This window comes from Xyrauchen texanus, chromosome 12 (genome assembly GCF_025860055.1).
Source record: "Xyrauchen texanus isolate HMW12.3.18 chromosome 12, RBS_HiC_50CHRs, whole genome shotgun sequence".
Classification (NCBI taxonomy): Eukaryota; Metazoa; Chordata; class Actinopteri; order Cypriniformes; family Catostomidae; genus Xyrauchen; species Xyrauchen texanus.
This window is the reverse complement of record NC_068287.1, coordinates 26469055-26573303: the sequence shown is the minus strand read 5'-3', so window position 1 is coordinate 26573303 and position 104249 is coordinate 26469055. Positions and strand designations below refer to the sequence as shown.

General features: G+C 37.9%; 5 protein-coding genes, 1 long non-coding RNA gene and 1 pseudogene across 11 annotated transcripts; 3 read left to right on the top strand and 4 right to left on the bottom strand.

Annotated features, from left to right (window-relative positions):
- Positions 1-15455: 15455 nt before the first annotated feature.
- Positions 15456-24959, bottom strand: LOC127652928 (sesquipedalian-1-like). Of its 3 annotated transcripts, none has more exons than XM_052139385.1 (4): positions 24793-24959; positions 21658-21774; positions 17018-17321; positions 15456-16881 (listed from the first exon to the last, which is right to left on the bottom strand). In XM_052139385.1, the coding sequence occupies exons 2-4, from the start codon at positions 21736-21738 to the stop codon at positions 16406-16408; spliced, it is 861 nt and encodes a 286-aa protein (XP_051995345.1). In that variant the 5' UTR covers positions 21739-21774; positions 24793-24959; the 3' UTR covers positions 15456-16405. The 3 variants fall into 3 exon arrangements, with proteins under 3 accessions (XP_051995345.1, XP_051995344.1, XP_051995346.1); XM_052139384.1 differs by lacking the exon at positions 24793-24959 and adding an exon at positions 22151-22273; XM_052139386.1 differs by lacking the exon at positions 24793-24959 and adding an exon at positions 22151-22273 and having other exon boundaries at positions 17018-17255.
- Positions 24256-33386, top strand: LOC127652918 (CD2 antigen cytoplasmic tail-binding protein 2-like). Its single transcript, XM_052139375.1, is given in 8 exon segments — positions 24256-24276; positions 29798-29873; positions 30194-30326; positions 30609-30766; positions 30892-31066; positions 31069-31443; positions 32796-32881; positions 33109-33386. Coding segments are annotated over 7 exon segments (1113 nt in total). The 5' UTR covers positions 24256-24276; position 29798; the 3' UTR covers positions 33220-33386.
- Positions 33387-34793: 1407 nt separating this feature from the next.
- Positions 34794-48624, top strand: LOC127652873 (uncharacterized). 2 transcript variants are annotated; one of them, XM_052139292.1, is made up of 8 exons: positions 34794-34893; positions 38816-38970; positions 39557-39597; positions 39735-42518; positions 43764-43890; positions 43996-44105; positions 44214-44282; positions 48298-48624. In XM_052139292.1, the coding sequence occupies exons 3-8, from the start codon at positions 39581-39583 to the stop codon at positions 48617-48619; spliced, it is 3429 nt and encodes a 1142-aa protein (XP_051995252.1). In that variant the 5' UTR covers positions 34794-34893; positions 38816-38970; positions 39557-39580; the 3' UTR covers positions 48620-48624. The 2 variants fall into 2 exon arrangements, with proteins under 2 accessions (XP_051995252.1, XP_051995253.1); XM_052139293.1 differs by lacking the exon at positions 38816-38970.
- Positions 48625-50183: 1559 nt separating this feature from the next.
- Positions 50184-52996, bottom strand: LOC127652965 (uncharacterized). Its single transcript, XR_007971763.1, has 3 exons — positions 52648-52996; positions 51687-51913; positions 50184-50315 (listed from the first exon to the last, which is right to left on the bottom strand). It is a non-coding gene; the product is annotated as an uncharacterized LOC127652965 (long non-coding RNA).
- A 4272-nt stretch (positions 52997-57268) lies between these two features.
- On the top strand, positions 57269-64038 carry LOC127652914 (RUS family member 1-like). The gene is made up of 15 exons (XM_052139367.1): positions 57269-57331; positions 57540-57680; positions 57763-57840; positions 59502-59616; positions 59710-59755; positions 59834-59866; positions 59960-60065; positions 60216-60317; positions 60487-60557; positions 60652-60836; positions 60946-61003; positions 61121-61185; positions 63304-63444; positions 63558-63623; positions 63775-64038. Exons 2-15 carry the CDS (start codon positions 57540-57542, stop codon positions 63858-63860), a joined length of 1293 nt encoding a protein of 430 aa, XP_051995327.1. The 5' UTR covers positions 57269-57331; the 3' UTR covers positions 63861-64038.
- An 11401-nt stretch (positions 64039-75439) lies between these two features.
- On the bottom strand, positions 75440-93911 carry LOC127652884 (histone acetyltransferase KAT7-like). 3 transcript variants are annotated; one of them, XM_052139311.1, is made up of 15 exons: positions 93700-93911; positions 89995-90136; positions 86030-86209; positions 84216-84449; positions 84043-84125; positions 83827-83913; positions 83541-83639; positions 82205-82315; positions 81274-81465; positions 79349-79438; positions 79025-79165; positions 78807-78900; positions 78403-78549; positions 78174-78280; positions 75440-77493 (listed from the first exon to the last, which is right to left on the bottom strand). In XM_052139311.1, exons 1-15 carry the CDS (start codon positions 93712-93714, stop codon positions 77395-77397), a joined length of 1821 nt encoding a protein of 606 aa, XP_051995271.1. In that variant the 5' UTR covers positions 93715-93911; the 3' UTR covers positions 75440-77394. The 3 variants fall into 3 exon arrangements, with proteins under 3 accessions (XP_051995271.1, XP_051995272.1, XP_051995273.1); XM_052139312.1 differs by having other exon boundaries at positions 82226-82315; XM_052139313.1 differs by lacking the exon at positions 86030-86209 and having other exon boundaries at positions 75442-77493.
- A 1468-nt stretch (positions 93912-95379) lies between these two features.
- LOC127652331 (glucose-6-phosphatase catalytic subunit 1-like) lies at positions 95380-98163 on the bottom strand (annotated as a pseudogene).
- Positions 98164-104249: the final 6086 nt, after the last annotated feature.

Sequence of the window (104249 nt, the reverse complement as noted above, 5' to 3'; positions counted from 1 at the left end):
TTTTGGCGTAACCAATAGAATCATTTCCTTGTCCTCTCGGACTTTGCTGATGACATGAATCAGGCACACCGGGGGAAACACATATCTGCATTTCGCCATTACTTCTGCTCCCAATAGGGCTTGGGACTTCGAGTACCAGAGGGGACAATGGGTGTTCCCCAATGAGGATCGATTTCTGCTTTGCCAAATATTTCCCAAATCCTCAATACAGTTTGAGGATGAAGTCTCCATCCGCCCGGTATCACTCCTTACCGTGACAAGTGGTCCGCACCGTAATTCAGACGGCCTGGGACATATGTCGCTTTCAGGGAGAGGAGATAACACTCACTCCATTGGAGGAGGTGACATGTCAGTCTCAACAGTGGTGGTGAATAAATTGCACCTTGGTGGTTTATATATGCCACAACTCTTATGTTGTCTGAGAACCAGGACATAACAGTTCACTATTTCTGACTGAAAAGCCTTTAAGGGTAGTAATACAGCCGATAGCTCTAGGTGGTTGATATGCCACAGTTTCTTTGCACCTGTACATTTTAAATACATTTTGATCTGAAGACGTATGCTTAAATGTTTGAAATTAGTTTTGTATACAAAAATATAATTGTGCCAGCATATTAATTTATTTAATTACAAAAATACAATTTGATTTAAATAAATGAACTGGACCAAATAATAAAGTAAAACAGCCAATAAGTGCCCAGCATAGATGGAAACTCCTTCAATACTGTTTAAAATGCATCCCAGGGTGATACCTTAAGAAGTTGGTTGAGAAAATGCCAAGTGTACATTTCTGCAAATTATAGGCAAAGGTTGGCTACTTTGAAGATGCTAAAATATAACACAGTTTTAATTTATTTTGGATTTTTTGGTCACCACATCATTTCGATAGTTCCATTTCTGTTTTTCTATAGTTTCTAGTTTCCTAGTTCCATAGTAGACTTTTTTATTATTCTAAAATATGAAAAAAATATGTATAATATAGAATGAGTAAGTGACCTCAAACCTTTGAATGGGAGTGTAGTGATGCGCCCATGGCGCCTAGCATGCCGTGGCACATGGTGCTTGAGCCAGCACTGAAGAGGTCTCATGTGTAAGAGACGGTGGATGCCGCCGCCATAAATCCCAATGCTTTTTGAAACAGCTTCAGTGGAAGTGTTGTCCCCAGTTTGAACTGAGACAGACACTGTAGAATGGCCTGAACGAGCCTGCTCATGGAGTCGAGGTGGACTCCCAAAAAGGAGATTTGTTGGCTGGGGAGAGCCCACGCTGGAGGGAGGGGGAGCAGCATCATCCTCTGACCACTCATGCAGCGCGAGACATGACATCGTCATTATCATCCCCAGCATCAGAACCAGGCTGTGCGCTCTTTCAAAGGGCCATTTTGAAGCTCATCTCGCACATAGCGTATCGGAAAACATGCGCTTTGTGGAGATTGAGGGGCTCGCGGGGCGTGTGGCGGTGCGATGACCACCTCAAATTCATCCTGCTTGACCTCGCAGCCCCGCCGTGCCACCTCGTGTGAATCCTTGGGTATCACAGAAGAGGCAGGTGGGAGGGCGCATAATGCTGAATCATCCCTCAGATCGAGAGCGATTCAGGGGCGAAGCATCTTGATACTCTGGCAGTGAGGACAGTCTGTCTGGCCCAGACAGTAAACGCAGTTCTCATGCTGATCTGACAGTGGAATGTGCTTCTCGCACAAGGAACACTTACAGAACGATATCTTTAAAAAGACGTGAACACGTAAGTGACTCTTTTAGATATATAAATATATCTATATTTATATCACACAATATACAATACACAATATACAATTGCTTTGTAAGGATACACAAAACCTGCCGAAACGCTGCGGGGAATCAAGAAGCTGAGGCCCTTTCACCAGCGTAGTGTCAATCGGCGAGGTGGTGTGATGTTCGCAGGAGAACTGCATGGGAACCGAAAGTCTTCCCGTAAAGATTCTGCCCACTGACTCATGTATATAAACAGTGATGGTAGAGCGCTTCTAAACAAGAGATTATTGCTGTCTTGAAGGAAGAAATTCTGAGAAAATGTTGAAATGGTTTGTGCACTTGTTTTTATAGTGGAGAGGTTCTGCCAATATTAGAATATTACTGTTATTGTAGAGAGGTTTCAACTAGGTCATAAGGCACTCCCCATATGATTAATAAACGCAATGTCAAGTGTACTGAGTCGTAAGGGTACACCATGATGATGACATCAACACATTTTTTGATCATGAACGGGTAATTTTGAGTAGAAAATGTACTTAAGACCACACGAAAGTTACCAAAGTTACAGCAAAATGAACAATAAAAGATTGCAAATAAACTTGCAAACAATGAATCCATGTAAGCTCATTAATTATTCAAGCCTAGTGCATGCTGGGAACACCAGCTTCGAAAAGTAAAATGTACTTATTTTATTTACCAGTGAAATTTGCTCAGATTAGCCAAAGTTTTCTACTTTAGGATTAATACATGACACATTGTAAAAATAACAAACTAAATTAAATATTGTTTACTTATAAGCTAGAGCAAATGATTACATGTTTGAATGTAGAATTTACTTAATATTTTCAAGTTCATGCTTAAACTTACTTATTCAATGTAGAAAGTACTTAATCTTTTCTGCTATATTTACTTCACCACAAAATAATATCTTCAGCATGTTTTACAGTATGAAGTACAGTATGTACAGTACTGTTGTTGAAGCGCAGTACCCTCTGGAGGCTTCTCTTCATCTCACGAGCTGCTCCTTTGTAATGCAGACAAACTAACTGTTTTAAATTTTTATTTTCACATTTACTGATATGACAATAACAGCAATAATGATTCAAGTAACAAAAATGCAAAAAACCAAGAGCATGTTGATTTTAAATATTGTGTTTAATGTTTCAAATAGTTAAGCATAAATTATACAATAGTCAAGATAACAAAGGCAAACGACATCTACATCCCTAAAGAACTGAGGTGGAGTGAAAGAGGAAGATGAATCAGGGTGTACATTTCAGTTTGAACAGAAAGAAATATGTACTATGAAACAGTAACGTACTTGTAATTTGTTCCTCTGCACAACATCGCATTAGTCTGGTTTTTGAACCAGGCCAAACTTTACTACTGTAATCTTAATTGGAAACACATGTGGGTGTGGGGCATGTGTTTGTATTGAGAGGATAAAATCAGTTCAAATTAACAATGTAAAACATTATCTTCTGGACCAAGTTAACTTTTATATACCCAATCTACAACCTCAATTACGAAAAAGTTGGGACAGTGTGAAAAATGCTAATAAAAACAAAAAGGAGTGATTTGAAAATGATATTCACACTTTGCTATATTGAAAGGACTACAATTACACATTATATAATGCTTTTTCTTGTGAATTTCATTGTTTATTTTTTTTTTTTAAATGTGCAGTAATTTCAAATCAGATAATTGCAATACATTCTAAAAAAAGTGCAGATGGGCAGTTTATGACTAATAACAATATGACGAGTTGAAATAACAAGGCAATGAAAAACAGGAGATGTTAAACAGGTGTGGCAATCGTGTCAAAGTATAGAAGCAGCCTCCAAAAACAGCCTAGTTCTTCAAGAGCAAGGTTCATTTGAGACTTGTCAATTTGCCAACAGATGCTTCAGCAAATAATCTATCAGACAAAGTGGAAGGATTTGGGGCATTTCACCCTCTACATTGCACAATACAGGTGAAACTCGAAAAATTAGAATATCGTGCAAAAGTTCATTAATTTCAGTAATTCAACTTAAAAGGTGAAACTAATATATTATATAGACTCATTACAAGCAAAGTAAGATATTTCAAGCCTTTATTTGATATAATTTTGATGATTATGGCTTACAGCTTATGAAAACCCCAAATTCAGAATCTCAGAAAAATAGAGTATTACATGAAATCAATAAAAAAAGGATTTTAAATACAGAAATGTCGGCCCTCTGAAAAGTATAATCATGCATATGTACTCAGTACTTGGTTTGGGCCCCTTTTGCATTAATTACTGCCTCAATGCGGCGTGGCATGGATGCTATCAGCCTGTGGCACTGCTGAGGTGTTATGGAAGACCAAGATGCTTCAATAGCGGCCTTCAGCTCTTCTGCATTGTTTGGTCTCATGTCTCTCATCTTTCTCTTGGCAATGCCCCATAGATTCTCTATGGGGTTCAGGTCAGGCGAGTTTGCTGGCCAATCAAGCACAGTAATACCACGGCCATTGAACCAGGTTTTGGTACTTTTGGCAGTGTGGGCAGGTGCCAAGTCCTGCTGGAAAATTAAGTCAGCATCTCCATAAAGCTTGTCTGCTGAAGGAAGCATGAAGTGCTCTAAAATGTCCCGGTAGATGGCTGCGTTGACTCTGGACTTCATAAAGCACAGTGGACCAACACCAGCCGATGACATGGCTCCCCAAACCAACACAGACTGTGGAAACTTCACACTGGACTTCAAGCATCTTGGATTGTGTGCCTCTCCATTCTTCCTCCAGACTCTGGGACCTTGGTTTCCAAATGAGATGCAAAATTTGCTCTCATCAGAAAAGAGGACTTTGGACCACTGAGCAACAGACCAGTTCTTTTTTCTTTAGCCCAGGTAAGACGTTTGACATTTGAAGCCCATGTCCAGGACCCGTCTGTGTGTGGTGGCTCTTGATGCAGTAACTCCAGCCTCAGTCCACTCCTTGTGAAGCTCCCCCACACATTTGAATGGCCTTTTCCTGACAATCCTCTCCAGGCTACAGTCATCCCTGCTGCTTGTGCACCTTTTTCTTCCACACTTTTCCCTTCCACTTAACTTTCTATTAGAACATCCAACTTCTTTTGCAATTACCTTTTGAGGCTTTCCCTCCTTGTGGAGGGTGTCAATGATGGTTTTCTGCACAACTGTCAGGTCAGCAGTCTTCCCCATGATTGTGAATTCAACTGAACCAGACTGAGAGACCATTTAAAGGCTCAGGAACCCTTTGCAGGTGTTTAGCTGATTAGAGTGTGACACTTTGAGCCTACAATACTGAACCTTTTCACAATATTCTAATTTTCTGAGATTCTGAATTTGGGGTTTTCATAAGCTGTAAGCCATAATCATCAAAATTATATCAAATAAAGGCTTGAAATATCTTACTTTGCTTGTAATGAGTCTATATAATATATTAGTTTCACCTTTTAAGTTGAATTACTGAAATTAATGAACTTTTGCACGATATTCTAATTTTTCGAGTTTCACCTGTATATATATATATATATATATATATATATAAAAGATATAAGGAATTTCCACTTTTTAAACTTAACAAACTTGTGTCTTCAGTGCCTAAATGCTTAATATGAGTTTTTTCTCCCCAATTTGGAATGCCAAATTCCCAATGCACTCTAAATCCTTGTGGTGGTGTAGTGACTCGCCTCAATCCGGGTGGCGGAGGACGAATCGCAGTTGCCTCCGCGTCTGAGATGTCAATCTGCGCATTGTATCATGTGGCTTGTTGAGCGCATTACCGCAGAGATCTAGCGCGTGTGGAGGCTCACACTATTCTCCGGCATCCATACACAACTCACCATGTGCCCCACTGAGAGCAAGAATCACAATATGGCAACCACGAGGACGTTACCCCATGTGACTCTACCCTCTCTAGTAACCGGGCCAATTTGGGTGCTTGGGAGACCTGGCTGGAGTCACACAGCAAGCACTGGATACGAGCTTGTGAGTACAAGGGTGGAAGTCAGCGTCTTTACTCACTGAGCTCCCCAGGACCCCCCTTAATAAGTGTTATTAGAAGAAATGTTGATGTTTCACAGTGGTAAACACTCGACTTTCCCAACTTTTTTGGGGTGTGTTGCAATCATCTGATTTGAAATTACTGTATATGACAAAACAAAATAATTAAATTCACAAGGTAAAACATAATATAATGTTTAGTTGCTTTTCAATATAGCAAAGGCTGAATATAATTTACAAATCACTCCTTTTTGTTTTTATTACCATTTTTCATACGGTCCCAACTTTTCCGGTATTGGGGTTGTTCGTATAAGAAATGACAAGAAATCACACAGTTAATCGATTAAGAATTGTAACAAGAACAGCCAGCTTTTATTTAGATGAATAGTCTTCAACTCTAACTCTGAGGAATTAACTCACTCACAAAAAGATAAATATAAGTAATGCAATAAATAAGTGAATGAATAAATAACTAAATAAATAAAATGAATAAATAGTAGAGAATTAAATTTAGAAATTCAATAAATATTCAATTTAAATATTAATATTTAATTATCAATGGTTTAAAAATAAGATATATACAAATATATACACAATAATTCAGTTGTCACATTTATTTTGTTCCAAGGTTTAAATCAGTTTCTTTTCAATTTTGTGGCCTCCTTTTTTTTTTAGGTTTTAACCATTTTTTTTTTGTTCTCTTCCAGTTCCTTTAACTACCCGGATAGATTTGATAGTTTCGGTTTGATTTACATCTTTGTGTATGTTCCTGTATCTGCTTATCGGTGATCCACGCTATGTACTGTAGATCAGTGTTTCCCAAAATGTTTCTGTTAGGAATTCCTTGTCTTGTTTCACTGTTGCCCTTTGTCTGCCACCTTTGCATTCCTTAGTTTTCACTTTTGTCTTTTGGTTAGCCTTCGTGTTCACTTGTCATTGTTTAGAACTACACTTCCCAGAATCCACCTGCCATCTTAACTGCCATTTTGTTCATTGTTTTCACCTGTATCTCATTCAGTCATCACTCACTGTGTATTTAAGCCCTGCTTTTTGTTCACCCCTTGTCGTTCGTTGAATGTTGTTGTTAGCCTGGTATGTGTTCCCTGCCCGTGTTTTCTAGTTTTATTTCCCCATTGAGGGTTTTTCCTTTGTTCCTGTGTTTTGCCTGTTTGTTTACTTAATAAAGTTGAACTGCGATTGGATCCGCATCTCCTCGTCTGCTTCGCTGCCTCCATTCGTAACAATTTCTGCCACACCACACTTTTTATGACAAAAAATTTTGAAGGAACGCCACAATCCCACATAGGCTATCCATCGTCAATATTTTTCCTTTTCAAGAACTCGTCCAAGTTTTCGGTCCATCTTAGTGTTAGGGGTATAACAGTTATGACCCGGACCAGACATGGAGAAAGAAAACCAGGAGTCGAGAAATTCAATTAAAGAATCAAAATTTACTGAAGAATAGTTTGCAGTGAAATTGGTAGAGCCAGCGGCAAAGTCTCACGAGGAGATCGAAAGCTAACTCGTACCTTACACAAAATCTTACATCAATTATACCATTTGCAAGGACGTACATTCCATTATTTTACTCCTGATTGGCTAAAAGAACATAAAGTCACAACATATAGATAGTTAAATGGCCTATCAACATTAATCAGCGCACTTGTCGTCCGCGCCCGAGATTTACGTCCGAAGTGACCTCGCAGATGGTCGCGGGGCGTCTTCGAGTCGGCCTGGTGTGCACCCCTGGTTCAAAACCTAGGTAGAAGGTCAAACGCACACACAAAACACTGACGAACGACAGTTCTTCTCTGGGCACAAGAGAGCCAGAGCACACATTATCAGGCCATTTGAACCAAAACAGAGAGATAAAATATTCACTCCTAGGGCAGAGGAGAGGGTTGAAATAACATACATTTCTTCCCTAAAGAAATAAGAGAAAATCACACTTCTACTATTCAGGTGTTATTACATAGGACTTTAAACCATATAATTAGTCATGGAAAGGTAACAATCAAACACAGAATACATCTGGAACACGTTTAACGCATCCCCCCGACCCCCTCCCCTGAGAGGCTGGAGAGCGTCACAAATAAGCTTATCCCCCAAAAGACCTTCAGCCGACGTGCAGGACAGAGAGACTCTGGAATGTTCCTAAAAGAGACTCACTAACATTCAACACACATATGATTCAAAGTATATTTCAATTATGCATAAGAAAATAGAATTGATTATGTGATCATGCATATAGTTAATTCATCACTTTATTAAAGAAGTTAAGCAACAGAATACAGATAGATATTAATATAGAAGGATATATACATATATATATATATATATATATATATATATATATATATATTTATATGTATTGATATATCTGAAGAGCCAAGGGATTTTGACCCTCACCCTTCATTAGTCACATACAGTGCTTACGTTAGACTTTCCCTATCTGTCACTCACTCGACGTTGTGTCGATGAAGTGACACTAGGGGTCACTCTTGGGAGCCCGAGACACCTCTGATCTTTGATAAAAGGCCAATGGGAATTGGCGAGTGGTATTTGCATGCCACTCCCCCGGACATACAGGTATAAAGGAGCTGGCGTGCAAACTGCTCATTCAGATTTTTTCTTTGGAGCTGAGTGATCGATGTTCAATGAGTTGAATCCCCACGGCTTCCCATTCATCTCTGCTGGATCTCTGACAGTGCATTTCAGCAGTTTTCTCCCCTCTCTGCATTGGTGCACGGCAGAACAAAGCTAAAAGAGTATATTCTGAAAGATAATTTTTTTCCTAAAATAGCAGCACACACGGAAACGTCTTTCTAAAGACACGTCTTTTTACCCTTTTTAACCCCAGCGGCTCCCCGCCTTGGTCCTTCTTCCTACGGGTATGAGGCCAGCGCAGCTAGAACTGGGGTAATTTGGGAACCTCCCATTCCCTGGCACGGTCGTTTGCCCCAGTTAGGCATCCGGATGAGTGCGCTGGCTGGTCTAAGGGCGAGTTCGACCTCTTGTTAGGGGCCCGCGAAGGTGATCAACATCGGAGAGTGGGCTTGTCCATTCGGACACGGAACCCACGGCTGGGCTGCCCCCCTCGGGTATGGTCGCTCAGTCTCAGGCTGACGCTGAAATCACGGACATGCTTTCCCGGGTGGCCACAAGCGTCGGGCTAGAGTGGAACCCTCTGCTCTCCCCTGAAACCTTACGGCTCCATGATTGGTTCCTGGGCCCGCGGCGCCGCTCACAGCCACACCTCGCCCCAGTTCCTTTCTTCCCGGAGGTGTACGAGGAGCTGACAAGGTCGTGGGAGGCACTTTTTACTGCCCGGTATTGATCTTTCTACTCTTCCACCCTCACTACCCTCGATGCCCCCAGTCGATAAGGCGCTTGCGGTGAATCTATGCCTGCAGAGCGCCACCACCTGGCGCGGGCGCCCGAAGCTCCCGTCCAAGGCCTGTAGGTTTACAGGCCCACCTGGCATACAGTGCCACTGGACAAGCTGCCTCCACCCTGCACACCATGGCTGTCCTGCAGGTCCACCAAGCCAAGGTGCTCAAAGAGCTGCACGCTGCAAGTTCCGCGCTCCAGCGGGTAGATCAAGAGGGTAGGTGACCTGCAAGCGTTCTCTGTCAGCGAAACGTGCCTGGAGTTCGGTCCAGGCTACTCTCACGTGATCCTGAGACCCCAAACGGGCTATGTGCCCAAGCCTTGACGTGCGCTTTACGCATCTATTTGGATCGCAAGCTTAGAGCCTATGAGCAGCTCTTTATCTGCTTTGGAGGACAGTGGAAAGGAAGCACCATCTCCAAGCAGAGGATTGCCCACAGGATCATTGACGCCATAGCTATGGCATACCACACCTAGCACGTGCCGCCCCCGTAGGGCTATGAGCCCATTATACCAGGAGTGTGGCAGCCTCCTGGGCCCTGACCAGTGGCGCCTCTCTAACAGACATTTGCAGAGCAACGGGCTGTGCAACACCCAACACCTTTGTGAGGTTCTACAATCTCCGGATTGAGCCGATTTCATCCCGTGTCTTAGTAGGAATGAACAGGTAAGTCCGGAACAGTTGGCCGGGTCCACTGAGCTGAAGACATGCGCGGTTGACTCCCAGTAGTGTTCACAAGATATGTTCCCTGGATGACTTCCTCCTAACCCTGTGGCAGACGAGTTTGCGGAGAAACATGCTGCCGGCTCAGTACACGTGCTAACTAAGCCCTGTCAGGGGTAGGTGCTCCGTATTTGCCGGTTCCCTGTAGGTAACCCCATGTGACGTATATCTTCCGCTAAATCGTTTCCCTGTTGGTAAACTGCATCTTCCTTGGGCAGAGGGCCCTCTGTTTTTTATTTTCCCCAGTCACAGCGGAGGCCACTAAAATATGAACAACACAATAGTACAAAAAACAAATACGATTAAAATATGAACAAAACAGAACTCAATCGACAACTCAAACCTTCCTCCTGGTCCACATCAACTTAAACTGGGTGCTCGCCTGTGCGTAATCAAACGCATCAAGGGAGACTGATGCTGAGGCAATTGTCAATAGATTTTGCATCTTTGCCTCGGACAGACGACTTCTTGTGGCAGTTTTAATTTGGTTCTGGAGGCTGAACCCAGCGTCAAGCACCGCATTGCCCTCCACATGACAAGATTTGCAGAAAGCCTCACAAAGGGTGATTTTATGACTTTGCCACATAAAAAAGTGGGAGGTGTGCACAATAAACATTGAAAACATGCATTTGGAAGAGAGAAAATAAGCTTGCAGTTGCTTTGATAACAGAAAGTAATAATAAAAGGACTTGTTTATGTTTAGGTCTAAGCATTTTCTTGGTGAATTTAAATTAGTTCAATAACTGGGGTCTCTGATATTCATAAACGATAAGGTAATATTTAATTAAAAGAAATTATGAGACATTCAAGGTCTCTTCACAAATTTGGACAGTTTATAAATATTTCTTGTTGCTAAGTACTCTCAAAAACATTACTGGTGAAGTAAAAACATAACAACCGGAGTCTTCACAACTAACTGCAGATTAACAAAACACACATTAATAATCAGTTCAGGTTCATCTTTTCATCAAAATAATCTTTGAATCCTCTCGTGATTCTCGTATTGATCTATTCTTTTAAGCTCTTTTGCTGGTTGATTATATTCCAAACCGGTCAGTCATCAATTGTAAAAATATTTAAATTAGGCATTCTAGGTGCATGCACACCATCGCACATGCGAAAGCTATTACAAATAGATCAAAGAAAACGATGCATGCTGAGTAATTCAATATTGCAATTCATATTTATATTAATGACATTATTCATATGGGATTTAACAGGGGTTACATTCTCCCCTCCTGAATCTACATGCGTCTCTGCATGTTAAAATGTACCAGTATGAGTTAACTAATCTCTAAATCTCAAATTAAAGGAGTGATGGCTGTGTCATGTCCACTAAAAATAGACTGCATCACTAGAACTAAAGTGTTTCCTAGGGTTTGGTAAGTCAGTCTGTTTGGAGCTTTTCTTTGCCTTGATGATTTTCTGATCTCCCTTTCTTCTCTAGCAGATCCTGGCTGATTAGTCACAGTTTCATCTGCATGACATTCCACATATTCAACTCCCATGTCTTCAAATTCCTCTGCACTACTTTGGATACCTTGGTTTCTTTTTAGGTTCTCCATATCTATAGCTTCAGTTTGAAGTTCAGATGTGAAAGGTAAGTATGAATTGACAGTAGTTCCAGGTAAGTGTTGTATCTCTTCTAGGGCATGTTCTCTTTAGATGTAGATGGCTGCACATTGTATTAACTGCTCATTCAGGTAAGCGTGCTCTCTCTTCTCCATTAAATAGGATTCCTGCAGGCAAAGAAGGTGAGTATGGATCGACTGGTAAGTTTGATGCCTCTCCACCTTTGTGCAGATCCTCTTTAGATGGATAGAGTAAGTATGGTGTCTCTTTTCTATTTAGTACGCTATCACCAGTACTCTCATGAGGTTGGAATATTTTTGCAGCAGGATTTAGCTAGGAAGAATACAAAATGTAATTTCCTGCAGCTGATGGGGCAACAGTGTGTGAAAAACGTCCTTACTAGGCCGTCGTTCTGCACAGTAGTATTCCTCCTCTTCTTCTTCAGATTTATCCACTTCCTATTCCTCTATCTGTTCAAGAACTTCCACACTTGTCAGTTGACTTGGAGTTTCAACATTTTGTCTGTCTAAGCTTGTCTCCTTCTCAACAGTGGGTGACAAGAATCCACAGGGAAGGAAAAGATCTCTGTGCAATGTCCTTTCAGGACCTTCTGAGCTCTATAGAGCAGCTGCATAATCAGGAAAATCACCAGTTGATTCAACTCCATCGCCAAACTTATGCTTTCCTTTTACTCCAACACACTTTACAAGGACTATGTCACCTGCTTCAAGACATGACTCATGCACTTTGCTGTCATAGTGGAGCTTGTTTCTCTGAGCAGTCTTCTGAGTCTGTTGTATAGTGACTTTTTGCTCTCTTGCATGCAGTCTCTCAGTTTCTTTACATACTCTGTATGTGTTACTTCTTGAAATCTTTACAATGGAGTCCAAAAGCTATGTGGATGGGGAGATTAGGTTGACTGCCAAACATGATGAGGTGTAAATCCAGTCATATCATTCTTTGTGCAGTTACAATTGCAATCAAAATTATTCAAACCCCATTGCAAATCAGGTTTATTGTGAAAATGGTCAGTCTTTCAGCTGTTTGAAATGAACAAATGAAACAAAAGCAATTTAAATAGCTCAACACAACGAATGTTTCAGGTGGTTTCCCCAAATTCAAAATGCAAAAACTGAAAATGCAATTTATAATGACTTCTCCAGACTCAAAATAATTCAACCCCTTCATGGCAAGCATCTTCAGTGCTTAGTAGAGCACCCTTTTGCTGTTCTAACCTGCAGCAAATGAAATGCATAGCCAGAAACCAGCTTCTGGCAGCGTTCCTGAGGAATCTTAGCCCATTCCTCAAGAGCAATTGCCTCCAGTTCAGTAGTATTCTTGGGTTTGCGTGCTGCAACCGCCTTCTTCAAATCTTACCAGAGAATTTATATGGGGTTCAAGTCAGGTGACTGTGATGGCCACTGTAGAATCATCCAGGACCTCTTCTGCAACCAAGCCTTGGTGGAATTTGAGGTATGCTTGGGAATATTGGAGCCGACTTTTGGGTCAGTAGTGGTGTATGTCTTGGAGTTCTGGCATGGAAACCTTCTGCGTTTAGTACGTGCCTTACTGTGCTCACTGAAACCTCAGTGCCTGTTGTCACTAAATCTTGCTGCAGGTCTTTTACAGTCACTCGAGGGTTTTCCACAACCTGCATTCTCAGAAATCTGTTTGCAGCAGTTGATAGCTTCTTTTTTTCTGCCCTGTCCAGGTAGTGTAACCACTGTTCCCTTAACTTTGAACTTGCAAACTATGATTCCAATGGTGTCTCTAGGAGTCTTCACTATGTTTTTGTATCCTGTTCCTTGTTTGTGAAGGGCAATGATCTCTTCTCTTAACTTTTTTGACCATTCTTTTGACTTATTATATTTCTATCCATATTTCTAACATGCACTCAAACATGACACTCAACAAACCCCTAGCAAGTTCAGATATTTCATGTGTTCCAGCTGAGACAACACCTCTTTTGCCTATTTGTGCTATTGTGAGAAATTCTATTCAGGGGGTTGGATAATTTTGAGACTGGAGAATTCATTATACGTTGCAATTTCAGTTGAATTTGGGGAAACTACTTAAAGCATTCAATGTGTTGAGCCATTTCAAATGCTTTGTTTGATTTGTTCATTGCAAACAGCTGAAAGTCTGTATATTTTGACAATAAACCTGATTTACAATGGGGGTTGAATAATTTTGATTGCAACTGTATATGCATGTACTAATGTTTGCACGAAATCCTTCCATCTGCTCTTGTCCTATTCTTCTAAGCGTCTCAAGGAGTACTCTGTTCATCCTTTCTACAGGATTCCCTCTAGGGTGCAAGGGAGTTGTCCTTGTTTTCTTGATCCCAAGAAGTTGATACAGTTCTTTAATGAGAACTGACTCGAATCTCATGCTTGGTCACTATGCAAACAGTCTGGGTACCCATAGTGGATGAAGATATTTTTTACATTGTCTTGTTTCTCTGATCAGATGTTTGAACAGCAACAGCATATTTTGTGAAATGATCCTTCATGACCAGGATGTCTTTAGTTCCTCCTTGATCAGGTTCCAATGAGAGGTAGTCCATACAGACCAATTCCATTCGGTGGCTTGTCCTGATATTGATTAGTGATTCACTTTTCTCAGAATTTTCTTTGCACCTGATGTATCTCTCATAGGTGCAGATTTTTTCCTCAACATCCATAGCCATCCGTGGCCAGTAAAAACGTTCACGGATGAGATCTATAGTCCTGTCTACCCCCATATGTCACATGGAGATGTGGAGATTCTCGAGAGCTATCTTTTGGTAGCTTGATGGGAGGACTAATTGGAATGAAGGCTATCCTTGTGTCAGCCGTTGTACATACAGGACATCCTCATTGAGCTCAAGCTGATTTCTAATCCTGAGCATCAACTGAACATCCCAGTCTTCTTGTTGTCTTGCTCTATAACGAAGGCTCTTTCCAGAGGTTATAATACTGATAACCAGATTGTTGGAGGGGGCATTTCTCTGTTCGGAAATCCAATCCTGTTGTGACATGCATGGGAAGGTACTAGATTCATCATGGGTAAGTATACATTTTTCTTGCAAACAGTTTGATCTGTTTCCTGAGGGAAAGAAGAATCGAAGCAAGCAAGGAACTGTAAAGAACTTTTTCATCCTCAGCTTGAGACATGTTATCAGGCTCAACACTGTCATGGAGATGTATTTAGAGACCATCAGCATCTTGATTATGTTTTCCTGCTGTGGACTGGATGTTGAAGTCAAAGTTTGACAGGGCAGCAAGCCATCGAATTCTAGCTTATGGGTGGGATATCTTTTCTCTGACACAGATAGACCTCTGCTGGCATATGCAACGACTCTAACTTGATCATTCTGTCTCTGATAGAGTGCTGCACCTAAACCATAAATAATAGAATCTGTGTGCAAGGTGTATGGGAGCTTGGGGTCAGCAAACCCAAGAATGGGAGCTGTGGTAAGCTTCTTTATGTCAAATACTTCATCACACTTGGAGGTCCATTTCTCCTTAAATGGTGTTGTGTAATTCACAGATTGTTGAGAGTTAGGTGTTTTCTTTGACCTATTTTCAGATCATTAAGGGCTCTTGGAATAATCCTTAATAAACCTTCTGTAATACCCAGTAAACCCAAGGAAAGACTTGAGTTCCTGGATATTGTTGGGCTTTGGCCATGTGGTTAAAGCAGTGATTTTCTCCAGATCAGTCTCTGAGACTACAGTTCCCAAATAATGGACTGACTTCCTGAAGAAATAGCACTTCTCTGGGGAAAGTTTAGTCCAAATATTTTCAGCCTCTTCATCACACATGAGATGAACTTCAAGTTCTTCCAAAGTGTCTGAAAAGACAATAAGATCACCTAGGAAGACTAGAACTTCCTTCAGATTCATGTTCCCCATACACTTCTCCATGACATGTTGAAAGGTGCATCTCAGGAGGCACTCTTTTTGTAGCTTAATAAATGCATACAAACTAACTGTATTTAAGTTTTATTTTTACATTTACTGACAATAACAGCAATAAACATTCAAGTAACAAAAATGCCTGAAAGCAAGAATATGTTGATTTTAAATATTGTGTTTAATATTTCAAATAGTTAAGCATAAATTATTCTGTAGAGTCAAGAGAACAAAGGCAAACGACATCTACATCCCTAAAGAATTGAGGTGAAGTGAAAGAGGAAGATGAGGCAGGGTGTGTATTTTGGTTTGTTTGTGAAACCTCCTGAACATAAAATAAATAATAAAAAAACAATCTGTAAGGCAGAACTATGAAACTATGAAATAATTTTTTTTATGCATGTTCCTCCGCACAGCATCACATTAGTCTGGTGTTTGAACCGAGCCACACTTTACTTCTAATACTTCATTTACATCCTTACTATCAGATAAAACATAAATATTTCTAATTTAATACAAAATGACCAAACCGATTAAAATTGCATACAATTGTATACATTTAGGCTACATCCTTGTATATATTAGAGGATGATAATTAATAATAAAATAATACATTTTCAACTAAGTAATAAATTATTATTTTGCCTTTACAAATCCACAACCAACATGTCATCTTAAAAGAAGACTAATTCTTCTTTTTCACTAGTAATAATCCTGTTTGGTGATCCTTTTCGGTTCAAGAAACTGGGTTATTGCAAATATAACTGCATTTGGATAGAATGCAAACTATTGCAGATGCACTTGGAGGTAAACTACTGGTGATTTTGGTTTTGTTTAATGGCAATTCATGCAACTGGGAACTGTGCTGAGATGTACAGAAACCTGACTGCCAAGAGGAAATGAGAAACCCTTTACCAGAAAGGACACTAGGATCAGTAGTCAGTGGTGCTCCACATACTTTCAGAACCTTAAAAAGACAGTAGAATTCTAATAGTATTTCATTATCTGCATCCATGACTAGTGATGCCAGATAGGATATTAACAATGCAAAAACATGATTTTTTTTAATGCGGATATGTGATAACACTAGTGTGGACTCTAATTAGCCAAGATCAATGAGGTCTTCCACAATGTATCCCTCCTCCTCACGCTTCTTTAGCCAATCGGCTCTTAGCTGCTTAATCTCATTTCCATAGTACTCATGCAGTTTACTGAATTCTTCTAATGGATCAAAGCTCACAACTGGCCACTCCCCATAAGATGGTGCAGCACTATTTAAGGGTGTGACATGGGCATTTCTCTTTGGCCAGACCTTTGGAGATCGTTTATTGGTAGTTTTGAATGGAACAGGAGGGGCATGAAGACTACAGCTGATGGGTCTTTTTGGCATAGATGAAGGTGGTACTGAACTGGTACTGTAGCTCCTCCCATCTCTGGGTAATATGGAAGCCCCATGCATGAAATAAGAATGTCCCGTGCTCCAGGAAGCCATTGTATTATTTGGTACTTTCTCACCCAATGTAGAAGTCACTGCAGAGGACTGTGTGGAATAACAAAGGCCTTTCTCTTTTTTAGCTTCTGTTTTATTCAGAGCATGAAAAAAACAAAAACAATCAGAGTTAAAATACCATTCAAAGAATAAAAGCACTGGCACACTGAAAGCTATTCAAGTAAATACAGACAAAAACACATATAAAAGCACATTTCCACTCACCTTCATAGAGTCTCTCCATGTCCCTGACTATCATTGAAAGGTAGATGTGACCGGAGCAGAGCAGAGCACTGATCCAGCTCTCCTGGCTTAGCTGGTTTTCAGCAGCCAGCCTATAAGTTCGAAGGCCTGGTCCAGTGAACACCAAAGAGAAACAGAACTGACCATCCATCTCACACGCCTGCACCATACAGCCCTCCAAAACAATCACCCCTAACAGATTGCGATCACCTGGACGCTCCTGATAAAACAACAGATTCCCCTTTAACACAAACCAACGGCGCAGGTAGGTTGTGTTCCTCTCTTTCTGTGGAATGAAATGAGACAATAGTTTGGCAGGGGGCAAACATTGTAAGAAAGACTAATTTTAAGAGACAACATAAAAAAATGAATACAGGGCAGAGAAACCCTGGAGATAAGATATAGCATGTAGCTTTTTGTAATAAACCTAGATTAGTGTCACTAATAAAAAATAGGCCAATGTGACACTTTTAATTAGTGTGTATCAAATGATAAATGCAATAGCCCTTTTTCTACAGTGATACCATTCACAGAGAGCTCACCCATTGCTTTGAAATAGGGTAAATCTGGACTCCATAAGACCACAAGTCCTTTTTCCATTGCTCTACAGTCCAAGCTTTATGCTCCCTAACAATTTGAGGTCAGCAGTTTAGTCCCAATACTGTGAGTTCTTGTCACATTGTGCATGTGAAAATGCTCTTAATTTCACTATTAAACATAGCTGTGAGTTCTACTGTCGTTTTTTTACGATGTGACTTAAAGTGTTTTAGTGCTCTCCAATCACAATCATTCAAGATTTTTTCCAGACCACATTTCTTCTGCGAAGCTGGCAGTTCACCACTCCAGGTTTTAATAATGTGTTGGACATTAACCCAATTCCAGTGATTTCAGAAATCTCCTTAGTTGTTTTCTTTGCTTGATGCAGTAACATCTTTTACACGGCCATGGGATACTTCTTCTGACATGGTTGTTTAAGAAATAAGAAGCTACACACTACATTAATTGGGGTTAAAGAATTTTTGCCATCTGAAACAAATTAATAACTGCAATAATGATCCAATCATATGCTCTTAAGTATCTGCTTATTTAAATCCAAACGGCAACTTTTTTTTTGGCCAGGCAATCTTTATAATTATTGTTATTTGAACAAATCTGAGATTATTTACAACAACCATTCATGAAATTGTACTTATTACAATTATTATGTTGATACTGGTTACCTGCTTTTCTTAATACCTAGATAGTATGGCTGCACGATTATGATGAAAATCATAATTGACGATTATTTTGCTTGATATTGTAATTGTGATTCAAATACATTTAGTTGGGCAACTGCATGCCATATCTTTATGTAGACTACACATCTAAAACCAGCTGAGAATTGTTCCTGAATTGTTCCTTTTTTGGTTTGTTCCTTTTTTTTTTTGGTTTACATTTTTTAATAAGTTATACACAGAACGTGTGCAACACAACAATACTAGAATAGAGGGTTGTTGTTTTTTATGCTAAATGACTAATTTAAACAGATTTTCAGATTGTCTTTTGCATTCATGCACACAACAGACCAAAAAAGTTTGTAAATACAAAATCTTGACACTATGAAAATAGGTCTAAATTGAATGACATAATCCTCATAATGACATAATAATTTTAACTTTTCACAATTAGTTAACTGTTTCAATTAAATGTGCAGCCTTAATGCCTAGTATACATTTTCAAAACTCTTCACTATCAGCACAACATCAGTGTATGTGGAATGAACTGTGAAACATCTTGTCAATGCTTTGATACAAAATTAATTCAATGACCTTATCTTTCAAAATTCAAATTGTAGTTTCAAAACTGTAAAATAAACTAAATTAGACAGCATTATACTTTCTACAATAATTTCATATTGAAAAATTCTCAAGGTATAAAAAAAGTCAATAAGTAAAACCTGATTAAACCAGATTTCTCTTTCAGCTGATAACCTACTCAGCTGTTTTGCTTTATTAATGTTGACCATCAATACTGTAAAAGGGGCCAACTTTGTAATGATTGTGCTATGCAAACATGGCTTACAGAGTGGGTAGACTGGCAAGACAAGGAAGAGAATCAGGGATGCGTATGCATAGTGCAAGACAATTATGAGGAAGACCGAAAGTTAGAGTAATTATTTTACTTCCCAAGGTGTAGCATCTGAGAGATTACATTTGATGTGATGTACAGTAGATGAGAACTTGCAGACAAATTCAGAGGACAGTATTGATTCAAACTAGAATTACGCTTTTTAATTGAGTAGTATTTAGCTTTTTTCGTGTGTTGACATTATTGGCCAACTCTATTCAGGAAAACCAAATACAGCCACATTGAAGCATCACATTAGTGTTTTGTTCATATAACTTGCACTGCAGTGCATCCTGCATGTCCTGTGCATGTTTGTAAAAGTTTGTAAAAATCCAAGATGCTTGGCAAAAAAATAAAAAATTATTATACAGGTCATTGTGTTTTGAAGGTCTGTGTTTGCTGGGTGAGAATGTTTGCTATGTTATGGTAGAATGTGCTGGTTTTGAGATACTGCATATATAAAGTGTTTTGATGGTGTTAGTGAATTTGGGTAGAAATTAATTGATGTGTCAAGATGCATGTTGCAAAAGACAACTGTGTGAAATGTTTGCAAAAACAGTCCTCAAGAAAAGCATGTGACTAATTGTTAAAAACTGTAAATCATATAGACCGACTTGCCAGCATTGGTTTGCATGAACTGGTGCAAATACCTTGATCAGGATTCCCGCTAACACACGACATACCAATTAGGTAATTTATTTGTCCTGGCAATTTCATGACTTACTAACAGAGGAAATGTAACTGCAACATCATGGGCCCTTAATTTCATTACCATTAAATTACTAATTCACACCATTGTCTTTACGTCCTCATATTGTTCCATAATGTATTTGTAATATTTGGTTAATTCTGTGACTTAACGCCAACGTAACTGCAACATTATAGGTCCGTAATATAATTACTAATTCTTCCAATTCCACTTCCAAAAACAAACAAAAAACAGCCTGTCCAGTTGCAACTCAGGAAAATTGCATTTCTTTTCATTCATTTTCACAATATAAATTAATAATAATTGAAACCACATTAAATTTGCAATGTGTTATGATGACCAGAATTTGATATATAAATGGTATAAAATGTCTCCAGTCACAACATAGAAAAAGAAAATCTCTCTGAATGTGTTGATTTTCGCAAAGTTAAAACATATTTAACATGATACTCATAAACACTGATCTTATAATAAAGTGATGGATGGTAAATACAAAATTCATACTGTAACATAGCGCATGCTAAATCAGAAATATGCATGCGCGTTGTGCGGAAAAGGACTGTCAGGACACTTTATTTCCCAACACAATATAAAACTGTATTAAGTTATGAACATAACACTAGATTATTTCTATATTTACCTAAAGCCCGACATATAAACAGATATACTGTGGTTTTCTGAGGTAAAACACTGGTTACTTCACAACAAATAAACAACTTTTAATAAAAAAATATTGTGTGTAAAGGTTCCTTTACATTTGGAAACATGCTAAATACATAAAAGCTGTTTTTACCATTATATATACACAACCGGACCAAACCTAAACTGGAGAAAACAGCAGCTGCACCTCCGGGTCAAAGTTCAACAACCACATCAGGTTGGTTAAGTAACATTATTACCTTCTTGAAGTTCTGTTAATATTTTTTGCATCTGTGATTATTTGGCAGCTTTAATCACCTGAAATGTCCGCTAACATTATGACAAATGATGATAATGGAAATGTCCAGGATAAGCTTTTATGTATGTAAATATGTTTGATGCTATCTATCTATCTATCCGTCTGTCTGTCTGTTGATCTATCATCAGTCTGTCATCTATCTATCTATTGGTCTGTCTGCCTATCTATCTATCGTAAGTGATACATTTTTATATTTTTGCTATAATTTTAGATAAGAATTTATTAAAAAACATGTAGATCTTCTGAAGATTATATTATAATGAAGTCATTTACCATTGTAATATATCCTTAAAATGGTTTTAAATTAAATTAACAAATGTAATTCAAGGCATTAGGTGTTAAGCTGGTCTAAGTACAAAAGTCATTTAGGCTTGTAATTTCGTGGCAATAGGTCTAAATTAATTTTATTGTTGCATTTTTCCTCTTTTCTCTGTCAAAATAAGTTCATTAACTTTGAGTACGCATTCGTTATTCACATGCTCGGCTCAACTGTTTAATTAGCCTTTAAATTAATGTTGGGCAAATGAGGACATACATTAGTTTACACTACTGCATGTCCGTCCATAGATTAATCATTAAAAGCAAAAATTACCAATTGGTAAACAATCAATTATTGATCCTCGATGTTGCCACAACGTCGTCATGACGGACTGGCACTGTTCCAAATTTTCGTTGTGGCAACGAATCGAGAAATTTCACTTTTCCGGTTTTCACAACGTTACAGTAGGCCTACAGTTACGTGCAGGCCACGTAATTTGGTTAGATGTGCTAGATATACATTTTCTTTTCAAAATTCTTATTACATCTAATTAACATTAAATAATAATTGGATAAACTGAAACGTCTTACCTTTTTGTAAAGGTAGCCCTCCTTATCTACAGGCGAGGTGCAGGACAGGTAATGGGTTAGAATTTTCTTATGGATCTTCATTACAACGCCACCTGGCTTCCAGCAGTGTCCTACGATCTAGAAATGAAAAGTAATTTAATTACAGTCTGGATCAATCTAATTTGTTATCATCATCATTCTGTTTCTACATTTCGGTTAAGTGAAAAGTGAAAAATAAAAAACATTGGAAATACGCAGAAAAGGGGTCATTCGCAAATTACAGTAACAAATATAATCAAAGTAGGCTACGCGTTCAAACCCGAATAATTGTTTATCCGGTTAACGCAGGATCTGTCAGTTAATCAGAGAGCCGTAAACACACATTGCAAAATAAAAAACGTAAAGTATCGTTTTTACGCATATGTCAAATCATACATAAGTGGATGGTGGCAAAGTATTATTACAGAATGGTGACAGGAAGATTCATGTTTTTCAGGTAAAGAAATCAACCTACTTTTTCAATATCTTACTGTCCGTTGATATATCGAGGCTACATCGCAACGATCTTAGAGGCAAAACATCACTTCAGGTCAAACACCGCCAACTGATGCTGGAATAAAGAAGAGGATGATATAATACGTTTCGTATTACCAGCGCCCGCAGGTATCTTGCAAGTGTTGAACTATAAAAAAAAACGCGACCCACTTCCTGGTAACAAAAGCCGGTGACCTATTCTCTGTAGACTAAATGATGAAACAGCAGCAGCGAAAAAAATACTGAACTTAATGGAAGAAAATAAATGTCAAATATATTTTCTTGTGGAAAAAACAAACAAACAACAACATAATTGCATTCCAACCAAAATTTTTGGTTCACAGAAAATTAGTATTTGTTTCTTGAAAAAAAAAAAAAAAAACTACAAAAAAAACTAAAAAAAAATAAATAAAAACCATTACATCAACTTTCTGTGTTTCCCAAAATATTGCTGATCTATGTTTTTAATACAGGCTCTCATAAAATATTTAGTCCAACTGGAATATTAAAATCATGCTTTTTAATAAAGGCGGGTTTTGCACTCTTAAAGGTGCACTCAGTAATTTTAACTCCTAAAGACATTAATTGCATTCTTCTTGTTGTTCTTTTGGCTGGTCCCATAGGGATCACCACAGCGGACCATCTGTGATCTGCATATTTGACTTGGCACAGGTTTTACGCATTTTGCCCATCCTGATATTCTATAAAGTACTGAAAACTTTTCTCCCAAATTCCAAATAATATATTGTCATGTAGAGCATTAATTTGCAGAAAATGACAACTGGTCAAAATAACTGAATTCATATTCATTTTTAAACAACAATACTAATGTTGAAGAGTTCAGAAACCAATATTTGGTGGAAAAACCCTAATTTGCAATCACAGTTTTCTTGCATCTTAGCATGATCTCTACCAGTCTTTCATATTGCTGTTGGCTTTATGCAACTCCTGGTGCAAAAATTCAAGCAGCTCGGCTTTGTTTGATGCTTGTGGCCATCCATCTTCCTCTTGATCACATTCCAGCAGAGGTTTTCAATGGGGTTCAGGTCTGGAGATTGGGCTGGCATGACAAGGTTTCGGCACAACGAATAGAATAATTTCCTTGTCCTCTCGGACTTTGGGGGAAATGCATATTTGTATTTTGCTGGCCATTTGTTGTCTGCTCCCAGCGGGGCTTGGGACTTCGAGTACCAAAGAGAGGACAGTGGGTATTCCCCACTGAGGCAAACAGATTGATTTCTGCTTTGGCAAATATTTACCAAATACTCCTGGTATCATCCCTTGGCATGACAATAGGTCCGCGCCATAACTCAGGCGGCTTGGGACATATGTCGCTCTCAGGGAGAGGAGATGATGCTTGCTCCATGGAGGTGACGCTTCAGTCTCAACTGTGGCGCTGAATGAATTCCGCCTTGGCAGTTTATATATGCCACATCTGTCATGTTGTCTGAGCGAACCAAGACATTAAGAAGTTAATAAACACAATGTCAAGTGATGTAAGGGAACTTTACAGCTCAAATTATACACAAGTTTTAACAAAAGATTACTGTCAGTGATTCTATAAAATTATAAGCTTCACATTTCTTCCTTTAAACCCTCCAAACATTGGCCACATTCACTTCCATTGTAAGAGCCTTACTGTAACCAAAATTTTTGCTTTTTTATTATTATTATAATTTAAGAAAATATGAAATTATTTTTGTTGTTGTTGTTGTTGTTGTAATCAACATCATGCAACAAATGCTGTCAGTTGATCTTAATTTGTGTTAAACACAGAATATTCCACCATCCAAAGACTGAAGTGTTCCCTCAAAGCAGAAAAGCCAAATGTTAACTGTAATATAAGGCGCTAATTTGAAAAAACAAAAACATATAATTGGGTCAATGGAAGACGTAAATTAGGAACTTGTGGTTGTGTAACATTCAAGCAAGCAGTTTAAGTGATGGATGTGAGGTCAGAAATAATTGGGGGAATTTGGTCTTATAACGCACTGCGATTCTATTGATGGCCTCTAGGGGACGCTAAAGTCTCTTATACAATCTAACGAATGACGTTGTTCCGGTTTTAGTTTACTTGAATGGCGCAGCGGGCACAACAACTACGAGGTAACACATTTTTACCAATTGTGCAACATCTTGTCGACATTGTACCCACTGACCAGTTCATTAAATGTGTTTTCATTTCCAGCTAAAATGTGTTTTGTTTGGTCATTATTAAAATATTAACTAGCTTACTGACACGCTCTGCACGGACGATTAGCTCGCGCAATCGCAATGCATAGCGCTGCAGGGCACCTGCTTGACCATATGATTGTTTTTAAGCGTCATGTTTTGGTTTGGAATAGTGTGCCAAACCAGTGAGTGCAATATATTTTATGCTGGGCTTTCTAGGTTTTAAGAGCTTAGCCTATGGTTCTACTATGAAGACACGCAGTTATCGTATGAATTACAGAAATAAATCGATAGGTTTGTCCTTCTACTTCGATTAGATTTAAAGGGGGCATTGCAATCATATTTATATTTTTCCAAACACTGTTAAGTACCTCAGGGTATTTGCTGCGAGACTCTCAACTTTCCTATGAAGTTTCTGTTGTTGCTTTAATATCTTAAAGGTGCACTCACTAGGGTTGGGCGATCTTCTCCATAGTCCGATCGTCCTGTCGTCAGCCTGTGAGATTTACCTGGGGGTATTATCGCTGGTTGGACGCTAGGTAGTACTATGGGATCATTTTCGTTAAGCTGCGTTCACACTGCCAGCTACTTTGTCGCTGCATGTCGTCAGTGTCTGGTGGTTAGGTCGCTAGTGGTGTGTATGGAGAGTCTAAGCAGCACTGTTTCTTTACAATTAATATTATTATTAAAATATTAGGATCACTTGAGCTCTACCACCTTCTCTCATATTGGCCGTCGCTCCTGAAAGTCGCTTTTTATTTGTATAAAGTTAAGCATTTCTCAACTTTGTCGAGTCGCTGGACATGCCCACATCCGGTCGCCGTCGCTCGTGTTGCCGGAAGTCGCCAACTCTCATTGAAAATGAATGAGATGAGGTAGATTTGTTTGTCTGCCAGACTTCGCCTAAGGCACACAGCTCTAAATGATTTCCTATATAGAATGAACAAACATGAGTCTGGGAATTGTGGATTATGCGGATCAGCAGAAACTGTCGAGCATGTACTAATATATACTGTTATGAAAATTAAAGAGTATTTCTGTTGGAAGAGAAATGGGGATAGGAAATCTTACTCTTAAAACACTGGTGCTTAATGACTTGAATCGTTATGAAATATATAGTGCATTAATGAGATACTTAAGATAGGTAGAACTGTTTAATAGGATATAGAAGTTTATATATATAATTTTTAAACTTTTATTTATTTATCTTTCCCCATTCCATGGTCCACACTTCAGCCCAGTAGGTGGCGCGAATGCACCTATCGTTTGCCAGATGCCAAAAGAAGAAGAGTTATTGCTGCGTGTGCTGGCAGTGTGAACACAGCTTTAGGGTTAAACTTACACAATAAAGCAAGACACCTTGATTTCAAACTTTGAACTTTATTTTGTATTAATTTTAACTAAGTGTTCAAATGAAACTGGAAAAAATTAAGTGCAATTATGTGTGCAGAAATTTTTGAAAGATGGTTTTACAACAGTTGTGAAGGGCAACATCTCTTTGGGGTATTATCTCTGGTTGGACGCGAGGTAGTACTATGGGGTCATTTTCGTTAAGCTGCGTTCACACTGCCAGCTACTTTTTTTCGCTGCATGTCGTCCGTCAGTGTCTGGTGGTTAGGTCGCTAGTGGTGTGTATGGAGAACCTACTTCATCTGTGCATTCTCTGCCGGTTGTGTATTTAGTTGACGGGGAAAATACATTGTTCCTGTTTTGTTCCCTCCTTCATAAAAATATATATATATATAATGTATATATATATTAGGGCTGTCAATTGATAAAAAAATGTAAGCAAATTATTTACATGGTGTCCCGGTTAATTAATCACGAATATCACATATACAAATATTTGCTGAGAAAGCCCTCATATAACAATAATTCAATATATAAAGATTATACATATTTATATCAATATATAATTATACATAGTTATCTCTAAATATATATAAATATATATATATATATATATATATATATATATATATATATATATATATAATAAAAATATTCAGATAATTAAAATGCATTACATTCTTGTGGCAGAAGAGTTCATCATTAATAAGTCAATACAAAAAGCAGCTTTAGAATACAATGTATTGTTTACTACCATATTATTGATCATAAGTAAATCATTGGCATACAGTTCACAGCAATCCATTTCACAAGTGAATTTGTCAATCAGTTGGAGATTTATTATGAGGGCTTGTTTTAGAGCCCGTCAATTTCAACAAGCATCAGACATGCTTGTGTAGCGTATCAGGTGCGTTGCATCATAAACATAAAATGTTTAGTTCACTGTTTCAAGTTAAATATAGTTTAATACTCAATCTTTAAACACATCTTGAGATCCCTTAGTTCGCATTTGCGCTCCTTCAAGTGTTTTGAACACAATAACGTAACTCATGTCTGTGCTGAGTTGTTTTCTTCACTGTATAAACTGTGCGTAGCTCATACAGCTGAAATTTCACTTACTGCCCTCTGGAGTAAACAGGTGGTATTACAAGCTTGCATTTCTCAGGAATCTTCCTTATTATGGTGCGATTAATTGCGTACATTTTTTTAACGCACCAAATTAATGCGTTAAATCGACAGCCCATATATATATATATATATATATATATATATATATATATATATATATAATTATGATATATAATTGATATTGAGATTATATATATTTTGGAATCGGTGAATATTATTGTTTTAGTGATTTTGCACTGAAAATTTTATCAATTTATTTAAAAAATGAAATTTACACTCCAAATGAAACTAAAAGCAATTAAAATAACAAAATGATGAGTAACCACCTTTCCATTTACCGTCATGCAAGTATTCATCTAAACATGCAGGCGGAAAATGACTTATAAAAATAAAGACATATGATATTCACTGAAATATAAATCATGGTTCGAGGTAATCACAGATGTATACGTTGCAGAGTTGTAGTCACAATGAACTGCTTTGTGGGGAAAAAAGCAAACTGAACTCAAAGCACCTCCTGAGCTAAGATGTCTGAGGTCATTTGCAGCACTCATAGATGATACTGTTCTTGCAAAAACAAGAGGGTCCTCTCATGGGACCTGCCATGTTGGGATCACATGACCAGCCAAATACTACTTGCATATGGTGCGTTTCAAACAATTCAGAACTCAGATTTTCCCACTTCCTACTTGGAAAAAAAGACTGGAACATCGGACATCCGACTTGTGAAGCCTGGGTGGTTCGATCAACCCTGATCTCAGCAAGAACTGCCATTTCATATAATTTCCAAGATGGTGGTGACAAATGAGAATAATGTACAGTTGAAGTCAGATGTTTACATACACTTAGGCCAAATATATTTAAACTCAGTTTTTCACAACTCCTGACATTTAATCGTAGAAAACATTCCCTGTCTAAGGTCGGTTAGGATCTTTATTTTAAGAATTTGAAATGTCACAATAATATTAGGAAGAATTATTTATTTCAGCTTTTATTTATTTCATCACATTCTTAGTGGGTCAGAAGTTTACACACACTTTGATAGTGTTTGGTAGAATTGCCTTTAAATTGATTAACTTGGGTCATACATTTTGTTTAACCTTCCACAAGCTTCTCACAATAGGTTGTTGGAATTTTGGCCCATTCCTCCAGACAGAACTGGTGTAACTGAGTTTTTTAGGCCTCCTTGCTCGCACACTCTTTTTAAATTCTGCCCACACATTTTCTATAGGATTGAGGTCAGGGCTTTGTGATGGCCACTCCAATACCTTAACTTTGTTGTCGTTAAGCTTTTGGAGGTTTTCTTGGGGTCATTTTCCATTTGCGACCAAACTTAAATTTCCTGGCTTATGTCTTGAGATGTTGCTTCAATATATCCTCATAATTTTCCTTCCTCATGATGTCATCTTATCTATTTTGTGAAGTGCACCAGTACCTCCTGCAGCAAAGCACCCCCACAACATGATGCTGCCATCCCTATGCTTCACAGTTGGGATGGTGTTCTTCAGCTTGAAAGCCTCACACTTTTCCTCCAAACATAACGATGGTCATTTTGGCCAAACAGTTACATTTTTGTTTCATCAGACCAGAGGACATTTCTACAAAAAGTAAGATCTTTGTCCCCATGTGCACGTGCAAACTGTAGTCTGGCTTTTTTATGGTGGTTTTGGAGAAGTGGGTTCTAAGTAGCTAAGTAGACTTTCAGGTTATGTTGATTTAGGACTCGTTTTAATGTGGATGAAGATACTTGTCTACCTATCTATATCTTACCCATCTTCACAAGGTCCTTTGCTGTTGTTCTGGGATTGATTTGCACTTTTCACACAAAACTACGTTCATCTCTAGTAGACAGAATACGTCTCCTTCTTGAGCGATATAATGGCTGCGTGGTCCCAAGGGGTTTATGCTTGTGTACTATTATTTATACAGATGAATGTGGAACCTTCAGGCATTTGGAAATTGCTCCCAAGAATGAATCAGACTTGTGGAGGTCAACAATTTTTTTCTAAGGTTTTGGCTGATTTCTGTAGATATTCCCATGATGTCAAAGAGGCACTGAGTTTGAAGGTAGGTCTTAAAATACATCCACAGGTACACCTCCAATTGATGCCAATTAGCCCATCAGAAGCTTATTGGCTAATTGCCTAAAGACTTAACATAATTTTCAAGAATTTTCCTAGCTGCTTAAAGGCACAGTGCATGTACAATTCTGACCCATTGGAATTGTGAAATAGTCAAATAAAAGTGATACAATCTGTCTGTAAACAGTTGTTGGAAAAAGTACTTTCATCATGCACAAAGTAGATGTCCTAAATTACAAAACTATAGTTTGCAAATATGAAATCTGTGGAGTGGTTAAAAAGTGAGTTTTAATGACTTCAACCTAAGTCTATGTAAACTTCTGACTTCAACTGTAGATCTACATTTTCTGAAACAAAGACAAACTTTGAAGTGTTTCACTGCACAGAATGTATGGGCATGCAATATACGATAAATATACAAGAGGATATGAAGTAGAACTGTTTGTGTATCAATCAATGTCTACGTTTTCACCTATTTTGCTCAATAAATAGATACTAGATGGCCAACTAACTAGCATTTGGAAGACTGTGCATGTCATTATATTTGACATGGGTACATGTGACCATGACTAAAACTCCCACCTCCGACTTTGTCTGGAATGTGGCAGAAATCTCATTAAATGTCCTATTATTGGACACTGTCACTGATGGATTAAATGAATCATGAATGACTGAATAGTGAATGATGCTGCTGCATCCATGCTCTTAGGTGTCAGTGTAAGTCCAAGTGCACCTTTAAAACACTCCATGATACATTGCACAGGTTACATCGTGCCAATTTGTTATGGAGAGTTTTTTTTTTTTTAATTAAAAGTAATGTCAAATTAGCCACTTATCAAAATAAAATGTTATCAACAGATTAACATGTGTAGTCAAATTCTTCATATCTCTAATAGCATGTTGAAAAGAAAAGTGTCATTTGAGGATGGAGATGGGAAGATTACTTTGGAAGAGGATGTTCCAAAAAGAAAGGTAAGCGCCATATATTTTCTTATACTTTCAATATGTGCTATTTTTTATATTACACAGATAATCTGCCTTGAGAGGAAGCTTTAAAACGGCGCTGTATTTCTAGTTTGATTGAGCTTATTTAAAAATGTATCTTCTGGCATAACATATATTCACATATATTTGTGAATACATTTACATCAAACCTTCCTAGACAATTCACTAATTATTGATTAACATTTATAAGAAATAAAATGTACTGTGTTTGATTATTGATGGAAAAGATTAAACATATTAATTATATTGTAATGCTCTGTTCCATTTTATCCACTGTCTTTTCATAGATGGTTGATGGTGTGATTGGGCCAGGATCCAGATTTAAGGAGAAACACTCTTTAGACAGTGATGAGGAGGATGAAGAAAAGGATGTAGAAAAAAGCAGCAAATACGACATTCTTGCCAGTGATGATGTGGAAGGTCTGGGAATATTTGGTCTCATGCACATTATGAAATAAACTCTTAGCACATTGCAGAATGCTTCTCTTTCACATTTTTTTCCTTTCTTTAAACCTTTGTGTATATTTCCTCTTAAAATGTCAATAAGGCTCTGACATTTGTAAACCTATAAATGAATAATTTTTATGTACCATAAAATGAACATGATAATGAAGAGAAATGAAGCACAAGGTTACTTGTATTTTATTTTTGATCAGTATTACTTCAAAATTACTCATCTTACAGTTTTTATGTGTTTTTTAGGTCAGAAAATGGCAACAATTGACTATGATGAGGGGGTACCCATCACCCCCTTTAACCTTGTTGAAGAAATGCAAGAGGGACACTTTGATTCGGAAGGAAACTACTTTGTCAACAAAGATAAGGATATCAGGGACAACTGGCTGGACAATATTGACTGGGTAAATTTTATTGCACAAATTAAGATAACTTAGAATAAGTTGAAATTTAAATATTAAAGTAATGTACAGAAATGCTTTTCTTTATCAAATGATGTTGCTTAATCACCTTGTTACTCTTCTTATAGGTGAGGATAAAAGAACAGCCAGTGAAAAAGAAGAAAGGCCTTGCAGCTAAACGAAGGAGAAGAGCTGGTGATGAAGACGAAGCAGAGGAGGAGATGCAGCGTGAGAAGCAGCAGAAAGAAATTGACGAAGATGAAGAAGAGGTGGAGAAAGAACCAGCAGAAGACCCTCTGGCCACATTCAACTCATAGAAGCCATCATTGAACTAATGTTGCCTGGAGAAACAGTGGCTGCTGCTCTTCGAAGACACGGAGGTCTTGGAGGACGAAAGAAAAAAGGAAGATCAAGAGAAGAAGAGACTCCAAACAGAGATGCTGATAAACTAGACAAACTGACAGCATTGGCAGACAGACTGGTGGGGATTGGAGAGTTTGAAATTTATCAGCAGACCTATGAAAAACTGGCCTACAAACTGAAAGGAATGAAACAAGGAAAGGCTGCCAAAACAAAAGATAGCAGGGAGGAAGATGATGATGAACTAGACATGTTTGGTGATAAATTTGATGAGAAGCATATTGTAGAAAAAGATAAAGAGAATAAGAACAGCGATAGAGGTGAGAATGAATGTCTTTTTGTGGTTGTGGTGTTGTTTTTAGGTACATTTACAGGTGCTTCTCAAAAAATTTGAATATCGTGGAAAAGTTAAAGTGAAATATTTCAAGCCTTTTTTTTGTTTTAATCTTGATGAATACGATTTACAGCTCATGGAAATAAAAAAATCCAGTATCTCAAATTATTAGTATAAAGAATTTATAATATAGAAATGTCGATCTTCTAAAAAGCATGTTAATTTATGCACTCAATACTTGGTCGGGGCTCCTTTTGCACAAATTACTGCATCAATGCAGCGTGATATGGAGGCAATCAGCCTGTGGCACTGCTGAGGTGTTATGGAAGCCCAGGTTGCTTTGATAGCAGCCTTCAGCTCGTCTGTATTGTTGGGTCAGGTGTCTCTCATTTTCCTCTTGAAAATACCCCAATGATTCTCTATGGGGTTCAGGTCAAGCGAGTTGGCTGGCCAATCAAGCACAGTAATACCATGGTCAGCAAATCAGTTACTAGTAGATTTGGCACTGTGGGCAGGTACCAATCCTGCTGGAAAAGGAATCGGCGTCTCCATTATGCTTGTCAGAAGGTGGAAGCATGAAGTGCTCTAAAATCTCCTGGTAGATGGCTGCATTGACTCTCGACTTGAGAAAACACAGTGGACCAACACCAGCAGATGAGATGGCACCCCAAATCATCAATGACTGTGGAAACTTCACACTGGACTTCAAGCAACTTGAATTATGTGCTTCTCCACTCTTCCTCCAGACTCCGGGACCATGATTTCCAAATTAAATGCAACATATACTTTAATCTGAAAAGAAGACTTTGGACCAATGAGAAATAATTATTTGCAGTAATTCGTGCAAAAGGAGGCCAGTTCCTTTTGCACAAGTATTGAGTTTTCAGAAGGTCGATATTTCTGTATTATAAATTCCTTATTCTAATATTTTGAGATACTGGATTTTTGATTTCCATGAGCTGTAAGCCGTAATCATCAAGATTAAAACAAAAAAGGCTTGAAAAATGTAATTTGATGTGTAATGAATCTAGAATATATGAATGTTCCACTTTTTGAATTAAATAAAAAAATTAACTTTTCCATGATATTCAGATTTTTTTAGATGCACCTGTATCTTAACATTGCAGTGCTGTTATTCTTGTGACTTTGTGCCAGTGTGATGAAGCCACCCAAACAGGTGATGATATAATGAGAAAGTCCAGTTACACACAAATGACTCTGAGACATCCAAGAAAATTTGCGTATTCTGATATGATGTGAATTATTATCTTGACTTCATAAATCAATGCATACTAATCCCTCTTTAATTGCATCCATGTTTTCTTTGTTTTCTCTTAGTGACTGATGAGGTCATGTGGGAGTACAAATGGGACAGTGAGGAAAACTCTGAGCTCTATGGGCCCTTCAGCAGCCAACAGATGCAGGTATGACAATTATAGGTGTTCTGTTTCCAAGAAAATAACAAGCATAGATTTTTTTCTCATATTCTGACATATTACTGACATTTGTTTTGTGTGTTATGTATAGTTAATATCATTGTGTTTCTAGGAATATCAAAGGCAAAATGTTTTAACTTTAGATTTTTAAGTAACAAAAACATTGAATTTTTTTTTAAGTAGTGCCTAATATATTTCTGTATCTTTAATTCCAGGACTGGGTGGATGAGGGCTACTTCAAGGATAGTGTATACTGTAGAAGGGTTGATCAAGAAGGTGCCCCATTCTACAACTCGAAGCGAATAGACTTTGAACTTTACGCATGAACAATCTTTCAATCATGTTACCATCAAAATCAGTTCTGTTTGATTTCTTCAGTCCTTCTGTGAGGACTTTTCTAATCAATTGTTTACTATATTTGTTTTATTTACATACGCTAATATGTGCACCTCTGTTTGATACCTGATGTGTTTTAGAATAAAGATTTTTTCTAGCTGGGCCCAACTTCATTTTATGATTACTACCTCATAGATATTTAAATTAACATATATTAACATGCTTATTTGATATACACAAGCCCATACTTTACAACACATGGTATAGAATGGAAGGATTCTTGTAGTGGCATTTAAAAAATAGTGATGTCTGGTTCATGAACGAATCTTTCTTGTGAACCGGTTCTTTTTAGTGAATGAGTTGAACTAGTTCACCAAATCGGACTGAACCGTTTTAAACAGATCGCATCTCGAATCAACACTGATCCAAGTTACTCTATCTTAACCTGTTAACAGTACACTGATCCAAGGACAGCAGTCCTCGAGTCAGTAGTACACTGATCCGAGGACAGCAGTTCTCGAGTCTGCAGTACACTGATCCAAGGACAGCAGTTCTCGAGTCAACAGTACACTGACCCGAGGACAGCAGTTCTCGAGTCAACAGTACACTGACCCGAGGACAGCAGTTCTGGAGTCAAAAGTACACTGACCCGAGGACAGCAGTTCTCGAGTCAACAGTACACTGACCCGAGGACAGCAGTTCTGGAGTCAACAGTACACTGACCCAAGGACAGCAGTTCTGGAGTCAACAGTACATTGATCCGAGGACAGCAGTTCTCGAGTCAACAGTACACTGATCCGAGGACAGTAGTTCTCGAGTCAACAGTACACTGATCCGAGGACAGTAGTTCTCTAGTCAACAGTACAGAGTCGTTCACAGCGATTTTACTATTGAGTATTGTGCATGCAGATTATATCTGAAGTAGTGATGAGCTGGATCATGGTTTCTGTAAAAAAAGGGTAAGTTGATTAAGACCAGTTTAATCACTTTATGCTTTAAACGTGTAGAACATCCGAGTTTGTATCATTTGTGTCAGTATTGGGTGCACAACTTTAATGGAGGATGTTTTGTAAGATCTCTGATGAGAATAAAAACAATTATTATTCTAAATGTATTTAAAAAAATTATAATCAGCAATATGCCCTTACATGTGGCTTTATAGAATATGTTTGTGCGTGTATTCTACGACGCCGGCGTATTAGAGTTATATATAGTGACGTCATTACGTGATGATGTACTTGGTGAATCGTTTTTTTTTAACCAGTTCATTGAAGCGAACCCTCCCGAAGAACTGGTTCGAGGAAAAGAATCGGACTTCCCATCACTTATAAAAAAAAATAAACTAAGTTCACATGGGGACAAAGACGACTGTTTATGACATCGCTATTGGTTCGATTTCCCTCCTGAAACAAAATTGGTAAGTTCGTTGGCGCTTGCACATTTCTAATTGGCTGAATTTTAGAGCATACCAGAGTAGCGGGCCACAGTGATTGGCTCTTTCACAGACCGGGAGCACAGTCGCACCGAATGATTTGTCAGAATCGTTAGAGCGCAACGTCCGGCATGGAAACGTCACACCAACACCGACTTACGGTGTTTTAAAAACAACGCCTAAAAGGGATGTTTTCTCAGCTACGCCACACGTTTCCCTACAAATGTTTTAGGTATGTGTGCAGTTTATTTACATCGGTTACACCCATGCTTGTTTGAAGGACGAGGTAGTACAAGCACTCTTATTGTAATGTATTTTACGGTATTATGCGTAGATAGCAGCATAGCTAGCTGCATTTACTTCGACGACGTACACAAAACCACACCAGTGTCTGGAAACGTACATCTCTAGTAAAGCGTCTGCTCAGAAAGATGATTAATATTTGTACCCAAAGAAAAAATTGCACAGTCTATTGCGCATTGTCTGAGAAATCACAATGCTGTTGTTGGATCTCTTCTCACGGTAGAGATGGATGTCGAGGTGGTTAGCCGAATAGCTAACATCAACTACACACGTTTGACAATGAAAAAAGAAAATTAATATCTTTAAATACAGAAATATGTCTGATTCTGAAGTACTGAGTTTGGTCTTAAACAGAATGTTAAGAGTAAAATCGGTTTTCAACGCATCGAAGAGTTTAATAATCGCAACCATATCAAGTGGAGATTGCTGGTTAGTCGAGCGGAAAATGTAAATTGATATAAATATAATTGACTAAAAAGTTAACTTGAGCAGTATTAAATGCTGCGGCCTGATGACAGAACTGCCTTTATTTACACATTAATATGGGATTTTGTTCTCACTGTAAAGAGCATCATATTGTTATAATTTGTAGAGGCGTTCTTCTAATTGAATCTTTCATTTCTACCTATAATTATTGAACCTGAATGTAGCTCTTCTATCATACTGTATATTTTAATATGATGGTGACTGTATACATAATAACAGCAGGTGACAGACACGATTCACCACAGGTGTTTTCACAAGCTTTTCACCCCTTATAGCACGTACAATACTCCTATTCAGTGTTTCGTGTTAGTGAAAGATTGAGGAGAATATAATATTTTTTTGGTTTAATTTTATAATAAAAATGAAAATAAAGGTCTCATCACCCAGCGATGAAGAAAAGGGTAATAAAATTGCCTTTTTGTGCCCTGTGTAGCTTTTTGGGTATCCATCTACATTTAAAGGAATTGTTCTCCCAAAAATTTTAATTCTCATAATTTACTCACCCTCATGCATCCCAGATATGTATGAATTAATTTTTTCTTAACACAAATGAAGATTTTTAGAAGAATATCTCAGCTCTGTAGATCCATACAATGCAAGTGAATGGTGATAAGGCCTTTGAAGCTCCAAAAAGAATATAAAGGCAGTATTAAAGTATTCCATATTGCTTCAGTTGTTTAATCAATGTCTTCTGATGTGACCCAGTTGGATTTGGGTGAGAACAGACCAAAATATAACAACTTCTTTCACTGCATGATCATGATTTCAAACTCGATTACACTTCCTAGTGCTCGAGGCATGCACAGAGCGCTAGATGGCACTGTAGGAAATGTAATCGAGCTTGAAATCATGATCACCAAGGAGACTGCTGTCAAGATGTATGGTGAAAAGGGAGTTATATTTTGGTCTTTTCTCACCCAAAACCAACTGGATCGCTTCAAAGACATTGATTAAACCACTGAAGTCATATGAATTACATTTATACTTTATCTCCTTTTGTTCGAGTTCTGGTCATTATTTACTTGCAATATGTGGACCTACAAATCTGAGATATTCTAAAAATCTTTCTGTTCAGCAGAATGAAGTTAGTTATACACATCTGGAATAGTATGAGGATGAGTAAATGATGATAGTCCAAATATGAAAATTCTAACTAACCTTTTAAATATAATGATTCTCAGGATTTTGTAGTGCATTTATACCTGTAGTAGGTTTATTCATACAAGGTGAATAAGCTATGAATCACCTGTGTGGGAGTGATAGTAATTAATACATGTATTAATATATATTCTTAAAAAGAGTTTTCCATTTTATTTTATTCCTGTTTTTATTTTGTAAGTGCTAGTGACCGTTTGCATATTTTGCCTATACAGGTGAAACTCGAAAAATTAGAATATCGTGCAAAAGTTCATTAATTTCAGTAATTCAACTTAAAGGTGAAACTAATATTATATAGACTCATTACAAGCAAAGTAAGATATTTCAAGCCTTTATTTGATATAATTTTGATGATTATGGCTTACAGCTTATGAAAACCCCAAATTCAGAATCTCAGAAAATTAGAATATTGTGAAAAGGTTCAGTATTGTAGGCTCAAAGTGTCACATTCTAATCAGCTAATTAATCCAAAACACCTGCAAAGGGTTCCTGAGCCTTTAAATGGTCTCTCAGTCTGGTTTAGTTGAATTCACAATCATGGGGAAGACTGCTGACCTGACCGTTGTGCAGAAAACCATCATTGACACCCTCCACAAGGAGGGAAAGCCTCAAAAGGTGGAAGAAAAAGGTGCACAAGCAGCAGGGATGACCGTAGGATTGTCAGGAAAAGGCCATTCAAATGTGTGGGGGAGCTTCACAAGAAGTGGACTGAGGCTGGAGTTACTGCATCAAGAGCCACCACACACAGACGGGTCCTGGACATGGGCTTCAAATGTCGTATTCCTCTTGTCAAGCCGCTTCTGAACAACAAACAACGTCAGAAGCGTCTTACCTGGGCTAAAGAAAAAAAGAACTGGTCTGTTGCTCAGTGGTCCAAAGTCCTCTTTTCTGATGAGAGCAAATTTTGCATCTCATTTGGAAACCAAGGTCCCAGAGTATGGAGGAAGAATGGAGAGGCACACAATCCAAGATGCTTGAAGTCCAGTGTGAAGTTTCCACGTCATCGGCTGGTGTTGGTCCACTGTGCTTTATGAAGTCCAGAGTCAATGCAGCCGTCTACCGGGACATTTTAGAGCACTTCATGCTTCCTTCAGCAGACAAGCTTTATGGAGATGCTGACTTCATTTTCCATCAGGACTTGGCACCTGCCCACACTGCCAAAAGTACCAAAACCTGGTTCAATGACCATGGTATTACTGTGCTTGATTGGCCAGCAAAGAGTTTGAGTGGTGGCTCAGTGGTTGAGGCTCAGGGTTACTGACCAGAAGGTCAGGGGTTCAAGCCCCGGCACCAGCAAGATGCCACTGTTGGGCCCTTGAGCAAGGCACTTACTCCAGGTTGCTCCGGGGGGATTCTCCCTGTAATAAGTGCACTGTGAGTCGCTTTGGATAAAAGCGTCTGCCAAATGCATAAATGTAAATATGAATATTATCCAAAACAATCGGTGGAGTGGTGGTGGCGTAGTGGGCTAAAGCACATAACAGTTAATCAGAAGGTCGCTGGTTCGATCCCCACAGCCACCACCATTGTGTCCTTGAGCAAGGCACTTCACTCCTGGTTGCTCCGGGGGATTGTCCCTGTAATAAGTGCACTGTAAGTCGATAAAAGCGTCTGCCAAATGCATAAATGTTAATGTTAAATGTTAACTCGCCTGAGTTAATGGCAAGATGAGAGACATGAGACCAAACAATGCAGAAGAGCTGAAGGCCGCTATTGAAGCATCTTGGTCTTCCATAACACCTCAGCAGTGCCACAGGCTGATAGCATCCATGCCACGCCGCATTGAGGCAGTAATTAATGCAAAAGGGGCCTAAACCAAGTACTGAGTACATATGCATGATTATACTTTTCAGAGGGCCGACATTTCTGTATTTAAAATCCTTTTTTTTTTTTTATTGATTTCATGTAATATTCTAATTTTCTGAGATTCTGAATTTGAGGTTTTCATAAGCTGTAAGCCATAATCATAAAAATTATATCAAATAAAGGCTTGAAATATCTTACTTTGCTTGTAATGAGTCTATATAATATATTAGTTTCACCTTTTAAGTTGAATTACTGAAATTAATGAACTTTTGCACGATATTCTAATTTTTCGAGTTTCACCTGTATGTATCGAATGTGGTATTGTGGATAAAAGCTTGGCAAATTATCATGATGTAAGCTTAGAAAGTGGAATGGTTAACCGGTATACTGCCATTCCACAGTTGCAATGTTTTTTAAATGAGGTTGGCAAACAGAAAAAGTGGACTCCATCCTATGACCAGAAAAGAGAATAAGAATGAGGATCAACAGTGAGGCCCAGTCATTATAATCTCAACACATGAAATCATCCATATGCAAGCGAGAAGAAAACATCATGGTAATGTCTCACTGACATTTCTCTGAATTTTGTTAATTTTTGCACTGTATAAAAAATAACCGAATTAGAAGTCACAACCCCAAGTTATAGAGCTGTAAAGTAGCTCATACATATGGTTAAGTGCTTGCATACTAATTAATGGGGTGATTCTCCTGAAACCTGTGAAGAAAATCAGTACAGTAAAGCATATAATTATATTTGGCACAAAGAAAATGATGCCTACATTTAGAACATTAAGATATTGTGTTGTGTGCGACCATTATTTTCAGAAAACTTTACACATTTAACTCTCCAATTCTTATTACTGTAACATATCCAGACGGTTTACTTCTATTTTTGTTGTTTTAAATGAAGATTCTCATTATCAGAAACTGTAATTTTTTTATTGTATTGTAGTAAAAAGATCCTGTGGTAATTTTCTATGTACATAAATATGATTACTGTACCCTCTTATTAATCACATTCCTGTCCATCTACTGTTACAGTTAATTAAATTGTTTAAACACTTACAGATGTTACTGATTATTGTGTTGCATGCTTCATTATTACATTTCTTTGTCTTAAACCACTTTTTTTTTTTTTGCAGAAAATCTTTGGAGTTTAAGCTGAGATGGAGCAATATTCAGAGTAAGACATGTTAAGATATGCTAACTATGGAAGGATCTGTAACCCTCAACTAGCATAAATGGTTTTAAATATGTTGTGTATTATTTTTATTTTTTTTACTAAATGTTTTCTTTACCCCCCTTTCTTTATGATTGTAGAGATGAAGTTGAGAAAGGCTTCAAAATGTTATCCTGTGCAACACCACAGTTAGGAAATGGCAGCCACACAAATGAGCATAACAATGACCAGAAATCAATGGAGTGGGAATCCCCAGAGAGACTTCCAGTAATTAAAAGATGGGAGATTGGTCCACTTCTACAGTCATTCAAATCCAAGATGGCTAGCTTTACGGAGATTGTCATGAGCCCTGTTCGCCTTTTTAAGTCCAGTGACTCACTGTCCTCAGCTGGATTGTCTGATCCGCATCAACAGTTAATCAAGTCAAATGTGGAAAGTTCAACCAGGACTGAGGAGGGGGTGACTACCAGTGATAAATATAAAAATGGGTTGTTTTCAAAAAGGCCTTCAACAGAAGGAGTGCAGTGTAACATTGCTCCTAAACGCCATAGAGTTGCACAGAGACTGAATTTTGGTACAGTTTCAAGTAACACCCACAAACCAGTATTGGATAATATTAAAATGCACAGCAATTTTAAGGTTGCACAAAATGAGGAAGAAAATCAGATAGATCGTCCTTCAAGGCAGTCACAAGCCGTCCTTCAGGAAGGAATACATGATTCCTGTCCTTGTAAAGTAAGAAGTCGTTTTCTCAGGACTAGACCTATTCCGTCCTATGACAAAACTTTGAATTCTGCAAGTGCCAAATGTGTGTCTTGTCAAGCCAATGTGCAAAATGATGAAGCTGTTGCTCAGCAGCGACTAATTGGTGAGAGACAGACCCATAGCAGTAAACATGAAGATGGTATCACAGCCTGTGAACTTGGTATTGACTCCTATATTTCAGAGGCATCAAGCCTTTTGAAACTAGAAACAAACTCCGTAATTGCAGAAAACACAAAAACAACTTCTTCAAACAATGATTCTGAAGCCGCTTCTAGTATTTCCTCTGATTTTCACATGATAGGTGGAGACACAAGAAGAGGTTGTGTGTTTGGCAATGAGAAATCTTATTCACAGATGGCCATTAGGAAAAGCCCTAGAAAGTCAGTGAAGCCTCTGTCACAGACTTTTGAGTTCACCTCGACAGAATTGGACACATTTGTGACGGGACAAAATACTCATAACATGAAGGAATCACAGTCTGAAAATGTTATGGAATGGACGCATCACTCGGCTGAAGTATCAGACTGTCCAAAGAGCACTTCTGTTGTGAAAGTGAGGGCAAAGAGGTGTCGAGAGGCAAAGAAAGACTTGCTGGTAAGGGGGAAATGTAATTTGCAAAAAGCTGAAGAGGGAGGCCTGAGGCCTACAAAGAATAAAAACAAGGTCAAAGACAATGACATGTCTTTGGAAAAGAATCAGGAGGATGTAACAATTGTTCAGATCAGGAAAAAGAGGAAAGGGATTTCTACAGTGCAACAGCTCCAAGTCTCAAAAATGATCCTTGACGATGTTGATATGAGAAATTCTGTTGTCTCTGACACCTCACACTCTTGTAACTCCACAGAGATTAAACAAATTAGACTGGAAAAGGCAGTAAGAATTCGGTCGAGAAAAAATGTAAAATGTGGAATGTTACTGACCTCTGCTAATGAAGGTGATGCCACTGATGCTACATCCTTCCAAAATGACACAAGAAATGTCTTGATTGACAAGATCTTAGACTGCAATAATTCGAATGCCATGGGAAAATGTAATTATGAAAATTCCAGACTATCAGAGCTTCCAGGATTGCAACACCCCATGCAGGCACAAGAGACTTTTGAGAAGATTGTTGAATCTCAGAAGACAAGACAGCATTTTCTTAAAAGTGCAGGAAATGCAGCTTTACAAAAGAGGAATCTTCATCCACCCAAGCAAAATTTTAAGGACTGCTGTACAACTTCAGTAGTTCATCCAGCAGGACCCAGTAAACCTGCAAAAAGAACAGTACTTCAGAGCGATGAAACTCAAAGGACTATTATTGCAACTGAGGAGCAGGAGTCATTTCTGTCTACAGGGGTGCTTTCAGGACTTGAAGTAAGAGAAGAAAAAAATGGATTTGTGTCACCACCAGTGCAGCCTAATTCGACAGCTCCATTAGAGTCAGAAAGAAAGCCAAGAAGACCCACAAAGATTATGAACCGAGAATGTAGCAAATATGTTTTCGCTGGAAAAAGGAAAGGTGCTATTGGAAGCAAAGTTGAGGCAGAGACCCAAGAACAGACAATGGATGCCATTCCAGTAGTGTTGTCATCAGGTAGAGGCTCCAAACGCCTCCTGCGCAGCTACTCCTGCCCTGAAATCCCTTCTCTATTATTGAGTGACTCTCATTTACCCCTTTCCCACATGCATGACAACAGTACTACCTCACCACCTAAAAAGAGCTCACCTGTTCCACTTCCCACCCATTTAAACTCTCCGTCCAAGCGTACTCGCCGGCATACTGTCTGTAGTGTAGAGACGGAACGAGAAATTGCCCCTCTGTGTCTTCGTAAGGAGGTGTACCCTGCTAGTAGGGGTGGCCACTACAGTGGTCCTTCCTTCCCATACTCTCCCTCAACCTCACTCACAGCCATTGCCTCTTGTTTTTTGTCTAGTCCTCTAGCGTTCTTGTCCAAAAGCTCAAGTCAAGGGCGTAGCCATGCTAGTGACACCAGCACTGGCAGCTTTCATGCCATTGCCTCCCCTTTTGCGTCCAGTTTCGCCACATCCTCATCATCGTCCTCCTTCAGTTCCCCCTTTACATCCACCCTCACAGCCTGTCGTGCTTTATCTGGCCCCTCCACTGTTGTCACTCCCAGTCCTGAGATTCCTCCTGCCTGTGTGTCATCACTCTGCAGGTAATTTTTCAGAGTCCATCCACCTTCACAAAGGGTCGCATTCACTAACAGGGTGTACGTATGTATTTGTAAAACCTGTGTGCAAACATTTTGTCACAAAGAAATCATGATTTATCAATAAGTCCATACTTAATTTACACAATTTATTCCAAATGTAGGATACAAATTTGAACCAACTGTTCAACTAAACATGTGCAAAAATCACAGACTCTTGGTGGCTTAAGAAATATGGAATAGCAGAAATGTTTTAAGACTGTGGAAACCAGCAATCTACCTTCCTGCAGAATTCAGCTTCAACCCTGCTCCATCACACCTGCCTGTAATTTTCAAGTAATCCTGAAGTCCTTGATTAGCTGGTTCAGGTGTGTTTGATTAGGTTTGGATCTAAACTTTGCAGTAAGATGGCTCCAAGAGCACTTTTGGCTTCCCCTCTTTTAAGATTAAGGATGCAAACAACTCATCTTTCAGCTTAAGTAATTTTCTGATGATAATTTGTCCAAATTGTTTGTCCAAATTTCCCTTATTAAAATCACTTGAAAGGATTACTTTAAGCTTAAACATTTAAAAGCTATAACTACAACAAAAAGCTTTCAATTCAACAAACAAATCAATTGAAAATATACATCTGAAACATTTGCTATGACTTACCATTTTCACCCCTCATGAGTTTGTATCCCTGTAAGATATATATTATTATTCTTAGAAATTGAAAAAGTGACAATAAATGACTATACTTGTTTTAAAGTAGCAAAAAGTATATGCTGTAACTTCATTCGATAGCTAGGTTATGTATACATTTTCAGCCAATCGTGTGAAGTCTAGGCCTATATGAAAGATGTTTTCATATAAGATGTTTTTTTGAGAATAGCACACTTGTCTTTACATTAAAGATCTTGATACGTCTATACGGATTAAGGATACGTTTGTAGAGACTAGCAAATTACTTCACAGCAGTGCACTTCTATGAAGACAATTTGGGCAAGTTTTATGCATAATACTTATTTCCGTGAAAACCTATTCTGCACACACAAGTATGCAACTTGTATGCCGTTATTAGTGAATGAGACCCGATATCTAATCCACAGGATGATACATGTACAATATTATCCTAGCACATATTGTACAATGTAGCATTTATATTTTCTCAGATTAAATATTTCCTGCTTCACTAAACCCTTCATAAAATTATACAGATCAAATTCATTAGAAATACTAATTTCCTCCCTAAAATGTATTTTCACAAAGGTCTTTGGAGGGAGACCATGTGATGCTTCAAATGAGGTGTGAGGAATCAATGGATCAAAACTATAGCCTTCAAATCTCATCTACATCCATCTCTGAGGAAAAAGCATTATCAGACTCTGAAATCAAGGTGCAAGACGTTTCAGCTTTCAATAAATCTTTCTTTTACCATGGTTTTGAAGTCTTCAACGTAGAATTTTTCTTTATACTTATTACATCTTCACTATCCAAACAGACAGAAATTAAGGAGGGTCATCAAGGAAAAGTCTCCTCTATTCGTATCTGTAAGAAAATTCCAAAGCCTCAGAATAATCTCACCCCAATGGGCCTTCCTAAGATCATCAGGTGTGTATATTTAGAGCAGGTTGCCTTTCTGTCATTTCTCCTTCCTTAGCTAATGTTTGTTTGCATTTATTCCATCACACCATTGATACACGTTTGGTATTTTTACAGAATAAAGAAGAAGGATTTTAGCTTGGAGGAAATCTACACCAATAAAAACTTCAGCAAACCTCCTGATGGGTGAGGATTTTTCCACATGTTTGTTTTATCTTGTGTTTTACTAAATTACTAATTTATCATATCTTAAGTTCTCAAACTCTTCAGGCCAGTTACCATACCAAGTACCTGAAATATGTTTCAACATTGAGTAAATTGAAATCACTGAGTGAAAGCTTAAGAGCTGTGAGCAACATATAGGGTGCTTCTCAATTGGAAGGCTGCAGCCTAGTTATAGTGCATTTAGAAAGTATTCAAACCCATTAAATTTTTTACATTTTGGTATGTTGCAGTCTTATGCTAAAATGCCTTAAAAAAACAAAACAAATCTTCACCTTCAATCACACGCCATACCCCATAATGACAAAGCAAAAAATTGATTTTTGATAACTTTGCACATTTTTTATATATATAATATATAAATATTATATATATAAAATGAAATATCACACTGACATACGTATTCAGACCCTTAACACTGTACTTAGTTGATGCACCTTTGGCAGCGATTACAGCCTCAGGTGTTTTTAGGTATGACGCGAGAAGCTTTGCACACCTGGATTTGGGGATTTCCTGCAGATCCTCTCATGCTCTGTCAGGATGGTTGCCACTAAAGGACATTCACAGAGTTCTACCTAAGCCACTCTTGCATTGTCTTGGCTGTGTGCTTGGGATCCTGTTGGAAGGTGAACCTTTGACCCGGTCTGAGGTCCTGAGGATTCTGGACCAGGTTTACATTAAGGATATCTCTGTATTTTGATGTGTTCAGCTTTCCTTCCACCATGACCAGTCTGCCAGTCCCTGCTGCTGAAAAACACCCCCCCACAGCATGATGATACCACCACCATGCTTCATCATTGGGATGGTATTGTGCAGGCGATGTGCCTATTTACTTCAGACATGATGTTTGGAATTGAGGCCAAACAGTTCAATCTTCGTTTCATCAGACCAGAGAATTGTTTCTCACAGTCTGAGAGTCATTTATGTGGTCTTGCACTGAGAGGCTTCCGTCTAGCCACTCTGCCATAAAGCCGAGATTGGTGGAGTTTTGCAGTTATGGTTGTCCTTCTGCAAGTTTCTCCCATCTCCACACTCTGGAGATCATCCAGAGTGACCATCAGGTTCTTGGTCACCTCTTGCAAAGGCCCATCTCTAACTATGGAGGCCACTGTGCTCTTGGGAAGCCAAATGTTTTTTGTAGCCTTCCCCAGATCTGTGCCTCGACACAATCCTGTCTCTGAGTTCTGCATGCAATTTTGACCTCATGGCTTGGTTTTTGCTCTGATATGCATTTTCAGCTGTGAATCCTTATATAGACAGGTGTGTGCCTTTCCAAATCATGTCCAATCAATTGAATTTGCCATTGGTGGACTCCAATCACACGAGCTAATTTTTAAGTGTCATAGCAAAGGGTCTAAATACTTATATTTCAGTTTTTCTTTTTAATAAATTTGCAAAGTTATCAAAAATCTGTTATTTGCTTTGTCATTATGGGGTATGGAGTGTAGATTGATGTGAGAAAAAAATTATTTAAAGCATTTTGGCATAAAGCTGCAACATGACAAAATGTGAAAAAAAAAAAAGGACTGGTGTCCTTCCTAGACAGTCCTTCTGAGGCTGTTGGCTAGGCTCCCCCTCAGCATTCAGTGCTAGAATGAGACTGTTTAGTAAGTGTGAATTTGCAAGGGATTGTGGGTGATTGAAAGCCATGAAGCCATTTTCACAATATGGCAAACGAAAGCTGTAACAATGGCTGCCTTATTTGTAAGGATCCTTGGAATGCAGCCTTTGTTACATCTTTAGTTTGCCATATTTTGAAAATGGCTTAATTTCGGCTGTGCTTGATGACGTGGCAGCCGAGATATACAGCCTAGCTAGACTGCAGCCTTCCGATTGGAAGCACCCATATAGTGGGATCTAAGAAGATATTTTGACCCCGTTTCAACCAGATGTCAATATGTGTTTAAGGTGGTCAGAACTAAATTCAGCTATAAACGAGGTCCAAAATGTTTTGTTATCAGATCACAAAAACGTCATATGGAAGTAGTCAAAAATGCATGTGCACACCACATTTTGGTGTACACCCAGATATGTCCAAGATAGGGAGTTTTTGAATCATAATTCACAACAGCACATCGCAATTTAATGTGTTAGTTGATGCGTTTCCTATGGGCGCTAAGTGCAGCCCTACAATAGATAAACTGATAAATGCACAACAAATAAATATGAGGTATTTATAATTTATATTAGGAGGTATAATTAGAAATGCTCCAACATTTAGTTCACGTTACCCAACAGATTTTTTCTTTTGCAACATTTTATTAAAGCAATCCATTTACTGTCTGACAACCCACCATAAATAATTGACAATAGACATAACTACTCTCCACAATACCTTACAAATAAACCTGTGGACTATGCGTAAATTTGCTTTCAACAGGCGATTTAAAGTCCAAAAATTATTAAAATTGAAATCTATTGGTGAATATAGTGAATTTGTACACAAGTGATGGTGTAAATAACAAATGGAACTTCACAAAGTTTACAATGCTTATAGTAACTGACAAGCACAGTTCAATTTGATGTTTTGACGTATTTCCTACTGAAATGCAATTAAAATTTTGTATTGCTGCACTATTCATGTTATTGTCTCCTTGAATCGCTTATGATGTATCCTTCCTCATTTTGTAAGTCAATTTGGATAAAAGGAAGGCTGGAGCCATTGTTGAAGTCCAATGTTGATGAATGAGAAATGGGCGAGTAAAAGATAATATATCCATGTTTTGAATCGCAATACACCAAGCATAAAGAACACTTACTGGTGTTGTACATCCCTAGAAACCTCTGGCTGTACAAAAATATATATATATAAACTCCAGAAATGTTCTTGCCGTCTAGCTCCCACGTTGGTGCATCCCATTCAGAAGTGATCATCCCTATGCCCTATTCCCTTCAAATTCAATAATCCTCCACTAGGAGCGCTTCAGATGGCTAAAAAGGTGATGGAGAACTCTCTTTTTTTAACGATTCTAAAAACAACCCTGCAGCATTGATTGTGCTCCTTTCGAAGTGTCATGCATGATCAGCACCAGTTAAAACAACCAGATGCACTAAACCGTTGTAGGGGGAGGGTGTGTTCTCGTTAGGAAAGCATTTGATTGGACAAGATTTCGGAATCTCTATGTGGCGTCATGGAGTCTTTTTAGCCAGAAGAGAGAGAGACTGCAATTTCAAATGCTGATATCTTGTGAAAACAAATTTTGTCAATGTTTTGAAGTACAGTAGTACATAAATTACCTTAAAGGTAATGGATATGGACTAAAAGCAGCAAATGTATTTTAAACATTCTAAAAAGTCTCTTAATTCATTGCTTTTAAAAGCACCACAGCTAAAAACATTAAACTTTTAATATAACTTCTGTCTGCGTGTTTTACATCCTTCATCTTCAGAAAGCAGCCAAGTTTAAACTTTGCTAGTTATATACGGCTTTATTGAGGAAATGACTGGAACATTTTACAAAGCACATACATATACATGCACAAGTACTTCATGGAACTTCTTCAGTATGCCTGATTTTGACATGCAGGGACACCGATTAGAGGCACACACATCTGAAACATTAACTCCTCTTTAGGAAATCTGGCGTCTGTACACAGAGACTTTTAGGCAGACAGAACATTACATTTTTGTCGATCACACCAATGTTTTGTGCTTTTTTGTGGCCAAAAATAATGGTGCACACTAATCAAGTAATTAGTGCTGAAAACCTTTAAAGTTTGCAGAGGAAAAATTGGTTACAACCTCAACCATTCGCATCCTGTACTGCCAAAGTAAAAACACAGGCTGTACATAACAGATATTTGTGGAGCCAGTCTATACAACAGTTTAAAAACTACAGACTTCAATAATTTGCATTCAAAACTCTAGTTGGTAGATGTGTAGAAAATGAAGCAACATGAATATTAGGAACTTAAGTTTGCCTTTTGGCATGCTGTGTTTTAACATCTGATAATTTTAGCTACTGATTTGAACTTTTCAGACGTTTGGAAACCATTTTTGAGGTGCCTCTCAACCGGCGAGATGGCTCTCAGGCTGTTGTAGGCCAAAAAAAGGTAAAGCGCTTTGTTGAATTCCCCGAACTGGGTGTTGCCAGGAAGCCCAAGAAGCCTCTGGTCGGTGGAATAGCAGGGGGTGGAGCCCAGAGGAAAGCCTTAGGGAACTCTGGGATCTGTAGAACCAGACGAGGTGTCTGGCTCTCTTCTAAAGTGGATGATGGGCTTATTTTGCAGAAGTTGGATTCGCTCCTCTGTTCCAAGCTTGAAGAACTAGACACCTGGATGGCACTTCAAGTTGCATGCTGAGGCAGAGATCTTGTTCATTTTGGACAAAATGTGCTTCTTGTACATTTTGTTCCATGGCAATTTATGTCATTTACTGTAGTTCATCAAATCAACATTAGAACAGAATTGCAGATCAGTAAAATATATTTTGTATTTCTAATGTACTGTAACGATAAAGAGAGAAATACATTTACATGCTTGATACATTTTGCAAGGCCTTTTACTTTTGTAGATTGGTTGGATATAAAAGTACCTATATCAATGGGTAAAGCCAAGTTTTACAACCAGCACTGTTTTGCCTCCTGTTTTGTCTTTTATAACACTTCAAAAGAAGAGCACTTGTTTACAGGTTCACGTTTAAGATGAGCAATATCTTTTAATTCCTGTTTACTACATCTCAGTAAACAAATGTGAGACTGGATGTGGAGTCTCAAACACACCATTAAACTTGTCTTTGCTTAAACTGAATGTATTAATGCACTCTCAGGTGTGTGTTTGAACATGTTCATTATAAAGAAGATATAGCACAAAGGCTTTTGCAAAATTGCAGCAAATGCTTGCATTGTTCAAGTTTTAAATGTGCTATTCATATAGAAGCATAAAGAGTTGCGCCTGAAGGTTCCAGTGCATTCTGTGGTTTTACTCGGGTACTCTGAACATAGATCATTCATTTCTTTTTGGCTTTTGATCTCCTTTGATGTAACAATTTAGTACTTTTAGTGTTTGAATACCTTAATAATAAGTGGTTGGTTTGTGTGTAATATAATGTTCATATTTTGTAAACTGGTTGTATTTTGTCTTTTGTAAACAAATGACATTGGAACTGCTGTATTTTGACTTCACATTTTATTACAAAGTTTGAAAGACATGCAAAGCACAACTTCAACTACAAATTATTTACATAAAGGGATGTTAACAATATCCATATCTCTACATCAAATAGAAACTTGTGCAAGTGTCATGCTCTCTTTGAGTGTTAATGTTTATTTCAACTGCATTCATAAAATAATAAACCAGCTTGATTATTGACACTGTCAATATTTTATTGTCTATGTATTTTCTGGACCGAGATGATGATGATTTTCTGTGTGCATGATTCTACCTGATGCATGTAACAAATTCCAGAAAGCTACTAGCTTTTTTGATCCAGCTGTATTTGCTTTACTAATTGCTGTGGTGTTATCGTGCACTTATCATTATGGTCAATTTAATTACTACCCTATGGCATAGGAAATAGACATTTAAAATGCTTAGTTCTTAGTGCAAGTTAGAGCTGTGAACAGACTGAGCTCTCTAGGTCGCATTTGTTTTTGACTTTCCGAATAAGACTCTACTGCAAGCACCATTTAAAACCCACAGTAAATTTAAATAAACACAAATTGTCCATAAAATCATATCAGGTTAAGTTTGTAGATAGTTTCAGCGCACTGTTTCATGTGAATGATAAGATCCATGGCAGTTTGTCTCTGCTCATTTAAATTGCTTGCACAGCATTTTTAAAGACATCTGGAGTAACAAAATCGCAGTTTTAGTCTATGAAGGTTACAAGATAGGACAGTAATCCCAGCAGCAATGGAAAGATTGCAATTAAACCCACCCAGACTACAATGGACCATATTCCCCATTTCAAAGCTTTTCTTGAGTACTCCTTAACCTTCACATTCTGCTGTGCTCCCAATTGATCTTCATTTTGAAGTGTTTTTCTTGTCTCTCGAGCCTGGAATAAGATGAAAGGAGGCATCAAATTTCCTGGTAATATTATTATTTTCTTAGATGTGTTTGCTGTGCTGGGTAGATTACTTTTATAATCTTGATTGCTTTTGGATTACTTTTGAATGACTTCTGACATAATTCTTGTTTATTTGATATCACGTGCATTTGAGTAAGAAAAGCTTGTACCATTTTTACATAATGTTGCTTAAATGTATTAAAGAAAACTAACTTTTATTTTAGATAAATCTTTCTACCCCATTAACTCTAGGGAGTGCTAGTTTTTGACACAAATATTTTGAGGCCTTATTTTGTTATTTTATGTAGCATAAAATGCAGAAAAGTTATGATTTTAAGCTTTCAAATGATAAGTCATATTCCTGAGTTATGTATGTGGGTGCTTAAATGTTTAAAGCATAAACTTTTTTCATGATATAGAGCCTGCTTTGTTAATGGATCAAAATAAGAGAATCAATATGATTTTTATTGCACGTGTTGTACTGATATATTTTCTGATACTTAATGTTCTTATTCTGGCAATTTTGGCATTACAAATGCCATCCACGTGTGGTAACAAATCAGACCAGTAATATTTATGATAAAAAAAAAAGAAATTCATCACAAAAGCGCATTCATGTACATTTTTTAAACTAAATCTAAGTTTACTGCACTGATGCATTCGGTTTGGAATTAATGTGTGGATTACTGCTCCATCTTCAGTGTAATTTTGGCTGGTCTAGTTTCAGGTCTGTATAGGTACAATTTACTGCCTTTGCCTGATTAATATATAATCATGTAATTCATAAAAAAGTAACTGTAATATTATTCTGAGAATTTTAAAATGTAATTTAATCTAATTACATGTACTAGATATTTGTCATCTGATTACATAATATAGATTACATGTAATCTGTTACTAGCCAGCATTGTGTGTTTGTAAATTATTTCCCCCCATCACTGACTAATGTTATTCAGATTCATTGTTCTCTTGTTGTGTTTTTTCCTTTGCCAACAGTATTGATGGTACTGTAATGCAGTGATTTAAACCTTTTTGACTCCCAGGCCCCCCACTGTCCAAGGCAATGTTCAAGGGCCTCCTCCCCCCAGAAACTAGGAGTTTAAATAGATTAAAATAATTAATCACAATTAATTTCATACCAACATTTCAGGAATAGTCCATTTATTGGTTGTAATCTTAATTCTTAGCTGTTTTTAGCATTTTAATTACGTTTGATTTAAATATAATTATAATTGAATATACATTTTAAGTCATTTCGCACCCTTGTGGGCCCCGGCACCCTCTATATTTAATATTTCTTATTATTATTTTTAATTTAACTAATGTTTTAACAATACTGTAAGAATAATATATAGTTACCTTGACAGAGTAGATAAGAGACATAATGCCAATGCAGGAGAGTCCACATACGATGCTGCATATGGCTAATTTCCGGTGGTCAGTGTCCTTACTGAAGGGGATTTTATGTAGTACAAGACAGCAGGTGACACTGTGCAAGCCAGTTGTCTGAACAGAACGCTCTTCAAGTAAAGCATTTTCAACACTTACTTGTTTTAGTTCACTCTCATTAGCTGGATCACTCATCTCTGTTCAGAGAACAAATAACAAAGTATGAATATTTGGATAAAATCAACATGGAATTAAAGGCACTTTACTCTATTTTTAGATGTTTGTTTAATTTATTTGACAGATCTAAAAATGTTATTCTGTTCGAGTCATGTGTGACACTTCAACAGGTCAATTAATGAATCAAGCAGTGATTTAAAAACATGCTGGACAACAGATTTTTTGTTAATATTAATATGTTAATATGAGGATACATTCTTTAAATAATGGCGTTTTTAACCTGATCTATGACCGATACCCAGAACAAGAGTAAGAATTACAGTATATACACTATATTCTAAAGATTTTCCAAAATCCCCTCACATTTTTAAGGGTGAACTGAGGCTCTGTTATCTGTGTTAGTGCCTGAAAAACAGGTATGGCAACAGAAGAGACATGATTGTCATGGTATGAAAAGAACCAGACATCAATAGGACAAGAGATTTGTTACTAGCTAAGGAATAGGTCGCTGGTCCTATTTCTTTTTGATCTTCAATAAAACTCCAAAATTATGAACTGGGACATTTGGTAAAAAAAAATGAACCTACTCAACTCTAACTGGTTTTATAAATGCTTCACTTAAAGTAAGAAGAATAGCTTTCTCTTTTTCACTCCCAAACATCACAATAAGAAATGTTATGTGATATGGTGAAAACTGCAATTATATTAAAAAGAATCAGCAACATTGTCAGTTGAAAACCAAATCAGTACTTACAGACTCACCCAGGCTTGATCTTTGGGAAGAACGGTTTGATTTCCTCAGGTCGACCAGTGATCCAAATTTACTTGATAACCAAGTTTGGATGTTTTTGCTCAGAAAAAATGTCTGCTGTTGATGCCTTGCTTTTCTGCTTCTTCTTTCAGTTAATGTTGAGCCAGGAGTTGTAGTATCCTGTGATGTCGCAATTGGTTGTCACAACTTCCTATTAAAGCTTCCTCTTATACTCAAATACATTAAACAACATTTTACAAAGCTTTTTTATATCCAGTATAGTTTTTTGAGCAACGTAAAATAAATAAGCATCTGTGTGAATGAGAAATAGGATGAAACTGGCACAACTGAATGATATGGTGAAACTCCACACCGTATTTGTTTTTCTTTACAACAGTCACTCCCTCTCTGTCTTACTCCCACCTCTAATAGATCTCTATATATTCCTCCACTCATTCTTGAGGGCTTACATTTATCAGTCTGTTTACCACACCTTGTTTCCCCTATGAACCATAAAACTGTTATAGAGAAACACTGACATGCTTTCTGCTATGTTACTCACTTTTTCTCACCTTTTCTTTCTCTGACAAGTTGATGTAAAGCTGAGACCCAGGTCTCAGGTGGATAATTCTGTATTTGTAGACAGTGAGTGACTGCATTTAATCTAACTTAAAATGTTTACATAGCAGAAATGCTAAATTTAGGAAAGTTGCATGATTTCCAGCCTGTAATGTTTTATGAACATTCTTTGAGAGATTAAGTTCTGTTTCTGATCTACTTCTGTTGCAAAACAATTCTTGGGCAGGTTGGTTTTTTAAATGAGAAAACATGAGATGGGCCTGAGGGTTAGATGTTATTAAGCCTGCATTCTTTCAGGTTCCATGTTCAAGGCCAAGTGTTCATGCATGCTACTTGATTCATTGACTCATCCCATGTATCCAAATATGGACATATTCACCACACTTGTGTCAGAACCCCTACCATTTTGTCTTTCACTCTTGATTTGGAAAGATTTTTTTACCTGATTGTTTTGTAAATGAAATATTAGTAGAAGTAAAAAATAGTATTGTATATACACACTGGCCTAAATAATTTGTAATTCACTCTCTCCAATCAGACACTAAGACACATAAAACACTAATATTGGACACTTAAATTGAAGTATTGTAAATCGAGAACCATTGTAAACGGTTAAAACTCTATGAATATTTACCTTCAAATGCAAGTCATTTTCAGTATGCATATTCACATTAACAACATGTCTCTACGTGGAAAACTTGAAGAACATAGTCCACATTGATGAGAAAACTAGTTTTGGGGGATTTTCATTGTGACAATCACTATTTGACCATGAAAGGAAACTTTGCTTGTTGTAATTATTGATTTGTCTACCTTCAATTAATGTACTTTGAGACATTCTAGGATGTAAGGTCATGGAGAAAAACAGGCAAACATGCAAGGTGATCAGTGGGGAAAAAGATGTCACATTAAATTTTTTTATTTTTAGCTTTTATTCAGTCAGAAAGCAAAACAAAAGAATGAAGATAGATAGACAGAAAGAAAGAGAGAATTACAGTATGCAGTGTAATGATTTTGTGAAGTAGATTTAGTCCAAAAATGTAAATGGAGCACCAGTGGAGAGAGTCAGCAGCTTCAAGTTCCTTGGTGTCCACAACACTGAGGAACTTACAAGATCCATCCACACGGAGGCCATTGTGAAGAAGGCTCACAGCGCCTCTTCTTCCTGAGAGGGCTGAGTTTGGAATGAACCACCACATTCTCACACGGTTCTACACCAGTACTGTAGAGAACATCCTGACTGGCTGCATCACCACCTGGTACGGCAATAGCACCTCCCTCAAACGCAAAGACCTGCAAAGGGTGGTGCGAACTGCCAGAAACATCATCGGAGGTTAGCTTCCCTCCCTCGAGGACATCTATAAAAGATCGGAGGATCATCAGAGACTCCAGCCACCCGAGCCATGGGCTGCTCTGCCTGCTGCCATCAGGCAGGTGGTATCGCAGCATCAGGAACCGCACCAGCTGACTTCATGACAGCTTCTTCCCCCAAGCATCAGACTTATGAACTCTTGATCGCTCACAATACATAAACAAACAAAAAAAAGTCCTCTCACTTTCAACTTTGCTTTCAACAAACTTAACATGTGTAAATATTTGTATGAACATAAAAAGATTCAACAACTAAGATAAACTGAACAACTTGACAAATAGAAATGGAACAATGTGTGGAGGGCAAAATCAAAAGTAACAGACAGTATCTGGAGTGGCCACCAGCTGCATTAAGTACTGCAGTGCAATTCCTCATCATGGACTGCACCAGATTAGCCAGTTCTTACTGTGAGCCTTCCACCAAGGCACTTGCAAGTTCCAGGACATATATGGGGGGAATGGCCCTGGCCCTCACCTTCCGATCCAACAGGTCCCAGACGTGCTCAATGGGATTGAGATCTGGTCTCTTCGCTGGCCATGGCAGAACACTGATATTCCTGTCTTGCAGGAAATCACACACAGAACGAGCAGTATGGCTGATGGCATTGTCATGCTGGAGGGTTATGTTAGGATGAGCCTGCAGGTAGGATACCACATGAGGGAGGAGGATGCCTTCCCTGTAACGCACAGCGTAGAGATTGTGGTTCATTGAACAAGCATGCAAAACATTGTTTAAACCCTTTACAAAAGGGTCCTGAAAAAGGTGTGTAAACTGTGTTATGTGTAATGTGTATATGCTTGAGTGGCATTAAAGGGATTTGATTTGAAAATATGATTGTAAATTAGTATTTTGTTTGGTTTGCATGCGTGTGCATGTCACATGATGCCTTGTATCAAGGTGAGGAAAACTAAGTATTTCCAGGTGATGTGTTAGAAACTATACGTATGCAAGCATAAATATTTGAAAACAATCACAGAGTATAAAAAGTGTCAGTATATTTATTTTAAGTTAGGCATAATGCCTTATTTAGCACATTACAAATGAGTGTTCCAACTTTCCCTAGGTGGTGTTACAACTATACCTGTGTGGGGAAGGTTGTAACAAAAGTGCTCCTGAAAATAGGAATAATGTATGTCGGTTTTTGGCATTTAGTTTGTTAGTTGACAGATAAAGGAACTTGTGTTTATTCTGCTCTGTTTTTGTGCACAGCAAAAAGTGTTACAACGTACTCTTCTACCCTACTCAACTACAGATGTGTTGGTAGTTATGTGTTTGATATGCTTGTGGAGATCTGTTCTGGTATCAGCTGGCACCAGGGTTGGGGATTATGTAATGTCATGTAATGGGATTATGTATTTCTAATACAAAATATAAGTAACTGCATTCCACTAAAGTTACAATTTAAATAATTTGTAATTAGAATACAGTTACATTCAAAAAGTATTTTGATTACTGAAGAGATAACTTTGCATTTTCTTGTAATTTTTTTCATTTAATATTTAGTCCATTCAGATGGAAAACATTTATACGTATAAATGATGCGATCCAAAGTGCATTCGAACAACGGTGAAATACATTACGCTAAGATAAAATACTATTTCTAGCCATTTTACATGTTACCAGTCACGATCATATTTTTTTTATCAAGAAAATTAATGTTAGATCATAATAAATTTTTTCTAGTAAGACCTTTGATATTAGGGCAAAATCATATTATTGATAATAATGTTAGATATTTAATATTTAGATATTTAATAAGAAGATATTTAGGTTTTTCAGAGAATATATTTTTAACATGTGTATTTTGTCTTAATTTACTGACAGAGTTTTTATAGTCAAAACAAGTGAAAAACTTCTACCAGTGCTGAAGAAGTAATCAAAAGTATTTAGTTTACATTACTGACCTTGAGTAATCTATCAGAATACATTACAAATTACATTTTACAGCATGTAATCTGTAGTGGAATACTACAAAAGTAACCCTCCCAACCATTGGCACATTAATAGTGTCAGACACCAAGGCCAGGAAGGACCTGACAGAAAACAAAAAAATGTATTAACTTTAATGGTAACATTTTACAATAAGGTTCCATTCATTAACTAGTTAATCCAGGTATCATGAAATAACAATGAACAATATATTTTTACAGAATTTTTTCATCTTTGTGAATTTTAGTTAATAAAAATTAATTTGATGATTACATGATTAAAATGTATTTGGCCTACTATATGTTGAAACTAACATGAAGATTAATAAATGCTATAAAATTATTGTTCATTGTTAGTTCATGTTAACTAATGTTAACAAATGGAACCTAATTGTAAAGTGTTAGAATTTTAATATACATTTATTAATTTGAAACCAAATATTAATATTATATTCTATGCATTTCCCTTCTTAGTTGAATGAAAAGAAAAAGTTAAAAAGGATAGAGAGAATAAAAAAAGCATTGAAATGTAGAACTATATGAAAGGATAAAGAACAATAAATAATTCGCCAAAATAAATAAATAAAAGACACCTTTGTCGCTGCACGTCAAAGCAGCACGAAACAACCCAAAAACACACGAAAGTGATAAAAGTACAAAAACCTTACAGACAGTTATTAGAGGAGACTCTCCTGTTCTTTTTGTGCAGATTCCTTACGTCAGATGTCATGAGCCAATCAAAAAACGCGACTCGCTTAAGACGTGGCGATACAAACGAAAACACGGAAGAGTAATACGGATCTATGAGGTGGGAGATCTTGTTGATATATTTCAGCTGATATGCAAGAAATGACTCTTTTACACTATTGCAATTTATCCTTTTGCATATTAAACTTCGTAACGTGACAACGTGCGGTTTGCGAGACTGCAGTTACAATTGAGTGTAAAAATTCAAAGTAAAAGACAGATTATTGCAGTCATTGTTTTCCATTATTGGCTCATGTATTGATCCGCAGATGGAGGACCGTGAAGGGGTGATGGCCACAGAGCGTTACGGCTCTCAAGAGTCATGGAAATACCTGTTGAAGGAGGGGAGGATGAAGAGACAGAAAGATGACTGCAGACCGGCGGGAAATTCAATCTCTGGCGTGTTTAAAGTGCGCGACTCACAGACGTCTTTCATAACCGTCAAAATAAGCCATGTTTGTCATCATTAATTGATCACATTTGTATTTTCAGAGTGTTTTCCTGCCACAGGGATATCCCGAGAGTGTCAGTGAGGATTACCTACAATATCAGTTCTGGGACACTCTGCAGGTAGATTTCCCATAGAAATGACACTGATGGTAGGCTATTGTGGAAGTTGGATATTTTTCTGGCTTTGGGAAAACCTTGCAAACAACTTGCTAAAAATTTTAACACATACATACATTACTGTGCAAAAGTCTTAGGCACATAAGATGTTTCACAAAAACATTTGTCTTAAGATGGTTATTTATATCTTCAGCTTTAGTGTGGCAAAAGGAAATATAAATGTTAGACTCCCAAGCATTTCTTTTGTAAACATAAATTATTAGAATAGAAGAACAGGGAGCCCTGCAACATATGTCATGGCCCTCACAGAGCCCCCACTAAACATCGAGTCAGTCTGAGACATAAAGTTGAGACAGAAGCAATTGCGAATTCTCCAAAAAGCTTGGAACATCCTATCTGCCAACAGCCAAGACAAACTGTGTCCTGGTGTACCTAGGAGCATTGTTGTTGTTTTAAAGACAAAGGTGGTCACACCGAATATTGATTTAGCTTTTATTTTATGTTTACTGGCTTTGTATGACATTAAGTGATAAATGAAAACATTATTTTTGAAGTCATCCTCCTCACTATGCAATATTTTTCACAGATGGCTAAACTTAAAATTTTGCTGAGTATGTGTGTGTGTGTGTATATATATATATATATATATATATATATATATATATATATATATATATATATATATATATAATTTGTATGTATAATGCTGAGATTCCAAACATGGAATTTTTTAATTTTATAGACCTTAATCAGAAGCGCATATTTTATTCATACCTAATTTTGACGAGAATCAATGTGATGCTGTGAGGGATAAATTTACAGCAGGGTTGCCCACTTTGGTTCCCTGGTTGGAGTGAGATTTTGATGACAAGGCCAGGGCCGCGATAATGCAGGGGTTCAATCCCCGGGGCCACCTGGTACCTTAATGCGGCCTTGGACAAATTTGATAGTAGAACTATTTTTAATGTCTAATTACACACAAATACTGATCTTTTTTTTATTTATTTTTCTCACATGCCAATTTAACCAAAATGGCATTCACAATTTCAAAACACCCATACACTATTGCCATAGTCATAACTTCTTCAAGCTGTTCAATGTCGATGATTCTCTGTAAAATTCAATTGTGGGGCATAAGTTTTGTGGTCTCCCCCCTGATATCGAGTGAAAGCTTGTTGAGTTGGGCAGTTGTTCCACTCTGCGTTATCCCAGAGCTCTGGTTATCCTGTCTTTGTAGCACGGTGATATGCATTGTGGTGGCAAATTTGCTTTGATGGCCCTTAATTCAAGTTGTTCATGCTGATGGACAAGTCCTACGAGCAAGATTTGTTGCTGTTTTATTTATTTATTTTACATTGAATTACGTTGCTTTGTTATCTGACGTGAGACAGAGCCTGAAAGCATGCGGCAACCCAGCTTAGTGTGTCTACAATGGGTTGTAATGTTTGATTAAAACATCTTACCAAAACATTTAAATAAAATCTCCAGAAAACACAAGTTTGTGCATTCATTAAAGACTGTAAGTCTATCCATCACAGCCTAATTTCCATTTCTGTCAAATATTAAATATGGCACTACTCTAAATAAAGAGAACACAGATTAAAATATACATTGCACATGCACAGACAAGCAAACATAATAGCAGCGCTGTCTTGTTTTCCAAGGCATTTTCCAGCTCTCTCTCTGGCACACTCGCTACTCAGGCTTCACTGAAGGGTGTTGGGGTTGGAAATCAAGAAGCAACAGTTGCAGCAGCTACAATAACGTGGATAATAAGGGGTATGTGCACTTGATGGCATTTATTTATTGAAAATACACTTTGTAATTTTTACAGTAATATTATATTAATATTTCAACACGCTATTTGTTCAGATGGAACCGGAATGTTGGGAAGAATACTGTTTGCCTGGCTCAAAGGGTAATGTCTATTTCCTCAGGCATTCAGATAATGAACATGTTTTATTTTATAGTAATTCCCTGTGACCCTGTATTTCAGGAGCAAGTTAGATTCTGAAGCCAAAAAGTGGAGGTACATTATGCAGAGGACTTTATATTATACAATAATGTTAATAAATATTCACATTAAGAGTCTTTGTGGTGATCATTGTTGTCTTAATTTCAGGCTGTTTGCTGACGTTCTAAATGACAGTGCTATGTTCATGGAGATTGCAGCCCCCCATTTCCCTCCTTTTTTCATCCTAATCGTCTGCATTGCTGGAATATTTAAAGTAAAATATTTACAGGATCTTCCTAAATTATTAACTACATATAGAGTGGCTAGTTGCTAGATTATTATTATTTTAATTTTATTTTTTACCTAAATCATCAGAGTATAACTTTGAATGTCTAAGCTTATTCCACTTATCCTCTCATTATAGTCCATTGTAGGAGTTGCTGGTGGGGCAACAAGAGCTGCATTAACGGTCCACCAAGCTCGTAGAAACAACATGGCTGATATCTCTGCCAAAGATGGGAGCCAGGTAGGTATAAGTCACCTTCTTCCCATGTTGGTTGCTTAATTTTCCCAGATTTTTCCAACAAAATTCCCCTTAGTGTGGGAAAATCTTGTCAGTGGTCTTTTGTGTGTCAGTGGTGTCATGTTTCCTTTGTTCATTTTTGCCTCTCTCTCTTCCCCCCCCTCCTAAATAGGAAACCCTGGTGAACCTGGCAGGGCTGCTGGTCAGCCTGGTACTCGTCCCATTTGTAACAGATAACCCTTTGTGAGTTTACACCCTGATGTCTAAGTCAAGCTCTGAATTTAGTGTTTTCCAGATACTTTTCTGATTTGTGTATTGGCCTTGCTCTCACCCTCAGGTTGACATTCATCCTATTCTTCCTTTTCACGGTTCTCCACCTGTTTGCCAATTACAAAGCTGTCCGGTCTGTTGTTATGGAAACCCTCAATGAGGCTCGTTTGTCCATTGTCCTCCATCAGTACTTGCTAAATGGACAACTGCTCAGTCCATTGGAGGCAAATAAGAAGGAGCCTGTGTTCTTGTGTATGCCCTTAAAATCTCTTAAAATGCCTTGTCTTGTTAGTTTAAGGATTACCATGATTCGTTTTATACATTCTGCCTCTAATCAACAAAATGTTGTTCCTTTTTGCAGCGTTTCGAAGGACGGTTACCATCAAGTTGGGTGTGAGGCTTGGAGACATTGTTGAAGAGTAAGTTTATCTGTTTTTTAACCCAAATTACATTCACTAAACTAAACAAATTATATTAGCATTATCAACACACCACTCAATGACAATGAAAAAATTATGTTTCTTTATGGATTAAAGGCCAGGAGAACTACAGCTGGCATTGAAGAACAACAGCAAACCATACCTCATTGGAATCAAAAATGGTACGGAAACCTATGTTCAGTGCTGGGTAGTAACAGATTACATGAAATCTGGAGCACACAAACAGACGTATATGTAATTAAAGTCCCCGTGAACCGGAAGTTGCAAACGACTTTTCTCCAGTGTTGTGACGTATTTCCGAGAGAAACGGAATACTAAATGAGGCAAAATAGTGGGCGTGGCTTTTTTTTCCAACTAGCACCTGATTGGATCTAAAAAAGTAGGTGTTTCATTCAGAAATGGAGGCAGATCTTAACGCAAGTTTACAATCGGTTGTTGAGGATTACTCGCCGCCTGAAACACCGCCAGCAGTCCCCTTCCTGCAGCAGGAGGAGGTGGAAGATGAAGAAGAACAGGAACACCACGGAGGATCATTTCAGATCACGGGGAATCAGACCTTACATGTTTGAGCCGTTACATGCGGAGGGTTCGAATGGTAAAAAGTGTTCCGTGAGTGTCACAACCAAAAATGCACCTCCTCGCCATCTCTCCTTTCACACGCTGTCAATGCTCGCAAACACACAGGCAGCCTGTCTACTGTCAGTTGGAGGGGCGTGGTTACGGATATTAAGGAGACACCTAAACCGTCAAACCTACGTCATCAGGCAAGGTCCTCCAATGCAGAGGGGCGGGGAATTTTCAGATTTTGATTAAAGATTACGAAGCCCAAAAAATATTTTGTGTGGATTGACTTGCATGGATGAATTGTTCACCACAAAACGATCAATTTAGGCAAACAAAGTATGGTCAATTTTTAATTCATGGGGACTTTAAATTTAATTACATTTTAAAGTACTCATAATAAGATTAAAGTTACTTTATTATGGATTACATATTAATCAGGCAAAGGCAGTTAATTGTTAATAATATATTGTTTCCTTTCATTTTTCTTCTTTATAAATATTTAAAATGTAAAATTCTAAATCAGCGTTAAATTGATATAGGTTTGGAAAATCTTCTGGATTGTATTGTAATCCACACAAATGCCATTCCGATTGCATTAGTGTGGTAAAGTTAGTTTTATTTTAGCAAATTTCTTTTGTACCTGGCTTCAAAAATGTACATGAATGCTCTTTGCTTTATTTATTTTTTTATTGTGATGTTAATTCACAAATATAACTGGCCTTATCCGTTAACACATAGATGTATTTGTAATGCCAAAATTGCTGGAGAAAGAACAATTTAAGTTTCTTTTCTATTTCACTCAGAAAAAGACACACAGACAAAATATAAATATTCTCATATTTTGATCCATTAAGTAAGCTTTCTATAATTAATATAAGTAACATTGCCGAGAAAAAAAAAGTTTATCCAACTGTAAATGCTTGTGACATTAAATGAACAAGATTTAGGTCAGAAGTAATTCCAAAGCAATTAGATTACCTTAATATGTAATCCAGGGGATTACTTTACTGCTACAAATTTTGTCATGTCATTTGCAATCAGTACAAGATTACAATTCAGAATGAATCTACCCAGCACTGCCTATGTTAGACCCTAGTCAAGTAGAGGTTAGACATGATTACATAAATTATCTGCTGTGATACTCTACTGGGAATTTAAGACGTTTATAGCCAGTACGAATTACTGTAATTACAAGATACATCCCGGAGATTCTACTCTGAGCTGCTCACGTCCTCAGACTCAGAAAATGTTAGTTTCTACGGGAACTAGGTTTGCCAATTTATCACCATGTGAATACGGGACACTTGAATATTTTGCCACAGAGATAATAGGCCAAAATACGTGACGTCCCAGAACAGTTAGCATCCCCCAACTGTCATTTCACCTCTATATGTTCTTACAAAATGTTAAAGAACATTGAAAGCGCCCAAGGTAACAGTATATAATAAAATGGTATATCAAACATAAATATGTGTTGATAACCTTTAACTGTCGATGCTGCTGACATTTTTTACATCATGTCATGACTGTCAAGTTGGAGCTTTATACAAATGCTGAGACGTAAATGCTTGTTGCAATCCAGAATCTTGTAATTATGGTAATACTGACATGATGTGATCCCACCATTACTCTCAGTGCTAGTTACTAAACATTACTGATAACAACATCATGGTGTAAGACACATGATGGATGACGTTTCTTTTTTTTTTTGACAGGTACTGTCTGTGTATGTCTGGGAAGTGACGCATCTGTGCATGATGAAATAATGGCAGCATGTCAGGCCTTGTGCCTCAGTACTGTTCTACACAATGGTATATCTCTGAATGGTGCCCTGAAACAGCTCTCAAACACCAGAGGTGAGCAATTGTTCATTGTAATAAAAAAAAACGTAATTTTCTTTGGAAATTTGCATTTGCTCTTTTCTTCGTCTTAACTTTTCTATAACAATGGTTTTAACAACTTTTTTCAGACCCATGGGAATTAGTATCACAAAGTCATAAGATGATTGATCAACTTTTCCAGACATTCGTTAAAGGTAAGTTTAATGCAATGTTTATTTTATTATAAAAAGGTTGATTGCTTGATGCACATTTAATATGCTGCTATTATCAATCAGCTGTGGCAAAACCTTAGTCATGGGACTGCTTTTGGCATTCATTATCCTCCATTCTGATTCTCTGTGACAGAACTCGAACAAGCTAAGTGGCAAACAGACCGGACACTACTGAACTGGAATGAGTGGCGTGTGGAATGGAGAAAAAAGAGAAGCTGAATCAGGACATTATGAGAAGGAAGGGAAAATAAACTTTTTCTTGATTCCATTGATATTTCATTTTGGCATAACTGTTTTAAATGTCTTAATGACTTAAATAGCTCAACAGTAGAGCTAAAATTTACAGGTTTATGTCAAAGTTTCAAATAAAAACTATCAAGACAACAAGGTTGTGAACCAGCGCGTGTGTTTTTCTTCAAAATCATAAAAATGCTAAGCTCTTATCATACTACATCAAGAACAGATCATGTAGTCTTTAATAATCTTATCCAAATTTGTTTTAAAGCTGCTAGAAAGGCCCACGCAGAATCTATGCAACATTTTGACAAACTTTATCATGTTCTCAGCTACCAATAACAACCAAGTACTCTCAGCTCCAATTACACACATTTTTAAATGTGTTAATAAAAATGTGCAGATTCCGTCTAAGCCTGCTTACACCACTGCTCCTTATGCATTTTCCTTAATGGTGCACTCATTTTGAAACATATGTATAAAAGCATAACCAATCACTTGAGATGAGGAATCTTTTGAGCCACAGCCATCTTGAGGCAATCTCTGCCACTTCGGTGGTACTGCGGATGGCTCTCTTCTTCCTCTCTATGTCAATGCTCAAATTGCTTAAGGGTCTGGCTAACAAAAGGGCTGCGAATTCCCTGCATCCAACCTCCACTGGAAGACACCTCGCTTTGGAGAGCTTCCTTCAAAAGCCTTGTCTAAGCGATCTTCCCATGGGACTGTCAGTTCCAGCAGCACAGCTTGCTTGGTGGACTCGGACACAAGCACAATGTCTGGTCGCAGGGGTAGTGGCTGCAACATGGTTAGGGACTTCAGCTTCTGTTCGAGGTCCACCAGCAGCTGCGAGTCCCTTGCAGAGGTCAGGATGCCTTCAGATGTTCCTTTTTGGGGGTATTGGCTGCTCCCTGGCTCTGACAAAGGCAATGTTCTGCGTGGATGTTCGGGACCGCTTTGCCCACTCAACTCCTGTGCTGATGGCTTCAGCGATGGTCTTTTGGACCTGATCATGTCTCCATTGGTACCGTACTTCTCCAAGTGCCTTTGTGCAGCTGCTGAGGATGTGCTGGTGGTGTAGTGGTCTAAGCACATAACTGGTAATCTGGTAATCAGAAGGATGCTGGTTCGAGCCCCACAGCCACCACCATTGTGTCCTTGTGCAAGGCACTTAACTCCAGGTTGCTCCAGGGGGATTGTCCCTGTAATAAGGGCTCTGTAAGTCGCTTTGGATAAAAGCATCTGCCAAATGCATAAAAGGTAAATGTAAAATGTGCTCCAGAGTTCCTTGCTGGTGACTCTCCTTTGCCCCAAAAGTGTAGATTTAATGGGCTTGGAAGCACATCGTACACTGCCTGGATGAGAAATTGTATGCGTTGTGGCATGGCTTTCCAAAGCTCAGCCCAGGTCACTTTCCTTTCAACCGTATTCTCCTATTAGAATGTTACACCCTCCTGACTCCTGCTCTTTTTCAGTTCTTCTTCAGATGTTGGTCTGTGTCATCCTGTGACAGTTCAGTTTTCCACTGAGCTTCTACCCCAGCAACTCCTTAGTGAACTTGAAGTGTTTGGCCCCATCTGACTTCTGGTTCACCCTCCTGACTCCTGCTCTTTTTCAGGTCTTCTTCAGATGTTGGTCTGTGTCATCCTGCAACAGTTCAGTTTTCCACTGAGCTTCTACCCCAGCAACTCCTTAGTGAACTTGAAGGGATTGGCGATGAATGTAGCATGCTTTTAGTCAATCATAGATGACTGTGAATTGTAAACGTATACAATGGAATTTGTAGCTGAAAACTACAGTGTTTGAATGATGCTGCATCCACTCTGCTAGGTGTCAGTGTAAGTCCAAGACAACTTCCAAAACTTACTGAGTGCACCTTTTAAAAATATGTGATGCTAAAGGCATCACATATTTTATTTGGTTACAATAGGAAAAAGTATCTCCTACTGAAAAATCTATCTATTTGCTTCCCTGACCGTCCAAGAGAATTGGCAATTTCTCTCCAACTCTTCTCTTTCTCCACCCGGCTGTGGTACAGTTCAGAGGACACATCAAATAGGCGCTGGTGCTCCTGCCAATGTTCCACTAAGTTTGCCTCTATTTCTTCGGTCCAATTAGAGTTTCTTGATACCGCAGCCATGCTAGTTGATGTTCTGTTGCAGGTACATCAGGACTCCTTCCACTGAAACTTCCAGTGCCCTGTTTCTTGCTCTCTCATTGGCTGTATGTCAACGCTGCAGTTGTATTCAGTTAAAAAATATTTCACATTGCGCAATTTAGAATCGCCGACTGGTCCAGATATTTAACATTCTAGATATCTCGCTGACATTGGCGACACGTCTCTCAAATCGCATCTTTGAAATCTTTGATACATTGCAATCGTTGCTCACGAGAGTGAGCTCTGATTTGCCTACAATTTCAGGCTTTTGTCGGTGATCTCCACAAAACTGTCGGCGAGCGAAAATCTGGATTAAAATTGTGTAGTGTAAACGGGGAATTCGCCAGGGAAGGGCTGTCGCGAGTAGCACGAGATCCGAGAACCAAGTCCGAGTGGCAAGTACGGGGCTGCCAGAATTACTTGTTCCTCGTCCTCCCTGACCTTGCACAGCACCCGTGCAAGAAGGCTCACTGGGGGAAATGCGTACTTGCGCAGCCAGCTGTGTGCCAGCACGTCTGTCCCTAGGGGAGCCCCCATTTGGGAGTACCAGAGTGGGCAGTGGAAGGTCTCTCGGGAGGCGAACAGGTCTACCTGTGCCTTGTCGAACCGTTCCCAAATCAGCTGGACCGACTGGGGGAGAAGCCTCCACTTGAGTATGCGAATGCCCGCTTCCCTTAGCGGGGCAAGGGCTGCCTCTGCGACCTTCGTAAAGATGCGAGGAGACAGGGACATGCCGAAGGGGAGGACCTTGTACTGATAAGCCTGGCTGTTGAACGCGAACCGTAGAAAGGGTCGATGTCGAGGCAAGATCAGGTCTACCGCTGCGAACCAATCTTGATGCCGGACGCAAGTTAAGATGTGTCTCGTGAGCATTTTGAACGGGAGTTTGTGAAAGGCCAAGATCGGTCGTAAGCCGCCACCTTTCTTGGGTACAATGAAGTAAGGGCTGTAGAAACCCTTCTTCATCTCAGCTGGAGGGACAGGCTCTATCGGCACGCCGGGTGTTGCCGACTTCGCCGTGCACCGCGGTAAAGCGGATGCCTCCGAAAGGGGGCGGGGGCCTGGCAAACTGAATTGCATAACTGAGTCGGATGGCCTTGGCCTGCCAGCGTGACGGGTTGGGAAGTGAAAGCCACGCATCCAAACTCTGAGCTAGGGGCACTAAAGACACGATAATTTTTTACGTACCCGGGGCAAAGCAGGCAATACGGCATCGGGAGGCAAAAGCGCGTCCCGAGACTCTGGTGCTGAGGGAAGACTCGAAGCACTTACCTTGCTCCGCACACCTGGCAGGGGGCGGGTTAGTGACTGAGGAGGAGGTCCCATGAAGGCGTCCTCTGGACTCATCAGAACCGGATGGCCGGGGGGCAGCAGTTGTGGATCCGGAGGCGGGGGGTTCACGTCCGGTGTGCCAGGACTGTTGGGGTGTGGCACCGGGATGCTGTGAGAACGTAGCAAACGTCTCATTCTCTGGGTCGTCCATCTCAGGAATGTTTGGGAGCCTTCCGGGTCCTGGAGGATGTTTGTGAGACGGGGGGGGTGTGTGCTTCTTGTGGGGCACTCAACACTGGGGCTGAGAGCTTGGCCCAGTTTGAGGCGGAGCTGCACGTTTTCTGGAAGTTGCAGAAGGACGCCCTCGGTGGGCAGACGGAGCACGGCTCTTGCTGGTGGCGCGACAGGCACGATGTGAGAAATGGCCACCGCCTGCTTATTCACTGCTGAGAACTGCTGGGCGAAGTCCTCGATGGTATTGCCGAAGAAACCAAACTGGGAGACGGGGGCGTTGAAGAAGCGTGCTTTGTCCACGTCCCGCATTTTGGCCAGGTTCAGCCACAGATGTCGTTTCTGATACGAGGGTGGCCATCGCCTGCCCGAGTTTTACAGAAGATCAGGCATTAACAGAAGATAAAACCATAATATCTATAATGTCTAAAATCATAATTGTGTAGTATGATCAAATACGATTGTGAATTGTGTTTAAAAATAAATAATAATTGTATTTATAACCCCAATGAGCAAGCCGAAGGCGACTGTGGCAAGGAACACAAAACTCCATAAAATGATGGTTAATAGAGAAAAATAACATTGGGAGAAACCAGACTCACTGTGCAGGCCAGTTTCCCTCTGGCTAACATCATGAATATAATGCCAATATTACTTTTGTATAATGCAAGTCACAGTTTAAAATGATTAAATTAAGTAAGTGTTAAGGGTCAAGATTTAAACAAAGATTTTGTATGTTTGTATGCATGTTTTTTGTAAGTCCATCCTGGATTAATTGCAGAAGTTCACATAGATGTAATTGTCCTTGTTAGTTGGTTGATGAAGTGTTTTGTTGGCAATTAATTGATAGTCTATATATTCCATTTCAAGAGTGTAGTCCATCATTAGACCGAGGTAATGCAGGCAGAGATCAGTGAGGTGCATTGCAATTCAACCTGGCCGGTAATTTTGTTGAGGTCTATCCAAATCCAAGATTCAGGCAATGGCATATGAAGTATCCCATGTCTTATGTTTGGAGTTGGCATCAGTTCATCCTCGGAAGTCCATCGTAAAGACTGAAGTGATGTTTGGCTGGCACCAGCTGCTATTAATCATCATCATAAAGTGACACATAGCAGTGGAGTCCAACACGAAGCAGGAATGGAGCTGGATCCAGCCAGTTCTGGTGACCTCAGCATAGAAGTCCTGAGGTTGAGACAGGAAACAAATAATGCAATATTAGCAGATGCCATTCAATTTATTGCAGAGTTATAGATCACGATCACTGGCATTAACTATTTGGGCATTTTATTCCCAGCAAATTTGCCTGATTTAGTTGGTTAAATTTGACCCCTTAATAAAAAGGTTTTCAAGTGATGTGGGCAGGTGGGCTACATTATATTTATCAATGATTGGGAAGGTTAATGTATTCCGTATTCCGTAATTTAATCTCTCCCTGTAGATGTCCCCTCTCTTATTTCAAGCAATTTGATAGCATAGTGAAGTCCTTCATTTGGAATGGTAAATGTCCCAGATTACATTTCAGTAAACTGCATAAGCCGATTGACAAAGGTGGACTAGGCCTATCCAAGATTTTGTTTTATTATTATGTGTTCAGTCTCAGACATTTGGCTCACTGGTCGCTTACACCTGACAGAGCCCCTCCCTGGTTTTGTATTGAACAGGAGGTTCTTGCCCCAATTTCGCCATTGCAAAATTTTTCTATCAAACTAATCAGAGAAGTTCAGTTATACCCTGTGAGTGAGTGAAAGATATAGTGAGTGAGTGAAAGAGATATTGATTGAGTGAAAATGATATTGAGAGAGTGAGTGAGTGAAAAAGATATTGAGAGAGTGAGTGACTGAAAGAGATATTGAGAGAGTGAGTGACTGAAAGAGATATTGAGAGAGTGAGTGAAAGAGATATTGAGTGAGTGAGTGCATGAGTGAGTGAAAGATATAGTGAGTGAGTGAAAGAGATATTGAGAGAGTGAGTGAGTGAAAGATATAGTGAGTGAGTGAAAGAGATATTGAGAGAGTGAGTGAGTGAAAGATATAGTGATGATGAGTGAAAGATATAGTGAGTGAGTGAAAGATATAGTGAGTGAGTGAAAGAGATATTGAGAGAGTGAGTGAGTGAAAGATATAGTGAGTGAGTGAAAGAGATATTGAGAGAGTGAGTGAGTGAAAGATATAGTGAGTGCATGAGTGAGTGAAAGATATAGTGAGTGAGTGAAAGATATAGTGAGTGAGTGAAAGAGATATTGAGAGAGTGAGTGAGTGAAAGATATAGTGAGTGCATGAGTGAGTGAAAGATATAGTGAGTGAGTGAAAGATATAGTGAGTGAGTGAAAGAGATATTGAGAAAGTGAGTGAGTGAAAGATATAGTGAGTGCATGAGTGAGTGAAAGATATAGTGAGTGAGTGAGTGAGTGAAAGAGATATTGAGTGAGTGAGTGCATGAGTGAGTGAAAGATATAGTGAGTGAGTGAGTGAGTGAGAGATATTGAGAGAGTGAGTGAAAGATATAGTGAGTGAGTGAGTGAAATTGAGATGATTGAAGAGATGTGAGTGAGTGAATAGAGATATTGAGAGAGTGAATGAGTGAAAGTAGATACTGAGAGAGTGAGTGAGTGAAAGAGATATTGAGAGAGTGAGTTGAGTGAGTGAAAGAGATATTGAGAGAGTGAGTGAGTGAAAGATATAGTGAGTGCATGAGTGAGTGAAAGATATAGTGAGTGAGTGAGTGAAAGAGATATTGAGAGAGTGAGTGAGTGAAAGATATAGTGAGTGCATGAGTGAGTGAAAGATATAGTGAGTGAGTGAGTGCATGAGTGAGTGAAAGATATAGTGAGTGAGTGAGTGAGTGAGAGATATTGAGAGAGTGAGTGAAAGATATAGTGAGTGAGTGAAAGAGATATTGAGAGAGTGAATGAGTGAAAGAGATATTGAGAGAGTGAGTGAGTGAAAGAGATATTGAGAGAGTGAGTGAGTGAGTGAAAGAGATATTGAGAGAGTGAGTGAGTGCATGAGTGAGTGAAAGATATAGTGAGTGAGTGAGTGAGTGAGAGATATTGAGAGAGTGAGTGAAAGATATAGTGAGTGAGTGAAAGAGATATTGAGAGAGTGAATGAGTGAAAGAGATATTGAGAGAGTGAATGAGTGAAAGAGATATTGAGAGAGTGAGTGAGTGAGTGAAAGACATAGTGAGTGAGTGAAAGAGATATTGAGTGAGTGAGTGAGTGAGTGAAAGATATAGTGAGTGAAAGATATAGTGAGTGAGTGAAAGAGATATTGAGTGAGTGAGTGAAAGAGATATATTGAGAGAGTGAGTGAGTGAGTAAAAGATATAGTGAGTGATGAGTAAGTGAAAGAGATAGTGAGTGATGAGTGACTGAAAGAGATAGTGAGTGAGTGAGTGACTGAAAGATATAGTGAGTGATGATTGTGTGAGTGAGTGAACCAAACAGGGTTAAGTTAACAGAAAATAAATGTATTAGCCTATACTAGAATCCTTGATTTCACACATACTCCCATTAAAACGGGAAGCAGAACCACCACATCACAATAAAACATGTGACAGGGTGGTAAATTTCATCCCAAAATGGATGCAGATCTCACATGTGGTCAAGTTCCTCACATAGCATAAATGCATTCAATCTGAAATATTATTTTCTTTGCATTAATAATGTAAAAAATTTAATAAAAACAGTTTTCCCTATCTATTTTGCATGACGGTTTAGTTGGTTTGAGCTTGACGGACCCTGCCTAACATGAAAAAGCAACAAGTAAACAAAGTAAAAGAATGTCAGTACGTGCCTGCTTTTGTTCATGGTGGCTACAAGGCTCAAATTATGTCATTTCCACTTTGTGATGTCATTTAAAGCAACAGTATATTATTTATAGATAAAACAAGTTAGTGTGACGGGGTGGTAAGTAAAATTGAGGGACGCACACAAATCATAAAATATTTACAAAAAAAATAAGATATATTTGTAATAAATATATCTTATATAAACAGGGACACACATAAAATCCTGAAAATAATAAATGTTTGAAAAAAAGATATAACTTATTTGGTGATATTTTAGATGCAAATGTCATGTTGGTCAACACGGACATGTTGAAATAGTATATTACTCTTTAAGAATAGTATTTTTATCATATATCATGTTAACAAGAACACTTGATTGAATAACTTTAAGCTTTGGAAACACACTTTGGGACATTTTTGGTGCCTTATGCATCTCATCAAACGTTGCGTACCCAAATGGCACCCGTTTCATAGAATGACTCAGCTAACGTTAGTGCGCAACATAGTCTAGCTACTTCACATACCTTTATCTTGCTGTTTTTTCTCTTCCTCGGTTTTCTTCTCTCTACACTTGAGGGATATGTCCTTTTTTTGTGGCATTGCAGTTTTGCTGCAATATGCTGCTGCATCGTCAATCAACTAATTGACTTTGCTTGCATCCTGCACTCCGTTAACATAATATTGTGTTTTTGTATAATTACTATTGTCCACTGACATAATATATCACAAAAAAATAAAGCTGTCATTTCATGTGCTCTTGGGGACTCCCTGGTGGCCACGAGGTTCATAGTTCGGCGAATAGGGTGAATAGGTTGCTTATGTCTTGGGCCGGCTGTGATTCAGATACAGCCTCACCCATGAGGTGCAAAACTTCCTGTAGAGCAGCAGTGAGGAGCTCGGCTAAATTTGTACCAAGGAGATCCACTTGTGACATTTTGGGTTTGTTTTTAAAGGACAGGGCCTGCACAAAGAGATAATGTTTCTTAATGAGATGTTAGTTTGCACTCATGGCTGCCTCGGAACTAGTAGATATAAATATTACTTAATATAGTTTATTTCTGAGAACCCCGTTAAAACCTTTCAGCAGGGAACCTACATAAAGTAGTAATAGTAATAGTAATAATCAAAATGATCCAATAACACTGACCTCTCTGTTCTCATAAGCAATATCGAAATATAATCGAGCCTTCAGACTGTCAGTAAAAGCAAGTATTTTCCAAAACGAGATCTACTTTGTCCCGCGTGCATCATAATGTTGAGAATGTGATTGTTTTTGTTCAAATAAATGTTACAACCGAATAACGATTACAGTAGCAACTGAATTTGATTACAGTAGCGACATCTCGAGTACCCATGTTTCACCCAAAAATGAAAATTCTCGCATAATGTTCTCACCTTCATGCCATCCCAGATGTGTGACTTACTTTCTACTACTGAACACAAACGAAGATTTTTAGAAGAATATTTCATCTCTGTAGGTCCTTTCAATGCAAGAGAATGCTGACCAGACCAGGGGTGCCACCAGGAATTTTGGGCCCCATGACAAAAAATTCTAATTGGGCCCCTTCTGACATTGACCCAAATTACCTATAGTTCTGTATTACCACCACTTGATTACATACATTAGATATGATAGATTTTTGTGCGCGTGTGTGTGTGCGTGCAAGCTTCTCAAATAAACTGCCCTTCATGATGGGAATAATAAAGTCTGTATCTATAGATGTCATTTAACGGCCAAAATTCAGTCTAAATTTACACATCAAACTGGATTATTTTAATATTGTCTGTAACTTACATGCAGCTTGAGGTAAGCTACTCATTGTTTTTAACTGCATCCAGTACAGACAGGAGGTTAGTTTTTTATTTATGCCATAATGGTCATTATGTGAGAAAATAATTTGTGTTTGATTTCTGTCATTAATAAATATTTCATTTTCTTTTTTGTTATGGTAAAAAGAGCAAGAGAGACAGAGAACCCCACACAGACTCCCTGGAATGATGCTAAGTCATTTACACGATGTTGCTCACCTTCTTCACAGGGACAGGGAGGGGTGCTGTTATGTGGAGACTGGGGTGCTGCTGACTCATCTGTTGTTAAGTCTGCTAAAAGGGGCATGGACAATGATTTAATATGAATATCTTGCTAAAAGTTTCCCTGCACTGATTAAATGTTGATGAAATGTAGGCTAACACCTGCAGCTAGCTAACTTTTTTTTTTTTTTAGCTAGCTACCTTATTTCACTACAGAGACTGAGCGCAACCCGTCATAATCTGAAGACCACGCCCACCGGGAGAGAAGACAATCCAACCGTCTCCGTTGACTTTGCATTGCGAGAGGCTGCCTCCTTGTCATTTATGACATATAACAAAAGACAGAAAATGCCTAACTAAACCCAGAAATACATTTTTATAAGCTTCAGAACCATAAAAGCCAGCCTTTAAGTAGACAAAAGTAGATACAGGCAATAAGACGTGAAGCATCAGAAGGAAGAATGGGTAAATTGAATATATCTCCTCCTCTCAGGTTCACATAGGGTGGTGAAATAAGCAAACGACATGGTTAAAATTATTAATGTTTTTTTTCTTTTTACAATATGTCGCGTTCCAGTGGGCGTAGTTCTCAGAGTAGTTCGGGTAGTAGTCTCCTTTTATGTCCTGAAACAAACCGTTTTTTGGGGTCGACAGCTTATAAAAAATAATTTCTGGGTTATTTAGCTTGTTTGCTGTACACCTTGTCACACAGCAGCTTTTAGACATTGTTTTGTTTTTTTGTTATAAGTCATAAATGACAAGGAGGCAGTCTCTCGCAATGCAAAGTCAATGGAGACGGTTGGATTGTTCTGTGGCATAAATACGCTCTGTCTCTATGGACAACAGGTTAATACCACTCACAGACTAAAGGCTACCAACCTTTCTTGGTGAAAAACTGGGTTACTGATTGCCAACCTTTCCTTTGTCTTTCCTCTCTTTCCTTTTTTGAAAACCAGATTTTCTTATACTACTCCACATTGTAATCTGTGTTACTGGCGCATCGACTAACTGTCTGCAACTAAACACCGTCATTCACTCAATGAGATACGGGGGGGTGATCGGTCAATATGGATGTTTACTTTTTGGTCAATGGGGATATTTAACTTTTATTGCCAAAATAAGTAAAATCAAAGACATAATTAATTGTATTATTATTTGAAATATACTCAATGATGATGGTTTATATAGTGTATAATATAATAATAATAAAAAATAATAATTAATTAAATTAGTTTTTACCTATTTGTTGGGGCCCACTGTCATTCAGGGGCCCTTGGAATGGTCCTAACTTTCCCCCCTATACGGCGCCCCTGGACCAGACCTTTGAAGCTCCAAAAAATTCATTAAGGACAAATAAACGTAATCCAGAATGCCTCGCAATCACTTCAGGTTAGAAAGAGATCAATAGTTCAACATTTTTACTATTAATATCCATTTTCAGAACGTGAAAGTGGAGATTTATAGCAAAAAAAGTACTTCAATATTGATGTTTCTCACCCACACATAGCATTTTGCTTTTAAAAACGTATATCAACCTCCTGTAACCCCACAAGTCTGCTGTGTGCATTTTCCATTTCCCTTTTTGATGTGTAACTAGTAGCTCATAATAAAACAAAAAATCTTTCTAGAGCAGATGGTTTTCCTAAAAAATGAATGTCCACATGTGGACAGCAAGACTATTTTGTGAAATTTTAAATAACACAAATTTATATAAAGCATCATCCAATCACTGTCAACCATGTTAAACTAAAATGTAGCATTCTAAAATTCTGAATCTATGTACTGATTACCACTGTCCCATGTCTGCCAAACATGTTGAGTGCTCCAAACAGCATCTGACTGCAGCCTAAAATGGAACTTTTGGTCGGTTATTACAATTCAGTGCACTTAGCTGCATAAAAAGCTACAGGATGCTCCCTATTTAGTGAATTCCATAACCTCCAATGTGCGGTCTCTCTTCACTGGTCTCAGAACAGTTTGAAATGCACCTTATTTTCATCCTATCTCCATATAAAGCCTCTGAAAGCAAAAGTTTTCAGCTTTTGGATGAACCCATTTATTTACAATGTGAAAATGTATAGTAAATATGTAGGAATGCATTAACGAATGTTTAATGTATTGAATCGTATTGCACAGTGATATCAAAATAAAATATAACAAATTGTATATTAAAATAAAGTGAAATGACCCACAGATATGTTAGAGTTGACAGTAATTAAAAAAACTAACATGTTTTTTCTACTTTTGTGGAAATGCGGTGCCATTTTCCAAATATGTGTACATCATGTTAAAATAAACAGATTTTTTTAAAGCGGCATATCAAACAAAACTAGAGACTCTCCTCTTTAGGTTTCAGAATTAACAGCATGCTTTTATGTCACGTGACTCAGCGCTCCAGAAGTTTACCTCTAAATGACAGTCTAGAATTTTGTGAACAGCATTTAGTCAGTTGATTTAAATTATGCGTTACATATAGTGAAGCCAAAATACAACGTCCACGCATGTGGACGTGGGGTGTCATGAGGTTAAACCACTGGAGTCTTGGATTAATTTTATGCTGCCTTTATGTGTTTTTTGGAGCTTGAAATTTCTTGTCACCATTCACTTGCATTGAAAGGACCTACTGAGCTGAAATATACTTCTAAACTATTTGTTTTTGTTCAGCTGAAGAAAGGACGTAATACACATCTGGGATGACATGAGGGTTATAAGAGAGTGTTCATTTTTGGGTGAACTATACCTTTAACTACAACTACTTCTTGTTGGTTGAAAAATATTCAGTGCACAAATATTCAGTACCCATTTATGCTATATTTCTATGGTTACTGCAGTTGGCAAATAAACGGAAACTCTATATGCCACCCCAGTAATAAAAGTAAGCTTGTGCTGTTTCTTTGGTCACAGCAAACCAAAAAACTGAAGCTTTTTTTCTATTTCCATGGTTGCAACCCTACAAACTGAAAAGAGTCTGTTTATTCTATACTATAGCAAGGTGCATCATAGTGAGATTTCATAAACTGCCATTGCTCGCAACAATTTATACATTATTAACATAACAAGTGACACAATTTATTTTGGGGGAGAGGCATACAAAAGCAAGTGCAACACATGCTACTGGCATATCATAATATAGACAGCTGTACACTATGTGGTGTTTACAAGTGCATCCTGACAATTCCTAAGAGCTGAATAAATCTATTCCAATACAAATAGCACAGTAGGCTACGTGAACTGCAATAAAGCCAAGGTATTCTATAAAATAAGTGAAACTGCCACTTAAATTGTATTTTTAATTATATACTTTCTTAAAAAGAAATACTTAGATGAAGGGCTAATAATATATCACATTTACTGCAATGTGTATGTCCCAAAATACAAGTTTTAGTCACACTTGAGCTAATGAATAAAATATTCTTTGTATTTAGTGAAATGACTTTAGTTAAGGTCAACTAGGGCTGGAAATACATATCTGGTTTAGGGGAAGAAAAAAACAAAAACAAGGACCCAATTAGAAGAGGCAAAAATCTGATGAATCCCTTCAATGCTGAACTCAAGCCATTTGGCTGCTTGTGACAAGGAACATTATCATATTGATTGACTAATGTGTCCTCACAAAGCCAGAATTTCCTTATAGTGTTGAAATTGTGTCTGTTCAAATAAATATTCAACAGTAAAATAGACAGTTCTCTAAAAGGAAGTGATACAGTAGATAAGTTTGTTTCTTACAGTAACTAAAAACAACATTAAAAACAAATGGTGTTTGAGTACCAACCACTGTTACTGGTGATTTGTGAAACTGGTAGATAAATTAGGTGATAAGATCTTGAATGCCCCGTGCCATGTACGGTAACCATGTTTCAGATAGGTAAAGCAATGTACATAGTCTAACTGCACTATGTGAAAAGAGATTTACTCAACTATGATTGCAGATTTACTAACTGTAAAAAAGAAAACGCATTCTATGCGTTTAGCTATTCTAATAGTGACCAAGACCTGTTAAACTACAGCAAAGACTGAAGAGCATGCTGATGAATTTTCTTAAGTTCCTTTGGGTGGGCTCCACTTCAAGGCCACAGGGTCAATAGTCTTGTTGCTTCCACGTTTGTCCTCTTTGGTTTTCCAATCATCAATTAGATCCTAAAGATTAAGTGCAAACTTTAGCTTAATTTAGATACATCAAAAACTGCTAGATGACATAAAAATAAACCAATAGTTTATGTAAGGAACCTGTGTTGCTTAAATCCCTACATACACTCACTGAGCACTTTATTAGGAACACCTGTACACCTACATATTCATGCGATTAACTAATCAACCAATCGTGAGTCAGCAGCGCAATGCATAAAATCATGCAGATACGGGTCAGGATATTCAGTTAATGTTCACATCAACCATCAGGATGGGGAAACATCTCCGTGATTTTGACTGTGGCATGATTGTTGGTGCCAGACGGGCTAGTTTGAGTATTTCTGTAACTGCTGATCTCCTGGGATTTTCACTTACAACAGTCTCTAGAGTTTACTCAGAATGGTGCCAAAAACAAAAAACAACCAGTGAGCGGCAGTTCTGCGGATAGAAACACCTTGTTGACGAGAGAGGTCAACTGAGAATGGCCAGACTGGTTCGAGCTGAGAGAGAGGTAACGGTAACTCAGATAACCACTCTGTACAATTGTAGTGAGCAAAATAGCATCTCAGAATGCACAAAGCGTCAAACCTTGAGGCGGATGAGCTACAACAGTAGAAGACTATGTCAGGCACTTTATTAGGACCATAGTGTTCCAAATAAAGTGCTCAGTAAGTGTACATTACATTTACCTGTCTTTTTAAGATCAAGTGCTTCCCTTTCCAGTACTTCAGCATTTGGAGAGACTGTAAAGTGCTGACAATGTCTACAGGATTGACAGCTGTTTCTTGACTGATTTCTTCTCCCAAGAGTTAATGTAAGAGGATATACAAATGAGGAAAATAACAATGTATAATTTTTTATGAAAAGCAATGACATAAATGAAGCATGTAATACAGATAATACTAGAACACTATGTACCTTTAATGGAGATTTCTTTGCCCTGGAAGTCATGTAGGTAGCGCAGGAGAACTTCTTTCCAGTAGCTTCTGTAGCTGATGAGGCCCAGGTCAGAGAGAGGGCGCTCAGGGGAGCCAACCTTCTCTTCCACTTTGGACAGTAAATAACCTTTACAGAAACAAATCATCCACACATTAATAAGTTAACCAAGTATCTATAAGTGCACCCAATATCATCATCACACTCTAAAGCCTAAATGTAACAAATTATGCATACTATTTAAAACCAAATATTGCAATTGTTTTAAAAGCACCTATTAGCAAGCCGCAGCAACACATTAATACTTTGTTTTAGAATAATCACTCGCAATAACAAATAAAAGATAGTAACAAAAGTATACAAATGATCTAAACTACTAAACTCACTGAAATCAATCAGCATCTTGCCATAACCCTGCCTCATATACTGTGGCATGGTCAGGATGCAGGAGACATTGTAGTTCAGGAATGAATTCTTTTCCTAAATCCAGAGATGTATTTTGATTACCTTTAGACATGGCAAAATAATGCCATTTATAATAATAATAATGCCAAATAATCACTTACAATATAACAGAACTTTAAACCATTCACCAACAGATTACCTTGGAGAAGTATCCAACAAGGTGACAGCCAGTATTGTCAGCTTCAGTCATCACATAAAATAGGAAAGGCTCCACGTCATAGTATAATGTTTTGTGGTCCAGGAAGAGCTTGGCCAACAGACATAGATTTTGGCAATAAATCTACGAAGGGTAAATGTCAATATCATTAAGGCTGAATAGATTACTGATTGCAAATTAAGCTCAACAACTCCTAAAATGACCAAGTCTAGGTGAATGCACACCAACTAACCTGGTGATACCCAACTTTTAAGTTTTTAAATAAAATCACGAGTCCTGGAAAGAGTCCCTGGAAAAAACCCCTACCTTGTTCTTCTTGCCGTCCACTTCAAAAACAGATATCTCCCCTTTTCTGTAAATCTCGTCACCTGGTGGGTGTTTCCACACACATTTGGCCTGATTCCATGTAATATAAGAGAGAAGGGCACGTGTCAATGCCACATTACACAATTATCAAATATTGATTCAATCTTGTAGTATTACATTGTTAAAATTTTAGTTGCATTGCATAGTTTCATATATGGGTGGTTATTAGCGATGTCAACAGCACAGGCTCTTCAGTGCCAAGTCGATACTAAAATTAAAAACGTGGATGTGCGCATGGATTGGGCAAATGCACCTTGGTCAAGATGTCCATCTTGGTAAGAGTGTGTCCTAAGGGAATGCATACAGATGGGACTACATTTTTTTTTATTTGTGTCGAAATGGTGGATCTGTGCATTAGGTCTTGCAGTCTAAATGTAGCCTAATATACTTGCCAGTCTATTATATAATTAATCCAAAAGCAATACTGACAAGAAATGAGAAAACCACTCACTGCTATTAATTTATTTCTTTGTTACTGACTGTTTACCTGATTAATTACTTAAAGTTGAAGCAAGATTTACTTAAATAAGAAATACTTGAAAGCTACATGTCATTAGTTGCATAACCACTATCAGGCCAGTGCAAGCCAGGGCTATCAACTGGTTAGCTGGGGCCAATAGCCTTGGTCTTTGAGCAGTGAGACCAAAATCGTTCTGCATTCCCACTATCGGGACAATAGCCCTGCAGTGTTACCCTAAAACCCACCCTTACTATGCCTGACCAATGTCACACTCCCCACCCATTTCACACGCAAAAAGGGAAACTCAAGACGAGGTATCACGCCATATCCACACTAATATGTTTTAGTTTGAAAACGCATCATTTTATCTACATTTTGGACTTCTGTCCACACTTAGATGGCATTTTTAAAGCGAAAACTGAGCTTTTCAAAAACGCTCTCCCAAGTGGATATTTGAAATATTATATTTGAATATTAGATATTTGATGGCGTATTCGTGTTGTAGTGTGGACGGAGAAAACGGAGATATCTGAAAACGATGACGTATTTGTTGTCACGTGACACAGATATGTGATCCATTCAACCCAAAACAATCAAGATGGCAGTTGTAGTGGCGTTGTTGTGCCTGATATACTTCAATAGCATTGTTGAAGATAAACATTACTTTGTACAACCTTCACATTGCATTCCTTCAAAGGAAACAGGAAGTTTACACAGAATTGCTGTCCAGCGACAGAACACAAGGACAATTGCGTTTCAGACTATACATGGAACTACGATTTTTCGCATGCACAGAAAGGGGATTTAAGAGTTTTTATACATTTCAGTGTGGACGAGACATTTTTGGGAAATGCTTGAAAATGCCAGTGTGGACAGAGAGCATTTTGAAAATGTAAACAACATTTTCAAATGGATCTGGAATTATGTGTTCGTAGCCTCAGACTCTGGAGAGGAGAGTAGCTAGGCCTCAAAATGAAAATGGTTGAGACTGAATCTGCTGTTTGATTGCTTATTTTGTTTTTTTTTCTTGGTGGAAAGTGAGACTCAGCAAAACACCTTTGACAGGTAATCGGCAAGCCAAAGGCGTTTGGCCGTTGGCTCCGAGGAGGCACAATGAAGCGCCAGAAATGACAGTGGGAACACAACTGGCCCTGGCATGCACTAGCATGCCCTCATTTGGCATGGTGTTCAGTAGCATCTTAGTTTTTCTGTGGCATCCAGATTCGTGAAATTGTACACAGCAAAATGTATTGACTACTGACATTTTTGAATCATGACAAGCCTAGTGGTTATATGTTACCAGAATATGAAGACATCAACCTGACACTACTAGGCCATTTTGAATTGTCTATATGATGTTTACTGTACTAGTATTAACTGAACATGTAAATATGTGAAGAGTTACCATGTGACGTCGCAGAATGGTCTGACTCTTCATGTATTTGAGGCAGAACTCGCACATGTAGAGTCGGCCAAGTCGAGCATACTCTTCAGGGTATGGTGAGTGGTACCATGTATCCAGCTCATAGCGACCAAACACAATGGTCTTGATCATGTTGCCCCCTTCTGTGACCTGTCCCTGGAGCCTGAGTTTTTCCTGCAAGTACCAATCAAGAGTGGGAGAAACACAGGTCTGAAAGCAATGCAATGATTGAACACAACCAAAAGGAGAAAACCCTAAAGCCTACCATACCACCATGTGAATGAAGAGGTAAAGGATATATCAAGAGCTAGATTTCACACTGCAAAAAATAATTTTCTTAATCAGTATTTTTGTCTTGTTTTCCAATAAAAATAGCTGAACATCCTTAAATCTAGATAAATTTGATTCAGAAGCAATACTAAATAAGATATTTCACTTTGTTTTCAGAGAATGAATTCAAGCTTATTTTTTATTACATAAATAAAATTTAGTTTTAAGCTTAAAATAAGAAAAAAGGACGTCTTGTTTTAAGGATGTTGAGATATTTTTACAGCTTGTCTGTAATGATCTGATTGAGAACTGTTTAAGTGATTAAGATTAATCCCTTTGCGGTCCCATTTAACTGGAGAAAATAAGGTGCATGTAATTTCAAGTGATTAATCGCCTTAAGGAAAGGCAGAGTTGGCAGATAATGTATTGTACTTAAAACTTTGAGTGACACTGATATGGCATGGATGAGAGAGACTGAATGGTAGCAGTGTTGAAGCTACAGTGAAAAAAGTGCAGTGTAGTCCATCGAACATCCCAGAGAGTAGAAAGTGAGGTTCAGCCCACCTACGATCTTTATAGATCCATGAGAATGAGGGGGAGGGAAAAAAAAGAGGGAGAACGTGTGATGAGTTTTCTCTCTTACAAGATCATCCGAGGCACGTGCCTGGGCTTTTTTAAAGAGCTCCAGGTCATAGTCACTTGTGATGTTCTCAAGCAGGGGCTCACGACTGCTGCCATGTATCTGCCTGTGCTCCTGAAGAATGAGATGGTACAAAAAGAAGACATTGTTTTTGTAAGATCAAAACCATTTATTTCTATTTTTAAATGTCAGATAACAATATGCAAGAGCAGAAATACAACAATAAATAAAAACCAGTGTTGCATATTGTTATCTGACATAACAATATGCAACACTGGTTTTTATTTATTGTTGTATTTCTGCTCTTTCATTTAATAATGACTAATTAATCATTAGACTTCAACAATAAAAACAAAATTCATTATGAATATTTTAATAACAATATTAACTACTACTATTATTATTATGCATGCAAAGTTATTTTGTGATCTAGACAGTAGCCTATTAATTTCACATTTGAGGGGTGTTATATTTATTGTAGTTTCTTACTGAAAGAGATCTAATGGCTGTAAAAGTTGCGTTGCTATTTTTTAGAGACCCACAAAACAATGGCATTTATCGGTAGACCCAATATTAAAGGGATAGTTCACCCAAAAATGAGAATTCTCTCATCATTTACTCACCCTTATGCCATCCCGGATATGTGTCTTTCTTCTGCAGAACACAAATGAAGAATTGTAGAAGAATATTTTAGCTCTGTAGGTCCATAGAGTGGATGTGAATGGTGGCCAGAACTTCAAAGCTCAAAACGCATGTAAATACAACATAAAAGTAGTCTGTACAACTCCAGTGGTAAAATTCTTATCTAAAGAATATATTTTATATTAAAATTATATCTCCACTTTCACTTCTCTTCCACATTCTTCATGTTTTTGGCAATTCACATTATTTGTGCATATCGCCACCTACTGGGCAGGGAGTAGAATGTATAGTAAAAAAGGACTTGGATATTTAACAGTTTCTCAAACCTATCATTTCGCATCTGAAGAGGGATTTAACCACTAGAATCTTTTGGATTCATTTAATGCTGCATTTATATGTTTTTTGGAGCTTCAAAGTTCTGGTCACAATTCACTTGCATTGTATGGACCTACAGCACTGAAATATTCTTCTAAAAATATTTTTCAGAATTTTCATTTTATGGTGACATCCCTTTAAAGAACCGATAACAGATTAGGTAGAAAGGCATGAATATCAGTTAAAAAACATTGGTGAAACCAAATTCAATTCAATTTGGTCAGTTAGGTGAATAAGTTGAATGATGCATCCATCCACAGTCTTTAAATTAGCTTTGTTGAGTTGTTGAGTGTGAAAAGTGATCTCATATTCTAACACTCACCATGTGCTTATCTTTTTGCTCTTTAAGAGGAACAGAATTTCTCTTCCTCCTCATTTCTGTCACCTTTTCCTTATACCGCAGCTGTCGCTCTAATTGGGCCTAGAGGGGAAGTAACTCAAGAATGTGAGTGCTAGTTACAGCTTTATTAACATGTGATTAACCTGTAGCAATCACCACAAACCACCTCAATAAAATAGGGATAATTTGTATTGCTACCATTTATTGATAGAACATACCATTCCAAGAGTGTAGACTAAGTGAGGATAAATATTTGTTTTGGCTTTACCTGTTGCCGAGCAGAATGTCGGTTCTCATCCTGTCGTTGTGACAGTGTCCTTTCCTCCACATTTTTGTCACGAGAGCTTGCCTTCACCTACGTAAAAATGTAATTTTTTTTATCTTGTTGAATTTGGCATCTAACTGATAAATCTTCTGATAAAATAATCCCCCATGAAGTTCTGTCTGGCTAAAACTAGAGCCCAAATATAAAAATAGACATTACCTTACACTCATCTGCTGAAAGGTTATGGTACAGCGGACATCCAGATATTGAAAAGTGCCTTTCATGTTTCCCTGTCAAATGTCCTGAAAAAGGAATAAAGATTAAATCAAAATGTTTGAGCATTTGAATATCACATTAAAAGATTACACAAAGAGGACCTGGATTCCAATTACCAAGTGAGTTACAACCCGGAGTAGGACACTTCATGTTGAAGTTGTAGCTCTCATGAAAACGGCGGCGTTTAGGACGGTGAGCGAGGCCACATTCTTTTAGTGACAACTCCTTTGCCAAACTCTCATCATGAGACACATTTGGGCTGGACATGTCAATGTCCGACTCAGAGGAATGAGCATTGCCTGTAGGCGTTCTAGGTGGGGACTCATCGTGGTCGACCCCATGTTTACTGTCTGTATTACCAACACAACAAAAGACAGGGCTGTATTAAGTTTATCAGTTTTATAGTTTTTATGATTTAAATGAAATCATCAATGGAGTAAACAATTACAAAGGAAAAGGGAGCATAAAGAGGTTAAGGTGAGTGCTAGGATTTAACCACCTACAGTGCAAACCATAACATTTAAAAGGTTTAGGTCATCAATCAGAAATCTGCACTGTAAAGATTAATATCTTGTAAAAACAACAAACTAGACAGAACAAGGCACATTTATTCGTAAAAAAAAATCCTTAAAAACAGTTTTAAATAATCCTGTTATTGCATATGATTGTTATGTAGGGCTGAGCGATAGGATGATGTAACTACATATCCATGATATCTGACAAATATCCCAAATGCCAATTGCAACAGTCATTGACAGACAAACATGAGCATTTAAATAGTTCTCACTCTTTCTTTTCTGTTTCCTTTGTTTGAAAACAAGAATTGCGTCATCTATGAGAATGCTCCAAATGAACGAAGAGCATCTCAGGAAGTGCTCTGAGTATAGTTCGCTAATTAATCTTTTTATTTACGATACAAAGATGAAAGTGATTAAATCATAAAATACAAAAACATGTTCAATATGAACGTAAAATTGAGTTGAATTCTATCTCATTTTCTTTAAGCAGCATTAACGGCATTAACGAAGCACTATGAAAACACAAATTCGATAAAAACACAAAGTTATTTATTAGGCTTACAAAAAGCATGTGCTTATTTCTGTTAGTATAAGCACATACTATGTGAAGTAAACAAACTGTTGAAGCCGTTTTATTAAAGTAGAAATGATGTGGGTTGTGTTGAACTTTCTAGAGGTAACGGTTTATTGGCAAAAGGGGCCGGTGAAGTAAGTTGAACAGCAAATGTGTGGATTTGGGGAGGTGGTTATATATGATTCTTTTGACCACTTCGTTATTTTAATTGCTTTTACGTTTCGTTTGAAGTGCATATTGAATTTAGAAATATCTTTGGTTTAAGGTTTTTGTGTTTCAATAAATTTTGATTTAATTTTTAAAGCAAAATCAATAAAGCAAAAACAATCACCTATCCCTCAGCAGTGGGGGCCTGGGTGTTCACGATGAAATCAGATATCGCGATTGTTTTCCTAACAGAAATGTAAATATTTCTTGCATATCGCCCAGCCCTATTGTAAAGTAAATGTTACCTTACAAAATATTAAATGGAGTTTAGGGTGTGTACTTTTTTTTTTTAAAGAAAACTAAATTAAAAACAATTGGAGCATGGTTCAAATCAATTTACACTTCAGCAAAATGAGAACAGAAAAAATAAGCATTGGCCATGGAGTAATCAAAATAGCAATATAACATCCAAATCCCACGTAGTATTCCAAAAAGTTAAATTTTGTCATATCTTAACAAAAACAGGTCAAAAGGGAATAAATGTACAACTGGTTAAAACAACCTGTCACTTGTCCCAAATAAAAAAATATCCAAAGCAAATGAAGGAAAGCACATGTGAGCAGAGCAAAGCATGGAGATACTCTAATGAGGGAAGGCATGAGTGAAGAACCATGCGGTTTTCTCCTCCTACCCCTCTCTGAGATTTCCCCATGCTGCTCCATGTCTGAGCCAGAAGAGCGACTCTGCCGCAGGGGGTATTTCTTGGGCGAGACTGTCACCCCCTGCTGTTGACTACGTGTCACACGTCGGGTGGAAAAGTTCACCACCTCTTCTGAAACCGGGGCAGAAGCATCCCCCACAGGACTTGAATCTAGAAACAAAGCTCTCAGGTTTGTTTGTTCATTTGTTCTTTTTTTTATCCATCTATCATGCTTCCAAACAATCAACCTATCAAAGCATTCTATCAGTGAATCCTCTGTAGAACAAAAACCTTTACTGTCAAATTGAACATCTGGAATATATGATTTAGTTTGTGGATTCTCTGTGTCTTAAAATAACTACGTTTCCATCCAAGGATTTCAAAGTAAAGCTGATGGAAATGCACATTATCGCTAAAATGTCACAAATGTTGACATAATATTTTTCCGTTTAACTCAAGCGCATAAACTCTATGTCGATACATCAAATGTTGCAAAAACATGGTTTGGAAACACTTTTTGTCGATAAAAATTGCATTATTGCAAAAATGTGGTGTCACATGACAGAGTTTGCCCCAATGGTTAGCCTGTGTTAATCATGATGACAGTATTGAAAGCCAATTTATTGTACGCGATTATGGATTGATCTTTACGGCATATAGAGCCGATCTGCAAACGTGACACTTCCAGGAGTGCCAACACAAATCTCGTTGAACAAATGAATGGCCACTGTTTGCAATTCATTTAATCACAGTATCCTTCCGTTTATTTATTAAAGTTCCTTTTCCACACCATTCAAAATAATAGACAGCAGTCATGGAATTAGCCCACAGTACAAAAAACATATAATTTCTGTGCATAAAGAAGTTTTAAATTAAGAATAAATACACAATACTAGGTGAAAAGCTTCAGCGTGCTTTTTTTTTTTTTTGGAACACAGCCCAATTCTATTAAATTATTGTTTAGTTTTACTTTTTTTTAGCAAAATCCCCTGTATTAAATTAAATAAATTAACAAACGAAAAAAGAATTAAATAATAAAAAAAAATGATTAATAAAAAAAACACTTATAGACCTATACAGGTGCTGGTCATATAATTAGAATATCATCAAAAAGTTGATTTATTACAGTAATTCCATTCAAAAAGTGAAACTTGGATAATGTATACATTCATTCCACACAGACTGATATATTTCAAGTGTTCATTCCTTTTAATTTTGATGATTATAACTGACAACTAATGAAAACCCCCAAAATCAGTATCTCAGAAAATTAGAATATTGTGAAAAGGTTCAATATTGAAGACTCTAATCAGCTAATTAACTCAAAACACCTGCAAAGGCCTTTAAATGGTCTCTCTGTCTATTTCTGTAGGCTACACAATCATGGGGAAGACTGCTGACTTGACAGCTGTCCAAAAGTCGACCATTGACACCTTGCACAAGGAGGGCAAGACACAAAAGTTCATTGCTAAAGAGGCTGGCTGTTCACAGAGCTCTGTGTCCAAGCACATTAATAGAGAGGCGAAGGGAAGGAAAAGATGTGGTAGAAAAAAAGCGTACAAGCAACAGGGATAACCGCACCCTGGAGAGGATTGTGAAACAAAACCCATTCAAAAATGTGGGGGAGATTCACAAAGAGTGGACTGCAGCTGGAGTCAGTGCTTCAAGAACCACCACGCACAGACGTATGCAAGACATGGGTTTCAGCTGTCGCATTCCTTGTGTCAAGCCACTCTTGAACAAAACACAGCGTCAGAAGCGTCTCGCCTGGGCTAAAGACAAAAAGGACTGGACTGCTGCTGAGTGGTCCAAACTTATGTTCTCTGATGAAAGTACATTTTGCATTTCCTTTGGAAATCAAGGTCCCAGAGTCTGGAGGAAGAGAGGAGAGGCACAGAATCCACGTTGCTTGAAGTCCAGTGTAAAGTTTCCACAGTCAGTGATGGTTTGGGGTGCCATGTCATCTGCTGGTGTTGGTCCACTGTGTTTTCTGAGGTCCAAGGTCAACGCAGCCGTCTACCAGGAAGTTTTAGAGCACTTCATGCTTCCTGCTGCTGACCAACTTTATGGAGATGCATATTTCATTTTCCAAATGGACTTGGCACCTGCACACAGTGCCAAAGCTACCAGTACCTGGTTTAAGGACCATGGTATCCCTGTTCTTAATTGTCCAGCAAACTCGCCTGACCTTAACCCTATAGAAAATCTATGGGGTATTGTGAAGAGGAAGATGCGATACGCCAGACCCAACAATGCAGAAGAAATGAAGGCCAATATCAGAGCAACCTAAGCTCTCATAACACCCGAGCAGTGCCACAGACTAATCGACTCCCATGCCACGCTGCATTGCTGCAGTAATTCAGGCAAAAGGAGCCCCAACTAAGTATTGAGTGCTGTACATGCTCATACTTTTCATGTTCATACTTTTCAGTTGGCCAACATTTCAAAAAATCCTTTTTTTGTATTGGTCTTAAGTAATATTCTAATTTTCTGAGATACTGAATTTGGGATTTTCATTAGTGGTCAGTTTTAATCATCACAATTAAATGAAATAAACATTTGAAATATATCAGTCTGTGTGTAATGAATGAATATAATATCCAAGTTTCACTTTTTGAATGGAATTACTGAAATAAATCAACTTTTTGATGATATTCTAATTATATGACCAGCACCTGTATCTATGCCTTTTCTTTACACAAACTTAAATTAGCTTTACCCTGTTCTATAGATGAATGAAGTCGGCTGAATGACATTCTCAGAATGTTCTGCCCTTTTTTCAAGACTATAAATTATCAGAACTATTTGTCCAATGCAGAGTTCACTTTCAGAAAACGAGCTTTTGAACATTTTAAAACATTCAAAATATTTTAAGCTCGGATCGCATTTACTGCTTCTTCAGAAAATATAAATTAGCATTTTGAAGCTAAAATAAATTTTAGATGATAATCAAGTTCAATTGGTTGTTAAAAGTTGCAGGAGAAATATGCGGGACATAATGCAGTTATGATGGCGATGCTTTTGATTAGATGATTGTACAAAATATTGAATATCAGGAATGTATCATATGTAAACCCTGATATAACAGAGCATAATTTTGTTTCCCTTTAATAACTGTGCACACTGCATATACACATTGACTGATGGTCCTCATACTGAGACAGAAAGTTTCCCCCACTACTTTTATCGGCAGGTTGCCAGCTTGAACAGGGCCATGACGATACGCTTTCGGGTCGGAACCGGTGCCAACCTGTGATCAACATCAGGACCAAAATTACATTCCTATCAGAAGGGCAACTGTTCCCTTCTGATTGCAATTCCTCCTCTTCTGATTGCTTTTAATTGTGAAATTATAATGATAGTAAACTGGCTAATTTTAATGAATTGTCTCAATACTCTCCCCATTTTACCAAAACTTTGGAGGAAAAAATTAGGGACATAACACAGATTTCTGAATGGAAACGGCTTCAGGGCAGATTTCTTTTGAGCTAAACCAAAACTTACAGACAAAACAAAGACAAAGTGTTTTTTTTTTAGGCATGGCATCATCACGCACACCATTTTTATCGATAAAAGGCCATTTGAATGGAAAAGGGCAGAAGGCAGCAAATGTCGCAATTTTATTTCTCGCATTTTCACTTTGTCGATAACAAAATAGTGCAAAAGGTGGATGGAAACTAGGCTAATGTTAAGATAAATCCCAAAACTCTCCACTCAAATTTGATCACCCGAGTATTTTGTGGTGCAAAATTATTTATTTTTTCTTCTTAATTTTGGGTCAGAAGTAGTGTAGCTTTTCTAGTAACTGTAATAGTCCAATCACTAGACATGATTACTTCTCCTTCGTGTCACTGATGAAGACAAATGTCAGTGCCAGTTCTATATATATATATATATATATATATATATATATATATATATAAGATTTCAGCATTACAACTATCAGGTTGGTCTACCTTGTGAGTTGCGGATGAGTCGCAGTGAGGAGCGAGTCAGGCGGGTATTCCTGATTGTGTGGGCATCACTCTCAGAGCTGTCTGTGTGCTCAGCAGAGAAGTCTGAATCCTCTGTACCATCAGAGCTACTGCCTGCATTTCTCTAAGTGTCCAAAACATCAAAACATAGTTTAGTGACTGAATATAAACTGTGTATGTTATAAAGACACTGTATCACATTTGAATTTACAGGGACAACATTCTCACTTGATAAAAACAATAGTTCTAGTGTAATTGGTGGGGACAAACTTAATCACTGAGCTGTGGCCCATTAGTTTGAACTAGGTGCATATAAAAATGGGTGAACAAAGATCTAACCAAAATGTCATTCCTTGAGCTATGATGCTTTGAAAATCTTTGCATAGTTTCAAGAGATCCATCACTTTGCAGCATTATTTTGGGTGAGTTATAACAAACACCCTCATGAATCTCAATAAATCAATATAATATTTATCCTGATAGTTAATACTGCTTTAAAAAATGACAATGGCTGTGAGAAAAATAACCATATTTTAACCTTTTAATTCATCACAACAACATATTGTTTGAATTAATGAAAATATAACTACAAATCAAAAATAGGTTAAAGATAAGGAATATGGAGGCCCAAACCTGCAAAAATAATAAATAAATAAATGTAATAATAAAAAATAAAAAAATAAAGGAATAAATGTCTTGATAAAACAAATATAATTAGTTTTTAATTAAATGTATTCCTGAATTTATTATTGTATGACTTTATTCCTTTCTATATTTATTTTTAACTTTATTTTTATTTATTCATTTATTTTGCATTGTTTTTTTATTTATGTGTTCATTTATTTTTTATATTTATTCCACATATATGTATTTCCATATTTATATATTCCCATATATATTTATTTATTTATACATGTATTTATTTTTACTTTTCTGTGTGCAACATGGAAATGAGGGAGGCGGTCCTTGCGTAGCTCCAGTGCATCATTGGTTGAGAGCTCAATAGTATTATCGAAAGCAAATAAGATGGATGTCCCACCTTAGCACCCCCTGATTCGCACAGATTCAGAATATGCAGGGAAACGTCTTGCAGAGAGTTTAACAATCCAGGATGTGCTTCGACATTCATACCGGCCTACAGCTCTCCTAAACCATCAATAAGCACCTCTACTCTAAATTAAACATAGTCATTTGATGTGTGGTTATCGACTTCATTCGCTATGTTGCGCAACTCTCTAGATATATGTGAAGAGTCAGCTATATAATGAACAATCATAACAACAGAAAACAATATTATGGATTTGCGGACATCAAAATATGAAGTTATATACACAGAAAAAAAAAGAAACGCATAAGGGTAAATCATAGAATTTATGAAACTTGCTCATTTTGTGGTTTTGTTGAAGAAACGGCTCCCCATTTATTTTGTGATTGTATAATAACCAATACATCTTGGATTGACTTAAGCTCTTATGTTTTTAGCCCCACAAATAGCTATATTTTACACGATATGGCGATGACCTAACATCACATCAAAACAAGCCAAGAGTAATCGAGCACACACTTCAATCTATGATAAACCAATGGTAAGCAGGACCAGCCCACATAATTGATGGGAGAAATGTAAGAATAAATACAAAAATAAATAAATGTGGGAATATTTAAATATAGAAATAAATACAGATGGGAATAAATAAATATAAAAATAAATGAATGCATAAATAAATTATAATAATAAAAATGAAAGAATAAAAAAGTTTTAAAAAAGAAAAAGAAAAAATAATAAAGGAAAAAAAGTCTAAAGAAATAAATTCAGGAATAACTTTCATTAAAAAATAATTATATTTGTTTTATCAAGACATTTATTCCATTATTTATTTTCTTATTATAACATTTATTTATGTATTTATTTATTATTTTTGCAGGTTTTGTCCTCCATAAGGGAAACATGAGATTTGTATTTTATATTATTATTGTTAGTATCCGCTAATTAAAGGAAAGCAAACCCAGTCAGCACATTTTTTACACAAGCAATTTAACTTAACACTCATTTTATGGCAAATAAATAGATTAAAAATGAGTACACCCTTTAAGTTAGGGACCCTAATCATTTTAAATGCAATTCATTCAAGGTAAAAAAAAAAGGTTACATTTTTTTTTTTAATGAAATAAAATGTAAACTACATTTACCAACTATTTTCAAAACATAATTTCATTTAGCATTTTCACAAACTTTTTCCCCAAAATTTTTTTTTACTTTTGTTTTTACAAACTGTTAGACAAGTGTATGTAATTATGATAATTCTCTGTAATGAAATTGATTTTGAATTTCCCTTTGGGGTCTTCTTTTTGTTTTGTAAAAGTACACTTGTTTACAGACACTGTAGACAGTATTTCATCCTTTTTATTATAATTACTTTCGACAGTTTAATACATAAAAATTTAGAATTCAATGTAAAATTCTTGTGATGATGTTTAGATGGTCAAACTCCGGCTTATATAAAAGAATTGTTGCAACCTTGTAACTTCAGCAGGAATCTGAGATCTTTGGAATCTGTGTTCATTTTTAAAAAGCAGCTAAAAACCCATTTGCTTAAAATTGCTTTTGTCTAATTTGTTTGTTTTGTCTTCTGTTTTTTTTTTTTTTTATTATTATTATTATTATGGATTTTAAGCACAAGAATGTGCTATAGAAATAAAAATGACTTGCATAATTAGCACGCATTTGTGCTTTTTTCTACAAGGAGAATTCTGCTTCTGGATTCTCAGCTACATAGCCCTATGTCTAAAGCATACTGTCTCTGAAACCTCTTCATCAACCAAATATTTAGGATCTGGACAACATTTCTGTCCATCTCTGCAGCATCATCTGTCTCTGAAATGTCTTCATTTATTTAAGTTTTACAGCCCAAAAGGACTTCTACGGCAGTTAGTCTTTTGGAGCACATTTTACTATCGGTGTCTGACAAAGTGTTGAAGCAATGAAAAGAGGTGTGAGAAAGCTCCTTTTGACCTCACAGGGCAGTGAGAACCAGACATAACAAGGAAACATCAAATGTCGTTTTTATTTTCTGTCTGTGCAGCTAACTTTGAACATAAAAGTATGTGGGTCAAATTGACCAAAAAACATAATTGTTCATCAAAACACAAATTTTGTGTAGCCTTTCCTAAACACATCTGGGTGTCCACACTTAACATGAGTATTTATGACCCTCGTTGTGCCACAAAATTTCAAGAAAAAAAAACACAAATATAAAAAGGTTTAACTGTGTTTCAGGAAGCTGACATTTTTAAAACAGGTCAAATTGACCTTAAGAGGATGACATAAAAAAGAAAGATGGATGGCTATATCCGAAAGCTTAGTCAGCTGACTTGCTGCCTAATCAGTAAATGGCCAAACCCACAGCGTTTTTGAATAAGCGGAACTTTTAACAAACTGGTCTCAGAACAGTTATAATGGCACCTCATTTTCATCCTACATTACACAGCCTCAGAAGGCATCAGCTTTCGGACGCAGCCAACGTTTGTTTTTGATGATTAGGATAGGCGCCCAGCATGCAAGCTGTTATACCTCGCGTATGTCTGAATCTAGCAGGCGAAAGCTTCATGAATCAGGCTCGTGATGCTGCGCACAGACACTAGTCTATATAAACATGAACGCAACTGGCCTGAATTATGTAGTCCTACCTTCCGCCGTGGCATTGCGCTTCTTCAGTTTTCAGGCTTGCAGTCTATTTCAAAGGTATAACTGCCTTATTTCTTCATGTAATTTTATTAGATAAAACTGTCACTGACCGCGTACAGGCTACATCACAGTGGATTTGAGGGGAAACATGAATAACTAATAAGGAAACAGTATTATATCAACGTCAGTCACAGGTCATATATGCGCTCCTCTGGTTGCACGCAGAACACTTCCGGTAGAGAATTCTAAATTAAAGGTCTCGTAGAAAACGATAAACACGAGAAAGTAACTATTATGTTTTTTATTATTTATTTATCCTTACCCTACCTATTTAAATGTTTATCAAGTTAAAAACAGAAAGAACAACATTATTTATTATCGTATTGCAGATGTTTTGTTCCTGCCACTTGATGGCAATATTTCTCTTTTATTACTGATGAAGACAAAAACAATGCCTAATACTTTATCAGACTTTTCATCCTTTTTTCCACTCCATAATTTTGCATTTATAATTTTGTTCAGTAAGTTATATAACATATTTTGTGTAGTAAATCATAACTGTATTCATAACTTTCAGGCAGTTTCATATAATATATGGCAATGATAATATATTAATGATAATATTAGGGGCAGTGGTGGCTCAGCGGTTAAGGCTCTGGGTTACTGATCAGAAGGTCGTGGGTTCAAGCCCCAACACCACCAAGACACCACTGTTGGGCCCTTGAGCAAGGCCCTTGAACCTATCTGCTCCAGGGGCGCCGTATCATGGCTGACCCTGCACTCTGACCCCAGCTTAGCTGGGATATGTGAAAAATAAATAATTTCACCATGTATATGCAGAAATGTATGTATAATGTGTGACAATTGGTCAAATTAAATTAAAAATTATATTAATTATAATTATATAAAATAAAAACATAACAAATATTAATGTACATTCCTGTTGATACCTCTATTCTATTTGCATTGGCTATAATCAAAACATTGTAGAGAATATAAACCAGCAACTTTCACATTGTTTAATAGTGAAGTTGCACCGTAGCAGTGACGTGCACAGACCTTAGCAGGGACAGGGGTGGAAGGATAAAAAGGGCACAGATTTTTTTTTAACAAATTTTTTAATGAGTAGTAATTATAAATACTTAACTAATTTCTTTGCTTTTTGATTATTTAACAATTTTCTTGTATATACAGTACAAAAAAAACGAAAATGAGAAAATGAATCTGTTGTGCCATGTTTCATTCAGAGTACCCACTTCAAGGGCTCTGCAGTTTGGAGTGAGAATAGGGCATAGGGAAGATCACTTGCGTTTGGAATCTTCCCCCATCTCCTGTAGCACACACTCTTAAAGGCACCTTCGGTTAATTTGATCTAATACGCCCTCGATTTACAAAGACATCTCATAATAACACATTATTACTGTTATTGTGAGATTATGGCGAGATTTTAATTTAGTTTTAATTGAACTATTTTAATTATTATAATTTCTGCCCTTTTTCTGGACGAACGAGAACGAAAGGGGCAGGGGCTTGCACCACTGCTGCCCCCATCTGTGCACATCAGTGCACTGGAATAACAACTCTAAAATCTAAACTAATCATTGGTTAACCAGAATAATTCATTTAGTTCTACCAAAATATTTCAAAATCAAGTAAATTAACTGTTATCATGGTGTTTTGGCTTAATGCACTTTTATTCTATGGTATACGTTCACAAATGTGCTTATGCAGTAAGGTACAAAACTTGTTGTGGTCAGAGGTACTGTGGCACTTTTACAGAAAGACAGCAAGTAAAACAGCACATGAGTGCTAGTGGGTGGTCTAAATGAGTCTAAGTGGCTCAGGAGTGGCAGTATCGCTGCTGTACAGGTTAGTCTGTAAATGGCGCTGATTCTCCAGCTCTTATTTTTTCCATATCACCCTGAATAGGCAAATGGTGACTCAGCCCCTGGCCAAAAAGGGCCCTGGTGTTGCGCAGGAGGCCAGTGAAAGGTGTAGTATCCAGATGGACTCATTCAGACTGAATGCACCACTTCTGTGCCTTCATTATAGGCTCTAGGATGGGTCTATTGAGCCAGCATCCAACAGGGCATAAAGGCCCAGTGCAACAAAGAGAAGACAGAGGATGGTATGCACATAACCCTTCAAGCTTGCTGAGTAGATCCAGGAAACCCTTGGCCACTGCAATTCCTGTATAGGTAAAAGTGAAAGTGAACAATTACTTGACAAAGACAGGCTTTCCTAACTAGGGGTCTGTCAACTGCTGAAATGTTAAATGAAATGGAATAAAAATTTATTAACAAAATGTAATTAAATTCGTATAAAATTATTAAATTAGTTATTTGATAAAACATTATTTAAGAATGTGCAAATAATAACATGTAAAGATGTTCCGAAATAAATATTTATTGAAAGATTTGTCAAAAAAATCTATCATTTCAAATTCATATTTTAGGTCATAAGAGTTTGGTTGACTTAAAAGGTTGGAAGTCCCTGATGGTAAGATTACTTACTGTAATTTGGCCACAGTCAGCAATGTATGAATGTAGCCTATACTAAACCAGAAGCTCTAACATCTAACCTTTAACCATGACAACTGTCACACAGTACAATTAAGGTTGCTGATGGCACTCTGTACTAGTGTTTGTAGCTTGGTAGCCTACTTTGCATTACTTACTCTTATACGTGTAAGTTTTTTCGCTTGTCTACATCTCGCATTTTCAGCTGTTTTAAGGCATCTCTCCACTATCGCTGTAATGAGAAACAGCTGTTAGAAATTATGTCAACCTGCTTGACAAGCCACACCACTCCCTCTCTCCCGCAGAGAGACACACGATCATGTCCCCATCACCACATACATGCCTACCAACTCCCCCCCCACCATTTCTGGAAAGAAAGTCAGCCACAGCCATCTGTTCCCCTGGTTTGTGAATCACCTCAAATTTGAATGGCTGAAGTGCCAGGTACCAATAGGTGATCTGCGCATTGGTATCCTTCATTCAGTGGAGCCACTGGAGTGGGGCATGATCTGAACAGAGGGTGAAGGCCCGCCCACTTAATCGGCAAACATTCCATTTCAATGGTGCTCCCTCAGCGAGAGCTTATGACTAATATACAGCACCAGTTGCTCCTCCCCTCCACCTCCTGCGAAACCACTGCCCCCAGCCTAGAGCCCGAAGCCATTTGTTTTGAGAATAATGGCTGGCTGATGAAGTTATTGGATGGCTAGCCGGCTCAGCCAAAACCTAAATGGCTGCTGCAGCCGCCAAACTTTTCATAGCTGCAAATGGCTGAAGCTGCCACTTCATGTCTACAGATGTCTATGTTATACTGATTTACTAGATCTCAATATTTCCAAGCAATGCATGGCTTACACTATGTTTCTACAAAATGCAATACAATGTAATAAAGAAAACACCAGATTTTACTTTCATAGCGTATGTACATATTTGCTATAGTGCTAGGCGCATTCAATAGCCACTGTAACGTTAGTGAATAAAGTCCCTGATGCTGTGTAAGAATGCACACTTGTCAAACTTCACGGAGTAACGTTATGCATATATTTATGACATGTACAGTAATTCAGCTGTTCAACTTTATAGTTAAGGCGAGACACTACGGGTGAATAGGGTAAAATCTTTAACTAGCAGATATCACCATGAAACTTTCCCAGTTGATTAGTTACATTAAGATGAGAAAAAAATGTATTACAAGTTTTCTTTAATTTAATGTTTAAATATGCAAATTAGGCAATATCTAATTAAATATGTGCTAATTTGCATATATTTAAAAAAACGAAATCTGAGTATTGGATAAAGCCAGGTTAAAAATATTTTTTTCATTGTGTTCACATATTAGATGGGAAAAAACTTACAGAGGGATTTATGGATATCTACTTTTGTTATCCTGTAAATCAGAATATAATGATTTTCGCCATGTTTTTTGGAATAATATGTTATATATATCAGGCTAGGAATAATATATTTACAAATCCCTCTGTAAATGTCTTCATAATATAACCAGGTACTACTGAAGTGGAGATTTCGGACTTGGAGTATGAGAGAAAGGTTATTTTGAGAAAACGGGCTTTAAAGATTTATCATCAGCCAATGAGATCGCGCATTCAGTCTTTTTACTTTCACGATTGGTTGCTGATAAAAAGGAAATGACCATATTTGGATCCAACAGGATTGTACAGAAGAGAGAGAGTTTCCTAACGGTGCATGTGATGAGTATTGTTGCCAACTTAGCGACTTTGTCGCTATTTTTAGCGACTTTTCAGACCCCTTTAGCGACATTTTTTCAAAAAAGCGACTAGCGACAAATCTAGCGACTTTTTGGACAAACCTTACCAACTTTCCAAATTCCAAATATCGCCAGTACTGCAAGCGTGAGGTCTTACTTCCCCGCTGCGTCTGCTCTGTTCAGTGAGCGGATGAGAGGAGCAGCACATTCCGTTGACTGCACGCCAGCGGACATAGACATGAATGAGCTGCGCATGTGCACGCTGTGTTAGCAGGAACCAATCAGTGATCACATAGCAGCTGCCTTCTCCTTTGTTTTAATTCAAAACATTTAATTTCACCGTTTTTTCTTGGCATGCGCTTATATTCACTACTAATCAGAGTTTTAATTCATTCCGGTTCGGTTTCTGAACTCTCCAACTTCAGATCGTATATTTACAGACTCTATACATTTTACTTATCCAAACACAACAATAAACCTTCTTCAAACTCATAAACATGTAACGTTAGCTAAGTTCCGTTCCGTTGTCTAACAGAAAATATGTAATTGAGAACCGTTTTACTGGACATTCGGCTATATACTTATATAAAACAGTATGAGCACGGTTTAGGGGAGATAACCGTTATTATAAACTGAAGTAGGCTACAGTACCGACAAATTAGGCAGAATGCAAATACGACGCGATGACGTCATTAATATGCTAATGACGCATGACGTCATCTGGCGACGACGTCATTAATATGCTAATGACGCATGACGTCATCTGGCGACATTTAGCTACTTTTCGAGCAGGCTTTAGCTACTTTCCATTGAAAATAGTTGGCAACAGTGGTGATGAGAGGGTGAGTGACGGCAGAGATCGCGGAGAAGTAGGCTATGTTGATTAAGAACGCAAACTTTTGTTGAATTTATGAGAAATCTACAGACGCAAACAGACGAAGTGTAGTAAATGTGTATTTCGGACTTTTTTTCACCACAAGTCTGAAAGAAGACATGTTATTGATGACAAATATCCAAAAATCTCAAAATTGACCAGTAAAAAAAACCCCGATGTTTTTGCCTGCCGTGTCTCGCCTTAATATAAACACACACTGTTATCAGTATTATTTTGGACAAAGTTTTGCTCATTTCACTTCAATGTACACTGAAGCATGCGTCGTGAATTAGCAATGTGGAAACGGTGGTTTGTTACTGCAGTAATATCACGTTCAGTGCTATAAATCTCTCCGTTCCAGAATATTTGGTTCATAACATCAATCTTTGATTCAGGTGTTTGTGCAACCGTGCCCTGAAGATTTAACAAAAGTCTGGGTAGGCCTAAGTTTAAAAAAAAAAGTAAGTAGGAATTAGGAAAGTATGTGAGAAGTGAGATCAAAATTACCTTGCTTGCTTCTTTCCGCCATTTCACCTCAGTCTTGAGAAAAAAATGCATCGCTTCTTCTGTACGGAAAACGAGCAATTTTAATTGGTCGTCAATTCGCTGTGAGTCTGTGTATCGTAGCAACGAGCACAAGACTGTGCTGTTATGAATCAAGTGGGAAAATAGATCTCGTGTATTGTTTATATATTTCGTGTATGTCACTATGTGATAGAATTATTATTTGATGCAAATAATTCTAGCCGGCTCAGCCAAACTTTATCAGATGGCGGCTCAATTTGGCTTACGAAATTATTGGCTGGCGGCGGCTGAAATTCTAAATGGCGCAAATGGCGGCGCCTGGCGGCGGCTTCGGGGTCTACCCCAGCCCTCTGTCAGATGCACCCATCTTCAAAATAAAGGGTAGAGAGAAGTTTGGAGCATGTAAGAGCGGTCCCCCAAAAAGTACAGATTTTACTTTCAGAAAAGCCTGTTGGCATTTCTCCATCCACTGGATCAGATCGGAAGCCCCCTTTCAAGTGAGATCAGTCAGTGGGATGGTGATGTCAGAGAAACTTGGCACAAACCTTCGGTTGTAGCCAGCCAGCCCCAGAAACCGTCTCACCTCCTTTTTGGTCTTGGGCACCGGGTAGGCCGTGATCACTGCAGTTTTGTTAATTTGGGGACGCACCTGTCCATGGCCCAAGTGGAACCCCAGATGCTGAACTTCCACCTGTCCAATTGCAAACTTATTTGGGTTGGCCGTGAGCCCTGCCCGCCGCAACGATCTCAGGTCAGCTCTCAGGTGTTGCATGCGCAGATGAAAGGCGATGGGGTGGCTACGAACCACTACCCCCGTGTTGGTTTCGATGTGGTGCTCTATGAGGTTTGCACAACCGGGTAGATGCGATAACACATCTGTGAATTCCGCTTGCAACTTGGCTACCTCTGTGAGATGCGACGGTGAGAGGTGGACTCCACATGGGACCAGGGAGAACTGATTAGGTTTGAGTGTCACATCTGGCCCGAGCTCTACCCTCTCAGGAACTACCATTGCCAAGCCACAGGGACCGCCTCCCTCCATGATTTTAGAAGATTGAGATAGTAAATTTGACGTGCTCCAACCCTATCTGTTTGTTTAACCTCATAATCGAGATCTCCAACCTGCCTGGTGACCTCAAATGGCTAGGTGACCTCAAATGTCGAGAAATTTAGAGCTTGAGGTGGGCAGTAATACAAGCACTTTAACTCCTGGGGTGAATTCCCATAGTTGAGTGCCCTTGTCATAAAGCCGGCTTTGACGTTCCTGAGCTTAGAGAAAATTCCCCTGTGTTAATTGACCCAAAGTGTGGAGTTTTGCCCTAAGATCAAGAACGTACTGAATTTCATTTTTATTTTTGTAGGTCCCTCCTCCCAAGCTTTCCGTCTGATGTCGAGCACACCACATGGCCGACGCTCATACAGCAGCTCGAATGAGGAAAACTTTGAATCTGACCTCTCGCACTGCAAATAACATGGGCTCGAGCCACCTATCCCAATTCCTAGCATCCTTGTGTATGAATTTACGGATCATGTTTTTCATGGTTTTATTAAATATTTCCACCAACCCATCGGTTTGTGGGTGGTAAACACTGGAATCGATTTAATATCTAATAATTTGTACAGTTCACATAGTGTTCATGACATAAATGTAGTGCCCTGGTCAGTGAGGATTTCTTTCGAAATCCCCACTCGGGAGATTATTCTGAAGAGTGCCACCACAACACTACATGCTGAGATGTTGAGCAGGATATCTGGATGTCGCAATTGCATAATCCACCAGAAATAATGCAAAGCGATATCCCCGTGCAGTGCATTATAATGGCCCAATGAGGTACAGATTAGATCCCCAAACCAATTCTTTCAAAGGGTACCTCGATTAATGGTAGAGGGCACAATGGTGCTTTTGGGGTGGCCGGTGGATTCTCCAACTGACATTCACGGCACGCCGCACACCGCCTACAAGTGTCCCCGTGAATGCCCGGCCAAAATAAAATGGGCCATTATTTGGTTAAGTGTTCTTTCCAGTCCTAAATGTCCAACCATTGGATTATGGTGAGCCGCCTGGAAAAGCACACAGACTAATTGTATTTTATTTTGTTTGACTGTCCTGTGTCACTCGATACATCCTCTATGTAACATAAACAGTTTGACAATGCTGCTCACTCGTTCTCTCTCTCTGTCTCTCTTTTCTGGTATTTTCAGCTGTTTTAAGGCATCTCTCCGCTATCACTGTAATGAGAAACAGCTGTTAGTAATTATGTCATCCAGCTTGGCGAGCCACACCACTCCCTCTCTCCTGCAGACAGACACACGACCATGCCACCATCACCACATGTATCAAACATCATCCACATGGCATCCGCTAATTTTATAGCTTCCTGCATTACATGTCACATGTTTACTATAGCTTCTGTCATGTTGAAAGAGCCTTAATAATTGGTGATACTGTTGTAAGGAATGTGGAAATAGAGACTCCAGACAACATTGTTAAATGCATTTCGGGAGCTTGGGTGTCTGACGTCAGATCAAATTTATAATTGATGGCTAATGATAAACGTAGATTTTTCTAAAATTGTTATTCATGTCAGAACTAATGATGTCCAGCTTCGCCAGTCGGAGATCACTAGAGATAATGTTAAAGAGGTGTGTGAACTTGCAAACACGATGTCAGACGCTGTAATATGCTCTGGCCCCCTACTCATCGTGGTGATGAGGTTTATAGTAGATTAGTGTCACTGAACGGCTGGATGTCTGAGTGGTGTCTGGAGAATAGCATAGGATTTATAGACAATTGGAAGAGTTTTTGGGGTAGACCTGACCTGCCAAAGAGAGATGGACTCCATCCCTCAAGGAAAGATTGTGCTCTCCTCTAGTAATTTGGTTCATAGTCATAATAATTATAGTATTTGACTAACTGAGGCCCAGGTCAGGAAGCAGACAAACTGGTTAATCCGAATGTCTGCTACCTGCCTTTAGACATCACATAGGTCACATAAACTACAACACATAGAGACTCTATCACCTAGATATCATATAGAGGCTGTGTCTGTCCCCCAAACTACTAAACACAGAACTTTCCATCTGATGTTGAGCACACCACACGGCCGACACCCTTACAGCAGCTTGAATGAGGAAAACTTTGTGTAGGATTGTGGGACCTCTCGCACTGCAAATAACATGGGCTTGAACTCTCACTAAATCATTTAGAATAAATTCAAAAGTCAAATTTGAAAAAAACTAAACAAAATTTAAGGTAAACATCATATAAAGGTAGGGCTACTAAACATGGCTGACCATTGTTCCTCTCTCTACCAAAGCACTAATTTAATTAAATAATTAAAGATTATAGTTTGGAATGCATTCTGTTTGACTGAAACCTAGCTTAAACCAAATGAATATATTAGTTTAAATGAATCTACTCCCACAGGTTATCGTTATAAACATGAGCCTTGTCTGTAGGGTCGAGGAGGATGTGTTGCTACAATTTACAGTGAAGTTTTTGGTGTTACTCAGAGGGCAGGATATAAGTTTAAGTCTTTTTAACTATAAATGCTTAATATGACACCGTCATATTTAAATAATAATAAATAAAAATAAATCTCTGTTGTCTTTTGCTTTTGCTACAGTTGTCAAGTCAAATAAAGTCATTGTTATTGTATAGCGCCTTTCACAACACACATCTTTTCAAAGCAGCTTTACAGAAGATTAGGCATTAACAGAAGATAAATCTGTAATATATATTATGTCTTAGAGTCATAATTGTGTATATACAGTATATAGATCACCCTGACTTTACTCTGGTTTCCTTGTGAATTTGCAAATTTTCTATCTGATCTAGTAGTTAATGTAGATAGAGCTTTAATTGTTGATGACTTTAACATTCACATAGTCAATGAAAATTACACATTGAGATTAGCATTTATCAATATCCTCAACTCTCTTGAAGTCAGACAAAAAATGACAGGACCAACTCATTGCCATACTCATACAGTAGATTTAATTCTGTCATATGGAGTTGATGTAGATACTATAGAAATTCTGATGCAGAGCGATGACATCTCAGATTATTACCTCATTTCTTGTTTGTTGCGATCAGCTATTATCAGCTATTCTTATCAGCTAAATTTATCAGCAATAAAGCATCGACTGAACCAGATATTCTGTCGCAGCACAATAATAATTACTTCATGAATTTCTTTACTGATAAAATTTAAATAATCAGAAATAAAATTGGAACTATGCAATCAACTGTCACAACACCTCAGAAGAAAGTGTCTCATAATTTTGTTCAAGAGCAACTTCAGTCCTTCGCTGTCATAGGTCATGAAGAGCTAACAAACATATCAAAAAATCAAAAGCCATAATATGTATGTTATATCCAATACCAACTAAGCTCTTAAAAAAGGTATTCCCAGGAATCTCAGAACCTCTTCTTAATATTATTAACTCCTCACTATCCTTAGAACTTAAAAAATGCCAGTTATCAAAAAGAGAATTGGCTAATTACAGACTGCTTTCAAATCTACCATTTATGTCGAAAATAATAGAAAAGGTAGTGTCCTCCCAACTACAAATTTCAGTCAGAATTTAGGCATTTGATACCAATTTGTACTTTGAAAATCCAATTCCTAATGTTTGTAGAACAGCATTCTTCTACCTGAGAAATATTGCTAAATTACAACACATGCTCTCTGTTGCTGATGCCGAAAAATGTATTCTTGTGTTCATGACCTCAAGACTAGATTATTGTAATGCATTATTGGGAGGATGTCCAGCAAGTTCAATAAATAAACTTCAATTGGTTCAAAATGCAGCTGCCAGAATGCTGACTAGAACCAAATAATATGATCGTATTAGCCCAATTTTATCGTAGTTACATTGGCTACCTGTTAAATGTCGTATTCATTT

What these genes read in the sequence shown, in the direction of transcription:
- LOC127652928 (XM_052139385.1), bottom strand. Translation starts at nt 21,738, where the DNA reads ATGAAGATCCATAAGAAAATTCTAACCCATTACCTGTCCTGCACCTCG. An exon ending in AGGGCTACCTTTACAAAAAG is followed by an intron (nt 17,322 to 21,657) that starts GTAAGACGTTTC and finishes TTCATTCCACAG; the next exon opens with AAAGAGAGGAACACAACCTA. An exon ending in CATGGAGAGACTCTATGAAG is followed by an intron (nt 16,882 to 17,017) that starts GTGAGTGGAAAT and finishes TGAATAAAACAG; the next exon opens with AAGCTAAAAAAGAGAAAGGC.
- LOC127652873 (XM_052139293.1), top strand. An exon ending in GGCCTTCCTAAGATCATCAG is followed by an intron (nt 44,106 to 44,213) that starts GTGTGTATATTT and finishes GTATTTTTACAG; the next exon opens with AATAAAGAAGAAGGATTTTA. An exon ending in TTCAGCAAACCTCCTGATGG is followed by an intron (nt 44,283 to 48,297) that starts GTGAGGATTTTT and finishes TGAACTTTTCAG; the next exon opens with ACGTTTGGAAACCATTTTTG.
- LOC127652914 (XM_052139367.1), top strand. Translation starts at nt 57,540, where the DNA reads ATGGAGGACCGTGAAGGGGTGATGGCCACAGAGCGTTACGGCTCTCAA. An exon ending in GAAGGAGCCTGTGTTCTTGT is followed by an intron (nt 60,837 to 60,945) that starts GTATGCCCTTAA and finishes TCCTTTTTGCAG; the next exon opens with CGTTTCGAAGGACGGTTACC. An exon ending in ACAGCTCTCAAACACCAGAG is followed by an intron (nt 63,445 to 63,557) that starts GTGAGCAATTGT and finishes AACTTTTTTCAG; the next exon opens with ACCCATGGGAATTAGTATCA.
- LOC127652884 (XM_052139311.1), bottom strand. An exon ending in ACTCATCCGCAACTCACAAG is followed by an intron (nt 86,210 to 89,994) that starts GTAGACCAACCT and finishes CTTTGTTTCTAG; the next exon opens with ATTCAAGTCCTGTGGGGGAT. An exon ending in AGCAAAAAGATAAGCACATG is followed by an intron (nt 82,316 to 83,540) that starts GTGAGTGTTAGA and finishes CTCATTCTTCAG; the next exon opens with GAGCACAGGCAGATACATGG.